The sequence below is a fragment of the Oncorhynchus tshawytscha genome, linkage group LG20 (assembly GCF_018296145.1).
Source record: "Oncorhynchus tshawytscha isolate Ot180627B linkage group LG20, Otsh_v2.0, whole genome shotgun sequence".
Classification (NCBI taxonomy): Eukaryota; Metazoa; Chordata; class Actinopteri; order Salmoniformes; family Salmonidae; genus Oncorhynchus; species Oncorhynchus tshawytscha.
The window spans coordinates 4,627-148,805 of record NC_056448.1 but is presented as its reverse complement, the minus strand read 5'-3'; the positions used below and the strand labels follow the sequence as shown (position 1 = coordinate 148,805).

The 144,179-nt window shown below is 43.2% G+C and overlaps 3 protein-coding genes across 10 annotated transcripts; 1 reads left to right on the top strand and 2 right to left on the bottom strand.

The window, feature by feature from the left end:
- Positions 1 to 7,218: 7,218 nt before the first annotated feature.
- On the bottom strand, positions 7,219 to 13,894 carry rpl28 (ribosomal protein L28). Its single transcript, XM_024381197.2, has 5 exons — positions 13,761 to 13,894; positions 10,518 to 10,608; positions 10,171 to 10,294; positions 8,042 to 8,160; positions 7,219 to 7,352 (listed from the first exon to the last, which is right to left on the bottom strand). Exons 2-5 carry the CDS (start codon positions 10,596 to 10,598, stop codon positions 7,263 to 7,265), a joined length of 414 nt encoding a protein of 137 aa, XP_024236965.1. The 5' UTR covers positions 10,599 to 10,608; positions 13,761 to 13,894; the 3' UTR covers positions 7,219 to 7,262.
- A 27,760-nt stretch (positions 13,895 to 41,654) lies between these two features.
- LOC112219701 lies at positions 41,655 to 58,798 on the top strand. Of its 2 annotated transcripts, none has more exons than XM_024381195.2 (7): positions 41,655 to 42,139; positions 42,308 to 42,422; positions 55,491 to 55,606; positions 56,210 to 56,309; positions 56,922 to 57,043; positions 57,289 to 57,383; positions 57,949 to 58,798. In XM_024381195.2, exons 1-7 carry the CDS (start codon positions 42,049 to 42,051, stop codon positions 57,994 to 57,996), a joined length of 687 nt encoding a protein of 228 aa, XP_024236963.1. In that variant the 5' UTR covers positions 41,655 to 42,048; the 3' UTR covers positions 57,997 to 58,798. The 2 variants fall into 2 exon arrangements, with proteins under 2 accessions (XP_024236963.1, XP_024236964.1); XM_024381196.2 differs by having other exon boundaries at positions 42,121 to 42,139; positions 42,285 to 42,422.
- On the bottom strand, positions 58,795 to 127,846 carry sec16a (SEC16 homolog A, endoplasmic reticulum export factor). Of its 7 annotated transcripts, XM_024381194.2 has the most exons (32): positions 127,704 to 127,846; positions 123,296 to 125,674; positions 122,138 to 122,671; positions 108,438 to 108,574; positions 108,035 to 108,123; positions 97,107 to 97,278; positions 96,321 to 96,519; positions 95,967 to 96,150; positions 95,550 to 95,692; positions 94,408 to 94,469; positions 93,986 to 94,124; positions 89,163 to 89,405; positions 88,785 to 88,882; positions 79,711 to 79,792; positions 78,799 to 78,916; positions 70,347 to 70,458; positions 69,746 to 69,851; positions 69,219 to 69,359; positions 68,864 to 68,977; positions 68,571 to 68,772; positions 68,011 to 68,411; positions 67,881 to 67,928; positions 67,645 to 67,788; positions 67,053 to 67,136; positions 66,821 to 66,877; positions 65,456 to 65,579; positions 64,829 to 64,969; positions 64,579 to 64,664; positions 64,382 to 64,453; positions 63,875 to 63,934; positions 61,808 to 61,891; positions 58,795 to 61,489 (listed from the first exon to the last, which is right to left on the bottom strand). In XM_024381194.2, exons 2-32 carry the CDS (start codon positions 125,597 to 125,599, stop codon positions 61,418 to 61,420), a joined length of 6,552 nt encoding a protein of 2,183 aa, XP_024236962.1. In that variant the 5' UTR covers positions 125,600 to 125,674; positions 127,704 to 127,846; the 3' UTR covers positions 58,795 to 61,417. The 7 variants fall into 7 exon arrangements, with proteins under 7 accessions (XP_024236962.1, XP_024236955.1, XP_024236958.1 ...); XM_024381187.2 differs by having other exon boundaries at positions 122,138 to 125,674; XM_024381190.2 differs by having other exon boundaries at positions 67,645 to 67,785; positions 122,138 to 125,674.
- Between the last annotated feature and the right edge of the window lie 16,333 nt (positions 127,847 to 144,179).

The window sequence follows — 144,179 nt, the reverse complement described above, 5'->3', positions numbered from 1 at the left end:
TCACTTGCGTTCCATTGCTCATGAAGACACAAAGGAATACTCCGGTTGGAACTTTATTGAAGCTATATGTTAAAAACATCCTAATTGGTGATTCTGTACTTAGTTTGAAATGTTTCTTCGACCTGTAATATAACTTTTTGAAGTTTTTGTCCGGTGTAACGCTGACCAGAATGAGCGTTTGGATATGTATACCAAATGCGCTAACAAAAGAAGGTATTTGGACATAAATAACGGACATTATCGAACAAAACAAACATTTATTGTGGACTTTGGATTCCTGGAGTGCTTTCTGATGTATATCATCAAAGGTAAGGGAATATTTATCATGTGATTTCTTGTTTATTTTGACGCCATTATTGCGGCTATTGTGATGTTTACTTTACTTTCCGTAAAGTTTTTTTGAAATCTGGCACAGCGGTTACATTAAGGAGAGGTATATCTATAATTCCATGTGTATAACTTGTATTATTATCTACATTTATGATGAGTATTTCTGTTGAATGATGTGGCTATGCAAAATCACTGGATGTTTTTGAAACTAGTGAATGTAACGCGCCAATGTAAACTCATATTTTGATACATATGAACTTTATCAAACAAAATATACATGTATTGTGTAACATGAAGTCCTATGAGTGTCATCTGATGAAGATGATCAAAGGTTAGTGATTCATTTTATCTCTATTTGTGGTTTTTGTGACTCTGGCTGGAAAATCTTTTGCTGGAAAAATGGCTGTTTTTCTGAGGCTATGTGGTGACCTAACATAATCGTTTGTGGTACTTTTGCTGTAAAGCATATTTGACATCGGACACTGTGGTGGGATTAACAACAAGATTAGCTTTAAAATGGTATGAGATACATGTATGTTTGAGGAATTTGAAAATTATGAGATTTTTTATGTTTTGAAATTGGCGCCCTGCACTTTCACTGGCTGTTGTCATATCGCTCCCGTTAACGGGATTGCAGCCATAAGAAGTTTTTTTTACATCGTTTGACATGTTTCCACGAACTTTACTGATACTTTTCGGATTTTTTGTCTGCCTGTTGTGACTGCCTTTGAGCCTGTGGATTACCGAACAAAATGCGCCAACAAAACGTTGGTTTTTGGATATAAACAGTGACTTTATCAAACAAAGCTAACATGTATTGAGTAAAGGGAAGTCTTGTGATTGCAACCATATGAAGATCATCAAAGGTAAGTGCTACATTTTATCGCTATTTCTGACTTTTGTAACTCCTCTACTTGGCTGGTAACTGTTTGTAAGGATTTGTCTGCTGGGCACTGTTCTCAGATAATCACATGGTATGCTTTCGCCGTAAAGCCTTTTTGAAATCCGACACAGCGGTTGGATTAACAAGAAGTTCATCTTTAAGCCGATGTATAACACTTGCATGTTTTAGGAATTTTTATAATGAGTATTTCTGTTTTTGAATTTGGCGCTCTGAAATCTCACTGGATGTTGGCCAGGTGGGACGCTAGCGTCCCACAGACCCTAGAGAAGTTAAGTATGTGTATGGTTCAGTACTTGTTTTGTTGTGGTCAGTAGTTGTGGTCATTAGTGTTCAGTAATGTTGTGGTCAGTAGTTGCGTGGTTGTGATCAGTAGTTGCTGTCAATAGATATGGTCTCTAGTTGTGTTGTGTTATGTAGTTGTGTGGTCAGTGGTTGGTTTTGGTCAGTAGTTGTGTGGTTCAATAGTTGTGTGGTCAGTAGTTATGTGGTCCAATAGTTGTGTGGTCAGTAGTTGTGTAGTTCAATAGTTGTGGTCAGTAGTTGTGGTCAGTAGTTGTGTGGTCAGTAGTTGTGTGGTCAGTAGTTAGTTGGTTGTGGTCACTAGTTGTGTGCTTGTGGTGAGTAATTGTGGCCACTAGTTGTGTGGTTGCGGTCATTAGTTGTGTGGTTCAGTAGTTGTGTGATTCAGCAGTTGTGGTCAGTAGTTGTGGTCAGTTCAGTAGTTGTGGTCAGTAATTGTATGATTGTGGTCAGGAGTTGTGTTCAGTAATTGTTGTCAGTAGTTATGGTTTCTAGTTGTGTGGTGAGTAGTTGGTTAGTTGTGGTCAGAAATTGTAGTCGGTAGTGTTGTGCTTTTGGTCAGTGGTTCTGTCAGTAGTGGTCAGTAGTTTTGGTAAGTAGGTATGTGGTTGAGTAGTTGTGGTTCAGTAGTTTTGGTCAGTGGTTTTATGGTTGTGGCCAGGAGTTGTTCAGTAGTTGTGGTTAGTAGTTATGGTCTCTAGTTGTGTCATTGTGGTCAGTAATTGTGTTCAGCAGTTGTGTGGTCAGTGGTTGGTTGTGGTGAGTAGTTGTGTGGTTGTGGTCAGTAGTTGTGTGGTCAGGAGTTGTGTGGTCAGGAGTTGGTTGATTGTGGTCAATAGTTGTGTGGTTGTGGTCAGTAGTTGTGTGGTTGTGGTCAGTGGTTGTTTGGTCAGTTGTTTTGGCATTATGCCAATAGTCTTAGTCAGTAGTTTTGGTAAGTATGTGTGTGGTTCAGTAGTTGTGGTCAGTAGTTTTGTTGTCAGTTGTGGCTCAGTAGTTGTGTGGTTGCGGTCAGTTATTATGATCAGTATTTGTGGTCAGTAGGTGTGTGGTTGTGGTCAGTAGTTTTGTGGTTCAGTATCACATTTATTTATAAAGCCCTTCTTACATCAGCTGATGTCACAAAGTGCTGTACAGAAAGTAGCCTAAAATCACAAACAGTAAGCAATGCAGGTGTAGAAGCACGGTGGCTAGGAAAAACTCCCTAGAAAGGCCAAAACCTAGGAAGAAACCAGGCTATGAGGGGTGGCCAGTCCTCTTCTGGCTGTGTCGGGTGGAGATTATAATAGAAGTTGTGTTCAGCAGTTGTGGTCAGTAGTTGTGGCCAGAGGTTGTGGCCAGTAGTTTTGGTAAGTAGGTGTGTGGTTCAGTAGTTGTGGTAGTTTTGTGGTCAGCAGTTGTGTTTCACTAAAGGCTAGAGCTGCCACTTTCAAGGAGCAGGACACTGATCTGGACGCATATAAGAATTCCCGCTAAGCTCTCAGACAAACTATCAAAGAGCCAAAGCGTAAATACTGGACTAAAATCGAATCATACTACACTGGCTCTGACGCTCGGCAGATGTGGCAGGACTTGCAAACTATCACGGATTACAAACGGAAATCCAGCCACTGCCCAGTGACACGAGCCTACCAGACGAGCTAAATGCCTTCTATGCTTGCTTTGAGGCAAGCAACACTGAACCATGCATGAGAGCACCAGCTGTTCCGGACACATGTATGATCACGCTCTCCGTAGCCAATGCAAATAAGATTTTTAAACAGGTCAACATTCACAAGGCCGCAGGGCCAGATGGATTACCAGGAGGCGTACTCGGTGCATGCGCTGACCAGCTGGCAAGTGTCTTCACTGATATTTTCAACCTCTCTCTGACCCAGTCTGTAATACCTATATGTCTCAAGCAAACCACGATAGTCCCCGTGCCTGAGAATGCCAAGGTAACCTGTCTAAATGACTACCGCCCTGTAACACTCACATCTGTTGCCATGAAATGCTTTGAAAGGGTGGTCATGGCTCACATCAACACCATCATCCCAGAAACCCTAGACCCATTTAAATTTGCATACTGCCCCAACAGATTTTTATTTATTTTATTTAACTTGGCAAGTCAGTTAAGAACAAATTCTTATTTACAATGACGGCCTACCCCAGCCAAACCCTAACGAGGCTGGGCCAATTGTGCTCCGCTCTATGGGACTCCCCAATCATGGCCGGTTGTAATAGTCTGGAATCGAACGAGGGTCTGAGATGCAGTGCCTTAGACTGCTGTACCACTTGGGAGCCCACAGATGATGCAATCTCCATTGCACTCCACACTATCCTTTCCCACATGGACAAAAGGAACACCTACGTGAGAATGCTGTTCATTGAATACAGCTCAGCGTTCAAAACCATAGTACCCTCAAACCTCATCACCAAGCTAAGGATCCCGGGACTAAACACCTCCCTCTGCAACTGGATCCTGGCCGCCCCCCAGGTGGTGAGGGTAGGTAGCAACATCTGCCACGCTGATCCTCAACACTGGAGCTTCCCAGGGGTGCGTGCTCAGTCCTCTCCTGTACTCCTTGTTCACCCACGACTGCATGGCCAGGCACGACTCCAACACCATCATTAAGTTTGCCGACGACACAACAGTGGTAGGCCTGATCACCGACAACGATGAGACAGCATATAGGGCACCACCTGGTGGTGCCAGAATAACAACCTATCCCTCAACGTATCCAAGACTAAGGAGATGATTGTGGACTACAGGAAAAGGAGCACCGAGCACGTCCCCATTCTCATCAACAGGGCTGTAGTGGAGCAGGTTGAGAGCTTCAAATTCCTTGGTGTCCACATCAACAACAAACTAGATAGGTCCAAACACACCAAGACAGTTGTGAAGAGGGCACGACAAAGCCTATTCCCCCTCAGGAAACTAAAAAGATTTGGCATGGGTCCTGAGATCCTCAAAAGGTTCTACAGCTGCAACATCGAGAGCATCCTGACCGGCTGCATCACTGTCCGCAAGGCACTTCAGAGGGTAGTGCGTACGGCCCAGTACATCACTGGGGCAAAGCTGCCTGCCATCCAGGACCTCTACACCAGGTGGTGTCAGAGGAAGGCCCTAAAAATTGTCAAAGACCCCAGCCATAGACTGTTTTCTCTACTACCGCATGGCAAGCGGTACCGGAGTGCCAAGTCTAGGACAAAAAGGCTTCTCAACAGTTTTTACCCCCAAGCCATAAGACTCCTGAACAGGTAACCAAATGATTACGCGGACTATTTGCATTGTCTGTCCCCCCCCAAACCCTCTTTTACGCTGCTGCTACTCTCTGTTTATCTTATATGCATAGTCAAACACTATACATTCATGTACATACTAACTAAATGGCCCGACTAACCAGTGCTCCCACACATTGGCTAACCGGGCCATCTGCATTGTGTCCCACCACCCACCAACCCCTCTTTTTACGCTTCTGCTACTCTCTGTTCATCATATATGCATAGTCACTTTAACGATACCTACATGTACATACTACCTCAATCAGCCTGACTAACAGGTGTCTGTATGTAGCCTTGCTACTCTTTTTTCAAATGTCTTTTTACTGTTTTATTTCTTTACTTACCTACACACACACCTTTTTTTCCCGCATCATTGGTTAGAGCCTGTAAGTAAGTATTTCACTGTAAGGTCTACACCTGTTGTATTCGGCGCAAGTGACAAATAAACTTTGATTTGATGTCGGGGCCTGTTCCCGAGGGAGCTGTATATCCTCTGCCTCGGGCTCGTCAGTAGTGAAAGAAGAAAAAGGAATCTGCTAGTCCGTGGTGAGTAATCGCAGTCCTGATGTCTTGAAGTTATTTTCGGTCATAAGAGACAGTAGCGGCAACATTATGTACATATCAATGGCTGTGTGAAGTTGCTGGATATTGGCGGGAAATGGAACATGCTGTCGTACCTGTCGGAGCATCCCCAAACATGCTCAATGGGTGATATTCAGTATCTGGTGAGTATGCAGGCCAAGTAAGAACTGGGACATTTCAGCTTCCAGGAATTTTGTACAGATTCTTGCAACATGGGGCTGTGAAACATGAGGTGATGGCAGCGGATGAATGGCACGACAATGGGCGTCAGGATATTGTCACGGTACCTCTGTGCATTCAAATTGCCATCAATAAAATGCTGTTTGTTGTCTGTAGCTTATGCCTGCCCATACCATAACTCCATCGCCACCATGGCACAACATTGACATCAGCAAACTGCTCGTCCACACACGCTGTCTAGGTACAGTTGAAACTAGGATTTATCAGTGAAGAGCACACTTCTCCAGCGTGCCAGTGGCCATGAAAGGTGAGCATTTGCACACTGAAGTCAGTTATGACGCTGAACTGCAGTCAGGTCAAGACCAAGATGAGGAGGGCAAGCACACAGATGAGCTTCCATGAGACTGTTTATGACAGTTTGTGCAGAAATTCTTCACTGGTTCAAACCCAGTTTCATCAGCTGTCCGGGTGGCTGGTTTCAGACAATCCTGCAGGTGAAGAAGCCGGATGTAGAGGTCTTGGGCTAGCGTGGACAGATGTGGTCTGCGGTTGTGAGGCCGGTTGGATGTACCGCCAAATTCTCTAAAACGACATTGGAAGCGGCTTACGGTAGAGAAATTAACATTCAATTCTCTGGCAACAACAATGGTGGACATTCATGCAGTCAGCATGCCAATTGCACACTCCCGCAATACATCTGTGGTTTTGTGTTGTGTGACAAAACTGGACATTTTAGATTTGCCTTTTGTCCCCAGCACAAGTTGCACCAGTGTAATGATCATGGTTTAATCAGATTCTTGATATGCCATACTTGCCAGGTGGATCTTGACGAAAGAGAAATGCTCACTAACAAGGACATAAACAACTGTGTGCCCAAAAAAATTAAGCTTTCTGTGCGTGTGGAAAATTTCTGGGATTTTTTCTTTCAGCTCATGAAACATGAGACCAACACTTTACATGTTGAGTTGATATTTTTGTTCAGTGTGGAACCCTGCATGGTGCCATTTATGAATTATGGCTATTAAACATGTTTGCTAAGAATATAATTTAACAATTAAAGAATGGACAAAAGAATAACAGCAGTTTATAATGTTGTATGCAAACAGTTTGGAAATGTGCACTGGTGGCCAGAGGGGTATCTTTTTGTTTGAATGATCACCAGAGTTGACGTGGGCAGACTTCCTTACTATACAACTTTATCCATTAAACGAACAAAAAGGTGGCTTCTGCGCCATTCTCACCACCCCCGGTTCCAGATAAGAAAAAAGTAGTTAAAACATGAGTCAATCAGAAATAAGCATTAATTAATCTGCCAAAATAAAGACAATTATGATGTAGCAGAACAACTTACATGCAGTTGTCAGCAGCAGCCGAAATAGAGATTTGCAATAGAGATCAGCAACATTCTTCTAATGGCTTTATGAAATAGTCCCCTCGATTGACTCCACACTTAAAACACAATTAGCTTATTGTCATTGTCAGGTTGGGTTTGCAGCTCTATTTAGTATATCCAATTATTGCCCAGCTTGTAACGTGGCAAATTAAAGTAGCTTAGCTTTTTCTGTTTAGCTAGCAAAGTTATCTAGCTTACAAATGTGCTAAACACATTGCGCTTTATTCTTATTAAAATATAAAACATTTAAGACACGACAGGGTAGTGTTTTTCAAAAAATGTTTTTATTTGTCGTAATTTTTCAACTATTTATGCGGTTTTGGCAGCCTTGGAACGCCTTTTCTTTACCACCACAGGCTTCTGGCTCATCAGGATGGCGCTGGCACGACGCAGCGCAGCCTAGGAAAACAAAGCACACCACTCAACTAATGACTCAAGATGTTAGACTGAGATCGATCTTTACCTCAAGGTGTCAAACTCATTCCATGTAGGGCATAGTGTCTGCAAGTTAGTTTTTTCCTTTCAATTAAGTCCTAGACAACTAGGCGTGGCGAGTTCTTTACTAGTGACCTTAATTCATCAATCAAGTACAAGGGAGGTGCAAAAACCTGCAGCCACTCAGCCCTCTGTGGAATGAGTTTGACACTTGTGCTTTACCTGCTTAGGGTCTAACCATTAATCCATCATACAACCTTAAGCCCTATTGGTTTATTCAAGGTCTATAGCAGCAAGGGCCAGTTTCCTGGACACTGATTAAGCCTACAGCTAGACTAAAAAAAAAACATTTCATTCGGTAACTGCCATTGAACATACTTAAGTCCAGGGCCAGGATTAATCCCATGTCAGAAAAATAAAAAAGTTCACCGTCAATGAGATAGATACTCAATGTCTCGGCTGTAAGCTTGGATAGCACTACAGCAGTCTGCAATCCTACTCCTGAATCCCACAAGATATACAGGCTTTCGTTCCAACCCAGCGCTAACACACCCGATTCAACATATAGTGCTGGGCTGGAACAAAAGCCACTACACCCTGTTGGTCCCAAGGACCAATAGAAAAACATGAGGTTTAGTAGATAGAGGGCTCACCATGCGCAGGTCCTTCCTGTAGTTGTTCTTGCGGATGATGTGCCTCAGGCTGCTCAGAGTGGCGCGGGAGTTCTTGTTGATGGTGATCTTCTCATATGAAGTGGCAGGCTTGCGCTGGCCTGAGCAATAACAAGAAAAGGTATCATTAACATGACCAAGCTCCCTCAATTCTCTGAGTAAGCTCTGACTTAAAGCAATGAGCCATGAGCGGTTAGATCCACATGAACGTGGATCACAGGCACAACAGCTACCTAATATCTTTACAACAACACGACGCAGCAAGACAACTTTGCTAAGGTGATTTACGCCTGAGGTGGATTATCATAACATGTATCAATGCATCACCACATACAGGTATGTGAACTGTTCTTGCATTTCCTGGTTGTTATTATGGAGGGGTGAAAATCGAAACAAATGTTTCGGCATCACACCATCAGTGTAAAAAGGTCAGCACACACACCTGGCTTCCATTTCAAAGATGATTACACATACTGTACTTCACATTTATAAAACAGACTAAACAGCTAGTATAACATTCTTGAATAAAATACTGCTAGCGATACGTTGTACCGTAATGCACGCGCGACAAACTGAGCATTCATTTTCCAGAATGAATGTTCATTGGTACATCTGTGTTCGTAGTGTCTGTCCTGCTTGGAATTTGAGTTGAAACTAACAGGGTATGAAAAGTTAACTTCTCTATTATAGTAAAATAATGTCTCCATGTGTTACGGTGTCCATATGACCGATTCTGTTGGACCAAACCTCAAATGTAAATAGCAAGTTGAAACCCTTTGTCAGAGAGGAAGATGTGATCTCATCTTTGTTGTTGTGAGTGGTAGGGGGAGGGGCTTGGGAGACGAGAGTTTCACTCTCGCCAAAATCGGTCCAAAATAATCCCAATGTGTTTCTATGCACTTATTTTGAACCCAAGCTTGTTGTCTGCCCTCCCGCCTAAGGGACAACAAATCCCATTGTTAGGGTAGAGACGTGAGCATCCTAGTCATTATATACAGATCTCTGATGTAAATGGGAAGGTGTGAACGTGACCAGACCAAAATGTCAACATGAGAAAAATTAGACATAAATGCTCAAAAACAAAAATACCTTAATTCTGCGATACAGGCATTTAGAATATTGCGCAAAAACAAATTCTAACTAATTCCAATCTGACAGTGGGGTGGTAGATTCCCAGTCTGCCCTATGGCTCAGCTCACATGCCTACACCCAAACCATTAACTGACACAGGGCCACTCAGCTTAGATAAATCATCTGAAAGATCCAGCTTAGAGGCCCAGCTCCTAAGCTCCCATCAGCAGAAATTCATTTTAAATGGAAAATGAATGTTAATGTAAAAACATTCGTTTTTGAATTGCATCTCATCAATTCATGCCCCTAGTGAAACCGAATTGTTCCAAATAAAACGTATCGTTCCTGTATCATATCAGAGCCCATGCATCTATACATGTATCGAATCATTCATGAAAGGAGAAGCACATCTCCAATTTTCAGCAATTAAAATTGTAAGTCTAGTCTTTCTACACAATACCGCAACACATTTTTCAAATCTGGGTGGTAAATTCAATAAAGTATTCAATAATTGTGGGTATTTTGGATGGAATCAAGGCATTAGAATGTACCAGAGGCCACCAAAATAGAGCTCCTCCGGCAAAACAATTCTAAGCACCCCCCGGCTACTTTTTCCATCTGACTGGCTATTCCATGTACTTGTGGAAAACACTGAATAATGTAGATCATGTATTCCATTGTACTACGTACTGACATACATCTTGTGAATTTTCTTGCTTGATCATGTGACACATCCTTGAAATAGAAGCCAGGAGGGTGTGCCAGCCATTTCACACTAATGATTGCTTGATGCCAAAACGTTTGGTTTTCATATTTTATTTACACACTTTAATGCACTATAAACTTTTGGCCACTATGAGGTTTAAATAAACATCTTTAGTTTTGTATTCAAGCCTCAAAGGGATAAATCCAAAACTTCCAACAGGTCTCCCATTTCTTCCAGTATCCTAAATTTGACTCCTACGCACCTGAAACCGAGACCACGTCATATAAAGGACTTAAAAATATCTATCATTGGTATTTTGGACAACCATGTTTACCTGCGCGCTTCTTCAGCACGATAACCACACCCTTGCCATCAGCTGCAGGCTGAACACCAACAGTCTTTCTGTGCACTAGGCCGTTGAAACGGAAAGAGTTCTTGGACTTCAGGTTGTTGGGCTCCTGGTAAACAAATGAGAAATACATTTGACTAACAAATCTTAAATCAGCAAGGACAAATCATGCAACAAGACCCTGCATGGTCAATCATGTACATTCAGACCATAGACACATTCCCAAGATATCAACACACTCAAAGAGCATGTGACTGCATGCATGATCTACTTATTGATCCACCAGGTATGATGGTTTACTCTTACTAGGACCATCTGTCAGTTGTACTCACGGTACTGTAGGTCTGTCCATTCCTCTTGATGAGGAAGCTGGAGCAGTTCCTAATGACCATCCACTGCAGATGAGACGACATGTTGACAAACCTGGGGCAGACAAGAAGCGTCAATAGAAGTTAAATAACAGTAACCAAAGACACATGTTCCCCCAAAAACTAACATTAGCTTACTCAGTACTTGTTCTAATGTTTGCTAAAAACCAGGCTATAAAACAGCAATTTTACAGGACAGGTTGGAGTCCCATTTCCTGTAGTTTTCAAAAATGCACCTAACTTACCATCCACGTTGGCAAACTGAAGTAAATTGAATTTACTAAATGGCTAGCAAGTTTTTCCTAGCCTCTGTGCTTCCTCACAGGTGTTATTACTACCTCTGAGGGTTTACAGCTCGAGGGAGTCACCTCATTCAAGTACTTGGGACTATATACTGTATACTGACGGTATACCGTCCTTCTCTCAGCACATATCAAAGCTGCAGGCTAAAGTTAAATCTAGCTCCTCTTTCACCCCACTTGGTTTACCCATGCTAGATTACAGAGACACAATTTATAGATCTGCGGGTAAGGGTCCTCTTTCACCCCAGATTTGCCAAACTAGGACACATCTCTCTGTATAAACCTCTGTATACCCGTCGCAAGACTCACTGGATGATGCTTATTTATAAAACCCTCTTAGGCCTCACTCCACCCTATCTGAGATATCTACTGCAGCCCTCATCCTCCACATACAACACCCGTTCTGCCGGTCACATTCTGTTAAAGGTCCCCAAAGCACACCCTGGGTCGCAACACACACTCAAACTGGACAATTTTATAGCAATCATGGACATCCTTACTGACAGTTGTAGCTGCTTTGCGTGAGTATTGTTGTCCCTGTGCCCAATAATGTTTGTACCATGTTTTGTGCTATACCATGTTTTGTGCTCATGTTGTTGCTACCATGCTGTATTGTCATGTGGTGCTGTCTTGCTATGTTGTGGTCATGTGTTGCTGCTTTTTGCTATGTTGTGGTCTCTTGTCGTGATGTATATTTTTTGTCATATGTATATATATATATATATATATATATATATATATGTGTGTATATATATATATATATATATATACACACATATACATACATACACACACACATTTACTGTTCACAAAATAAAGGGAACACTAAAATAACACATCCTAGATCTGAATGAATATAATATTCTTATTAAATACTTTTTTTCTTTACATAGTTGAATGTGCTGACAAAAAAAATATCAAATTATCAATGGAAATCAAATTTATCAACCCATGGAGGTCTGGATTTGGAGTCACACTTCAAATTAAAGTGGAAAACCACACTACAGGCTGATCCAACTTTGATGTAATGTCCTTAAAACAAGTCAAAATGAGGCTCAGTAGTGTGTGGCCTCAACGTGCCTGTATGAACTCCCTACAACGCCTGGGCATGCTCCTGATGAGGTGGCAGAAGGTCTCGTGAGGGATCTCCTCCCAGACCTGGACTAAAGCATCTGCCAACTACTGGACAGTCTGTGGTGCAACGTGGGAACGGGCGGGCCAGTCCATAGCATCAATGCCTTCATCTTGCAGGAACTGCTGACACACTCCAGCCACATGAGGTCTAGCATTAGGAGGAACCCAGGGCCAACTGCACCAGTATATGGTCTCACAAGGGGTCTGAGGATCTCATCTCGGTACCTAATGGCAGTCAGGCTACCTCTGGCGAGCACATGGGCTGTGCTGCCCCCCAAAGAAATGCAACCCCACACCATGATTGACCCACCGCCAAACCGGTCATGCTGGAGGATGTTGCAGGAAGCAGAACGTTCTCCACGGCATCTCCAGACTGTCACGTGTTCAGTGTGAAACTGCTTTCATCTGTGAAGAGCACAGGGCGCCAGTGGCGAATTTGCCAATCTTGGTGTTCTCCGGCAAATGCCAAACGTCCTGCACGGTGTTGGGCTGTAAGCACAACCCCCACCTGTGGACGTCGGGCCCTCATGCCACCCTCATGGAGTCTTTTTCTGACCGTTTGAGCAGACACATGCACATTTGTGGCCTGCTGGAGGTCATTTTGCAGGGCTCTGGCAGTGCTCCTCCTTGCACAAAGGCGGAGGTAGCGGTCCCGCTGCTGGGTTGTTGGCCTCCTACGGCCTCCTCCACATCTCCTGATGTACTGGCCATGTCTCTGGACACTCCATGCTGACTGGACACAGCAAACCTTCTTGCCACAGCTCACATTGATGTGCCATCCTGGATGAGCTGCACTACCTGAGCCACTTGTGTGGTTTGTAGACTCAGTCTCATGCTACCACTAGAGTGAAAGCACCGCCAGCATTCAAAAGTGACCAAAACATCAGCCAGGAAGCATAGGAACTGAGAAGTGGTCGGTCTGTGGTTACCACCTGCAGAACCACTCCTTTATTGGGGGTGCCTTGCTTATTGCCTATCATTTCCACCTGTTGTCTAATCCATTTGCACAACAGCATGTGAAATTTGTCAATCAGTGTTGATTGTTTGATTTCTGTAACATTGTGTTGTTTAAGTGTTCCCTTTATTATTTTGAGCAGTGTATATACACACACATGTTTTATCCCAGCCCCCATAGGAGGCCTTTTGCCTTTGGTAGGCCGTCATTGTTGTAAATACGAATTTGTTCTTAACTAACTTGCTTAGATAAATAAAGGTTAAATAAGCACAATTTTATATCTGCATTGCTTGCTGTTTGGGGTGTTAGGCTGGGTTTCTGTGTAGCATTTTGACATCTGTGATGTAAAACGGGCTTTTAACTTTGATTAATAGGGTAGGAAGCTACAGTAGCTAGCCATCTAACGTTAGATAAATTAAATGACCACGTTTCAGTGGCGTGGGGACTTAACATGTTATTGTCAAACCCTTTCCGATTAAATACATAAATGAATGCATTACCATGCCAACAATTGATCAAATTGATAGTAACATTAGCTAAACCAGACTACAAATGAGGACGAAGAGCGAAGACCCGGTTTCTTGCATAGGCTGAACCTCGCCAGCTAGCATAGCAGACCGAGTTGGGCCTAGCAGCAGAATGACAGATATGAAGTATTTATATTCAACATTCGGTCAAATTATCGGTACAAACAATATCACACCTATGTAATAAAAATGTAAGTTATGTTGTTAAACGATTAGCAATCTAAACAACAGACCGGTCAAAAATTTAACTTTTGCATACGACGACTAGCACATGAAGAGACCACGTTACCTTTCGGAGGAGGAAGAGGAAAGAAAAGGGCGGAAACCGGATTACATTGACTATTTGATACATCATTGCACCAAAGACAGTACACTATAAAGATAGGCAGAAACTGAAATCTCGGATAACGCTTGTCGGCGATGTCATGGTGACGTTGGCTAGTTAAGCTCATGCGCAGTAACACATCAATGGGTCTAAAGGTAGTCTCCAGCCGTACTGCGCATGTGCAAACCGTCAAATACACTCCTTCGATATAAAGTTGTTTTGACGAAAATGAAAACGTGTCAGTTTGTCACTTTCACGAGATTGGAGTAATAAACATGTTCAACTACTTAAGACATTGCCTCGAATCTAGGTTGTGTATTTTGATTTACAGAAAAGTAACCAATAATATAATAATTTTTCACTTCTCTCATTGACTTCTCAAACCCCGGCCTGGTCTACTTGGTATGTTTCAGTTTCGCAAGCTTTCCAGAAGTCCCGCGATGTTGCGCCTCTGCGTTTAGAAATGTCGTCACTAGTTACCACAGTCGCAAAGTCCTAAAGCCGCCCATTTCTGCAATTTCTCTTCTTAAAATCTGGTTTTAAACCTAACCCTAACCTCAACCACACTGCTAACTTTATGCCTAACCCTAACCTTAAATTAAGGCCAAAAGCACAATTTGGTTTTCATGATATATACTTGTGGCTGTGGTAACTAGTGCAAACAGGTTTAGAAACCTGTGCCTGCACGTTGAAATCCGCATTTATCGAGTGAAAATCAGAAGATGAAACAAAGTCAGAAAATTGCCATTATTTAACTCAAATGTGTTTTTATAATGATCTTAATGTTTGAATATTTAAATGAAATATTTTATTTTACACTACACTTCACTAGTTATTCAAATATTTGTTGGAGGGACACTATTGGTCTGAATCTGGAGAGAGGAAAATGGTGACTGCTTGATTCTGAAAGAGCGGCCAGTGAAGTGTGTGACGATAAATGGAAAATAGTGAAATCAAACAATGGAACAACACCAGCAAAAGTTGTAGTAGAAGACAAGGACTGGTCCAATAATGCATTTCTTATTGGACTGTGTTTTTGGCAAAGGAGTTATAGCTGGAATCTCATTGTATATACAGACCCCTTGACTTTTTCCAAATTTTGTCACATTATAGCCTTTTTCTAAAATGGATTACATTTTTTTTAAATCCTCAGCAATCTAATCACAATATCGCATAATGACAGTGAAAACAGGTTTTTAGAAATGTTTGCAAATGTATTTAAAAAAGAAATGCCTCATTTACATAAGTATTCAGACCCTTTGCTTTGAGACTTGAAATTGAGCTCAGGTGCATCCCGTTTCCATTTATCATCCATGAGATGCCTCTACAACTTGATTAGAGTCCACCTGTGGTAAATTCAATTGATTAGACATGATTTGGAAAAAGGCACACACCTTTCTATAAAATATCCCACAGTTGACGGTCCATGTCAGAGCAAAAACTAAGCCACGAGGTTGAAGGAATTGTCCTTAGAGCTCAGAGACAGGATTGTGTCGAGGAACAGATCTGGGGAAGGGTACCAAAAAATGTCTGCAGCATTGAAGATCCCCAAGAACACAGTGGCCTCCATCATTCTTAAATGGAAGAAGTTGGGAACCACCAAGATTCTTCCCAGAGCTGGATGCCGGGCCAAACTGAGTAATCGGGGGAGAAGGGCCTTGGCCAGGGAGGTGACCAAGAATCCAATGGTCACTCTGACAGAGCTCTAGAGTTCCTCTGTGGAGATGGAACCTTCCAGAAGGACAACCATCTCTGCAGCACCACCAATCAGGCCTTTATGGTAGAGTGGCCAGACGGATGTCAGGGTTCCTCCTGGCACCAGAGACCGCCCTAGAGATTTTTATTGGATCAGGTGTGTCTTATTATTTAATAATTGTGCCCCTGTTAAAATAGGTGTTTTCTGTGGTCCTTTGCAGAAGCTTGAATTGTTCACTGTGTCCCGTCGTTTCCTCAGTGAGTTTTGAGACATAGTGGAGTGGAGTGGAGTGGAGTGGAGGGGTTGTGTTTTTCCCCGAAAATGTACTGTGATCCTGCGGCAACCGTTTCTCAGTAAAGTATTATGTTTTTCCTTAACCATTGATTCCTTATCTGGTCTCTTCTCTACACCTGGGTCCAACCTTATCACATCACAATGGAAGTCACTCCTCAGTAAAAGGCACATGACAACCCGCTTGGAGTTTGCCAAAAGACACCTATAGACTCTCAGACCATGAGAAACAAGATTCTTTGGTCTGGTGAAACCAAGATTGAACTCTTTGGCCTGAATGCCAAGCATCATGTCAGGAGGAAACCTACCACCATCCCGAGGGTGAAGCATGGTGGTGGCAGTATCATGCTGTGTGGATGTTTTTCAGCGGCGGGGACTGGGAGTCTAGTCAGGATCGAGGCAAACATTAACGGAGTAGAGTACAGAGAGATCCTTGTTGAAATTCTGCTCCAGAGCGCTCAGGACCTCAGACTGGGGGCGAAGGTTCACCTTCCAACAACAACCCTAAGCACACAGCCAAGACAACGCAGGAGTGGCTTTGGGACAAGTCTCTGAATGTCCTTGAGTGGACTAGCCAGAGCCTGGACTTGAACCTGATCGAACATCTCTGGAGAGACCTGAAAATAGCTCTGCAGCAACAAGCCCCATCTAACCTCACAGAGCTTGAGGATCTGCAGAGAAGAATGGGAGAAACTGCCCAAATACAGGTGTGCCAAGCTTGTAGCGTCATACCCAAGTAGATTGGAGGATGTAAAGCGCAGCCAAAGGTGCTTCAATAAAGTACTGAGTAGAGGGTCTGAATACTTATGTAAATGTGATATTTTATTATTTTTTAAATATAAATTATCAAAACATTCTAAAGACCTGTTTTTGCTTTGTCATTATGGGGTGTTGTATGTGTAGATTGATGAGGGGGAAAAAACTATTTGAATACATTTTAGAATAAGGCTCTAACCTAACATGTGGGGGAAAAAATTGGAAAACGTCAAGCGGTCTGAATACTTTTGGAAGGCACTGTAGATGACGAGTACCTTAGTCAGAAAATCCCAGGAGTGGTCAGTGCACGTCTCCTGACCCGTATGGTAAATGGAAGGAAGGAGAAAAGCCTATCGATATTATTGTTGTTTGAGGAGACGCTGCTTGGATATGTGAGGTATACATGCGGTGAGAGCATTTGAGTCCAAACCATTACAGTGTGGGAATTGCCAAATATATGGTCACGTGTGACATGTTTGCAGATGGGAGAAGTATAGTGTTGACCTGATGTAAGAACCTGATTAGAATTAATTTTTTTATGGGAAAGCAGGTTGATTTTTTGTTTAGTTAATTTCTTTCTTTTTTTATAGTTTGTATGATATTTGATTTATTTTTACCCACATTATTACCTTTTTTGTGATACTTATTATTCACCCGCACAGTAGGTGGCAGAAGCACATCAAATTGTTGCGAACGCCATTATACCATAGAAGAAGAAGGGACACTATTTGACAGAGCTTTGTCATTTGTCTCTTATGTCATCGCCTCTGTTTAGTTTGCATTATTGATTGAACAAACTGCACATGGATCCAATGGCTAGTAATATTTATTACATTTTAGGCTTAAACTAATATTGAAAAAGATAGCTAATTGTCACGTTCTGACCTTAGTTCTTTTGTTATGTCTTTGTTTTAGTATGGTCAGGGCGTGAGTTGGGTGGGTTGTCTATGTTCGTTTTTCTATGTTGTGTTTTGAGTTTGGCCTGGTATGGTTCTCAATCAGAGGCAGGTGTCGTTAGTTGTCTCTGATTGAGAATCATACTTAGGGAGCCTTTTTCCACTTGTGTTTCGTGGGTGTTTGTTTCCTGTTGTAATGTTTGTTTCACATTTCAGGACTGGTTCGGTTTGTAGCATTCACTTTGTTATTTTGTATTCTTTACTGTTCAGTTTAATAAACTAAAATGGACACTTACCACGCTGCACAGTCCGATCTCTCCTACTCCTCCTCAGAGGAGGAAGAAGAAACCCGTTACACTAATAGCTAAATCTAATAAAGCAAATATTCATTCAGTCAAGTAGGTATCAACGTTGTGGGAACATGTTTGATTATGACAACGGAACTGTTTTACTAGTTATTGGATCCGTGTGCGGTTCGTTCAATCAATATGCAAGCTTAAACAACTAAGACGGATAATCATTTCGACTGCATTAATAAATGTTTCTTATGTCGTCCACAAGATTGAATTAATGAACAGAGACTGTGTGGGCGTAGAGAGGAGAGGCTGAAACAAGATACATGTGCAAGCTGTTCTCAAAGTAAAAGCTGTGTGTGTATCTGACGTTACGGCCCGTGTACACTACTGGTGAAACACCACTTCCCATTCATTTTCAATGGAAGGAAAGAGGTGAGAAGCGGAGAGGGCAGTGGACCTTTGGGTGGTGCGAACGTGGCGTGGGAGGCGGTGAAAAAGTTCAGCATTTCCCAACTTTATGGAAACCACCAGCGGCGACCGCTGGGCAATGACCAATCATATCGAGTGGTCATATCGTCCCATGACGAATTTGACACAATGCGACCCATCGCTGGTGACTTTCTTCAGCTAAGAAGGATGACAAAAATACTATGATGGAAGCAAATGTAAGTTATGTCATAACGAGTCATGGAAAAAATGTACAGTTGAGATGAATATGTTACTTAATGTGGAGCAGCTGCGATTTTAGCATGTACATCTTGGTGGGGCAAAAAAAATAATATGTGGGACGCGTGCCAGCAAAGCCACTAAACGGCGACAAACGGTGCCCACAAACTGTTAGGGCCTACATAAAACTGTCCAACAGCAGAGTCCCAACACCTTACCACTGCTAAACCTGGCTTTCAGGGAAGACTTGTCTGGCAGCGAAACAGTTCATTCAGCCTCATTTACTGCCTTTAAAAAAAAACATAGCTGATTTGGCAAACTTGCTTAAACAATTGTGGCTTCCACTGACAATTTAGATGTAAAAGTTATGACATAAGGGGATGACAAGCGGATAAGAGGCAATACGGGGGCAACACAGCCACTCCATTGAATAGCAGGCTAACATTAGTAGTTTCTTTGTGATGCTTGCAGTTAGCCACTGATTCCTTCCAAACAACTCATTGTTGAATTTGCGATTTCCAACTTGTTGTGTAATCTTTATGTACAATGGCCATTGGACACCGATATGTTTTATCTATAGTTTCTCTTCAGTATTTATATTCATATAACCAGGATTAAAAAGGATTTGCCCGATTTGTCGACTTGATGACAACTGATGATGACTGCTAGCTAAGACTTTGAAAGTAAATCCAATCAAAACTACTGTAGATATGTGGTTTGATGTCATTCTATCTGTGGCCAATGACCTTGAGCCTTCTTTGATGGGCACATCTAATATAACACTATGGCAGAGCTCAAGGGGCAACATTTTTTGAGCTCTAACCTTAGAATTGGGGATGACGTACTGTCCCATGAGTGACAGAAAACTGAGCTAATCGGGCACAACGCTCTGTATTTTCTGCTGACTAGCCCCACCACGACAGAAAGCACTGAGCTAGGTTGAAACACCTCCAATTTGGAGCTGCCTTACTCAATAAAGCAAAAAGAGACCATGTTTGTATGCAGCTTTATTAACTCAATGCCATTATATATATTTTTTCATTGTTTGAAAACTGACATGTGACATGTATTAATGCCAAAATAACAAGCAAAACAGGCAAGCCCTGAATGAAGGGTCGCTGCTAATGTAGAGACAAACGATTCTGCCTATTTGTTTGTCATAAAGTTAACATAAGCCAGGGTCGTGGAAATTTCCTGTATTACCAAATCACAAGAGAGCAAACCACACACAAGTCAGAGTTATCATAAAGTCCATCTTTAATTATATGAGCTTCACCATAGCCCTGTGACTCTCAGATCAATTCAGTGTCTATAAATGAATTCTCTGAGAGTGCTTACATATTGCAACTGAGATCCTTTATAGCAAAGACACACATAGCCAGACAGCATTGGCTATAAATTATTGTTCAGTTTGGTCTCCTAAACGAAGCTCTTATCTCATTCTTGGTACAAAATAGTACCAAGACATTACCTCATCCAATGGTATATATCAATTGTCATTTTAGACACTCCCATCCCAAATACAACCCATCCTGGACAAGCTCACGGAGAGGAAAGTGAGCCTCTAGGTCAAGATAGGGGCAACCAGAGAGGGAACATAGAATGGTTCCAGACACTGCCATCCTCCTCTTCCCGATGGGAAAAGTAGGAAGTGACTGGCACACAGATATTGTGGAGCCAAGAGATAATTGGTTCCCCCTCAATCATCCCTTCACATGGTTTAAAAGATATGTTTACATATGAAGACAAGCTTGACCTTTCCCCTTTCTGGGGCCCAAGTAACTGAGCCCTGACAGAGAAATGATAACTGCAAACGGCCAACACTATAGTACAAAAAGATACATTCTAAATTACAAGTATCTCACAAGCATATTATGAAAATAAAACATCCTATCTATAAATGTTACCTAAAGATTTCTGATTCTGCCCCGACACCAGATAGCTGGCTTTATGGGTGTTGTGATATGAGTACGAAATTGTAAGTAGTGTTTAATGTTTTAGGGACTCATGAGAGAACCAGCTGTCGTCTTGTGAAACTGCTGTAAAGAATCAAGCTAGTTAAAGCATTTACTGCAAATTGAATGTACAATTTTGTAAGTTTGCCTTGCTGATTTTTCCCATGCAATGCAGCTGAAGTAACGTAGCTAGCTAACTATTTTCTTGCTTATTGTGCAGTGGAGGATAAAATACCTGTATGCCTATGGATGTGTAGCTAGCTATGTAGCCAATCTGTGTTTGGACCCTAAAACGTTTGGTATAAATATTAGTTCAGAACCTAGCTATGAACCTCTGCTATCATAGCCTGTTGTATCGACGTCAAAACAGTTGGAATGACATTAATGAAGCCTATGGATTGAGGAGAATATAATATCACTTTATTGTGCCAAGGATGCAAGTCCTGCAGTTGTCGGAAGTTTACATACACTTAGGTTGGAGTCATTAAAACTCGTTTTTCAACCACTCCACAAATTTATTGTTAACAAACTATAGTTTTGGCAAGTTGGTTAGAACATCTACTTTGTGCATGACACAAGTAATTTTTCCAACAATTGTTTACAGACAGATTATTTCACTTATAATTCACTGTGTCTGACCCAATTCCAGTGGGTCAGAAGTTTACATACACTAAGTTGACTGTGCTTTTAAACAGCATGGAAAATTCCAGAAAATGATGTCATAGCTTTAGAAGCTTCTGATAGGCTAATTGACATAATTTGAGTCAATTGGAGGTGCACCTCAAGGCCTACCTTCAAACACAGTGCATCTTAGCTTGACATCATGGGAAAATCAAAAGTAACCAGCCAAGACCTCAGATAATTGTAGACCTCCACAAGTCTGGTTCATCCTTGGGAGCAATTTCCAAACACCTGAAGGTACCACGTTCATCTGTACAAACAATAGTACGCAAGTATAAACACCATAGGACTACACAGCCGTCATACCGCTCAGGAAGGAGACGCGTTCTGTCTCCTAGAGATGAACGTACTTTGGTGCAAAAAGTGCAAATCAATCCCAGTACAACAGCAAAGGACCTTGTGAAGATGCTGGAGAAAACATGTACAGAAGTATCTATATCCACAGTAAAACGAGTCCTATATCGACATAACCTTAAAGGCCGCTCAGCAAGGAAGAAGCCATTGCTCCAAAATCGCCATAAAAAAGCCAGACTACGGTTTGCAACTTTGCACTCCCATTTTTGGAGAAATGTCCTCTGGTCTGATGAAACAAAAATAGAACTGTTTGGCCATAATGACCATCATTATGTTTGGAGGAAAAAGGGGGACACTTGCAAGCCGAAGAACACCATCCCAACCGTGAAGCATTGGGGTGGCAGCATCCTGTTTGTGGGGGTGCTTTGCTGCAGGAGGGACTGGTGCACTTCACAAAATAGAAGGCATCATGAGGAAAGAAAATTATGTGGATATATTGAAGCAACATCTCAAGACATCAGTCAGGAAGTTAAAGCTTGGTCGCAAATGGGTCTTCCAAATGGACAATGACCCCAAGCATACTTCCAAAGTTGTGGCAAAATGGCTTAAGGACAACAAAGTCAAGGTATTGGAGTGGCCATCACAAAGCCCTGACCTCAATCCAATAGAAAATGCGTGGGCAGAACTGAAAAAGAGTGTGTGAGCAAGGAGGCCCACAAACCTGACTCAGTTATACCAGCTCTGTCAGGAGCCAAAATTCACCCAGCTTATTGTGGGAAGCTTGTGGAAGAATACCTGAAACGTTTGACCCAAGATAACTTAAACAATTTAAAGGCAATGCTACCAAATACTAATTGAGTGTATGTAAACTTCTGACCCACTGGGAATGTGATGAAAGAAATAAAAGCTGAAATAAATAATTCTCTACTATTATTCTGACATTTCACATTCTTAAAATAAAGCGGTGATCCTAACTGGCTTAAGGCAGGGAATTTGTACTAGGATTAAATGTCAGGAATTGTGAAAAACTGAGTTTTAAATGTATTTGGCTAAGGTGTATGTAAACTACTGACTTCAACTGTATATACATGTAGTTATTACCAAGCATGAGATCCCCACATCCAGGATGACCAGAGGAGGGTGACGTGTGAGCCCAACAGATCAAGTGATCACGGACATCAGACAGAACGTACAGATGCCCAACTGGACACTGCTTGAGAGTGGGCTCTGTACCTAACGCCCGCTCGATGTCTGAGTCCACCTCCCATACCACCTGTGCCACCAGGCAAGAAGCCGGAAGTATGGGAGTGGGATCCGTGGACCGCTCCTCTGTGTCATACATCCGGGACAGTGCGTCTGCCTTAGCGTTCTGGGAACCTGGTCTGTAGGAAAGGGTGAAAACAAAACGGGTGAAAAACATGGCCCACCTTGCCTGACGAGGGTTCAGTCTCCTCGCTGCCCTGATGTACTCCAGATTGCGGTGGTCAGTCCAAATGAAATGAGGAAAGGGTGTTTAGCCCCCTCAAGCCAATGGCTCCACGCCTTCAGAGCCTTGACAACAGCCAACAGCTCCCGATCACCCACATCATAGTTTCGCTCCGCCGGGCTGAGCATCTTCGGAAAAAAAGCACAGGGGTGGAGCTTTGGTGGCGTACCCAAGCGCTGAGACAACACAGCTCCTATCCCAGCCTCGGACGCGTCCACCTCTACTATAAATGCCAAAGAGGGATCAGGAGGAGCCAGCACGGGAGCCGAGGTAAACAGAGCCTTCAGGTGACCAAAAGCCCTGTACGCCCCAGCTGACCACTGCAGTCGCACCGGTCCCCTCTTTAGCAAAGAGGTAATGGGTGCTGCTACCTGACCAAAGCCCCAGAGAAACCCTGGTAGTAGTTGGCAAACCCTAAAAACCGCTGCTCCTCCTTTACTGTGGTTGGAGTTGGCCAATTCCGCATGGCTGAAATGCGGTGCTTCTCCATGTCCACCCCTGTCGTGGACAGGTGGTACCCTAGGAAGGAGACGGACTGTTGGAAGAACAGACATTTCTCAGCCTTGACGTACAGGTCATGCTCCAACAGTCGACCAAGCACCTTGCGCACCAGGGACACATGCTCGGCGCGTGTAGCGGAGTATATTAGAATGTCATCTATATACACCACTACACCCTGCCCGTGCAGGTCCCTGAAAATCTCGTCTACAAAGGTTTGAAAGACTGATGGAGCATTCATCAACCCGTGCGGCATGACAAGGTACTCATTGTGCACAGAGGTGGTACTAAATGCTGTCTTCCACTCATCCCCTCCCAGATACGCACCAGGTTGTAAGCATTCCTGAGATCCAATTTTGTGAAGATGCGCACCCCGTGCAATGATTCTGTCACACTGGCTATGAGAGGCAGCGGGTAACTGTACTTCATTGTGATCTGATTTATACCTCGATAGTCAATACACAGGCGTAAACCTCCATCCTTCTTCTTCACAAAAAAGAAACTTGAGGAGGCAGGTGAAGTGGAAGGCCGAATGTATCCCTGTCCCAGAGATTTGGAGACATATGTTTACATAGCCGCCGTCTCCTCCTGTGACAAAGGATACACGTGACTCCTGGGAAGTGCTGCATCTACCATGAGATTTATCGCACATTCCCCCATCAATATGGGGTGGTAATTGAGTCGCCTTCTTTTTACAGAAGGCGAGAGCCAAATCGGCATATTCAGGGGGGATGTGCATGTTGGAGACCTAGTTTGGACTCTCCACCGTAGTTGCACCTATGGAAACACCTACACACCTCCCTGAGCACTGACGTGACCATCCCTTGAGAGCCCCCTGTTTCCACGAAATAGTGGGGTCATGATCAGCCAACCAGGGACGCTCCAACACCACAGGAAACGCAGGTGAATCGATCAGAAAGAGACTAATTCTCTCCTTATGATCCCCCTGCGTTATCATACATAGTGGAGTTGTGACCTCCCGGATCAATCCCGATCCTAAAAGACAACTATCTAAGGAATGTACAGGGAAGGGCACATCAACAGGAACAATAGGGATCCCTAATCTAATTGCAAATGAACGATCAATAAAGTTCCCAGCTGCACCTGAATCTACTAGTGCCTTATGCTGGGAATGCGGGGAAAACTCAGGAAATTCTATACATACACACATGTGCGAAACAAGAAGCTCTGGGTGAGTCGGGTGCCTACTCACCTGGGATGATCCACCAGTGCCCTTCCTGCTGCCCCAACTCCCTGGAGAACCTCCCCAGCACCGACCAGCAGTGTGCCCTCTGCTGCCACAGGTGGTCCAGGGAATGGCCCCCCCTCCGGTCCCCCTAATAGCATCACCTCCTAGCTCCATCGGTGTCGGATCTGAGGTGCTGAGGGATGGAACTGACGGACCTCGATCCGGACGTCTGCGGGAGGCCAACAGGTTATCCAGCCTGATGGATAGGTCCACCAGCTGGTCAAAGGTAAGGGTGGTGTCCCTGCAGGCTAGCTCCCTACGAACGTCCTCGCGTAGACCACACCTGTAGTGGTCGATCAGGGCCCGCTCATTCCATCCTGTGCCGGCGGCCAGCGCTCCTCATCCTCTGTCTGAGATGATACAAGCGTTCCCCCGCTCTCCCTCAGGTGAATGATCCAAAACCGCCCGGAAACAGCGGGTGAAATCCTCATAATTGTCCAACGTCGGTCCTTCCCTTCCCCAGACTGCGTTGGCCCATTCAAGTGCTCTACCAGTCAGACAGGAGATGAGGGTGTTTACACTCTCGCGTCCTGAAGGAGCTGAATGAACGGTTGCCAGGTAGAGCCCCAGCTGGAGTAGGAACCCCTGGCACCCTGCAGCCGTTCCATCGTAGACCCTCGTGAGTGCGAGCCGAATCCGACTGGATCCAGGTGAAGGTGGGGTGGACAGAGGTATGGGTTGTTGTGGGAGCTGGGGTGATGATGATGAGGTTGCTGGAAATCCCCCTCTTTCCCATCGCTCCATGGTTTGCAGCACACGATCCATGGCTGTGCCGAGACTTTGCAACATAGTCACGTGCTGCTGGACTCGCTCCTCCTTAGGTAGAGGAGGGCTGTGTGCACCTGCTGACTCCATTGAAGGTGCATGTTCCTGTCAGAGTCTAGGTGATGTGGGTAAAGCGGATTCAGGCGCAGGACACAGAGATGAGTAATAATAGTAACTTTACTCAAAAATAATCTTCCAACAAGGAGAACGAAAATCCAGAATCACATAAACGAGACAACTGACAACAATAAACACGCACAAAACCATGATGGCCCCAGAGGGTTAAATAAGGAAATAATTCAAACATAATGGGAACCAGGTGTGTACAATACAGACAAAACAAATGGAAAAAGAAATATAGATCGGTGGAGGTTAGAAAGCCGGTGACGTCGACCGCCGAACGCCGCCCAAACAAGGAGAGGCACCAACTTTGACGTAAGTCGTGACAATGAGTGAGTGTAAGAACAGAGGAGCAGGGAAGACAGCATATGATTAATGAATTACAATGAATTACTACCTTAATATTCTCTCAGTTCATCACAATTACATAATAGTGTCTCTAGTGGTGTCTCCTAACAGCCTTGGGCCCCCAGTTGGCGAGGATGGGACTGGTTTCCTCTGTCACATCAAAACATACCTGCAGATGAGAGACAGATGGATAGAGAGAGAGCATGATTAAGCCTTGTTTTTTTATTCTAACACTGTCAATCATCAGGAGGTGAAATGCAAAACTGACCTTGGATCATTAACTCTGGGACTACTACATCTCTATCTGTATTTCAATGTAAAGCATCTCTTTAATAATAGTTCCTGTTGACCCGACCAAGTGACCTCTCACCTCTGATCATGCTGTGCCCTCTATGTGTCAGCCAGTTCAGATGCAGGAGGAGTTCACCGACACAGCTGATATAACCTAGATGATTTAGGGAGAAGAGGGAGAGGGATGAAGTGGAGAGGAAATAAGGTAGTTAAAGAGACAATGTTCAACAGGAATGTGTGTGTGTGGTCTCACCGTGTGTCCACACTAAATGGCTGCAGGGTACTTTATACTGAAAAACATGCAGACACATGAGGACAAATAATATAGCGTAGTTTTATAAACAGAAATAATGAAGTGTCTTACTATTCTCCATGGTTGGTCCGCTTGCCTGTTCGTTAAAGGTGGAAAGAGCCACAGTTATACACCTGAGCCTGCTTACTGCACAACACAATCCATCAATCAGATTGATACATGAGTGTGTAGGTGTGGGTTAAAGGGTGTCTAATTGTTCTATTTTTGTACAATATGGGTGACTTAAAATAGCCTGTTTTGTTTTTGTACAGACATTACACCCTTACCTAAACAACACCCTCACCTCAGAAGTAGAAATGAAAAAGAGAGAAACTGGGAATTTAACAACTGCCATAGCTAAGTACTGTATGTCCAATGGCCGATGAGCACAGATACGTTTTTATCTATAATCTCTATAATTATTGTCATGTATACTCCCATTAATTTTTTATCTTCATATGACAAGGATTAAAAAGGATTTGCTAGTAGATTGTCGACTTGATTCATGATGATGACGGTTTGCTAAGATTTTTAAAGTATGATGTTGACATGATCAGTCCAATCAAAGCTACTGTAGATATAACGTGATTTGATGTAATTTTATCTGTGGCCAATGACCTTGAGCCTTCTTGGATGGGCACTTCTAATGTAACTCTATGGCAGCACCCAAGAGGCTTGAATTTTCGAGCTCTACCATTACACTTGGTGGTGATGTCGTGTCTCCATGACTGACAGAACACTGAGCCAATCACGGTGCAACTAGAGAACTTTACCAACCATTACGCTCCATATTTTCAGCTGGCTGCCCCACCACGACAGAAAGCGCTGAGCTTGGCTGAAACACCTGCATTTTAGAGTTGCCTTCGTCAAGAAAGCAAAAAAGAGACCATGTTTGTATGCAGCTTTATTAACTCAAAGATTTAAAAAAAAAAGTTATATTGTTTGCAAACTGATATGTGACACGTATTAATGTCAAAATAACATGCAAAACAGGTAAGCCCCCACCAAATTGTATTGACTTTTTTGCCCCGATGTGCTCTGTTAGAGGGTATGCATCTGAAGGCTGTAACTGTGTGTAGGAAGTGAGGAGCAGACTTTGTCGTACCCACTGTTCTCTCTGAAGGGGTTAGTGTGTGAGGGCTCTGCTTCTGATGCTACTCCACCTGAGAAAGAACTCACCAGGACACACATCTCAACCTCCACATATGTGTCAATGTGTGCTTGCGCGCGCGTGTCAGTTGTTTAAGTCTGCCCTACTCATAAAAGTGTTTTCACTATTCTATGAAGTTGATGTGTGTTCTCAGTTGTTTGTTTAATCTCGTTCTCCGGACACTTCCGCCCAAATGCGGAGAGTCTGGTGGGCCAACACGTCAAACTGTGGTCAGAGGGAGCTGGGGTCCAGACAGGAGATAGTGGGAGAGGTGGAGAGGGTAGTGGACTCAGTGGAGGACACTGCTACCTCCTACCTGATGGGTAAGTAGACATACATACAGTGGGGCAAAAAAGTATTTAGTCAGCACCAATTGTGCAAATTCTCCCACTTAAAAAGATGAGAAAGGCCTGTAATTTTCAAAATGAGAAAAAAAATCCAGAAAATCACATTGTAGGATTTGGAATTAATTAATTTGCAAATTATGGTGGAAAATAAGTATTTGGTCAATAACAACAGTTTATCTCAATACTTTGTTAAATACCCTTTGTTGGCAATGACAGAGGTCAAACGTTTTCTGTAAGTCTTCACAAGGTTTTCACACACTGTTGCTGGTATTTTGGCCCATTCCTCCATGCAGATCTCCTCTAGAGCAGTGATGTTTTGGTGCTGTTGCTGGGCAACACAGACTTTCAACTCCCTCCAAAGATTTTCTATGGGGTTGAGATCTGGAGACTGGCTAGGCCACTCCAGGACCTTGAAATGCTTCTTACGAAGCCACTCCTTCGTTGCCCGGGCGGTGTGTTTGTGATCATTGTCATGCTGAAAGACCCAGCCACGTTTCATATTCAATGCCCTTGCTGATGGAAGGAGGTTTTCACTCAAAATCTCATGATACATGGCCCCATTCATTCTTTCCTTTACAAGGATCAGTCGTCCTGGTCCCGTCGCAGAAAAACAGCCCCAAAGCATGATGTTTCCACCCCCATACTTCACAGTAGGTATGGTGTTCTTTGGATGCAACTCAGCATTCTTTGTCCTCCAAACACGACGAGTTGAGTTTTTACCAAAAAGTTATATTTTGGTTTCATCTGACCATATGACATTCTCCCAATCTTCTTCTGGATCATCTAAATGCTCTCTAGCAAACTTCAGACGGGCCTGGACATGTACTGGCTTATGCAGGGGGACACGTCTGGCACTGCAGGATTTGATCCCCTTGCTGTGTAGTGTGTTACTGATGGTCGGCTTTGTTACGTTGGTCCCAGCTCTCTGCAGGTCATTCTCTAGGTCCCCCCGTGTGGTTCTGGGATTTTTGCTCACCGTTCTTGGGATCATTTTGACCCTACGGGGTGAGATCTTGCGCGGAGCCCCAGATCGAGGGAGATTATCAGTAGTCTTGTATGTGTTCCATTTCCTAATAATTGCTCCCACAGTTGATTTCTTCAAACCAAGCTGCTTACCTATTGCAGAGTCAGTCTTCCCAGCCTGGTGCAGGTCTACAATTTTGTTTCTGGTGTCCTTTGACAGCTCTTTGGTCTTGGCCATAGTGGAGTTTGGAGTGTGACTGTTTGAGGTTGTGGACAGGTGTCTTTTATACTGATAACAAGTTCAAACAGGTGCCATTCATATAGGCAACAAGTGGAGGACAGAGGAGCCTCTTAAAGAAGTTACAGGTCTGTGAGAGCCAGAAATCTTGCTTGTTTGTAGGTGACCAAATACTTTTTTTCTACCATAATTTGCAAATAAATTCATAAAAAATCCTACAATGTGATTTTCTGGATATTTTTTCTGATTTTGTCTGTCATAGTTGAAGTGTACCTATACTGAAAATGACAGGCCTCTCTCACCTTTTTAAGTGGGAGAACTTGCACAATTGGTGGCTGACTAAATACTTTTTTGCCCCACTGTAAATATAAATCATAAAGGTACGTACCTAATATTTCATCATATACATTCATATATTTACACACGTGCATGGAGCTCTGTGTGTTCTGTCTTTTATACAAATATGTCCAAATCGGCTCTAACATAATATATTTTCCCAGCTTTATTTCTGTTAAGAACTTTATCCTCGAGAGTGATAATTTCAGTAACCTAACTGCATTAGCTCTGATGTGATACATTTGTAAGAATAAAGTTCCAAATGAATCTAATGCTATTGTTTGGATAACTTTGCTGCCCTTATTTCCTAAGGATATTGTCATGTATACTCCCAACACATATCAATTCATTCAATCGGACAGCTGGCAAAGATGTTCAATAATTCATCAATTTAAAGAACTCCATGCAGTTACTAACAATTAAATGTTTTTATTGTAACTTAAGCAACAATCCAATTTAACATAGAAACAAGCATTTAACAATTTCAAGTCAACCAACTTCACGTCAAGAAAAAATTGTCAGGTCCAACATTTTTGACACCCTTGATAAAGATGAGCAAAAAATACTAAAATAAATAACTATAATAAATATAGAGCTATATTATATGCTCCCAGAAAATATTATTTTATACTCAGAGAAATAGATTATATTTAACAACCAATAATTTCAAAAAGGCCAATCAACCCACACTTCCAATTATTATGTAATTGCAGGGCTACAGCATATTGATGCCATAAGTTAATGGTGCCACCTGTCAATTATTTTAGAAGGTGGGATAATGATGATTTAAATGGTTTCTCTGCCCAGATCTGTCTACACTTGTAAGATATCCAGATGCAATGTGTGCCCGACTACCTCCGGAGGTGGTAAGGAAGATCTGATCACAATCAGATCACAATGCGTCTTTAAATTGTCGACACCTGTCTGAAATGTGGGCACAATCAGAATGTGGACAAGATCGGCACAATGATGGATGTTAGAACAAGGTATAAACAGGGCTTTTGTCTCCTTTGCAACCTTGACCTTCTACCCCACCAAAACAAACTGTATTTATTATTTATTTTGCTTTGGGATTCTTTCAAAACTTGAAAAACAAAAAGAACTCCATACAGCACTGGCACCAACTGATCGTTGAATATGTACACATGGAACAAATCCTAATGACAACAACCCATCAAACAGCTGCATTCATTACGGTCTGGAATACATTACTAGTCCATCTGAATCTCATATCCAACTTATCAATTCAACCCCTTCATGTACACTCCAAAGTAAATGTCACTCGACTGTACAAAAGTTTTGTATCCCTACTTTGTGAGTTGTGTGTTGGTAGTTCTACCACAGGGTAAGAAGTGTGTCAAGTGCAGTAGCCAAGGGCCACAGATTGAAAGTAGTAAGCCTCCCCCTCCCAGAAGCCTCTTCACTATCAAAACTCTTGCAGTGCCTCCTCATGGCAACACATATGGTAAGTAGTTAACTTAATGCTCATGCTAAACTGCTTGCGATCTTGCAGCAGCAGTGGGCCACAGAGATATAATGTGCATGCCCACTCTCATGTGGACACGCCCAACCACTGCCCCAGCTATGGGTTAATAGTTCAAGAGCTCCAAGCATCAAAGGATGGAGTGGGACTCTGAGCGCAAACAGCCAACAGCAAATGTCAGGAGGATCTGTGCCCCCTGATGGTCCAGGACTTGGGGAGATTGAGGCATAAAAGATGGTACCTATTGGCCACTAGTTTTCCAATTGTAGAAAATAAACATTGTATTCTTTATTCCTATCTTAATATCCATTGATATGACTGTTTTCTATCAGTTATTCATAGAATTGCACCTGTGCCATGTAGGTAATTAGTCCAGACTCCTTAAAAAGTAGGGTTATTGTGAGTACACATGATATATAAGGAAATTATTTATCTGCAAATAAGCATGGAACTATGGTCAATGAATACAATGTCATATCTAAGGTCGAGACTGGATTGTATCAATACTATGTTGGGGTGTGGATAAGGCAATGGAGCTTAGATGTAAGAAGCGTGGGGTGTGTGAGAAATTGGGTTTAGGTGTTTACAGCCAAGCTGATGTGTGGTAGTAAATTACTGTTTTGTTGATTTAGAAGTACATGATATTCAGGAGATGTCGCCCTGCATCTCAATATTTGTTTTAATCTCTTTTAAGCCGCTGGGAGGAAGACCCCTCTTCCATCTAGAGAGTTTATAGCAAGATAGAGAAAATGGTTCTTGCAGCTGACTCCCTTCCTGTAGTGGTGTAAAGTACTTAAGTAAACAAATATAAGAACTACTTAAGTATTTTTTTGGGTATCTGTAATTTACTATTTATGTTTTTGACAACTTTTACTTCACTACATTCCTAAAGAAAGTACTCCATACATTTCCCCTGACACCCAAAAGTACTCATTACATTTTGAATGCTTAGGATCACAGGAAAATTGTCAAATTCACACACCTATCAAGAGAACATCCCTGGTCATCCCTACTTCCTCGGATCAGGTGGACGCACTGAACACAAATGCTTAGTTTCTAAATTGTGTTGTAGTGGGCACTTAGCTATCCATAATGAAAAATGAAGAAAATCGTGCCGTGTGGTTTTCTTAATATAAGGACTGTGAAATGAGTTTATTTTGTTACTTAAGTGTATTTTAGCAATTTACTTTGATACTTATAATTAAAACCACATACTTTTAGGCTTTTACTTAACTAGTATTTTAATAGGTGACTTATACTTTAGTAATTTTCTGTTAAGGCATCTTTACTTTTACTCAAGTATGACAATTGGGTACTTTTTTTCCCATCACTCACTTCCTACAGTGGTGGCTTCTGTGCACCTTGCTGACCAGGCTCCACCAGTAAATCCTTCAGCAACAGGTTCTGAAGGACACGTTTTCCTGTGCTGTATACAGAAGTGAGTGATCTCTGACCTTCTCACTGACTGCCACATTGAAAGCAGTGTGTAGGTCACACCAATCTTTTGCAATTTGCATTTAATTTAGCTGAAAGTACTTGCACATCCAACATGACATGTGTTACACACAGCAACAAGCACTTGCCATGCGTGATGGTCCTGAGCCAATTTTTCAGCCAAAGACAGGCTCATGGTCTTCAAATCATTTGTATCTAGGCACAAGGCGAGACCCAAATGCAGACACAGGAGGCAGATGGTTGGAGTCTTACAATGTTTATTAATCCAAAGTGGTAGTCAAGAGAATGGTCATGGACAGGCAAAAAGGTCAAAACCAGATCAGAGTCCAGGAGGTACAGAGTGGCAGACAGGCAGGCAGGCAGGTCAAGGCAGGCAGGCAGGTACAAAGTCCAGAAACAGGCAATGGTCAAAATCAGGAGGACTAGAAAAAAGAAAATGCAAAAAGCAAGCAAACAACAAAACTGCTAGTTGACTTGAAAACATACAAGACAAACTGGCACAGAGAGTGTGCTGTCAATAACGAGGACAGGTGAAACTGATCAGGGTGTGACACATTCGTGGTTGAATCAGAGGTATGGATTAAAGTTTAAAGGACAACAAAACCATGTTGTCTTGACACATTTGGTAAAGGGCAGTTGAAAGTACGCTCAGCAAAGTATTCCATTCAGATCATACATACATAGCATTTCAGTTATACCTTCATTCTTACAGATTTATGGGGTGATCACATCAGAGCCAAAGTAAGGTAGCAGTTACTGAAATTATCACACTCGAGGATAAAGTTAATATACATGAAATAATAAATAATATTTTATTCACATCAACTGACAACTAACTCTTGCGACTGGCATATCAACAGAGTTGATTGGAATTTGTTTAATTGCAGCTCATACAAAAACAGTAGAAAGTAAAAACAGTATCACAAAATAAAATACAAAAAACATACATAAAAACATTAATTTGATGATGGAGGGCCTCTACATACATACAAGGCCTCTAATGACAAGCGCTCTACATACAAGGCCTCTAATGACAAGCGCTCTACATACAAGGCCTCTAATGACAAGCGCTCTACATACAAGGCCTCTAATGACAAGCGCTCTACATACAAGGCCTCTAATGACAAGCGCTCTACATACAAGGCCTCTAATGACAAGCGCTCTACATACAAGGCCTCTAATGACAAGCGCTCTACATACAAGGCCTCTAATGACAATGCGCTCTACATACAAGGCCTCTAATGACAAGCGCTCTACATACAAGGCCTCTAATGACAAGCGCTCTACATACAAGGCCTCTAATGACAAGCGCTCTACATACAAGGCCTCTAATGACAAGCGCTCTACATACAAGGCCTCTAATGACAAGCGCTCTACATACAAGGCCTCTAATGACAAGCGCTCTACATACAAGGCCTCTAATGACAAGCGCTCTACATACAAGGCCTCTAATGACAAGCGCTCTACATACAAGGCCTCTAATGACAAGCGCTCTACATACAAGGCCTCTAATGACAAGCGCTCTACATACAAGGCCTCTAATGACAAGCGCTCTACATACAAGGCCTCTAATGACAAGCGCTAACCAGAACAGTATTGTCCTCACTAAAGTGCCAGTAGGAGGAATCTACAAGACTATTGAGACGCATGCACAGTGTGTGTCCTCAAGGTGAGGAGGTATTGAAGGTATTGAAGGGTTGCCGGGAGGAGACGGGAGAGATGTCCTCATGGGCGAACATGAAGACATAGCTCGGTTTTCGTAGTAACAGGAACTGCAAGAAGTCGGCCATCATGGCACAGAGCTCCAGGTGCTTCCGCAGGTACGAGGCATGCTCCACCTTCAACTCGTCCTGTAATACACACATCGGGTCATGTTGGAAACTTAGGGGTTGGTGGTTTAAGATTACGGGGCTAGGTGAGAGTAGGGGGTAATGGCAGGCTGTAGGGAAAGACTAATGTGTCACCTTTTTGTCCAGGAACTTGGGAGTGAATCTGCATGTCCTCCTCCCACACCAGACGGCTCTTTAAAACATTTGCTTAGCGTCCCTCAACTCTGACACACATACATGTAAATAGAGGAACATTCCTAAGAGTGTGTGTCTGTGTATCTGTGTATGTGTGCAAAAACTGTTTGTTTGGGGAGGGAGCTGCTGGAGCCTCATCTTGACGGGAAAGCCCAACTGCACTCGGCTGGCCAGGTACCTAAACAGGAAATTACACAGGGAAAAAGATGGCAGGAGCAGTGGTGCCCTGTATGTCCCGGGTTACCCTGGTGTAGGCTGGGTTACTGTAAAAGCACTTGAGGCCAACTGAAAAGAAAATGCCATATATAATTTTGATTAATTGTATAAGTGATGTCTACTTACCTATCAGGTAGAAAGTAGCAGTGCCAACACTGCCAAGTGGCTGGGATATCCTCCACTGAGTCCACTGTCCTCCCAACCCCAAACACATCCACCACTTTCACTCCCACAGTCTGGCGTTTGCACCCCAGCTCCCTCTGACCAGTATGACCCACCAGACTCTTCACACATTTGGGCAGAAGCGAGATGAATTCAAACACAACTAAGAACACACATCAACTTCATAGAGCAGTGAACACACTTATCTCACAAAAACACAAGTATTATGAGTAGGGCAGACTAAAACAACTGACGCACACACACAGATGAACACACTCAAATATGTGGAGGTTGAGATGGGTGTCCTGGTGAAAGGAGAGAAATGTCATGTTTTTCGGCAAGTTCTTCCTCAGATGGAGCAGCATCAGAAGTAGCAGGCTGGAACCCTCACACACTAACCCCTTCAGAGAGGACACTGGGTACAACAAAGTCTGCCTCCTCACCTCCTACACACAAGTTAAAGCGTTCAGATACATACCCTCTAACAGAGCACATCGGGGAAACACTCACTCTGCCCCCTTACATCACACAGACTCACACAGACACACAACTGAGATTTTTTCTTTAATGAGTCCGAGGTGAAGGAAATACTGCTTCTCCAAGACCTGGCCCAAATCCCACGTCATTCACGTGAAGAAAAGACGGAACTACAAGGGGCGAAGATCGGGGTGCCTTGTTAGAAATCGTTGCCAAGTGGGTAACCCGCCTTTACCATCCGTTCTATTGGCCAACGTGCAATCACTAGAAAATAAACTGGATGATCTCAGTTCAAGACTATCCTACCAACGGGACATTAAAAACTGTAATCTCTTATGTTTCACAGAGTAGTGGCTGAACGACGACACGGCTGGTTTGGCTGGTTTTTCCGTGCATCAGCAGCACAGAACAGCTACGTCTGGTAAGACGCGGGGTGGAGGTGTGTGTCTATTTGTCACTAAGACCTGGCACTAAAACCACACTCACCGAGCTGTATAAGGCCACAAGAAAATGTTCATCCAGAAGCGGCATTCCTAGTGGCCGGGGACTTTAATGCAGGCAAACTTAAATCCGTTTTACCTCATTTTTACCTGCATGTCCAATGTGAAACCAGAGGAGAAAAAAACTCTAGACCACCTTTACTCCACACACAAAGACGTATACAAAGCTCTCCCTCGCCCTCCATTTGGCAAATCTGACCATAATGCTATCCTCATAATTCCTGTTTACAAGCAAAAACTAAAGCAGGAAGTACCAGTGACTCGCTCAATACGGAAGTGGTCAGATGACGCGGATGCTACGCTACAGGACTGACTTGCTAGCACAGACTGGACTATGTTCCTGGATTCATCCAATGGAATTGAAGAGTATACCACCTCAGTCACTGGCTTCATCAATAAGGGCATCAACGAAGTTGTCTCCACAGGGACCGTATGTATATATCCCGACCATAAGCCATGGATTAGAGGCAACACCCGCACCGAGCTAAAGGCTAGAGCTGCCGCTTTCAAGGAGCGTGACACTAATCCGGATGCTTATAAGAAATCCCGCTATGCCCTCAGACGAACCATCAAACAGGCAAAGCGACAATAAAGGACTAAGATTGAATCCTACTACACCGGCTCTGACGCTCATCGGATGTGGCAGTCCTTGCAAACTATTACAGACTACAAAGGGAAACCCAGACGCGAGCTGCCCAGTGACGCGAGCCTACCAGATGAGCTAAATGCCCTTTATGCTCGCGTCGAGGCAATCAACACTGAAGCATGCATGAGAGCACCAGCTGTTCAGAACGACTTTGTGATCACGCTCTCCGTGACCGATGTGATCAAGACCTTTAAACAGGTCTTCACAAGGTCGCGGGGCCAGATGGGTTACCAAGACATGTACTCAGAGCAGGCGTGGACCAACTGGCAAGTGTCTTCACTGACATTTTCATTCTCTCCCTGACCGAGTCTGTAATACCTGCATGTTTCAAGCAGACCACCATAGTCCCTGTAACCTACCTAAATGACTACAGCCCCGTAGCACTCACCTCGGTAGCCATGAAGTGATTTGAAAGGATGGTCATGGCTCACATCAACACCATCATTCCCGAAACCCTAGACTCACTCCGATTCACATACCACCCCAACAGATCCACAAATGACGCAATCTCAAACGCATTCCACACTGCCCTTTCCCACCTGGACAAAAGGAACACCAAGTGAGAATGCTGTTCATTGACTACAGCTCAGCGTTCAACAGCCTAGTGCACACAAAGCACATCACTAAGCTAATGACCCTGGGACTAAACACCTCCCTCTGCAACTGGATCCTGGACTTCCTGACAGCTCGCCGTCAGGTGGTAAGGGTATGCAACAACACATCTCCCATACGGATCTTCAACACGGGGGCCCCTCAGGGGTGCGTGCGTAGTCCCCTCCTGTACCCCCAACACCATCATTAAATTTGCTGACGACACAACAGTGGTAGGCCCACCGTCAACGATAATCAAATGGCCTCCCGGACTATTTACATTGGCCCCCCCACTTTGTTTTTACACTGCTGCTACTCGCTGTTTATTATCTATGCATAGTCACTTTACAAATTACCTCGACTAACCTGTACCCCCGCACATTCACTCGGTACCGGAACCAAAGGGAGTATATATAGGGCAGATTATCAAGAAGATGATGAGAGATGACGCGCAGGTGCGTGTAACGATGGTGACAGATGTGCGCCATAACGAGCAGCCTGGTGATCTAGAGGCCAGAGAGGGAGTACAAGTGACACAACGCATGTGACGAATACAATTTGATTTGACAGCTTATAGGGAGGAGGTCAGAGACCTTGAAGTGTGGTGCCAGGAAAACAACCTCTCCCTTAACGTGAGCAAAACAAAAGAGCGGATCGTGGACTACAAAAAAAGGCAGGCTGAACACGCCCCCATTCACATCGACGGGGCTGTAGTGGAGTGGGTCGAGAGATTCAAGTCCCTTGGTGTCCACATCACCAACAAACTACCATGGTCCATACAGAACAAGACAGTTGTGAAGAAGGCACGACAACACCTTTTCCCCCTCAGGAGACTGAAAAGATTTGGCATGGGTCCCCAGATCCTCAAAAAGTTATACAGCTGCACCATCAAGAGCATCCTGGCCAGTTACATCACCGCCAGGTATGGCAACTGCTCGGCATCAGATGCTCGGCATTTGTTAGCTAATCCAAGTTTATCATTTTAAAAGGCTAATAGATCACTAGAAAACACTTTTGCAATTATGTTAGCACAGCTGAAAACTGTTGTTCTGATTAAAGAAGCAATAAAACTGGCCTTCTAGACTAGTTTGTGGGTTCGATTACGGGCTCAAAATGGCCAGAAACAAAGAACTTTCTTCTGAAACTAATCAGTCTATTCTTGTTCTGAGAAATGAAGGCTATTCCATGCGAGAAACTGCCAAGAAACTGAAGATCTCGTACAATGCTGTGTACTACTCCCTTCACAGAACAGCGCAAACGGGCTCTAACCAGAATAGAAAGAGGAGTGGGAGGCCTCGGTGCACAACTGAGCAAGAGGACAAGTACATTAGAGTTTGAGAAACAGACACCTCACAAGTCCTCAACTGGCAGCTTCATTAAATAGTACCCGCAAAACACCAGTCTCAACAGTGAAGAGGTGACTCCGGGATGCTGGCCTTCTAGGCAGAGTTGCAAAGAAAAGGTTATATCTCAAACTGGACAATAAAAATAAAATATTAAGATGGACAAAAGAACACAGACACTGGACAGAGGAACTTTGCCTAGAAGGCCAGCATCCCGGAGTCGCCTCTTCACTGTTGACGTTGAGACGGGTGTTTTTGGGAACAGCTACACATTCAAGGGTTTTTCTTTATGTTTACTATTTTCTACCTTGTAGAATAATAGTGAAGACATCAAAACTATGAAATAACACACGTGGTAACCAAAAAGTAACCAAATAGCTACCCTTTGTAACCAAATAGCCACCCTTTGCCTTGATGAAAGCTTTGCCCTCTCTTGGCATTCTCTCAACCCACTTCACCTGGAATGCTTTTCCAACAGTCTTGAAGTAGTTCCCACATATACTGAGCACTTGTTGGCTGCTTTTCCTTCACTCTGCGGTCCGAGTCATCCCAAACCTTCTCAATTTGGTTTAGGTCGGGGGATTTTGGAGGCTGATGCAGCACTCCATCACTCTCCTTCTTGGTCAAATAGCCCTTACACTGCCTGGAGGTGTGTTGGGTCATTGTCCTTTTGAAAAACAAATAACAGTCCCACTAAGCACAAACCAGATGGGATGGCATATCGCTGCAGAATGCTGTGGTAGCCATGCTGGTTAAGTGTGCCTTGAATTCTAAATAAATCACAGACAGTGTCACCAGCAAAGCACCCCCACACCATAACACCGATTCCTCCATGCTTTACATTGGGAAAAACATATGCTGAAATCATCCGTTCAACCACACCGCGCGGCTCACAAAGACACGGCGGTTGAAACCAAAAATCTACAATTTAAACTCCAGACCAAAGGACACATTTCCATCGGTCTAATGTCCATTGCTCATATTTCTTGGCCGAAGCTAGTCTCTTCTTCTTATTGGTGTCCTTTAGCAGTGGTTTCTTTGCAGCAATTCAGCCATGAAGGCCTGATTTACACAATCTCCTCTGAACAATTGATATTGAGATGCATCTGTTCCTTGAACTCTGTGAAGCATTTATTTGGGCTGCAATTTCTGAGGCTGGTAACTCTAATGAACTTATCCACTGCAGCAGAGGTAACTCTGGGTTTTCCATTCCTGTGACGGTCCTCATGATAGCCAGTTTCATCATAGCTCTTGATGGTTTTTGCAACTGCATTTGAAGAAACTTTAAAAGCTCTTGAAATGTTCCGTATTGACTGACCTTCATGTCTTAAAGTAATGATGGACTGTCGTTTCTTTTTGCTTAGTTGAGCTGTTCTTGCCATAATATGGACTTGGTCTTTTACCAAATAGGGCTGTCTTCTGTATTCCCCCCCGCCCCTACCTTGTCACAACACAACTGATTGCCTCAAACTTATTAAGAAGGAAATTAATTCCACAAATGAACTTTTAACAAGGCACACCTGTTAATTGAAATGCATTCCAGGTGACTACCTCATGAAGCTGGTTGAGAGAATGCCAAGAGTGCGCCAAGCTGTCATCAAGGCAAAGGGTCTCAAACAAATCAAAATATATTTTATATTTAACACTTTTTTGATGACTACATGATTCCATATGTGTTATTTCATAGTTTTGATGTCTTCACTATTATTCTACAATGTAGAAAATATTACAAATAAAGAAAAACCCTTGATTGAGCAGGTGTCCTAAATCTTTGGACCAGTAGCGTTCATGGAAAGATCATGTCATGAATGTTGAAACAAAGTGTAAGAAGGTGGTGGTGGTGAATCTTATGCGCTCGGTCTCTGGTTATGAATGGGTTGCTGACAGACAATCGTTGATGGATATTTATAGAGCTCAATTGATTACGGGCGTATAGTTTATGGAACAGCTCAAAGGCTTGGCTTCAGAAGCTGGACAGAATCCAGTATATAGCTTTAAGGATATGTATTGGGGCGTTTAAATCAACATCTGTATGTGTCTTACAAGTGGAGGCAGGTGAGATGCCTTTGGATATACAGTGTAAAAAAGTTTATTGGGTTCGGTTGAAAAGCTGTGAGGTTGAGCATCCCACTGCTACTGTTAGATGACTGTTGGGAATATACTAGTAGATAAGGCAGTGGTTTTGGTTGGACATTTGGAAAGCTTGCTGATGAGAGTGGTTTGAGGGAGTTAGAGGTTAGCCCTTCTGTGGTGATCGGGGATGTTCTCCCATGGTTACTCCCAGATCCCGTTGTTGATCTAACCTTGGTAGAGAAAAGGAAATATTGGTCAGAAGTCAGTGATATAGGGAAACTGGTTGACAATTACATTGGTAGAAGTTTTCATGCTTTTTTACTACTTTTCACAGATGGATCCAAGGACCAAGATAGTGGGTGCACAGGAGCAGGCATTTTAATTTCCTGAATTTGATGTACAGATATGTAGAAGACTAACAGATGAACTGTCAGTATACTCAGTTGAACTGTTGGCGAATAAATAGTTGCAGTGGGATAATAGTTCCAGTGGGCGGAGGACATACAACCTGCTAGAATTATAGTATGCTCAGATTCTCTGTCTGTATTGAATAGTTTATCATATGGTAAATCTGATAGAAGTTACCTACTATTGGAGGTATTCATGTTATTATGAAGAATTGAGAGAATGGGCGTTGTAGTGAGATTCTGCTGTGTCCCAGCACATTCAGGTGTGGAAGGGAATGAAATTGTAGACCAGTTAGCCAAAAGAGCTTTGAAATGACATATAATTTATATAAATGTTCCACTGGGTAGAGGTGAGGCCAAATGTAAGATCAGAGCCATTTTGATAGATGTGCGGCAGAAGAGATGGGACTCCGAGCACAAGGGCCGGCATTTATATGCCCTCCAAGGAAAGGTTGGTGGACAAAGATTCAAAGGTCAGATTAGAAAGGAAGAGGTGGTGTTTGCTCAATTGCGCTTAGGACATTGTACATTGAACTCATTATTACATCTGGTTGGTAAGCATGTGAATGGTTTGTGTCTGGAGTGTATGGTCGGTGAAATGGTGGAGCATGTCTTGTTATATTATATTGTTAAGTATGTTGAAAAGAGGGAAAGATTGAAGTGTAGGGTCATTGAGGTCGGGGGGTTGGAAGGGATTTTGAGCGATGGAGGAGGGTCTATTAGAAGTTAGTATGGCTATTTTTATTTTATCAGTAGTACTGAGTTAAGTAGGAGGATTTAGAAATGTTGTAAACCGTGTGATTGACCACAAACTCCAGCACTGTAGGTGGCGGCATGCACCTTTAACGGTGGTTTGCGGACCGCCATTTTATCATAGAAGAAGAAGAAGAATCTTTGCGGATGACATAAGAAAAATAAATTAATGCAGTCGAAATGATTATCAGTCTTAGTTGTTTAAGTTCGGATATTGATTGAACGAACAGTACACGGATCCTATTGTTATCGATGTGCCTCTGAATCGTATCTGTGTCAACAAGCTAGCTAGCTAATTTAGCTATACCTCATCAATTGAGTCTGTCAGTCTGATCTAGCTCGTCGATCATAGTCAAGATGTGTTGCAGCTTTTGAAGATAGTTAGTTACCTCTGTACTTTTTGTCTCAAATATGAACTTGTAAGTCGGAGAACGAATCAGACAATAGAGAATGTCAGGTTAGCATTGTAAACGACAGCAGCGAATAACCAGTCATACATCACATCATCATGGAGGATGAGGAAGATCTCGAGGTACTTGGCGAACAACTGTACGATTTAATTTACCCCAAGCACGCTGAGATCGCCGGGAAACTCACAGGTGAATCACCCCATAACGTTTTACATTTACACTCACATTCAAATTGCAAAGCATTACGCAGCTATGTAGGCATATGCATTACTACCAATATGTTATAGCTAGGTAGTAGATTCCATTTTACAACATTGTTTCATGGTATATTGAGATGGCATTGTAATTGGGTCGGAGGCATGTTGCTGGAACTACCTGGTCCTGTCCTGACTCGGATGCAGCAGGATGAAGCGATGCTGACAGAGGCCCTTGAGAAAGCCCTCAGAGCTCTGCAACTACCTCAGGGCCCCAGGTAAGACTGATAATACCACATTCTTAGACACTAGCATTAACTACTTTAGCGCCTATTGACGATAGTATCTTCTGATCGGAGGAGTTTTGTTAAGAGTCCGGAGTCTTGCTTTAATAGGCTGGACATGACATTTTTAACTACACTTTTTTTAATAATAAAAACTTGGTCATTATGTCCGCCGTGGAGCCCCATTTCATAATATTTCCATCTGTCCCAACTGCTTGCCGTCGTCTTGAAGTAATGGTGAAAAAAACTGGCCTTATTTAATGGCATTTTTCAACCTGTCAGCACCTAATAGTTCTATTGAGCACCGAGGCACCAACCCACCTTCTGAACGTTCCATTCCCAGCCCATTGTTCAATGCCAAATAATATTACTTATTGTGAATTCCAGTACCTGGCTGGTTGATGAATGGCACAATGTATAAACTAGGAGAATACGTTTTTCTTTACCTGAGATGACTGAATTAATGTTCAGGATTATTGATAGTCGTTAATACAATTATAATTCCAAAATATGCACATGAATACAGGTAATATCCAAACATGAAGGGTGATATTAATTCACAGTAATCTGTGGCTGTGCAATATCTCAAATGTAACACACACATACAATGGAAATTAGCCCTTTATTATGAATGATTTGGCTCTTAAAATAGCCTTTGGTTTTGTAAAACAAATGTATGTTTAAGATTGTTGCACTGGCACTCATATTCTAGTGAATGTAATCACAAGAACAAAGCGTTTTTGGTGCATTTTAATATAGCACACACTAGACAGTGAGAGGCAGACACAATATAAAAGTCCTATAAACATAATATACTGTAAAGAGTATAATTAGCATGTCTTTCAATTGAGTACATTATGAACCTAACAAAAAAAATACATACATACATACACACACATCAAATGACTGAAGTTACCTTTTATAAACTGGCAATCAAGTTTAACAAGGATATATCTTTTGGCCCCCTGTTTCATATCACTGTCCTACAAGTTCTAAAGCAGCTACGTTGCCTCATATTACCATCCTGTCAGTATCTACTGGTATCGTATCCTAAGGAATAGATCAACTCTATGTAAGAATTCTGACCTCGTTTACATAATAATCAAATAGAAGTGGATATTCTGATACAGAACTACTCACTTCTTCATCCTCTTCTTCATAGTCTATTACAAATGTGAGTCCTTTAGAACTAATTACTTTACCCTGCCACCAGCACACACTCCTATCCTCGCTGCTAATATACATGTGTTAAAAAATGTAGACGACCAGATCCTTTGCACAAATGAATACATTTTATACGGTTTTCCTGATATTCCAACCATAAGGGCAACCAGGGCATATTACTAGTTTTGTCATATTTTATTCTAAACTCATAAATGTCATCTGATTTTCTTATGTCTACCACTGTTGCATCATACTCTGTATCTAAAACGTTTCCACTAAATGTATGCTGAACACGTTCTACAAGAAACTGCAGTGGCATTTTAATAATTGGTAATCTAACCACATCTAAATGTCCTCTCGTACGACCCAGATCTTGTGCTTTAAGATGCTGTTTGGTAGCACCTCTCAAAATACCTCTTTACTTTGAGAAACAAGATCAGCTGGCGCAGTCATGCGTGCTTCATCTAAACTAGTGTCAAGTGGCTCACTCATAACAACTACTACACCCTTCACGTTACTGATGAGCTGATCCGATGACAGCCATTTCCCATATTTTGATAAGTAAAAAATGTAATTTTCGTTTTTCTGGCCTAATACAAAGCATCTCAATTTTAACTGCTCTGTCACGGCTGTTATTTACTTAAATTAGCTATCTGCTCGGTGACTTCCTCCACACTGGTCCAGAACCCACCATATTTGCCCATGTCTACAGTAACCTGTTGTTTTTACTGACTCCCTGAATGTCTTTTTGCTTTTGTCTATCTTGTTTCTCTTTAAGTGCCTGCAGTCACTCTTATTTTGAACATACGCTCACAATATATGACTCTCTGTCCTTTAACTGATGCCCTAGATGTTGTAAGGACCTCAGCTTTCATCTCAGGACCCAAACTAGCCAACCATTCCCAAGGCCTATTCTGTTTAAACATGATCATGCCCTCTAATGCTATTTTGCTTTCCCTAGACTTTAATCTTAGTACCGTAATTTCCGGACTATAAGCCACTACTTTATTCCCACACTTTGAACCTCGCGGTTTATACAATGACGCGGCTAATTTATGGATTTTTCCCACTTTCACAAGATTCATGCCGCCAAAAAACTGAGCACCGTCACATAATGTGACGTAAATCGAGCGCGCTCAAACTTCCCATCATTCTGATTACGGTAGTCATTTTGTCACCCTCATCATGGCAAAGACACGGAGAAATGCATATGATGCAGCTTTCAAGTTGAAGGCGATCGATCTGGCTGTTGGAAAAGGAAAGAGAGCTGCTGCACGGGAGCTTGGCCTTAATGAGTCGATGATAAGACGTTGGAAACAGCAGCGTGAGGAACTGACTCAGTGCAAAAAGAAAACAAAAGCTTTCAGAGGGAAGAAAAGCAGATGGCCCAAAGTATTTGCAGCCACTCGACATCAGTGTAAATCGTGCATTTAAGGTGGCGCTCCTTGTTCAGTGGGAGGCTTGGATGACAAGTGGGGAGAAATCATTCACTAAAACGGGCCGCAGGCGAAGAGCATCTTATGGTCAAGTCTGCCAGTGGGTCCTGACAGCGTGTCAAAAAATCCACTATCATCAACGGGTTTCGAAAGGCTGGACTGCTGCGTGTTGAAGGGGCAGCATGAGCTCAGCGGGGTATTTGCCTCCGGATGAAAGTGACGAGAGCGACAATGAAAACGATCCAACATCGGATGAAGCAATTCTGAGGCTATTCAACTCCGACACCGAAGGAGATGACTTCAGTGGTTTCAGTGCACAGGAGGAGGAAGATAGTGACCAATGACTTTCTTGGTAGGCTACTGTTTCAATTTTTGTTACAAGCCGTGTTTCGTTAAAGCCTATTTATTTTTGTTACAAGCCGTGTTTCGTTTAAAGGCTGTGTAAAGTTCATTTGTTTCAATGTACCGGTAGGCACCTGCGGCTTATAGACATGTGCGGCTTATTTATGTACAAAATACATATTTTTTTATAACTCAGTGGGTGCGGTTTATATTCAGGTGCGCATAATAGTCCAGCAATTACGGTAATTGATAAAAAAAAGCCCCAAAATCCCTCTCACACGCAACGTTAGTTTTTGGAGCAGATTCTAATGCTTTACACTGCTCGTCTGATACATTGTCGTACCGTCCATGCTTTAGGTGATCTGCTGTCAACCTACAGCACACCTTCACTAGAATAGCAAAAAATGGCTCTAGAGCTTGTTTTGTCATGTCATCAAACTCTTCTGATTCTTGTGCTATGAGTTTGTCGAAGATGGGTCCCCTGTGGACGTCTACGTCATCAAACAAATTGACCTCACCTCTAATGACGGTGCTGCTGTCTGTCTGTCACTCTGTGAGCTTTCTAACAAGCAAAGTATACGTGTTGGTCATGTTCTTTCTTTCCAAGAACTCTCCAGAATGGTTCTGTAACCTGTTTGGATATAAGGCCTAATGCCCTATTATTTGCCCTGTTTATTTAATATATTTATTTACTTGCATACCCGAGAGAATACTATAGACATCAAGAAAGCCAATCAGTTGATTATTGACAAGTTTTTCAAACACTTTCGATAAACATGGCAAAATAGAAATAGGCTAGATCAGCTTGATCCTAACTTTAAATAAATTACGAACCGTGGCTGCCTTCCAAGCAATGGGAACCTCCCCAGAAAAGAGTGACAGGTTAAAAAGGTTGGAGATAGGCTTGGCGATGATAGGGGCACCAACCTTAAAGAAGAAAGGTTCTAAACCATCTGACCCAGCTGTTTTTTTGGGGTCAAGTTTAAGGAGCTCCTTTAGCACCTCGGACTCAGTGACCGCCTGCAGGGAGAAGCTTTGTAGCGGGGCAGGTGAAAAAGAGGGAGAAGCGTTGGGGCTAGTTGCAATAGAAGAGGTGGGAGATGAGGAAATGTTGGACGGGCAGGGAGGCATGGCTGAGTCAAAAAGGAATCCTGACTTAATGAAGTGGTGATTAAAAATCTCAGCCATGTGCTTCGTGTCAGTAACAACCACATCAGAAAAAAGTGCATAGTGCTCCTATTTTTATTTGTTGTTGGTTGGTTTTCAATATAAAACTTGGTGAAATGATTTCAGTGTGTATCAGTACTTTTTGAACATATCCAGCACATTTTAACAATCCCGCGATAATACTGATAACCGTGAAAATTATAGTCACTATAATCGTGATATGAAATTTTCATACTGTTTCATCTCCTAGTATTTTGTCAAATATCTCAAAATGTATGTATTTTATAGTTTTCAATTTCTACACCATTTAAAAATCAGCATAACCTATTATTTCTAATGATGTACGTTTGGGCAGCGTACAATGCTGTTGCCAATTGCTGGTAGTTAAAACGTCAACAAATGAAAAAAAAAATACTAATGGAACTCTGAGGTTGTCCCATTGTTACCTATAGGGGAAATATAGGTATGTCTGTGTAAATTTAGATTTTTTTTCAAGTCAGACACCATTTTAATCAGGATAATCTCCTCTCTCTACTCCGTTGTCATCAAACGCTAGACCAGAAATAGTCAGAAGTTGCCATTTTTACCTACTGCCTTGTTATGCTGACATAAGCACACTTGACACCATCGAGATACGGATGTTTACTTTCTAAACGATTTGTTATTCTTCAGTATCGTCCTAAACAGATTGTAGTGGTAAAATAAAGGTATACCTTTTTTGGTGCCATTTAGGGAAAATTGAATTCTAAGGATCATCCCAGTCAGAGAGGCTCAGCGAGGGTTCTTTTCAATTAATTTGCTATGGCCTCGCGCTAGTGTTCCAGCTCCACCAACGTTCTTTGGTTGTTTTTCAGCCTTGGGTGAATTTGGACTCGTTCTATTGTCTAGCCTAGCTCTAAAAATTAACACGCATCGCTTGCAGCACTGTTTTGGAAACTAAAGTAACATATCTTTCATATCAGCGAGATATAATTTTCAAAAAACAAAAGGTAAATTACTACACAACTTTTCTAGGGTTAATGTTTCCATACAGCCATATATCCATTTTACAGCACTTGTTTACAGAAGACAAAGGCAACCACCTGTGCTAATTAGCTATCTAGCATGCTCCGAACACCTTTGTGTAAGCTAACTGGGGAGGAAAGGTATACCAAACAAAAATATAAACACAAAAATTCCCACGATTTTACTGAGTTACAGTTCATATAAGGAAATCAGCAGATTGAAATAAATGCATTAGACCCTAATTTATGGATTTCACATGACTGGGCAGGGGTGCAGCTATGCCCACCCACTTAGGAGCCAGGCCCAGCCAATCAGAATGAGTAGTTCCCCACAAAAGGGTTTATTACAGACAGAAATACTCCTCAGTTTCATCAGCTGTCCGTCTGGGTGGCTGGTCTCAGACGATCCCCGCATGTGAAGAATCCGGATGTGGAGGTCCTGGGCCTACTGCCAAATTCTCAAAAAAATGTCATCAAATTGTATTTGTCACATGCGTCGAATAAAACAGGTTACCGTGAAATGCTTATTTACAAGCCCTTAACCTGTAGTGACGCCCAGCCCGTGAACGGGACCGTTATCATCATCTGACACTAATTAGCATAACGCAACGGACATAAATATTCCTATTCATGAAAATCACAAGTGAAATATATTGGAACACAGCTTAGCCTTTTGTTAATCATACGGAAAGGCCGTATGGAGTGCAATAGAGATTGCGTCATCTGTGCATCTGCTGGTGCGGTATGCGAATTGGAGTGGTTCTTGGGTTTCTGGGATGATGGTGTTGATGTGAGCCATCACCATCCTTTCAAAGCACTTCATAGCTCAGGCGTGAGTGCTATGGGTCGGTAGTCATAAAACGACATTGGAGGCGGCTTATGGTAGAGAAATTAACATTAAATGATTTGGCAATAGCTCTGGTGGACATTCCTGCAGTCAGCACACTCCCTCAAAACTTGTTTAAAAAATAACGATAATTTGGAGAGGATTTCATTTCAAATAACCGAAAGTGAGTGAATGCAAGGGAAAAAGGCCATTCTTGAACATGGGGTGAGACGTTCTTACTAATTTGATGCAGATGCATCATGCAGGACTCTAGTGTCAGAGGAGAGACTGACTGAAAACGCCTCCATTAATTGCCACAGTTTACACAACCGATAGATCAGCGTTCTAACTCCTCCTTGTGATAGAATGGTGCAATGACTGAATGTCACCATCTACCTCAAACGGTCGCAGCATAAGCTCGTAAATTTTAATGGAAGAACCACTGTACAGTCGTGGCCAAAAGTTTTGAGAATGACACAAATATACGTTTTCACAAAGTTTGCTGCTTTCAGTGTCTTTAGATGTAGTCAATGAACAGCATTCTTACATAGGTATTCCTCTTGTCCAGATGGGATAGGGCAGTGTGCAGTGTGATGGCGATTGCATTGTCTGTGGACCTATTGGCGCGGTAAGCAAATTGAACTGGGTCTAGGGTGACGGGTAAGGTGGAGGTGAGATGATCCTTGAATTGTCTCTCAAAGCACTTCATGATGACAGAAGTGAGTGCTATGGGGAGATTGTCATTTATTTCAGTTACAACTTTGCATTATTGGGTATAGGAACAATGGTGGCTTGAAGCAGGTGGGGATCAGCAGACTGGGATAGGGAGAGATTGAATATGTCCAGCCAGCTGGACTGCGCATGCTCTGAGGATGCGGCTAGGGATGCCGTCTGGGCCGGCAGCCTTGCGAAGGTTAAGACGTTTAAATGTCTTACTCACGTCGACCACGGTGAAGGAGAGCCCACAGTCCGTGGTAGCTGGCCATGTCGGTGGCACTGTGTTATCCTCAAAGCGGGCGAAGAACGTGTTTAGCTGTCCGGAAGCAAGATGTCGATGTCCGCGGCGTTGCTTGTTTTCCTTTTGTAGTCCGTGATTGTCTGTAGACCCTGCCGCATACGTCTCGTGTCTGAGCTGTTGAATTGTGACTCCACTTTGTCTCTATAATGATGGTTTGCCTTTTTGATTGCCTTGCGGAGGGAATGACTACTCTGTTTGTGTTCTGCCATATTCCCAGGTTGTATGTAATAACACACACAATTCTCTGGGCTAACAATGTAGGAAATAAAACATAAAAAATGAAATACTGCAAAGTTTCCTAAGGACTAGAAGCGAGGCAGCCCCCTTTGTCGGTGCCATTTTATACAATTTTATACCATTATGTTTCGAAAACTGTTTAGAAAGCGATGGTTATAGATGTTTCTAAATGTTTAAGCACAGCATCGGAATTGTAGTTTACACAGAGCCAATTGTGGGCGAACGTTGGCCTAAAGGCTGAAAACCCTACATATGGAGAAGGGTTTTTGAGAGCTAGACTGAGAATATCCTGGAGAGTAGGAAAACTAGAGGCGAGGGCAGTTTGGGGTCTGTTAGTAAGGTTCCCCCCATCCTGCTAGATTAGTTGCCCATGTGTCTGTATTATTCATCCTGGGGCCCGACTCAAACAACTGGGAACTCGGAAAAGTATGAGGTCAAATCATGACATCAGTGATCTTCAGGTCAGAAAGTTGGAGCTCTAGAAAGAGGCCAAAGTTTCCGAGTTGGAATTCCGAGTTGGATGACTGTTCAAAACTGTTTTCCCAGTTGGAGCTAGTTTTTTTCCTGAGTTCACAGTCGTTTTGAATGCGCTGAAGTCTGAGATTTGGTATTCAGACTTTATTCAGTCGCGTAACGCGCTCTGCATGTGTGGCTGCCTTGTGCGCTCTGAATAAATGTAATTCAACCACTGAAAACTCTCCCACTTGCTGCCAACAGATTTTCTCATGGAGCTTTCTTTTAACAGGGTTTTCAATACATTTATCTTAAGCCATCCCTTTAAATACTGTGTACATTTTTAGTTGGAATTTGGAAGACAGACTCACTAGAATACATTGAGTTCATTGAGAGAACGGGTTCAGAATATTAGGGAGAAATGTTTCAGTATCAAATCAAATCAAATTTGATTTGTCACATACACATGGTTAGCAGATGTTAATGCGAGTGTAGCGAAATGCTTGTGCTTCTAGTTCCGACAATGCAGTAATAACGAACAAGTAATCTAACTAACAATTCCAAAAAAAACTACTGTCTTATACACAGTGTAAGGGGATAAAGAATATGTACATAAGGATATATGAACGAGTGATGGTACAGAGCAGCATAGGCAAGATACAGTAGATGATATCGAGTACAGTATATACATATGAGATGAGTATGTAAACCAAGTGGCATAGTTAAAGTGGCTAGTGATACATGTATTACATAAGGATGCAGTCGATGATATAGAGTACAGTATCTACGTATGCATATGAGATGAATAATGTAGGGTAAGTAACATTATATAAGGTAGCATTGTTTAAAGTGGCTAGTGATATATTTACATCATTTCCCATCAATTCCCATTATTAAAGTGGCTGGAGTAGAGTCAGTGTCATTGACAGTGTGTTGGCAGTAGCCACTCAATGTTAGTGGTGGCTGTTTAACAGTCTGATGGCCTTGAGATAGAAGCTGTTTTTCAGTCTCTCGGTCCCAGCTTTGATGCACCTGTACTGACCTCGCCTTCTGGATGACAGCGGCGGTGAACAGGCAGTGGCTCGGGTGGTTGATGTCCTTGATGATCTTTATGGCCTTCCTGTAGCATCGGGTGGTGTAGGTGTCCTGGAGGGCAGGTAGTTTGCCCCCGGTGATGTGTTGTGCAGACCTCACTACCCTCTGGAGAGCCTTACGGTTGAGGGTGGTGCAGTTGCCATACCAGGCGGTGATACAGCCCGCCAGGATGCTCTCGATTGTGCATCTGTAGAAGTTTGTGAGTGCTTTTGGTGACAAGCCGAATTTCTTCAGCCTCCTGAGGTTGAAGAGGCGCTGCTGCGCCTTCCTCACGATGCTGTCTGTGTGAGTGGACCAATTCAGTTTGTCTGTGATGTGTATGCCGAGGAACTTAAAACTTGCTACCCTCTCCACTACTGTTCCATCGATGTGGATGGGGGTGTTCCCTCTGCTGTTTCCTGAAGTCCACAATCATCTCCTTAGTTTTGTTGACGTTGAGTGTGAGGTTATTTTCCTGACACCACACTCCGAGGGCCCTCACCTCCTCCCTGTAGGCCGTCTCGTCGTTGTTGGTAATCAAGCCTACCACTGTTGTGTCGTCCGCAAACTTGATGATTGAGTTGGAGGCGTGCATGGCCACGCAGTCGTGGGTGAACAGGGAGTACAGGAGAGGGCTCAGAACGCACCCTTGTGGGGCCCCAGTGTTGAGGATCAGCGGGGAGGAGATGTTGTTGCCTACCCTCACCACCTGGGGGCGGCCCGTCAGGAAGTCCAGAACCCAGTTGCACAGGGCGGGGTCGAGACCCAGGGTCTCGAGCTTGATGACGAGCTTGGAGGGTACTATGGTGTTGAATGCCGAGCTGTAGTCGATGAACAGCATTCTCACATAGGTATTCCTCTTGTCCAGATGGGTTAGGGCAGTGTGCAGTGTGGTTGAGATTGCATCGTCTGTGGACCTATTTGGGCGGTAAGCAAATTGGAGTGGGTCTAGGGTGTCAGGTAGGTTGGAGGTGATATGGTCCTTGACTAGTCTCTCAAAGCACTTCATGATGACGGATGTGTGGTGCTACGGGGCGGTAGTCGTTTAGCTCAGTTACCTTAGCTTTCTTGGGAACAGGAACAATGGTGGCCCTCTTGAAGCATGTGGGAACAGCAGACTGGTATAGGGATTGATTGAATATGTCCGTAAACACACCGGCCAGCTGGTCTGCGCATGCTCTGAGGGCGCGGCTGGGGATGCCGTCTGGGCCTGCAGCCTTGCGAGGGTTAACACGTTTAAATGTCTTACTCACTTCGGCTGCAGTGAAGGAGAGACTGCATGTTTTCGTTGCAGGCCGTGTCAGTGGCACTGTATTGTCCTCAAAGCGGGCAAAAAGTTATTTAGTCTGCCTGGGAGCAAGACATCCTGGTCCGTGACTGGGCTGGGTTTCTTCCTGTAGTCCGTGATTGACTGTAGACCCTGCCACATGCCTCTTGTGTCTGAGCCGTTGAATTGAGATTCTACTTTGTCTCTGTACTGGCGCTTAGCTTGTTTGATAGCCTTGCGGAGGGAATAGCTGCACTGTTTGTATTCAGCCATGTTACCAGACACCTTGCCCTGATTAAAAGCAGTGGTTCGTGCCTTCAGTTTCACACGAATGCTGCCATCAATCCAAGGTTTCTGGTTAGGGAATGTTTTAATCGTTGCTATGGGAACAACATCTTCAACGCACGTTCTACTGAACTCGCACACCGAATCAGCGTATTCGTCAATGTTGTTGTCTGACGCAATACGAAACATCTCCCAGTCCACGTGATGGAAGCAGTCTTGGAGTGTGGAGTCAGCTTGGTCGGACCAGCGTTGGACAGACCTCAGCGTGGGAGCCTCTTGTTTTAGTTTCTGTCTGTAGGCAGGGATCAACAAAATGGAGTCGTGGTCAGCTTTTCCGAAAGGGGGCGGGGCAGGGCCTTATATGCGTCGCGGAAGTTAGAGTAACAATGATCCAGGGTCTTTCCACCCCTGGTTGCGCAATCGATATGCTGATAAAATTTAGGGAGTCTTGTTTTCAGATTAGCCTTGTTAAAATCCCCAGCTACAATGAATGCAGCCTCCGGATAAATCGTTTCCAGTTTGCAGAGAGTTAAATAAAGTTCGTTCAGAGCCATCGATGTGTCTGCTTGGGGGGGGGATATATACGGCTGTGATTATAATTGAAGAGAATTCTCTTGGTAGATAATGCGGTCTACATTTGATTGTGAGGAATTCTAAATCAGGTGAATAGAAGGATTTGAGTTCCTGTATGTTTCTGTCATCACACCATGTCACGTTAGTCATAAGGCATACACCCCCGCCCCTCTTCTTACCAGAAAGATGTTCGTTTCTGTCCGCGCGATGCGTGGAGAAACCCGCTGGCTGCACCGCTTCGGATTGCGTCTCTCCAGTTAGCCATGTTTCCGTGAACCAGAGAACGTTGCAGTCTCTGATGTCCCTCTGGAATGCTACCCTTGCTCGGATTTCATCAACCTTGTTGTCAAGAGACTGGACATTGGCGAGAAGAATGCTAGGGAGTGGTGCACGATGTGCCCGTCTCCGGAGTCTGACCAGAAGACCGCTTCGTTTCCCTCTTTTTCTGAGTCGTTTTTTCGGGTCGCTGCATGTAATCCACTCCGTTACACTGGTTGTAAGGCAGAACACAGGATCCGCATCGCGAAAAACATATTCTTGGTCGTACTGATGGTGAGTTGACGCTGATCTTATATTCAGTAGTTCTTCTCGGCTGTATGTAATGAAACCTAAGATGACCTGGTGGTACTAGTGTAAGAAATAACACGTAAAAAAACAAAAAACTGCATAACAGTCTGATGGCCTTTAGATAGCGGGGTGATTGTACCAATTGCTTGATAAAAAAAAAATACTCTGATCTTGTAGATTATTTAGATTTAGTAAAGTATTTATGAATCACAAAAAACAGGTTTGGAGGGCCTTTACGCACTAAATAAAGGAAATGGTGGTTTGATTAACATTGTCACGGCCGTTGAGCGAAGAGGACCAAGGTGCAGCGTGGTGAGCGTACATTTTCACTTTTTTTCGGATGACGCCCGACAAAAACAATAAACAATACAAAAACAACCATGAAGCATAAGGGCTATGTGCCACAAACAAAGTTAACTACCCTCTAAGAAAGGAGGGAAAAGTGCTACCTAAGTATGGTTCCCAATCAGAGACAACGATAGACAGCTGTCTCTGATTTGAGAACCATACCCGGCCAAAACATAGAAATACCAAATTATAGAAAATGAAACCTAGAATGCCCACCCCAAATCACACCCTGACCAAACCAAATAGAGACATAAAAAGGCTCTAAGGTCAGGGCGTGACACACATTTAGTTAAAGTTGAAGTGTTGCCCCCTATCGCAGCAATTTTGTTTTTTGCATGTTCTGCAGACAGGGTGACCGTCTTCGATTATGTCCCCCTCAGCACTCTTGTAAAACACAAAATACGACCGCACTTTTTGGTCCAGATTTGGGCCTCTTAGAAGGCTGAAAAATCTCCCGAGCGCTGTCACTATCTTCCGCTATGTTTTCACACAAAACCCACGTTGCAGGCTGCGCCTGCATCAGACTGTTGCTAACTTTGTTTTTTTATTTTATTTTACAGTGAGTTTTTCAAACCGTGGTAAGCAAACACGGTTTTAATAATAATTAAAATTTGAAACGGTAATACTAATTGTCAGGGAATTTTATTGTGAAACCAGTAACCATTTCATCCCTTCCTCTGACCTATTTATGCTGTTTAATATTACATGTAGTCTATTTGAAATTATGTGCAAGTCTTACATTCACCTTTTTCATGTTTATTCAAATACTTTTGGTTGAAATCATATGGTTTGGTTTCAATACTTCAAAACCAAATGGTTGGTCCAGGTTGTCATAAAAATAGATGGGTGTTAAATTGTGATTTTAATAAATTAAGCGTATTTGGAGCTGCAGCTTTTTTCCCTGTGAGTACAGAACGGTTTTTAGCTAAGTGATTGGAAAAAGACCGGAGGGGTTGGATTTCTAACCACTCAACTCTGCTCACATACCCTGATCTGTAGACACCACCGCCACGCCTTAATTTATTTGATCTCCACCCCAAACAAATAGCGTTTTTAAAGACAGTAAATGAGGCTGAATGTAGAGAGAAAAGTTAATAAAAAGGGAATTACGCTCCATTTACACATGCTTAACTCGGGTTGAACTCCGCCCCATGTGAGTTTCTGTGTCACAATTTGGTTGAGTTTGATCTTAACTAACCTCCAGAGCTCAGGTTTCTCGTAGTCTAGTCAACGAGACAGATTTGGAAGGATGGCCATGCGAGACTAGACCTCAACTAACTATGATCTCTCCATGACTTCAGCAATACAAGGATGTCAAAGGAGGAAGATGAAGCATCTGCCTCTTCTGACTCACTTGGGGAACAGCTGTTTGAGCTCGTGGACATCTACAACACTGGCCACACACAGAAAATCACTGGTAATCAACCTACTGATCAGTAAGCCAATCATCTCTCTCCAAACATATGATTTATTTTATTTACTTAACCCTTATTTTGAGAGAAAAAATCTTGCCAAAAAAGCAACACACAAAGTTTGACACTTTTCTGCTTGACCAAAAAGGATGAGAACCTGGGTTAATTCCTTAAATCTCCTCCAATGGCAAACAACTGGTTGTGGGACACTCACTCCCTGTGTGTATTTCAGGGGGAGTTGGGATATGCAAGAAATACATTTCCATTACTTAACCAGACAAATATAGGCACCCCCCCCAAATTAATATTATTATTATTAGGTGTTAACAAATACCAGGTGTAGGCAACTAGATTCAGCTGCGGGATGATTTTTGTTGGACCTGATTTTTGCTGAATTCCTGGTGATTTTAGTCTTTTTTGACACAAAACTAAAATTATTTTTTATTACAAAAATATGTTTGGGTCCAAGAAAATCACTTGCTGGCCGCCTGTTGCTGACCCCTGCCCTATACAATGCGAATCCATACAGTGCAAGCGCAGGCTGATCCTTTATGAACCAACAGCTTATAATGCTTCCCTAACATGTATTTACCCATGTACCACTCCAGGCATGCTACTGGAGCAGCATAAAGAAGCGGTGCTGCATCTTCTCTCAGAACCCTCACTACTGGAGGAGCAGGTGAACCTGGCCTTGAAGACACTGCAGGAGTGAGTGTGGAGCTTGACATCATTGTGGGGAAGAAAGATATTATGAAGAACTTTGTTTGTATATCCAGACACAACGCTGATGAACCTCTGAATGGATGGAAACTAGACTGATTAGGCTACTTTCTGTTAATGGCCGTCATTAATTTTAGATCTGGCAGTCAAGCAGACTGAGGCCCTGTCCAAATACATCCCATATTACCCTAGAGTTGGGTAGGTATAAGCAATATGATAGTAGCCACTGATGAACTAATTATATTTTTCTGCCATATTGGTTACACCTACAGTATCCACACTCAGGTCTACCTAAAATCCTTGAGGATACAGGACTAGGGGTTGTTTCTGAATGGGCCATTGATCTCGAAAGGAGAGCCTAGAAACCTAACACAGAAGGCTAAGACGGCGTTCCCCACTTACACAGTAATATAACATTATCCATCCATTTTATGGTGTCATTATTGTACATCCAATAGTAAATACATGGTGATACCAGAATAATATCTAATATCTCTCTAGTCGCAGGCCATAACGTGTGGGATACTTAGTCTATAATGTGCAGTTTTTTTAAACGATATTCATGGCGTGTTATGTTTCCCCTACCCTGATTTGCTGTAGGCTGGGTGTGGAAGAGACAGATGTGAGTGACTCATCAGATGCCGATGACACAGAGAGGCTGGAAGAGAGGCTGTTTCTACTGGTGCAGGAGATGGACACAGTGCACTCAAATGACATTACAGGTTAGCCCTGCCACTAGCCGGTCCCAATTTGATCCCTACTCTCCCTTTGGCCCTTTAATATTTGCAGATCTGTAAGGCGAAGCAATATGGTGGTAGCTTTACCACTAAACTGTTTAAACATAAGTCTCTGGAACAAAATGGCTCATTGAGTGAACTGTAATATCACAGATACTGCTAATGCTGTCTTTCATAAACCATTTTAGTGGTCTGTAATGGTTAGAATTTAGAAGGACTCTGTCTCATAGGCATGCTTTTGGAGATGGACCCTGCAGCTCTCAGACAGATGCTGAGCGACCGCACCATGTTGGAGGGAGCCGTTCAAAAAGCACAAGCAGCGCTGGTAACCTTCAACCGAAACTACCCATGTCAATATATTGATTGATTGTTTGGTACACTAATTAGTGCCCCGCCCACATGGACTTACAAGACACTATTTCATCAAGTATGTGTACACAGAGCACAAAACAAAAACTACATTTCTGGGGGAGGGTAGCCTCAGCACAGTCATAACACAACCATATGTTCCGGTTTTCAAGGGAAATTGAAGAGAGAGCCTGTGACTCCCGCTTTCAGACGTTAACAAGGCGACACTCCATTTTACTGGATTGGTTGAAAAACTGCAGAAGAGAACATTGACAGTATTGTTACTCTCGTCAACAAGAGCAGAATGTGGGGTGGGGGTCTAGTTCTAGGCATTTATTTTACACTTGCCAAGTTAGGTTAGGAGGAAGGTGCTGTGGGAGATGATTGGTTGGTAGATTAAGCCGATTAAAAGAATGCTGATGCGGAGGTAGTTTATCCCAGCCTTTCTATTGTGCAATGTCAAAAACTCCCATATACAAGAATTACAATCTTGCTTTGTTAGCCTATAGATTCTAACTGCATTTATTTGGGGATTTTTACAGGAAAGCATTTGGATCCAAGAGGACAAAGAAATCACCAAATCCAAATGAAGTTGGCCCAAATACTGTGACATTTCAGCTGAAGAAAACTACTTCATGAACACAAGAACATTTATGTGCCACTAACCCACAGGATCATAGCTGCCATGAAGGGATGTATGTATATACTGCATTCTAAGTGGCGATTCCTGATTTCAGATATTTTTCTCACTCCAACACTTGTCAGTGACTTGTTTCGGAGTGCAATGCACTTTAGTTAAGACCACACTCACGATTGGACAGGAAGGGGAATATGAGCCAGTGAAGTGTGCTGCGACGCCCTCATACACTTGCTAAAAATAAAACCAGGCACCCAACACTTCTTGAAATATACATGCAAATGCTCCTTTAGACTGCAGACTTCAGGAGTGGAGAATGGAACAGGCCTATAGTCTTTTTTTTGTTGCTTCCAATGCTATAGGAGAATTTGACAACGGTCTGGGTTGATTGGATTTTTCTACTTGCCAGAATTGTCAATGAGGGATAGGTAGTGCTGGTCCAAAATACTTTCATCTGTGAGAAAGTAACTACATCTGTAGTGCCACATTGATACCAACAGACTTGCACACATTTTAGGTCCACTGGTAGTTTGGGGGATATTTGTTTGTACTTCACTCAATAATAAAAATGAATTCAGTAACATTACACAAAGATTAAAGTATTCCATATTCAGACACTTTTAGCCAACTGTTGGGATGTACTGCAATAATGTGTGAATAGGAAATGTATTTTGATATGTAGATAAAACACAACATGATGAACCTTGGATACTAATCAGACAGAACAAAATTAAACATTCTTTCAAAGTGCTAAAGAGCGCAAAGATATCTTTATTACCATTTTACAGGGTTGAATTCTAAAACAGGAAAAATCAACAGCTTTTCTCAGACAAAAGGGGACCTTTGGAAAAAATGATTGGGTGTTCAATACAGAAACAAAGTCAAGAACACAAAGGGGAAGCAAGGAATTCTGGATAACAAAGTTGACAAAAGCAATAGCAAAATCAAAAAGGAAACGGCAGTTTTGAGTAAAATTTGCTCCTTTCACAGATGTATTTAATGATGGGCTAGTTATTCTGCAGAAGCAGCCGTTACAAACGTGAATCCAGGTATTATATAATCTATTAATGACATTTCAAAGCTAAATCAGCAAAAACAATAGTTGCTCTCCACACTTTTGCTCATGACTACAGCTCATAAATACAATCGATCAGATAAATATTTGGATAGATTAATGACATTTAAAAATTGTAGTCAAATGACACCATGACTATTCCCTATAAAGTGCATGCACTACTTTTGACCTGAGCCACCTAGTTGTGCACTATATAGGAAATAGGGTGTCATCTCGATATAGTCCTGGGGCCTCATTTATAACTGTTCACACATTTCCGCATGAGACACATTTCTGAAAATCCAGCGGGAGTACAAAAATATTTAGATTCATACATTTGGTGCACATTAAAACTGCCTGGAAAACACCTCCAAATTTTATGGTGACAATAACACACTATTTTGCTGTATAATTTTGAAGTAGGCCATGGCCGTATCTAAAATGGGCAATTGCAATTTTAATCACATTTCTGTGGGCAGAATGTTTTGGAAGTTATTCAAACTAAACATGCATATAGCGAGTGCTTGACGTCTGCAAGGTTGATTGTAGCCTATATTTTGAAACACTTTAAAAGTAGGCTAAATGCTACAGCCCACACTAAAGTGCAAAATAGAAATTGTTCAATATTTTGTTTATCAATACATAGAAACAATGTCCTGCCTTAGTATAGGGTCTGATTTAAATTGGCAATGTTGTGCTTCTATCTCACAGCAATACAATAGCTTACCTATACTCAAATATTTCACATAAACTACTGTGTTGGCAGAATGTTCCAATACAGTTTATGAAAGAGAAAACAAAATGGCAAATTATGGACCTGTCAGCAGAACGTTTAAATTCAACAATGTTTTGCATCGACTTTTCACCTAAATATGATGGGACTGGCCGTGAATTCTGAAAAATTGTCCAAGGCAGGCTACCAGTAGCATACATAGGTCTACTTCAATGTAAAAGAAACATCACCTTTTAAATTTGACTGTAGGCTAGATTATAAACCGCACTGCCTATGGGATTGCACAATTTAATACAGCCTATCTATTTACTAGGCTCCTAGGTCCAATTAAATGAGAGATGCACATGCCAATTTGTTGTATGGCTACTTCGGGAATATGAACCTATTACGGCTAGAAAAAGGTGAGAAATTTATTCTGCAATGGTTATGAAAATAGAAAGATTCAAATGTTTATTTTAGATTAAATAAAGAATTTTGCTCTTCTAACTAATGGCTGCATTTGTGTTATGTTGTCCTGTTTTTAGTTTTTTTTATGAATAAGCTTTTCATCATATCCCCCATTTGCACAAAATACTTACTTGCCAGCTTGGAATACAATATTTCAGCCACTAGTAGATGTGCGTACGCATGGTCTAAACGGGGAGCTGAGCACCTTCTCACAACACATTACATTTTTATAAATGCCAACTTGATTGTGGAAACTGCCGCATGCACATTTTGGGGTATATTGTATGCACGCACGGTTTATAAATGAGGCCCCTGAATCCCAGCTCACTCCTTGTTCCTCTAAAGGCCTGCTTCTAAACTCAGTTGGGAGAGAGGAAGCCTAGTTGAGACTTAAGACCTTTGTGCATGATAATGAGGTGTTGGTAGGTAGCAACATTTTATAAATATCTAAAATGAACATTCCAACACTCAAACTTCTAAACTCCTAGGGTAGCGAGGCGTGACAGTCACTCCTATTGCCTCTGCTGGACCCCACATCACACCTGAGCACATCTGAATGAGGGAGAGTGAACACAGCAGGCATTGCACTACTGATACTCCACACACATCAGCGCTACAGTACCTTCAGTGTCTGTACGGGAACACTGAAGAGTCGTATAAACAATTGAGCTGAGCTCCCGAAGTGCTACGCTCTTTTACACACTAATACACTTAAGGGGCCAAAGACACACGTAATAGATAAAAATAGGACCAGAACGGTCCTTTGTCTCAGCATGTGTGTAGAGGGAATGTTGTCTAAGAGCTGAACACACTAGCATGTCTGTCTCCACAGTAGGTTGTTACATACAGTATAATCAAGCTAAGTATGTGCATTAAGATCCATTGTACCAACTAACTCAGTTTGACACATGAAGAAGCCCTTTATGACAATCTTGCCTGCAAATAATTAACACATTTTCTTTCTTTTTTTTTTTAATTCGTGAAAGAGTGGTATAGTCGTTTGACGATGATGGTACTGGTGGTAGTGTTCGTCTTGGGTGTAAGGGGGGGTCCATCAGAGGGGGAGTTGAGGTGTCTATGCGCTTCCCAGGGGGTGGTTAAACCCATAAAGTCTGTTTTAGGATGAACTAGGCTGGATATCTACTTCAGCACTGGGTATGCCCTCTGACCGCCCAACCTCCCAGACAGAAGCCGTCCCGATGGAGTACTCGCCTGGGGAGAAGGAGAGAGGGATACAAGGGTTAATTTGACAGTGTAAAAACATAGCTACTGGTATGTCCTAGCACCTCAATGGTGGAACAAGCCTTACTTATTTTCTTACTAGCACTGATTTCACAGCTTTATTGAGTCAAGTTTTACTTGCAATGACTGATGTGGTTGTACCTTTCGGCCAAATTACCTTAAATGCAAATGGTGTCATCACAACTTCACTTGAGATCCTCGATTTTTCCCACAGATGTCAATGTACACATTTACATAAGTGTCAAGTCTTAATGGGAACCCTGGCCTAACCGTTTTCAACTAACTTACCTGTGCAAACTGGGCGGGGTTATAGAACGTCACGCCTCCAGAGGGTGGAGCTCCCTGGGGAGGAGGCTGCGGAGTCGGGGGCACCTGGAAGGAATAGATGCAGGAGTTACCATGGTAACTAGGCAGTGAGGCAAGGCAATAATCCCCTTTCCTCCATGGCTACAGAGAGGACAATCTGTGACCACAGTGTTGTCGTGTTCATTAGGGCACACAATGTAAAAGTTTTGCAATGAAAAGCAAAAATGAGCATTTCTTGTTGGACAAGTACAGGTAATGTTTGGTACCTAATGAACATGACCCAGGATTTTCTCTTCTGGGTTAATGATGTAACTATGGGAACAGGCCAGGGGGAGGAGCAAGTCTCCAGCATGCCTCTAGTTTGTAATCAAAGGTATTTTTATCAGTTTTTGTATTATCGTATTTGTGATATACACTGAACAAAAATATAAACGCAACATGCAATAATTTCAAAGATTTACTGAGTTACAGTTCATATAAATAAATTAGGCCCTAATTTATGGATTTCACATGACTGGGAACACAGATAAAAACATTTTTTAAAGTAGGGGCGTGGCTCAGATAAAGTCGGTATCTGGTGTGACCACCATTTGCCTCATGCAGCGCAGCACATCTCCTTCGCATAGAGTTGATCAGGCTGTTGATTGTGGCCTGTGGAATGTTGTCCCACTCTCAAATGGCTGTGTGAAGTTGTTGCATATTGGCGGATGCTGGAAAACACTGTCATATGCGTCAATCCAGAGAATCCCAAATATGCTCAATTTGTGACATGTCTGGTGATTACGCAGGCCACGGAAGAACGGACATTTTCAGCTTCCAGGAATTGTGTACAGATCCTTGTGACATGCTGAAACATGAGGTGATGGTGGCGGATGAATGTCATGACAATGGGCCTCAGGATCTCATCACGGTATCTCTGCATTCAAATTGACATTGATAAAATGCAATTGTGTTTGTTGTCCATAGCTTACGCCTGCTCATACCATAACCCCACCTTGGGGCACTCTGTTCACAACTTTGACATCAGCAAACCGCTCGCCCACAAGACGCCATACACGCTGTCTGCCATCTGCCCAGTACAGTTGAAACTGGTATTCATCCATGAAGAGCACGTCTCCAGCTTGCCAGTGGCTATTGAAAGTGACCCTTTGCCCTCTGAAGTTGGTTACAATGCAGACCTGCAGTCAGGTTAAGACCCTGGTGAGGACGTTGAGCACGCAGATGAGCTTCCCTGAGACGGTTTCTGACAGTTAGTGCAGAAATTCTTTGGTTGTGCAAACCTACAGTTTTATCAGCTGTCCGGGTGGCTGGTCTTATTACAATCCTGATGGTGAAAAAGCCGGATGTGGAGGTCCTGGGCTGGCGCGGTTACACGTGGTCTGCAGTTGAGGCCGGTTGGACGTACTACCAAATTATCTAAAACGACATTGAGGCAGCATATGGTAGAGAAATTAACATTCAATTATCTGGCAACAGCTCTGGTGGGCATTCCTGCAGTCAGCATGCCAATTTCACACTCCCTTTGCTGTGTGACAAAACTGTACATTTTAAAGTGGCCTTTTATTGTCCCCAGCACAAGGTGCACCAGTGTAATGATCATGCTGTTTGATCAGCTTCTTGATATGCCACACCTGTTAGGTGGATGGATTATCTTGGCAAAAGAGAAATGCTCACTAACAGGGATGTGCACACCTTTTGAGAGAAATAAGCTTTTTGTGCATATGGAACGTTTCTGGGATCCTTCAGCTCATAAAACATGGAACCAACACTTTACATGTTGCGTTTATATTTTTGTTCAGTGTAGTATCTTAACATTTCAAAATTGAGTCAGAGACACCATCAGAACAGCTCTAATTGGCTGCATTCTCCTCCAAATCTGAGGGATGTTGATTACCTCCAATCGGTTGAAAGTTAGCTAGCATGCTAGTGGGTGAGAGTGGTGCTTGAGACAGCCAGGGGGATACAGCTGATGGAATGTTAAGCAGCAAGGCAGTGAGATGGGGGATGTGGTGAGGGTGTGGGGGGCGATTGAGGCCCAGCTAGAGGTACCTGGTTTATATGCGGACTCAATTCAAGTGATAAAGAACTCATTGAGCTAGAACGTGACAGCTAAAGATGGCAGGGGAGGGAAATAAACACGGACAAACACAAAATCACAGAATTATTTCATCATCCCGTGCATGGATTAGATCAAGAACTGCATCCACTCCCAGTTTAATATAATCTCCTCAAAAGCAGATTTAAATCAAAATATCGACAATAAGGATTTCTTTCTGATGTTAAAAGATGCACAATCTTAGGGAGAGGATCCATAATTAGAAAATGTGAGTCTTTTACATGTCATCCTGCCCAGGTGTTAGCATGGTATGAGGCCCACACAGGAAAATAAAGGCTGGAAGTTGAAACATGCTCCCACAAACAAACACGCACGTACCAACCATCACTCAACCAAGCTAGATGACTGTTAAAAGTGGAAGGTAATCAATGGGGGCATGAGGGTTTATGATAGAGTAGCAGGGGTACTACAGTCCTCTAGGAGGATCGAGGTGCTTCTACCTCTCCTGACGGGGACCCAGCGGCAATAGGGGGCCCCACTGGACCGGGCGGTAACAATGTTGGGTTGAACATCTGGACAGATCAAACATCTTAATTCAGTTCGGCAGATATTGAATTGGTGTGTCTAATCTGATGGTCTTATGTTGTGAAATCTATTATAGACAACTATAACCATCACTGGGAGTGTAATACGGTACCTGTGGCACAGCACTGGGGTTAGGGTCGCTCTGTTCCTGGTTCCCTCCTGTCTCTGGGACATTACCCACCATGGGCTGCTGTTCCTCTGGAGTCAGACAGGAGAGAACACATTACAATACAAATACTGTACACACACCGGTATCAAAACAACACGCAAAAAAACTAATATTCCCAACGCAGTCACACTCAAAGACCTATGATGACCATCGCTAGAGTACATTGATATATTTATTCAAAAGGTTAGCATACCTGCCCCGGGCACAAACAGGTTGGCTGGCATGGGCATGGGAGCCAACGGGGCAAAGAAGTCTGACGGGGCAGGTGCCGATCCACCGGGCTTGGCACGGGGTCCACCTGGGTTCAGGACATCCACGTAGCGGCTCTTTGTACCTGAGATGGGTGAGAACATATATTTTTTTTAATCTGCTAAAAAAATCCCCCAGAAAATCTGACGTGCCAAAATGACAAGCACTATTAGTGTGGTTCCTAGAGATTTGCAGCGGTTTCAAGTGCAATGTGACATGTATCATTATTTTCCTTCACGTTCCCGAAAGCCAGGATCATGCACCTGCCTCTATTTCCCTCTACAATGCTCACAAGCCATGCAGGACTTGCTAGAACTGGGAGTGTGACAAACACACCTGGCTAATTCAAAGCATACTTCCTTCAGATAATATCCTAGTTGCCAAGTGTGAGCAGGGAGTGATGCGCTCCCATAGCAGTCAATGAAACCTGATACACTGGTCATGTGAGCAGCAGCACAAGTGAAATGTAGCTGCAAGAGTTTTGCAGCACTGCATTGAATCTAAAACCTGTATCAGCTAAAAACCCACAATGAGGGGCTGCTTACGTTATGCCAACACGTGTAAATCTCACCTGCTCTCCTGGAGAACATGTTGACAGGCGGCCCACCAGTAGGGGGACCTCCAGGACCCCCTTGTCCCGGTATGGGTCCCAGCATTTTAGGGAAGCCCGAGGGAGGAGGAGGAGGGGGCTTGTACTGGTTACACAGACACAAACACACATCAATACTTTATTATTAGGATCAAAGATATCTCTGTGTTAGTATGATAAACCAAAATACTGTATAAATACAGATGGTCATACACGTGCTAGGATATTAATATAAACCTCTTATTATGAGGACTAAGAATGTACATTTTGGGAAATGTTGCTGCCGACTAACCGACCCTCATTAAACGGTCAACAAACGGTTACATGTTTTCCAAACAGTAATTTGATGTGATCAACAGAAAATACTATGCATGCAGACGTTTTTCATTAAGAGCATAATGGAAGCATGCAACAATAGCACGCCTATTGTCTTCCAGTCAAAAGGCTATATAGTCTATTATTCAACATGCAACTCCTGTAATGAAGCAGCTAATAAAACCATTTCAAACATTTACCAAAATGCAATTTGTGGGAAAAGACTGTTCTAAACAGAGCACCTAATGCGAGCGGTTCCGTATGTGACAGAGATGAAAACACTGTTCTGAACAGAGCACCTAATGCGAGCGGTTCCGTATGTGACAGAGATGAAAACACTGTTCTGAACAGAGCACCTAATGCGAGCGGTTCCGTACGTGACAGAGATCAGAGCACCTAATGCGAGCGGTTCCGTATGTGACAGAGATGAAAACACTGTTAGAAACTTAGAAAGAGCTGGATTCTAAAGACGTAACAACTAGGTCGTGTTGCTAATACAACCAGGATTGTGCCATTGGCATGTAGAAGTCTAACTTTTTGATTGATGGATTTTGGCTAGGCTACTTTGAAGCAAGGTAAGACATGCTTCATTATTTGAAGTAAAGTAAAATAGGTTTCAAACAACTATACTGCCTCAAACTCACATTGCAAAGTTTAACATGTGATTGCATTTCGAATTGTTATTTGTTGCGCAGTGACTGGGCTTACAAATGCATACATTTTACTCCAGTACCAGCTTTTTGAGGAGCTGCTGTTGAGCTGTCTGACAGGAGATAGGCTATTCTGCTCTGTAGCTGTACGTGTATGATAAATAAGATACATGAAGACTAACAGAAAATACATGCTGCAATTTAAACCATAAATTTATGCAAATTAACCTATAGACCGATAAGCATGACCGGTCTAATTAAGTTTTGCCAGCTACCGATTAACAGATAACCGTTAACATCCCTAATGAGGACTAATAAAAACAACAATACATATAGGCATGCTAATCATAATGGCTGGAACGCACGCACACAAAAAACTAACCTCCTCCTCTGGCTCATCCAAGTTCACCCATTTCTGTTTCTTCTCGTCCCAGACAATCTGACAGAACAGACCAGTCAACTGAAGATACTCATCAGCTCCAATACACACACACATACTGACCACACTGCCATGTATAAACTGTGAGCTTTTACAGACAGGACTCAGTAGAGTAGTAAGGAAGAGCATGTACAAAAATGATTGGAAAACAAGGAGTGTCGAAGAGTTGACTTACAGATTTGTTTTTGTCATCCGGAAGGTGGGCTTCATTCTTCCCCTTCCTATAGAGCCAGTTGAGCCAACCGCCACCCCCACCTCCCTGAGAGAGAGAGAGAGAAAAATAAAATCAGAAATGGTTACAGAATTATTTATATATATGTGTGTGTGTGTAAGAGATGAAATGATGAATCGAAAATAACCGACACCAACCACTAATCAAAGACATTTTGCTGATATCAATAATTACTATAAGTAGCCTATATAAAAAAAGAGCTATTCTGCTAACGGGACAATTGATAGCTACAAAATTCAAGTAGCCTTGCATGAGCCTTGGCTTATACCAGCCGGAACGGCACATAGACTCCTGCCCTATCTCCTGTTTCTGTAGCGTGAGTCAGCTTGGTGTACAAGTACACCCCCTGGACAGGACGCTAGTCTATCAAAGGGCCTAACCCACAATCTATCTTCTTAATGCTGAACTCACAACATTCCAATCGCAGGATGGACACTAACCACAAGGCCATTTGGGTAATAATAAAAAGTAACTGCGGTGTGTGTGGGATTGTGTGTGAAAGGGACACAATACGTAGTGTGTGTGTCTGCATAACCTTTTTAGGTGAGTCCTTCTTGGCCTGCTCAGGGATGGAGGGTGGAGGCGGAGAGGACTGCTTGGCTGCCGAGTTGCTCCTCTCTCGTCCTCCGGAATGTGTGGAAGATTCCGACATGGTGCGGGAGCGGCGACCTGGAGGCTGCTGCAGACAAAACAGAGCCAGTCAGACAAACATATGCACACACACTGCCAAAGGTAACAGTGATCTGACACACACGCATGCACACACCCTACCATTTGCATTGAGGACTGTGAAGTAGTCCTGGATCTTCTTCCTGGGCCCTGTGCAAACAAGACAAGAGTTAGTGGTATCAGCATATCTCCTCAAACTATTCCAACAAGGCTGAATGCACGTAACACACACCATGTGAGCCATTTGGTCATAGAAGTCCATCTGAGGCGTGAAGGTGTTCCTCTGTGGAGAGGTGGACATGGGAGGAGGCTGTAGTTCCGGTGGACCCGTCGGCTGATAATTGTCAGAGGGCATCTTTTGTGGCTGCTGCATTTGCGGGGGCATCATCTGTTGCTGATGCTGTGGTGGCGCCATCTGCTGGTGCGGGGCTCCAGGAAACATGTCCTTTTTGTCCGGTTGGGGCTGCTGGGGTTGGTAAGGTTGTACAAAGCCAGAGCCTTGGGGAGGGAACCCTGATAAAGGGATCTGGCCAGGTGGTCCAGGGAGACTGGGGGGTACTGGGTAGAACTGGACCCCCTCGTTGGGGTGTGGCGGCTGGGAGACCATTCCGTCCTGGAGGATAGTTGGGGGAGCTAGATGGGAGGAGAAGGTTTGTGTGTTTAGTGGTGGCTGCTTATATTTGTGAATTGCTATGGGACATTGGTCATTGCATTGATTAGGAGTCAACAAGTTCTAAAACATACATGAACAAACACACACCTATCGTGTTACAAGGTGGGCTTGTTGCTCACCTGGAGGCATCAGCTGCACCCCTTGCTGAGGTGGTCCGGGCATGAGTGATGTCATCAGAGGGTTGTCAGAGGTGTGGCCAACCATGTCCAGAGGGTGGGCATATGGCTCAGGCGGGCTGGTCTGGTCTAACTCAGAATTGGGGGTGCTGCAGTCATACTGCTGAGGAGTAGCCCTGTCTGCATTGTATACAATCACTCCAGTCTATGGGGGGAAAAAATAACAGCCCAGTCAGTTACAGACACACCTACAACAACATGAATAGGCTTCTCATACACATTAATAAAACACACACCCTCATCTGTCCATCCAGCTGTCTCAGATTAATCAGCCACTCTGGCTCGTTGAAGAGCTCCTGATCTGCCTTCTCCTTCAGTTGTGGATCGAAGAATCGCATCTTCTCAGACATCTACAATTAACAGCAGATCAGACATTCAAATTCTCACACATAGTAACAATCAACACCTAAGAGATAGGTATGTGAGAGTGAGTGAGAGAGACTGCGTGTATGAATGAGTGGGTGCGCGCGCGCGTTTGTATTTGTGTGCAAGTATGAGTGAGTAAGTACATGTGTGTTGACAGTGCCCTTGTGTGCGTGTTGTGAGAGCGATTATTTGTGGGTGTGTGTGCGCGCACATGTGTGTGTCTACCTGCATCAGCTGACTGGTGAACACAGGAGAGTGGTAGGACGGCTGCATGAGCACGCTCCTGGAGATAACCTCACAGTAATGGAAGGCCTGAGCACACAGCCCGGCCTCGGCCAGGCGACACGCATAGATCAGCTTGAACACCTAGAGGGAGACGGGAGGAAGAAAGGTCAAAGGTCATGATAGCCGATTTCATCGCACAGAGGCCAGGCACATTCACTTACATTAGGAGTGAAGAGGAAATTCAGCATCTCTTGGAGGTCAGTGGAAGTTGATCAAAATGTTTATTTAATGATAAAACCAATGTGTTTCAGCCTTTCACATCAGGGTTTTACTTAAATTCGGAGAACAGGGATCAGACGGCACTACTCATAGAAATAGAATGACTAGAAAACATTTCTATGCAGCTACTGCCATGCTATACAGCAGTACTAGATGACCATTCAGTCCATTTCTGTAAGATCATAGGGGGAAAGCTTCAGGAGGTATGTATGGCGTGTGCTCAAGTTCAGATGTGTGTGTGTACTCACCTGGAAGTTGGGCAGGGAGCAGGGCTGGGAACCTAGAGACTGGGCATACTCATATGCCTCCGTCCTCTGGATCGCTTCGTTAGACGCAAACTGGAAGAACGACAGACTAGCAAGAAAGAGGTCATTAAAGCCTTTGTATGCCATATGCATGAAAGTTCATATGCCTGTGAGTTTGTTCCACAGTGTGGCAGCAAAAACAGAGGTGTGTGAGAAAACTGGACTGTCCGTGTCCAAATATCCATACCGGCATTCTAAATAATAGGCATTTTGGGTATGTGAAAAAAGATTGTTTTACATTGTGAAATGTCAAAAATCGAGTATGTGTTAAATGCCAGGATGTCATACTCATTTCAACTATTCCATCTAGTAGAATTCGCTGTGCACCATTGAGGAAGAGAATAGTCTTTCGAGCCTCAAATGTGTTTGACAACAGCTGATAATCAGCTGAGGGGACACGCTATTACCAAATTAACGAATGGCGGGAATCAACGCAATATGTAGTATGTAGTCTATTACTACAGAGTAAGCAGTTTAAGTAGTAGGCAAGACATTTCCACAATGGCCAACAAGTGAGAAAGGGACAGAGCAGCAGATGTCTAACCTGTGGTTTGAGCCGATTAGAACCATCTTGGTGCTCTTTTTGGTGAACACCCCCAAACCAACCTGGGCCATCAGGTAACAGAAGTGGGCCGCATCGGTTAGCCCCTTGGAAGCTGTAACACACGTCAATCGACTGTTGAAAAGAGCCTGCCTGACTGTACCTCAAATTCAACTCAATTTATGAATATCACAGAACTTTGTTCTGACTGTTTTCGGTCAGGATTGCAGCAGGTAGTAATATTGCATTTATTATCATAATATATAGTTTGTCATCAACATCATAACCATTAGTGATGGGTGGGGAAAAAACGATAGTTACATATTGCAATATTACTTTGACCAATATCATATAGATACTTTGACTCCAAGTATTGATTTATAAAAAGTTAGCGTTAGCTAGCGCTAGTCGGATGTACCTGCGTCAATACGCTGGTATTTTTCATCCTATAACTTGGTCTCCATCTTTACAAAAAAATTGTAGTACGCCAACATGTTTTCAGCACGTTTTATTTTCATGACTGATCAAAACTAGTTTATTATGGCTCGTCTCTGTAGCAGACATATAGTGAGCAATATGTTTGGAACATCAAATCACAAAATCAAATGGCAACAATGGAGGCTCCTCAGAAGAAGAAGGAGAGGACCATTCTACTCAGTGAATTTAAGAGAAATAAAAAGTGAAACATCAAAAAGTTATTAAATTCACTATACTACCAAAAGTATGTGGACAGCTGCTCGTCGAACATCTCATTCCAAAATCATGGAATCGGTCACTCATTTGCTGCTATAACAGCCTCCCACTGTGAAGGCTTTCCACTAGATGTTGGAACATTGCTGCGGGGACTTGCTTCAATTCAGCTACAAGTTCATTAGTGAACTAGCCCAAACTGTTGCTACGAAGTTCAGAATATCATTGTATGCTGTAGTGTTAGGATTTCCCTTCACTGGAACTAAGGGGCCTAGCCTGAACCATGAAAAAAAAACAGCCCCAGAACATTATTCCTCCTCCTTTACAGTTGGCACTATGCATTGGGCCGGTAGTGTTCTCCGAGCATCCACCAAACCCAGATTTGTCTGTCAGACTGCCAGATGAAGTGTGATTCATCCATTCAGAGAACGCATTTCCACTGCTCAAGTCCCCAATGACGGCGAGCTTTACACCACTCCAGCCGACGTTTGGCATTGCACATGGTGAACTTATGCGTGTGTGCGGCTGCTCGGCCATGGAAACCCATTGCTTGAAGCTCCCGATGAACAGTTCTGGTGCTGATGTTGCTTCCAGAGACAGTTTGCAACTCTGCTGTGAATGTTGCAACCGGAGACAGGCGATTTTTACGCGTTACGCGCTTCAGCACTCGGCGGTCCCGGTCTTTGAGCATGTCTGGCCTATCACTTCGCAGCTGAGATGTTGTTGTTCCTAGACATTTCCACCTCACAATAACAGCACTTACAGTTGACCGGAGCAGCTCTAGCAGGGCAGAAATTTGACGAACTGGCTTTTTGGAAAGGTGGTACCATGTTGAAAGTCACTTCAGTAAGGCCATTCTACTGCCAGTGTTTGTCTACGGAGATTGCATGGCTGTGTACTCGATTTTATATAATAGCCGAATCCATTAATTGGTCCACATACTTTTGTATATATTAGTGTATATTCACGTCACCAAATAACTGATTAAAAAAAACAGTTTTGCAATGAAGGTCTACAGTAGCCTCAACAGCACCCTCTATGGTAGCACCATGGTGTAGCCGGAGAACAGCGATTTTCAGTTCTCTGGGTACATTGATATCAATACAAAACCTAGGAGGCTCATGGTTCTCACCCCCTTCCATAGGTACACAGAAATTATGACGTCTTCTGGAGCATTTCACCGTTCCATCCCCATACAGTTTATTGCAACACGTAGACATTTGTTTCATGTTTAATAGGCATACGATATATTTTCATTTAGCCAACCATTTATTAGCCTGCTATGAGTGGACGCAATGTTTATAGTGCACATGAATGTTAGCAAGACTCATGAGGTAGAAGTTCTGTTCATTTGATTCAATGTATTGTTCATATTTCCTGTGTTATGTCAGAGTTCCCTGTGTCCTACAGTGCATTCGGAAAGTATTCAGAAGCTTGCACTTTTTCCAGTATTATTCTCAAATATATTAAATATTTTTTTCCCTTCAATCTACATAGAATACCCCATAACGACAGAGCAAAAACAGTTTGATTTTTTGCTAATTTAAATATATTTACATACAGTGGGGGAAAAAAGTATTTAGTCAGCCACCAATTGTGTAAGTTCACCCACTTAAAAAGATGAGGCCTGTAATTTTCATCATAGGTACACTTCAACTATGACAGACAAAATGGAAAAAATATGTTTATCTCCAGAAAATCACATTGTAGGATTTTTAATGAATTTATTTGTAAATTATGGTGGAAAATAAGTATTTGGTCACCTACAAACAAGCAAGATTTCTGCCTCTCACAGACCTGTAACAACTTCTTTAAGAGGCTCCTCTGTCCTCCACTTGTTATCCGTATAAAAAGACACCTGTCCACAACCTCAACCAGCCACACTCCAAACTCCACTATGGCCAAGACCAAAGAGCTGTCAAAGGACACCAGAAACAAAATTGTAGACTTGCACCAGGCTGGGAAGACTGAATCTGCAATAGGTAAGCAGCTTGGTTTGAAGAAATTAACTGTGGGAGCAATTATTAGGAAATGGAAGCCATACAAACCACTGATAATCTCCCTCGATCTGGGGCTCCACGCAAGATCTCACCCCGTGGGGTCAAAATGATCACAAGAACGGTGAGCAAAAATCCCAGAACCACACGGGGGGGACCTAGTGAATGACCTGCAGAGAGCTGGGACCAAAGTAACAAAGCCTACCATCAGTAACACACTACACAGCCAGGGAATCAAATCCTGCAGTACTGTTTGGCCATTACAACAATCGTAATGTTTGGAGGAAAAAGGGGGAGACTTGCAAGCTGAAGAACACCATCCCAACCGTGAAGCACGGGGGTGGCAGCATCATGTTGTGGGGAGGTGCTTTGCTGCAGGAGGGACTGGTGCACTTCACAAAATCGATGGCATCATGAGGAAAGAAAATTATGTAGATATATTGAAGCATTAAGACATCAGTCAGGAGGTTAAAGCCTGGTCGCAAATGGGTCTTCCAAATGGACGATGACCCCAAGCATACTTCCAAAGTTGTGGCAAATGGCTTAAGGACAACAAAGTCAAGGTATTGGAGTGGCCATCACATACTCTGACCACAATCCTATAGAAGATTTGTGGGCAGAACTGAAAAAGCTTGTGCGAGCAAGGAGGCCTACAATCCTGACTCAGTTACACCAGCTCTGTTAGGAGGAATGGGCCAAAATTCACCCAACTTATTGTGGGAAGCTTGTGGAAGGCTACCCGAAATGTTTGACCCAAGTTAAACAATTTAAAGGCAAAGCAACCAAATACTAATTGAGTATATGTAAACTTCTGACCCACTGGGAATGTGATGAAAGAAATAAAAGCTGAAATAAAATCACTCTCCACTATTATTCTGACATTTCACATTCTTAAAATAAAGTGGTGATCCTAACTGACCTAAAACAGGGAATTATTACTAGCATTAAATCTCAGGAATTGTGAAAAACTGAGTTCAAATGGATTTGGCTAAGGTTAATGTAAACTTCTGACTTCAATTGTGTTTTCTTAATTGATTTAACTAGGCAAGTCAGTTAAGAACACATTTTTATTTACAATGGCCTACTGGGGGAACAGTGGGTTAACTGCCTTGTTCAGGGGTAGAACGACATATTTTTACTTTTCAGCTCAGCGATTCGATTCAGCAACCTTTCATTTACTGGCCTGCCTCCCCAAAAGAAGGTAGTTTTTTTGTTTTAATACATGTGCAAAAATGTCTAAAAACCTGTTGCGCTTTGTCATTATGGGTTATTGTGTGTAGATAGATGAGGGAAAACATTTATTGAATACATTTTAGAGTAAGGCTGTAACTTGAAGCTAGGGGGCACTGAAGTCCACAAGCGAAGGAACAAGTTGAGGAGAGCCCATAGATGCAAGGAATTATACACAAGCAAAGTGGTAATGCTGTGGCTGCAATGAAAGTGAACTGTGTGTGCGGATGATCAGCAGTGTATTCATTTAGCCGATTCTGTTGCAAAACGTTTCTTTATCGGAAGCAAACGGAATGAAACGGGAAGAGATCTCCCTGAATTTGTCCAATGGAAGCTATCGTTTTAGTTGGAAAACAGTGTTTTTGCAACTGTTGGACTAATGATTACACCCTAGGTCACCTAGATGCAGGCAAGAGTGTGCAAGGCGATATTCAATGTGTCACTGTCTGTCACCTTGATTAGTCCAATGTCTCTCAAATCAAATATTATTTGTCACATGCACTAACAATAATGAGGCTATATACAGGGGGTACCGGTACAGAGTCAATGTGTGGGGGTACAGGTTAGTCGAGGAAATTTGTACAACTTCTGGGATGCCCACAAGGCCCTCCCCCGCCCTCCCTTCGAAAAATCTGATCAAGACTCCATTTTGCTCCTCCCTTCCTAAAGGCAGAAATTCAAAACAGGAAGTCCCCGTGCTAAGGACAATTCAACGCTGGTCTGACCAAATCGGAATCCACGCTTCAAGATTGTTTTGATCACACGGACTGGGATATGTTCCGGGTAGCCTCCGAGAATAACATTGACGAATACATATATACATATATGTACCCACTGTGCCTATTAAAACTCACCCTAACCAGAATCTGTGGATAGATGGCAGCAATTGTGCAAAACTGAAAGTGCGAACCATCGCATTTAAACATGGCAAGGTGACTGGGAATATGGCTGAATACAAACAGTGTAGTTATTCCCTACGTAAGGCAATCAAACGGGCAAAACATCAGTATAGAGACAAAGTGGAGTCGCAATTCACCAGCTCAGAAACAAGACGTATGTGGCAGGGTTTACAGATAATCACTGCCTACAAAAGGAAAACCAGTCACGCTGCGGACACGAACGTCTTGCTTCCGGACAAGCTAAACACCTTCTTCGCTCGCTTTGAGGGTAACACAGTGCGCCACTGACAAGGCCTGCTACCAAGGACTGTGGGCTCTCCTTTTAAATGGCCGACCTGAGTAAGCCATTTAAGCGTGTGTCATGACGTTGCCCTCTTTGGGTGTGGCAAGCCCCATCCCCCTCTCCATGCCTCCCCCTTTCCTCCTTCAACTAGGCTGCTGTGGTCAGAGAGACATCGTAAATTCCTGAGGATCTCCTCATGGACACACAGTATGGAGAGAGGAAATATTCATAGAGAACAGGGGAATTTCTTCCACCTCATAGAACTCGAGGTCGGAACAAATTTCATGTTCCGGAGAAAGTATAGAAGATCGGTGAAAAATCCAGCTACGAACTGGTCCGTTTGTTACACTTGGGGAAGCTCATGGGAGAAGGTGTGGCCACATTACCATAACGCTGTTTATATAATAGCCTCAGATATTGGACACTGTGCTATCTAACCTCCAAACAAGCTTCAATGCCATACAACACTCCTTCCGTGGCCTCCAACTGCTCTTAAACGCTAGTAAAACCAAATGCATGCTTTTCAACCGATCGCTGCCTGCACCCGCATGCCCGACTAGCATCACCACCCTGGATGGTTCCGACCTTGAATATGTGGACATCTATAAGTACCTAGGTGTCTGGCTAGACTGCAAACTCTCCTTCCAGACTCATATCAAACATCTCCAATCGAAAATCAAATCAAGAGTCGGCTTTCTATTCCACAACAAAGCCTCCTTCACTCACGCCGCCAAGCTTACCCTAGTAAAACTGACTATCCTTCCGATCCTCGACTTCGGCGATGTCATCTACAAAATGGCTTCCAACACTCTACTCAGCAAACTGGATGCAGTCTATCACAGTGCCATCCGTTTTGTCACTAAAGCACCTTATACCACCCACCACTGCGACCTGTATGCTCTGGTCGGCTGGCCCTCGTTACATATTCGTCGCCAGACCCACTGGCTCCAGGTCATCTACAAGTCCATGCTAGGTAAAGCTCCGCCTTATCTCAGTTCACTGGTCACGATGGCAACACCCATCCGTAGCACGCGCTCCAGCAGGTGTATCTCACTGATGATCCCTAAAGCCAACACCTCATTTGGCCGCCTTTCGTTCCAGTACTCTGCTGCCTGTGACTGGAACGAATTGCAAAAATCGTTGGAGACTTTTATCTCCCTCACCAACTTCAAACATCAGCTATCTGAGCAGCTAACCGATCGCTGCTGCTGTACATAGTCTATTGGTAAATAGCCCACCCATTTTCACCTACCTCATCCCCATACTGTTTTTATTTATTTACTTGCTCTTTGTGTTAATCTGCAAAATTGTAATTATTCGCCTACCTCCTCATGCCTTTTGCACACATTGTATATAGACTCCCCCCTTTGTTTTCTACTGTGTTATTGACTTGTTAATTGTTTATTCCATGTGTAACTCTGTGTTGTCTGCTCACACTGCTATGCTTTATCTTGGCCAGGTCGCAGTTGCAAATGAGAACTTGTTCTCAACTGGCCTACCTGGTTAAATAAAGGTGAAATAAATAAAAATAAATAAAATAAAAAAAGATGAGGTTGAGGTTTACATCTAATTGTTGTATAAGATGAATGAGTATGATATCGTTTACACAATTTTACAATGTCATTTTGGACTGTTTAATGAAGGAAAACTCAAAAAGGGAATTGGAGTTAACTAAATCAGAGGACCGCCCCTGAGCCCAGTTAGGGTCAGGCGTCCTGGGACAGCCCTTTTCTGCAATTCCGAATAAAACCCAACTTTGAGAAATTATCACCAGACCATGTTTTTCTCCATAAGGAGAGAACAAAGGTTGTCGACCATTGCTGAATATTTTAACCATACCACGTGGTTAAACTCTTACACTATCGATACCGACAGAATAAGAACAAGTCTTTGATATCAATTACTAGTCTGCAGCTAGGAATTCTGTATCATTGAACGCGAGGAAAGACAACCGCCGAAACATTCATCTATAACAAATGAATGAATGTCACTTTGAAATATCCCCTCTAACCAAGACAGAGAGAGAGCGAGAGAGGTCGCGATGCCGGTTTAGCCCACTAGTGCACATTCCCCTATCATTTCTTGTAACCACATTTACCTTGTTTGTTTATGCATTTCTGTGAATTACTTAGTTAGTAATAAATAAATGATTTAAGATAATTGATGTATGGATGACTCATAGTGAAGACTGGGTTCGTGCAGATAACCAACAATTTACGACGTTTGGAATGAGACTAACGTGAGGTAAAGTAAATAATGCATTAATTCGAAGACTAATTGATCAGATAAAATATCTGAAAAGTTATTTTAGGAAATGATAACTTTGTAATCTGAATATTTTTCCTTGGTGCCCCGACTTCCTAGTTAATTACAGTTACATGATTAATCAGTTGATCGCGTAATACTAATTACAGAGAATCTTTGATAAAAACTATAAGTCTTCAATTTAATGATAGTAAAGACACGACACGTGTTAACCCTCACAAGGCTGCAGGCCCAGACAGCATCCCTAGCCGCGCCCTCAGAGCATGCGCAGAACAGCTGGCTGGAGTGTTTACGGACATATTCAATCTCTCCCTATCCCAGTCTGCTGTCCCTACATGCTTCAAGATGGCTCCCATTGTTCCTGTACTCAAGAAAGCAAAGGTAACTGAACTAAATGACTATCGCCCCGTAGCACTCACTTCTGTCATCATGAAGTGCTTTGAGAGGTTAGTCAAGGATCATTTCACCTCTACCTTACACCCTATATCCACTTCAATTTGCTTACCGCCCCAATAGATCCACAGATGATGCAATCGCACTGCCCTATTCATAGGCAAGGTTGTAGCAACCTCATGATGGGTATAGGGCAAATTAGAGTATCATGTAGTAACCTAAATCTATCGTTGTTACATTAGGCTGGGTGAATGGAATAAGAATGACAGTCATCCAAATTATGCTGTAATAGAAATAAGTCCATGCTTAAAATGAATAAATAATCGCCCTCCCTAAGCTTAAAAACAGCACTGACCACCACTGAATCGCAATACATGTAGTACCATGAGGATCGCTATACATATTGTACCGGCACCTAAGTATCGTGACCATATCCTAAGGACCCTAGCAATTCCCAGCCCTAATAACCATCATAATTATCATGATGATGATGGTCATGGTTGATGACAAACTATTATATACTATGATGATAAATCTTAATCTTATATTCATGATAGGGAACATTGATGACTTTTACTTGTCAGCACACAAGCGTTCAGCAACAAACATCCTCCATACATCCTATGCATGTAATGTGATTAAGGACCAGAGTTTCTCCTGAAACTTCTGGCCCACAAATGTGTCCTTTGATGTCTCACCCAGAGTGTCTCCCATGGTGGTGATGGTACGTGTGTCCAGGTCCAAAGTGTGGGTCAGGTTGGATAGCACCATGGCCAGATGGGGGCGCCAGTCGCCCCACTTCTCATCCCCACAGCACTGCAGAGACACTTATGTAACTTTTACAGTATAGTGCTGACCCCAAATTAACTTTCTTGATCCGTTCTTCAATAAGTGCAGTTCAGTATTGAACAGCCAACTTTAATTTCACATTGCTGAAAGATCACTTTGTTATTACTTGAAAATGTTCATTAAGCCACAAGAACAATTTCATTTTAAACATTTAATGTTAAAGGTCCAATGCAGCCATTTTAATCTAATATCATATAATATCTGGGTAACAATTAAGTAACTTACTATGATTGTTTTCAATTGAAATGGTCAAAAACAAACAAAAATATAGGTTAGCAAAGAGCAATTTATTGTGCAAGAATTTTGCTAGGCTTGTGAGTGGGGAAGGGAAAACTGAAATCTAACAGAGGTTTGGAATTCTCTCTTATTGGTCTATTAACTAATTTACCACCTGGTGATGTCACCAGGCAAGCCAACACTTCATCCCACCAAAACAGAATGAACTTTCAGGCAACCTTTTCAACAAGCTATTACACTAAAAGGGCATTGTCATAATTTCCCCAATTTCACAGTATTACTCCAACCTCATAGTGTGGAAATTATATATTAAACACAAGACAATATCATTTTTGAGATTGGGCCTTTAAATGTAAATTCCTGTTTAAATTAATAACGAATTAAATAAATGTAAATACATTTGTAAAAATCCTCTGTTCTTTTTGATGAAATAAAAGAATACTCTCTCAAAATGTAATTTCTGAACAAGACAGCAGTGTGGTTCTGTTATCAAAATAGAAAATGTATCACAGGGTCATACTCACAGTGGCTGAGGCGGGCATCCTCCCAGACATCAGTTGGTACACTGTCTGCAGAGGGTCGTTGATGGGCAGACTGTTCGCAAACCTGACCACCCCAAGAAAAAAGGATCACAAGTTTAATCTTTTTCAGTCAATACATTCACCTCTTTTTTGGATAGCTAACGTCTTCTGGCCTCCTGACTAATGGCTATGGCTCCTGGCTATTTTGTGTTTTTTCTACGTTGAGCAACTTTTTTGAACATACAATGCCTTCAGAGAGTATTCCTACCCCTTGACTTATTCCACATTTTGCTGTGTTACAACCTGAATTCAAAATGGATTGAATATATTTTCTTGTCCCCCATCTACACACAATATTCCATAACGACAGAGAGAAAAAACATTTGCACATTTATTGAAAACCAAATACAGAAATAAACTAAATGACCAAAAGCTTGTGGACACCTGCTGGTCCAACATCTCATTCCAAAATCATGGGTATTAATATGGAGTTGGTCCCCCCTTTGCTGCTATAACAGCCTCCACCCTTTTGGGGATGACTTTCCACTAGATGTTGGAACATTGTTGTGGGGACCGGCTCCTATTCAGCCACAAGAGCATTAGTGAGGTCGGGCACTAGCTCGCAGTTGGTGTTCCAATTCATCCTAAAGGTGTTCGATGGGGTGGAGGTCAGGGCTCTGTGCAGGCCAGTCAAGTTCTTCCACACCGATTCCGACAAACCATTTCTGTATGGACCTCGCTTTGTGCACGGGGGCATTGTCATGCTGAAACAGGAAAGTGCCTTCCCCAAACTGATGCCACAAAGTTGGAAGCACAGAATGCCATTGTATACCGTAGAATTAAGATTTCCCTTCACTGGAACTAAGGGGCCTAGCCCGAACCATGAAAAAAAACAGCCCCAGACCATTATTACTCCTCCATCAAACTTTACAGTTGGCACTATGCATTGGGCATGTAGCATTCTCCTGCCATCTGCCAAACCCATATTCATCTGCCGGACTGCCAGATGCTGAAGCATGATTCATTACTCCCGAGAACGCGCTTCCACTGCTCCCGAGTCCAATGGCGGCGAGCTTTACACCACTCCAGCCAAAGCTTGGCATTGCATATGGCGATCTTAGGCTTTTGTGCGGCTTCTCGGCTATGGAAACCCATTTCATGAAGTTCCCAACAAACAGTTAATGTGCTGATGTTGCTTCCAGAGGTAGTTTGGAACTCGGTTGTGAATGTTGTATTCAACAAATACAAATTTGTCTGAATACATCTGTGTCGACTCTTTGGGAAAAATTTAACTTGGTAAAGCTTCTCTCGTGTCCGTGAGTTATTTACTCTAAAATATTACAATCTAACACCATAAAGGGGTTGAATATTTCAACGAGTCGCCAGCACTGGATGCTATGCTTACCCCAGACAAGGAAAATGGGGGCGTGTTGAGCCATGAGCAGCCTTTCAAAGCATTTCATAGCTACAGATGTGAGTGCTACGGGGCGATAGTCATTTAGACAGGTTACCTTTGCGTTCTTGGGCACAGGGCCTATAGTGGTCTGCTTGAAACATGTAGGTATTACAGACTGGGTCAGGAAGAGGTTGAAAATGGCAGTGAAGACACTTGCCAGCTGGTCAGCACATGCTCTGAGTAAGCTTCCTGGTAATCCGTCTGGCCCTGCAGCCTGTTTAAAAAGGTCTTATTCACATTAGCTATAGAGAGAGTGATCACACAGTTGTCCGGAACAGCTGGTGCTTTCACGCATGGTTCAGTGTTACTTGCCTCGAAGCGGGCATAGAAGGTATTTTTCTAGTCGGGTAGGCTCGCGTCACTGGGCAGCTCGTGGCTGGGATTCCCTTTGTAATCCGTGATAGTTTGTAAGCCATGACATATCCGACGAGTGTCAGAGCCGGTGTAGTAAGATGGGATCTCAGTCGTAGCGATGCTTTGCCTGTTTGATGGTTCGTCGAAGGGCGTAGCAGGATTTGTTTTAAGAGTCCAGATTAGTGTCCCGCTCCTTGAAAGCAACAGCTTTTGTTAAAAAATCAAATGAAGAGCTATTTGGTTATTTCACCAGGTAAGCTAGTTGAGAACAAGTTCTCATTCACAACTGTGACCTGGCCAAGATAAAGCAAAGCAGTGTGACACACATTTTCATTGAAAATAAGAATTTGTTCTTAACTGACTTGCCTAGTAAAATAAAGGTAAAATAAAAAATAAAATTAAACACATGGAATAAAACAAATGTATAGCCAATAACACAATAGAAAAGTCTATATACAGTGTGTGCAAATGAAATAAGATTAGGGAGGTAAGGCAATAAATAGGCAGTAGTGGCCAAATAATTACAATTTCGCAAATCAACACTGGAGTGATAGATGTGCACAAGATGAATGTGCGTGCAAGTGGAGATACTGGGTTGCAAAGGAGCAAAAAAAATAAAAAAATAAAAGTAGTTGGATGAGCTATTTACAGATGGGCTATGTACAGGTGCAATGATCTGTAAGCTGTTCTGATAGCTGATGCTTAAAGTTAGTTAGTGAGATATGAGTCTCCAGCTTCAGTGATTTTTGCAATTCATTCCAGTCATTGGCAGCAAAGAACTGGAAGGCGGCCAAAATAGGAATTGGCTTTGGGGGTGACCAGTGAAATACACTTGCTGGAGCGAGTGCTATTTGTGGGTGCTGCTATGGTGAGCTTAGATAAGGCAGGGTTTTACCGAGCAACGACTTATAGATGACCTGGAGCCAGTGGGTTTGGCGACGAATATGAAGCGAGGGCCAGCCAACAAGAGCATACAGGTCACAGTGGTGGGTAGTATATGGGGCTTTGGTGACGAAAAGGATGGCACTGTGATAGCAAACTGGATGCAGTCTGAGTGTTGGAGGCTATTTCGTAAATGACGTCGCCAAAGTCAAGGATCGGTAGGATAGTCAGTTTTACGAGGGTATGTTTGGCAGCATGAGTGAAGGATGCTTTGTTGCGAAATCGGAAACCGATTCTAGATTTAAGTTTGGATTGGAGATGTTTGATGCAAGTCTGGAAGGAGAGTTTAGTCTAACCAGACACCTAGGTATTTGTAGTTGTCCACATATTCTAAGTCAGAACCATCCAGAGTAGTGATGCTAGCCGGGCGGGCAGGTGAGTGCAGCTATCGGTTGAAGAGCATGCATTGAGTTTTACTTGGATTTAAGAGCAGTTGGAGGCCACGGAAGGAGAGTTGTAGTTTCCAAAGAAGGGCCAGAAGATTACAGAATGGTGTCGTCAGTGGAGAGGTGGATCAGAGAATCACTAGCCGTAAGAGCGACATCATTGATGTATACAGAGAAAAGAGTCGGCCCAAGAATTGAAACCTGTGGCACCCCCATCGAGACTGCCAGAGGTCCGGATAACGGGCCGTCCGATTTGACACACTGAACTCTGTCTGAGAAGTAGTTGGTGAACCAGGCGAGGCAGTCATTTGAGAAACTAAGGCTGTTGAGTCTGCCGATAAGAATACGGTGATTGACAGAGTCGAAAGCCTTGGCCAGGTCGATGAATACAGCTGCACAGTATTGTCTTTTGTCGATGGCGATTATGATATTGTTTAGGACCTTGAGCGTGGCTGAGGTGCACCCATGACAAGCTCGGAAACCAGATTGCATAACGGAGAAGGTACGGTGGGATTCGAAATGGTCAGTGATCTGTTTGTTAACTTGGCTTTCGAAGACCTTAGAAAGACAGCGTAGGATAGATATAGGTCTAACAGTTTTTGTCTAGAGTGTCTCCCCCTTTGAAGAGTGGGATGACCGCGGCAGCTTTGCAATCTTTGGGGATCTCAAACCATAAGAAAGAGGTTGAACAGGCTAGAAAGAGAGGATGCAAATTGTCTAGCCCGGCTGATTTGTAGGGGTCCAGATTTTACAGCTCTTTCAGAACATCAGCGATCTAGATTTGGGTGAAGGAGAAATGGGGAGGTTTGGGAAAGTTGCTGTGGCGGGTGCAGAGCTGCTGACTGGGGTAGGGGTAGCCAGGTGGAAAACGTGGCCAACCGTAGAATAATGCTTCCTGAAATTCTCAATAATCATAGATTCATCAGTGGTGACAGCGTTTCCTAGCCTCAGTGCAGTGGGCAGCTGGGAGAAGGTGCTCTTATTCTCCATGGACTTTACAGTGTCCCAGAACATTTGAGTTTTTGCTACAGGATGCAAATTTCTGAAGAAAAAAAAAAAGCTAGCCTTTGCTTTCCTAACTGCCTGTGTATATTGGTTCCTAACTTCCCTGAAAAGGTGCATATCGCGGAAGCTATTCGATGCTAATGCAGTAACGCCACAGGATGTTTTTGTGCTGGTCAAGGGCAGTCAGGTCTGGAGTGAACCAAGGGCTATATCTGTTCCTGGTTCTACATTTTTATTATGGGGCATGCTTATTTAAGATGGTGAGGAAAGCACTTTTAAAGAATAACCAGGCATCCTCTACTGACGGAATGAGGCCTATCTTTCCAGGATACCCGGGCCAGGTCGATTAGAAAGGCCTGCTCGCTGAAGCTCCTTGTGAATTGTGAACTAAACACGAACAAAAAGGAGGTATTTGGACATACATGGACTTTATCGAACAAAACAAACATTTATTCCTGGGAGTGCATTCTGATGAAGATCATCGAAGGTAAGTGAATATTTATAATGCTATTTCTGACTAATGTCGACCACCCAAATATGGCGGATATCTTTTTGGCTGCTTTCTTGTCTGAACGCTAGACAGATTATTGCATGGTTTGCTTTTCCCGTAAAGTTTTTTTGAAGTCTGACACAGTGGTTGCATTAAGGAGAAGTATCTCTAATTCAATGTATAACAGTTGTATTTTCATCAACATTTCTAATGAGTATTTCTGTAAATAGATGTGGCTCTCTGCACAATCACCGCATGTTTTAGAACTACTGAACGTAACGCGCCAATGTAAAATTTGATTTTTTAAATATAAATACGCACTTTATCGAACAAAACATACATGTATTGTGTAACATGAAGTCCTATGAGTGTCGTCTGATAAAGATCAAAGGTTAGTGATATATTTTCTCTCTATTTCTGCTTTTTGTGACTCCTCTTTGGCTGGAAAAATGACTGTTTTTCTGTGACTAGGTGTTGACCTAACAATCATATGGTGTGCTTTCGCTGTAAAGCCTTTTTGAAATCAGACACTGTGGTGGGAGTAACAACAAGTTTATCTTTAAAATGGTGTATAATACTTGTATGTTTGAGGAATTTTAATTATGAGATTTCTGTTTAATTTGCCGCCCTGCACTTTCACTGGCTGTTGTCAAATCGATCCCGTTAATGGGATTTCAGCCGTAATAAGTTAAACTACAACTCTACCAAAAGGACAAGACTATACCAAAAGGAGCATTGGCTACACGGCTGGAAATGGTTAAACTGAGACTATCGATCCTTACAGAATAAGAGCAAATCTTAGACAAGAATTACTAGTCCGCAGCTAGAAATGACATAAACCTGGAACGAGAATACAGACAACCGCCGAAACATCAATTCTATGAAAACATTTTTGAACGTACTTTGAAATATCCATTCTAACCACCTACAACCACGAAAGACACAAAGTAAAGGTCAGCCTATCATTGTTAGTAACCAATATCTACTGTTTGTTATGTATCACATTTAATGATAGTAAACACACGACACTGTTGCCTAGTCACTTTACTCCTACCTAAATGTACATATCTACCTCAATTACCTCATACCCGTGCACATCAACTCAGTACTCGTACCCCGTGTATACACTGCATTTGGAAAATATTCAGACCCCTTGAATTTTTTGTGAGATTACAGCCTTATTCTAAAATTGATTAACCTCTGTCAAAAGCCAGGGAAAATGCAGAGCGCCAAATTCAAATAAATTACTATAAAAATCAAACCTTCATTAAAGCACACATGCAAGATAGCAAATTAAAGCTACACTTGTGTATCCAGCCAACATGTCAGATTTCAAAAAGGCTTTTCGGCGAAAGCAAACGATGCTATTATCTGAGGATAGCACCCCCGTAAACAAAAAGAGAACCCATATTTCAACCCTGCAGGCGCGACACAAAACGCAGAAATAAAAATCTAATTCATGCCTTACCTTAGACAAGCTTCTTTTGTTGGCACTCCAATATGTCCCATAAACATCACAAATGGTCCTTTTGTTTGATTAATTCCGTCAATATATATCCAAAATGTCCATTTATTTGGCGCGTTTGATCCAGAAAAGCACCGGTTCCAACTTGTGCAACGTGACTACAAAATATCTCAAATGTTACCTGTAAACTTTGCCAAACTACTTTTGTAATCCAACTTTAGGTATTTAACGTAAATAATCGATAAAATTGAAGATGGGATGATCTGTGTTCAATACAGGAGCAAAACAAACTGTAGCTAGCTTTCTGGTCACGCACCTTTAACAGTACACTTCAAGTGACCCTCGTTCAAGATGGCCGTACTTCTTCATTACAAAAATAAATAACCTCAACCAATTTCTAAAGACTGTTGACATCCAGTGGAAGCGATAGCAACTGAAATAAGGTCCCTTAAAAATCTGGATTCCCAATGAAAACACATTGAAAAGAGTAACCTAAAAAAAAAAAAATCTGAATGGTTTGTCTCTGGGTTTCACCTGCTACATAAGTTCTGTTATACTCACAGACATGATTCAAACAGTTCTAGAAACTTCAGTGTGTTTTCTATCCAAATCTACAAATAATATGCTGGGGATGAGTAGCAGGCAGTTGAATTTGGGTATGCATTTCATCCGGACGTGAAAATACTGCCCCGTCACCAAGATGTTAAATCAATCTACACAGAAAACCCCAAAATGACAGAGCAAAAACAGGTTTTAGAATTTTTTTTGCAAAATTTGGTAAAAATAAAAAACAAATACTTTACATAAGTATTCAGATCCTTTGCTATATATGACTCAAAATTGAGCTCCGGTGCATCCTGCTTCCATTGATCATCCTTGAGATGTTTCAACAACTTGATTGGACTCCACCTTTGGTAGATTCAATTGATTGCACATGATTTGGAAAGGCACACACACCTGTCTATATAAAGAACCACAGTTGACAAATGCACGTCAGAGCCAAAACCAAGCTATGAGGTCAAAAGAATTGTCTGTAGAGCTCCTGAGATAAGATCGTGTCTTGGCTGATCTGGGCGAAGGTGATGGGAGAACCTTCCAGAAGGACAAACATCTCTGCAGCACACCACCAATCTGGCCTTTATGGTAGAGTGGCCAGATGGAAGCAGCTACTCAGTAAAAGGCACATGATAGCCCGCTTTAGTTTTCCAAAAGGCACCTAAAGGACTCTCAGACCATGAGAAAGATTCCCTGGTCTGATAAAACAGAGATGGAACTCTTTGGCCTGTATGCTAAGCGTCACGTCTGGAGGACACCTGGCACCATCCCTACAGTGAAGCATGGGTGGCAAAATCATGCCGTGGGGATGTTTTTCAGCGGCAGAGACTGGGAGACTAGTCAGCATCGAGGGAAAGATGAACGGAGCAAAGTACAGAGAGATCCTTGATGAAAACCTGCTCCAGAGCGCCCAGGACCTCAGACTGGGGGCGAAGGTTCACCTTCCAACAGAACAACAACCCTAAGCACACAGCCAAGACAACGCGGGAGTGGCTTCAGAACAAGTCTCTGAATGTCCTTGAGTGGCCCAGCAAGAACCCGGACTTGAACCCGATCGGACATCTCTGGGAAGACCTGAAAATAGCTGTGCAGCGACACTCCCCATCCAACCTGACAGAGCTCGAGAGGAACTGCAGAGAAAATGGGAGAAACTCCAAATACAGGTGTGCCAAGCTTCTCATCATACCCAAGAAGTCTTGAAGCTGTAATCACTGACAAAGGGTGCTTCAAATAAAGTACTGAGTAAAGAGTATAAATACTTATGTATATGTGATATTCTTTGGGCTCCAGAGTGGCGCAGCACTCTAAGGCACTGCATCTCAGTGCATCTCAGTCATCACTACAGACCATGGTTCGATCCCAGGCTGTATCACAACCGTCCGTGATCGGGAGTTCCATAGAGCGGCGCACAATTGGCCCAGCATCGTCAGGGTTAGGGGAAGGTTTGGTCGGGGTAGGCCGTCATTGTAAATAAGAATATGTTCTTAACCTTTATTGAACTAGACAAGTCAGTTAAAATAAATATAAATATATATACAGTACCAGTCAAAGGTTTGGACACACCTATTCATTCCAGGGTTTTTATTTATTTACTATTTTCTACATTGTATAATTATAACTATGAAATAACACATATGGAATCATGTAGTGACCAACAAAGTGTTAGTGTTAAAATATATTTTATATAGGAGATTCTTAAGAACCTAAGTGTTTGAGCTTCGAGTTGAGGACCAATCAAATTAGATTCCCTCCATCATCCCTTCATTCTCCAGACCATTTTTGAGGAAGACAAATGAAACATTTCAAATGCTGTGTTAAAAATAGTTGTATCCAAATACAAAATCACGGCACCCATTTATGACAGGGTGAATTTGAAACTTAAAATCGCAATGAAACTTTCATATAACTTAATACAAAAAAAAATAGAGGGGATAAAGGTGCTTGTGCATTTCTCACCAAAGACGGCATTAATGACACGAGGAATAAAAGACTGCTCTTCTAGTAGCCTATTTCCCACCTTAGGCTGCTGAATAACTTCTTTCATTTTCGTAAAGAGTTCGGCATTTGACTAGCTGGGATGTCCACATGCAACATGTATGCGCAGTTACAAGCATGGCCGAGTTCTACTCAAGCTAGCGGTAGCTTAAGGATCACTATCCATCCACCTTCGTAACATGGATGAAGCAAACTGAAACTGGCTAGCTTTAGAAAACCCTGAGTAGATCTAGCTAGATTCCTAGTATAACCCTCTGGTCCCAGATCTGTTGCTGTATAGCCAACTCCCATGATCGTTATCATACCATGTTTGGCAGATCTGGGACCAGGCTAGCAGCATAGATCTGTGTTTAGAATCTTCTTTTTTTGCTGAAGCCCCTGACTAAAGCCATTCGCTGTGCATCGGTTGCATGCGTTCTCTTGACTCACCTGGTCATGACGCGAGCATGTGTGCGGCTGTCCATCTTACTGGCCAGCAGCAGGGCGTGGCCCCACAGAGCTCCCTTCATGGCTGCCTCCAGGGCATCCTACACAAGCACAGGTAGTAAAAAGGATAACACATATAGCTATAGTACACGTAATTACACCACACAGTCAAAATTTCTGAATATGCATCAAGTTCCCATACAATCACATTCTGCAATTTTATCCTGCTTTCACTGCATTTTAGAGGTAATGAAAGTTCTCATACGATTCTGTTACAATGTCGCAAAGCATGTTTTTCACATTGTCTCCTAAAAAGACAAATTTCCTCCTACTCTCCCACTTAACATAAACCAGTAAATTCAAGGTAGATGGCATTCATACCTTCTTGCGACCAAATAGCAGCAGTTCCCTGAAGCGCTCCGTTTCCTTGCCTATGTTCTCGGGGACAGTCATGAAGGTGTCTGATAGGAGGGACAATGGTCCCGTCCCAGGCTCCTCCTCGGCCCGCGCCAGTGGCTCGTTGTTGAAGTCAATCAGGTTGGCCTCGTTAGGTGACTTGCCCGGCAACCACACTGAGCGATGCTCCTTCAGCAACAGATCAGCTATGTCAGTCCCAACCACGGTCTGGGAGAAAAGGGAAGATCGAGGAAGAGGGTTGTTTAGATATATGCCTACACCACAGTCATGGCCAAAATTATTGGCACCCTTGATAAAGATAAACAAAAATTACTATAAATATAGAACACTGAGCTATATTGTATGCAACAACAAATTTACATTAGAATTATTTTATACTAATACAAATTGCTCAAAGAAAATAATTTATTTGCCAAAAACCTGGTTGCCTCTGTCAGGAGGCTGAATCTTGGCCGCAAGTTGATCTTCCAGCAAGACAATTACCCCAAGTTACTGGGCTATATGGCCTAAAAATCATATCTTGATTCTGTCAAACTTATGGGTGGGTCACGATATACATCTCAATGTGGTTTTTTTCTAAATAAGCTTTGTTTAAATTTAAAAAAAAATCTAAATAAGCTTTGATGCGGAATTAAAGGTCAATATACTACATTTCTAACAGTCAGGAATAATCGAATGCTATGCGCGTCAGAAACTGAGTAAACATTTTCCACAACATGTTCATTGATACTCTCGTTTTATTATGGTCTGCTTTGTTCTACATTTTGAGTTGAGACATAAAAAGGGTATCGTTAGGTTAAGGTTAAGTTCTCATCTATTAAAGTAAAATCATGTCTAAGCAATTCGGTGTCCATATGACGAGTCGGTTGGACCAAACCACAAATGCAAATGGCGAGTTTAAACTGCTTGTTGTCAGAGAGGAAGAAGTGTCTGTGTGCGCGTGGGAAGGTGCACAGTGCACACAGCACAGTAGGAGCGAAGGAGACGAGACCAACAAGACATAGAACGCTCGTAAAAACAAGAAACTTGATTTGGGACATTGCGCTAAAACATGAATTCAAATTAATTCACCCAGCCCTAAAATAAATCGCCCAGCCCCACCCCAAGCACACATCAACATCCACAAAGAAATTGTTAATTGACCACAAAATCAACATATTGCAATGGTCAGCTCATTCTCCGGACTTGAACCCCATTGAAAACCTGTGGATTGAATTAAAGAGGGTAGTCCATAAGCGCAAATAAAGAATATCAACAGTCTGGAAAGATTTCTGTATGGAAGAATGGTCTAAGATGCCTCCCAATATGTTCTCCAATCTCATAAAACATTTTAGAAAAAGGCTGTGCCATTATCCTCACAAGGACAGGGTGTAGGACTCTTGAAAGAAAGGGTACCAATAATTTTGACAACTATCTTTGAGGAAAAAAAAGATTAACAAGTAAACAAAATGTCTTTCTCTGAGCATTTGTAAAAAATAACAAGCTACCAATTTTTTGGGGCATACAAAATAGCTCAGTATTTGTATTATACAGCCTTTTTTTGCTCATATTTTTCAAAATGGTGCAAATAATTTCAGTCATGACTGTGCAAACCAAGACATACCGTCAGTCACACACTATCCCCACTGCTTGATAGACTAGACCTCAAGAGAAGTAGACTTTTGCCATAGACACACTCGCGCCCTCATAAAGAACCATACTGACACACACACACACACACACACACAGTAACCACACAAAAACACCAAAGAGTATGTGGTCTTCACAATCGTCTGATGCAACGGTCTGTTTGATTTGATTTATTAGGATCCCAATTAGAGACAGCTTGTCTTACTGGGGTCTGACACACAACAAAAATACATTACAGACCAGACTTTACAATTGACATACATTTAAAAACATTAACATGCAGTGTGTGTGTGTGTGTGTGCATCAATCAGTTACACATACAGTGCCATCGGAAAGTATTCAGACCCCTTGACTTACTCCACATTTTGCCACAGCAGCAGTATTCTAAAATTTATTAAATCACCCCCCTCAATCTACAGACAATACCCCATGACAAAGCAATTTAAATCATATTTACATAAGATTTCAGACCCTTTACTCAGCACTTTTGGCAGCAATTACAGCCTTGAGTTCTATTTTTTTATTTATTTCACCTTTATTTGACCAGGTTGGCTAGTTGAGAACAAGTTCTCATTTACAACTGCGACCTGGCCAAGATAAAGCAAAGCAGTGCGACACAAACAACACCACAGAGATACACATGGAATAAACAAGTGTACAGTCATTAACACAATAGAAAAAAAAGGCTATATACAGTGTGCGCAAATGGCATGACGAGGTAAGGCAATAAATAGGCCATAGTAGCAAAGTAATTACAATTTAGCAGATTAACACTGGAGTGATAGATGAGCAGATGATGATGAGCAGATGGTGTGTAAGAAGTGATACTGGTGTGCAAAAGAGCAGTAGGTAGGTAGATTGGGTAGGCTATTTACAGATGGACTATGTACAGCTGCAGCGATCGGTTAGCTGCTCAGATAGCTGATGTTTAAAGTTAGTGAGGGAAATGTAAGTCTCCAGCTTGAGTCCTCTTGGGTATGACACTACAAGCTTGGCACACCTGTATTTGGGGAGTTTCTCCCATTCTTCACTGCAGATCCTCTGGGGAGGGTCACGATACAGCCATTTTCAGGTCTCTCCAGAGATGTTCGTTCAGGCTCTGGCTGGGCCACTCAAGAACAGTCAGACACTTGTTCCGAAGCCACTCCTGCATTGTCTTGACTGTGTGATTAGGGTCGTTGTCCTGCTGAAAGGTGTCCTGAGGTCCTGAGTGTTATGGAGCAGGTTTTCATCAAGGATCTCTGTACTTTGCTACGTTCATCTTTCCCTCGATTCTGGCTAGTCTCCCAATCCCTGCCCCTGAAAATCAAGTCTCTCAGTCTCCCATTTCTAAAAACCTGTTTTCGCTTTGTCATTATGGGGTATTGTGTGTAGATTGACGAGGAAAACATTTTATATAATCAATTTTAAAATAAGGCAGTAACATAACAAAATGTAAATACTTTCTGAATGAACTGTACACACAACAAGTATGTCTGATGCAACGGTCTATAACAGGGGTATTTCAATTCGACCCTGAAGTGTCTAGTGTACTAGAGGTCGACCGATTATGATTTTTCAACGCCGATACCGATTTAAAAAAAAAAGCCCTTTTTAATTTTTTAAAATTTGTAATAATGACAATTACAACAATACTGAATTAACACTTATTTTAACTTAATATAAAACATCAATAAAATCAATTTAACCTCAAATAAATAATGAAACATGTTCAATTTGGTTTAAATAATGCAAAAACAAAGTGTTGGAGAAGAAAGTAATATGTGCCATGTAAAAATGTGTGCCATGTAAAAAAGCTAACGTTTAAGTTCCTGGCTCAGAACATGAGAACAGTTGGTGGTTCCTTTCACATGAGACTTCAATATTCCAAGGTAAATCGAAAACAGCCACACTCGAAGCATCATTACCCATCGCTCCACAAAAGCCGCGGCCCTTGCAGCGCAAGGGGAATAACTACTCCAAATCTAAAAGCGAGTGACGTTTGAAACAGTATTAGCGCACACCCAGCTAACTAGCTAGCCATTTCACATTGGTTACACCAGCCATTAAGCTGATAGGCTTGAAGTCATAAACAGCGCTGTGCTTGCGAAGAGCTGCGGGCAAAACACACAAAAGTGCTGTTTGAATGAATGATTACGGGCCTGCTGCTGCTCAGTCAGACTGCTCTATAAACTCAGACTTAATTATAACATAATAACGCACAGAAATACGAGCCTTTGGTCATTAATATGATTGAATCCGGAAACTATCATTTCGAAAACAAATGTTTATTATTTCAGTGAAATACGGAACCGTTCGGTATTTTATCTAACGGGTGGCATCCCCAAGTCTAAATATTCTTGTTACATTGCACAACCTTCAATGTATGTCACAATTACGTACAATTCTGGCAAATTAGCAAGGCAGCCCAAACTGTTGCATATACTGACTGTGTGCAATGAACGCAAGAGAAATGACACAATTTCACCTGGTTAGCCTGCTAAACTGGATTAGTAGTTATAACTAGTGATTATGATTGATTGTTTTTTTATAAGATAAGTTTAATGCTAGCTAGCAATTTACCTTGGCTTCTACTGCATTCGCGTAACAGGCAGGCTACTAGTGGAGTGCAATGGTTAGAGCGTTGGACTAGTTAACTGTGCGGTTGCAAGATTGAAACCCTGAGCTGACAAGGTGAAAATCTGCCGTTCTGCCCCTAAACAAGGCAGTTACCCCACAGTTCCTAGGCAGTCATTGAAAATAAGAATGTGTTCTTAACTGACATGCCTAGTTAAATAAAAGGTATAAAAAAAAAAGACTTTTTTTAAATTAAAAAAATAAATCGGAAATCGGCACCCAAAAATACCGATTTTCGATTGTTATGAAAACTTGAAATCAGCCGTAATTAAATCGGCCATTCCGATTAATCGGTCGACCTCTATACTGTACTGCTGGTTTTCTGTTTTGCCTGAAATAGCACCCACTTGGTGTCCCAGGTCTAAATCAGTCACTTATTAGAAAGGAAGAATGAAAAAGCAGTGAAACTGGCTTCAAGGTCCAAATTTGAATTTTGAGGGGTCTACACCATGTTTATAATTTTATTGTCTTTTAATGCATCTGTGATATAGAAAATGAAACTTTTATCATATAAGAGTCCCACCTCCGACCACCAGTCTTACCCCGTTCTGCCTACACAGCAGCACGATGAAGTCCCAGAGGAGGGCAGCCGAGTCCTTGTCCAGGAGGTCGTTGTTGCGGGCACACTCCAGGCCTTTGTTCTGGGAGAACTTTATCACGTCGACCTTGTGAGTCTCCTCCCTTTGAAAAGGAACACACAGCTTGTTTGAGGGAACCAGTTTGAGCAAGGCAAAGCACAGAATTGCTCATTTTTATCACAGAATTTGGGATACAAGGGGATTTGTAGATCAATCCTTCTGCATAGTCCACCTGCAATGTAGTCAATCTCACACAGAAAGACAAGCAGGTAGAACACGTAGCTAAGCAGTTGGGTATGAAAATAGCTAGGATGTGGCCTAATCTTTATCTCATTCTAGAAGACTAGGCGTCAGGGGTTAAGGTTAAAAGTTCAAAACGCTCTTACTTCAAAAGCGGTCCGGGGAAGGAGCGCAGCTCGGATTGGTCTGGTGTGTCCTGCAGCATCGTCTGTAGGAAAACCATTGATGCTCAATAAATACACTTCAAAAGGCCATTTAATGGTCATAATTTCACAATCTATTCAAATTGTGTTTTTTCCTATGGTGGATAATAAAACAATGACTTTGTTTAGCATTTCTATTGCCTAATTTATAAAAGCCTAGTTTATTAGCTATGCAAAATGGGTGTCACAAATATACACAAGTGTGCAGGTCAAAATCTGTAACATGATGCAACTACGAAAGAAAGCAATTTTGCTTAGGGTACTTACGTTGGGTATAAAATATGCTTTATACAGAAACCAGCTGTGGTAAACCCTTCATGTATGTTTAGTTCTGTATCAGTCTGATGATACATGAGCTGCAAGTGAACTGCCATCTCCTCTAGTGATTGCCAATCTCAATCCATTTTCTTCCTACACCCATGTGCTAAAATGCTGATCATACCGCACACCTCACAATCAATGACAGACCCCTAGTTAAGGATGTCTTACACAGACTAGCTAACTCATCAGAAGCATCAACACCACTGAAGCAGACGGTGAAACACCAGGGTCATGTTCAGCACCTAGCTGACGTAAAGTAAGTAAGAGCCCATAGCGCAACTACCTACTATACCAGAAGTATTCAAATCGGACCCTGACGGATCCCGAGTAATGCTGTTTTACCTGATAATTAATAGCACCCACTTGGTGTTCCAGGTCTAAAGTCCCTGATTAGAGGGGAAGAATGAAAATAAGCAGTGGAACTGGCTTCAAGTTCCAGATTTGAATTTGCCTAAACTGTAACATTTTTCTCAGCAAAATTATGCTATATTGGAGATATCAACCTCATTATGGCCAACACACTTCACAAGCTGCTTGGTAGACATCCCATCACCTCCTTGTGTATTTAAAGGTTGACATCACATGGATATTACCATGGGATATTATTGACACAAAGCCACACCGTACAGGTATTTGTTTGAATCCCAATCAAGCACAGTATAGATTGATTATTTCCAGTGCTCTTTAAATCGCTATCGGCGACAACTGAATTCCGGCCTTAGCCGATTGGAAGGCTGGGTCGTGGGTTGGGTTCTCAGGGTTACCTCCATGTTGTGGATCTCCACTAGAGCAGGCTGGCCGGCCGAGGGGAGGTTGGGCAGGACCTGGATCAGCTGACCACCTGGGCCGAAGCGGGCACAGCGGTGGGATACCGAGTACTTCTCTGGAGTAACGGGACGAGGAGGAGCTGAGGGGGGAGAGGGAGAACTTTAAACAATCCAAAATCTGAACAGACTGAAAATTCTGTCCCAATGTCCACAACTCATGACAGTGAACAGCACAATTGAGACAAATCAAAGGGAAAAAGGCTATAAGCCATTTCAAGAATCAGAGAAAGTCAGCAATCAGGAAAATCCCCAGATCAGTCAGAATCACTCATGGGACTCAACACCTTCTGGTTCTTTCTTCTATTCTGCAAACCAGAAATGACAAATGAATGTTGCCAGTGACAATGTTCTTACGCTGCTCAGCGACGACCCAGGTGCTGTTGTCTGCCTGGTAGCCCGAGGTGTAGGGGTACTGGCTGAAGCTCTGTCCGGGATCCATCGGTTCTGGGTATTGTCCATAGGAGTAGTCCACAGGCAGGGTAGAAACAGTGGGGTCGTAAACCGCTGTCAGGTCAGGCTGGGACCTGTACACCTCGCTCTACAGGGCAGAGGGGGGGTACATAAGTTAATATTTTGGAGGGTTTGAAGAAACTACAACACACAAGTGATTCACACACTGACGTGATGATCCATACTACTAACCAATAAAAAAGTACCAGCACTGGAAGGAAATTAAGACAGTTTTCCCAAATTCATATAGACACACACCTGTTGTGAGCGGGAGCTAAAGCTGCTGCGTCGGCTGCGATGGCTTTGGGAGCTGTGTAGACTGTGGGCCGACTGTTCGCTGTGGACGCTCCGTCGGTCAAAATCGTCCTTGTACTGGTCCCTCTGCCGCCGGTAGTCATCGTCAAAACTGGCATCGTAACCAGGATAGTAGCGCCACTTGTCGTCATAGCCTTGTGGCCTACACACAGAAACTCCATTAGAACTGGATTTGGCCATGTTAGGCGGCACAACACTGACATCAAACTGGGGGGTGATTACTAACACAGATTGGAATGCAGAACAATCATTTCAGGGCTTGTCTCTCATTAAAGGGGTAGTTTACCCCAAAAATTAGGTGGTGGCAGTGGCTATGGCAACAAACCTAATCCATGGATTGCACCATGTCCTTGTCCATAAATTGCTTACAAGGCAAAGAAACAAATATGTAATTTTGTAATTCGGGTGAACCATCCCTTCAACATAAATATATGATATGCATCAACGTCAAGCTCCTGTAGTGTGTGATGGATGCTACAAGTTGGTTGTAGATGAGGCGAGTTTATCAAAATACAAAATGTAAACCACTATGACTGAGTATCTGGAAGTGCTAAAGAAGCCATACTCTGGTTTAGTGGTAGCACTCCTAACTCTGGACCACACATTGCCCCTTGTGGCATGTGTTCAAACCCTGCACCTTCATTCTGTATTCCTCTACCCAGCGGTCTTTCCCTATCATTATAGTGACATATCTCAAAGAAAAACAATCAAGGCTGTATAAGCGAATACCTGGTGGTAGCGGCAGGGTACTGCTGGGAGGGCTGCTGGTTGTAGTAGGCTGCCTCCCTGCCCCGGTAGGCCTCAGGGTTGTAGTTGTACCAATAGTTCTGGTCGTAGTAGTCTCTGTAGCGGGGGTCATAAGTGCCTGCTGAAGCATTGTAGCCCTCCCACCTGCTCCGGTCTGAACAAACACAGACAGGTGGAGACCATCAGGACTATGTCAATGTTAACACTACATTAGAGTTTTTATTATATCATTGTTGTTGCAATTAATCCTGATGTTTACGGTATTTATATTGTCAATTCTGTATGTACACTTTTTATGTTGACTTTGTGTCTGTATTCTGTTTGTACATTGTCTATTGCTTGGCAGCACCGATCATCTAAGCGCCCGATTCAGACTTAAGAAATGTACGCCTTTCCTATGCACTTCTCCGCAGTTGGTATTCAGGTGCATAGTCCATTTATTTAAAGGAGTTCTCATTGAATAGGGTTCTCAGTCCATTTATTTAAAGGCATGGTCCCATTTATTTAAAGGACTTCTCATTGAATGCTAAATCCATTTATTTAAACCGCTATTGAAAACCCAGTCCATTTATTTAAAGGAGTTCTCATTGAATAGGGTTCTCAGTCCATTTATTTAAAGGAGTTCTCATTGAATAGGGTTCTCAGTCCATTTATTTAAAGGAGTTCTCATTGAATAGGGTTCTCAGTCCATTTATTTAAAGGACTTCTCATTGAATAGGGTTCTCAGTCCATTTATTTAAAGGAGTTCTCATTGAATAGGGTTCTCAGTCCATTTATTTAAAGGAGTTCTCATTGAATAGGGTTCTCAGTCCATTTATTTAAAGGACTTCTCATTGAATAGGGTTCTCAGTCCATTTATTTAAAGGAGTTCTCATTGAATAGGGTTCTCAGTCCATTTATTTAAAGGACTTCTCATTGAATAGGGTTCTCAGTCCATTTATTTAAAGGACTTCTCATTGAATAGGGTTCTCAGTCCATTTATTTAAAGCCATCCCTTTACATTTGGTGTACCTTTAACAAGAATTTTCAACAGACTCACTAGAATATGAAGAGAATGGTTAGGGAACAATGAAAGAAAGTGATGCAAACACACATTTTCTCCTTTTCAGCACCAGCTGGTACATTTTAAAAATACTCTGATCTTGTATATTATTTAGTATTAGGAAAGTATTGATGCAAAGAAAAAACTGTTTGGTTTATTTGTGCATAAAAATAAAAAAAGATTCATCCTGGAAGTTGCCATATTGAAATTGTTCAATCTATGAAATAGGTTTAAAAAGTATAAAATAGGGGTTGAACTGTAGTCCTATAAATGGAATTGTGATGACAACGGTCCAGTTGTCGTGAACCATGCGCCAGGCTTAAAAATGCTACATATGGTCTGCGTTCCATAATGATTCAAATAGGTTACATGTCCCGAAATTATTGCACAACTTGTAAAGGCCTACGTTAGCCTAATATGATCCACTTTTGCTAGCAATCCTCAGGAAGAACCACATAAACGTGACAGAGGAAAGAAAGGTAAACTAACGATGTGATGTAATGGAATGATGCAAAATGTAAGGGAACTAACTCTAAAAACAGTGACAGTTATACACTACCGTTAAAAAGTTTGTGGTCACTTAGCACTTGTTGGTCACTTGTTATTGAAAGAAAAATCAATGTTTTTGTCCACTAAAATAACACCAAATTCTACAGTCAAGACATTGTTAATGTTGTAAATGACTATTGTAGCTGAAAAACAGCAGATTTTTATGGAATATTTACATAAGCGAACATAGGCCCATTACCAGCAACCATCACTCCTGTGTTCCAATGGCACGTTGTGTTAGCTAGTCCAAGCTAACCCTAATTTTAATAGGCTGATTGATCATTAGAAAACCATTTTGCAATTATGTTAGTACAGCTGAAAACTGTTGAAATTATTAAAGCAATAAAACTGGCCTTCTTTAGACTACTCGAGTATCTGGAGCAACAGCAATTGTGGGTTCGATTACAGGCTCAAAATGGCCAGAAACAAAAAGGTCAGTCTATTCTTGTTCTGACAAATGAAGGCTATGCCATGCAAGAAATTGCAAAAAAACTGAAGATCTCGTACAACGCTGTGTACTACTCCCTTTAAAGAACAGCACAAACTGGCTCTTACCAGAATAGAAAGAGTGGGAGGCCCCAGTGCACAACTGAGCAAGAGGACAAGTACATTAGTGTGTCTAGTTTGAGAATCAGACACCTCACAAGTCCTCAACTGGCAGTTCAATAGTACCCGCAAAACACCAGTCTCAACGTCAACAGTGAAGAGGCGACTCCGGGATGCTGGCCTTCTAGGCAGAGTTACAAAGAAAAAGCCATATCTCAGCCTGCCAATAAAAATAAAATATTAAGATGGGCAAAAGAACAGACACTGGACAGAGGAAGATTGGAAAAAAGTGTTACGGGCAGACGAATCTAAGTTTGAGGTGTTGGGCTCACAAAGAAGAACATTCATGAGATGCAGAAAAAATTAAGATGCTGGAGGAGTGCTTGACGCCATTGGTGGAGGCAATGTGATGATCTGGGGGTAATGTGATGATCTGGGAGTGCTTTGGTGGTGGTAAAGTGGGAGATTTCTACAGGGTAAAAGGGATCTTGAAGGAAAGAAGGCTATCACTCCATTTTGCGACGCCATGCCCTACCCTGTGGACGGCGCTTAAATGGAGTCAATTTCCTCCTACAAGAGGACAATGACCCAAAGCACAGCTCCAAACTATGCAAGAACTATTTAGGGAAGAAGCAGTCCGCTGGTATTCTGTCTATAATGGGAGGACACAATTATTATTTCAATTAAAAGTAATTATTTATAACCTTGTCAACGTCTTGACTATATTTCCTATTCTTTTTGCAACTCATTTCATGTATGTTTTCATGGAAAACAAGGACATTTTTAAGTGACCCTTTTGAACGGTAGTGTAAATGTATTTGGGTATAACTGACGGTGGCTAATATTTAACACAATACAAATTTGAAAATAAACTTTTAAAAAACAGTGGAAAGTCTAGGCATGTAATTAAAACATTCTAGAAATCATAACTCAACTCGGTAGGTTTGGTGCTATACTGTCATTTTCACATGACTACAGAAGCCTAGTCTGGGTCTCCACATTTCATCCCAAGTTACAGTGAGCACCATAATTCATTGGACAGTGACCATTTTTTTTGTGTTATTTAGGTTCTGTACTCTAGCACTTTGAGTTTGAAAGGATACAATGAAAATGAGGGTGAAGTTTAGTAATACCCAGCATCTGGTGATGTCGATGTTATCTTCCCTGGTGATGCTCTGCCAGGCCTGTACTGCAGCCATCTTCAGTTCCTGCTTGTTTCGGGGACTTACTGCCCTCAGTCTCCTTTTCAGAATGTAAAATGCATGTTCAATTGGATTCAGATCCAGTGATTGACTCCCGCCAGTCAAGGATTTTCCACTTTTTGGCCATCAAAAACCCCTTTGTTGCTCTAGCAGTATGTTTAGGGTCATTGTCTTGTTGCATGATGAAGTGCCATCCAATGAGTTGAGGCATTTGGTTTGTCCGAGCAGATAAAATATTTCTGTAGACTTCAGAATTCATTGTTCTACTTCTGTCTGCAGTCACATCATCAATGAAGACAAGTGAGCCTGTCCACTGGCAGCAACAGGCCCAAGCCATAACACCCCCTCCCCCATGTTTCACAGATGAGGTGGTATGCTTCGCAAGACTGCGGGGACAAGACGGTATCCCGAACCGCATCCAGAACCTGTGCAGACCACCTGGCTGGAGTGTTTATGGACATATTCAATCTCCCCCTATACCAGTCTGCTGTCCACTATTGTTTGTATACACAAGAAAGCAAAAGTAACTTAAAGAAATGACTATCGCCCCGTAGCGCTCACTTCTGTCATCATGAAGTGCTTTGAGATGCTAGTTAAGGATCATTTCACCTCTACCTTACCCTCTAGACCCACTTCAATTTCCTTACAACCCCAATAGATCCACAGACGATGCCATCGCACTGCACACGGCCCTATCCCATCTGGACAAATCAAATCAAACTTTATTTGTCACATGCGCCAAATACAAAAAGTGTAGACCTTACAGCAAAATGCTTACCTACAAGCCCTTAACCAACAGTGCAGTAAATAGTCCAGTGGCCAATTTATTAATTGTTTACCAGTCTTATGGATTGGGGCTAAAAGCTGTTAACCTGTTTGGGCTAGGGGGCAGCATTTTCACTTCTGGATGAAAAGCGTGCCCAGAGTAAACTACCTCCTACTCAGTCCCAGATGCTAATATATGCATATTATACGTAGTATTGGATAGAAAACACGCTGAAGTTTCTAAAACTGTTTGAATGATGTCTGAGTATAACAGAACTCATATGGCAGGCAAAAACCTGAGAAAAAAATCCATCCAGGAAGTGGGAAATCTGAGGTTTGTAGTTTTTCAACTCAGCCCCTATTGAAGATAGTGGGATATTGGTCATGTTGCACTTCCTAAGGCATCCACTAGATGTCAACAGTCTTTAGAACCTTGTTTCAGGCTTCTCCTGTGAAGGGGTGCTGAATGAGAGGGGAATTAGTCAGAGGTCTGGCAGAGAGCCACGGGCTCGTGACACGCGGTCATGAGAAAGTTACCTCTCGTTCCATTGCTTTTCTGCGTGCCTCGTGAGTTTCGATTTGTTTACGAAACGCGCTAACAGAAGGAGGTGTTTAGACAAATTATTAACTTTATCGAACAAATCAAACATTTATTGTGGAACTGGGATTCCTGGGAGTGCATTCTGATGAAGATCAAAGGTAAGTGAATATTTATAATGCTATATCTGACTAATGTTGACTACACAACATGGCGGATATTTCTTTGGTTGCTTTGGGCTCTGAGCGCCGTACTCAGATTATTGCATGGTATGCTTTTTCCGTAAAGTTCTTTTGAAATCTGACACAGCGGTTGAATTAAGGAGAAGTTTATCTAAAGTTCCATGTATAATAGTTATTCTAGTATCTATTATCAATGTTTATTATGCGTATTTCTGTGAATTGATGTGGCTCTCTGCAAAATCACAGCATGTTCTGGAACTACTGAACATAACACGCCAATGTAAAAGGAGATTTTTGGATATAAATATTCACTTAATCGAACAAAACATACATGTCTTGTGTAACATGAAGTCCTATGAGTGTCATCTGATGAAGATCATCAAAAGTTAGTGATTAATTTAATCTATATTTCTGCTTTTTGTGACAAGTCTTTTTGGCTGGAAAAATGGCTGTGTTTTTCTGTGACTTGGTGGTGACCTAACAATCGTTTGTGGAGCTTTCGCTGTAAAGCCTTTTGAAATCAGACACTGTGGCTAGATTAAAGATAATTTTATCTTTAAAATGGTGCCTAATAATTGTATGTTTGAGAAATGTATTTATGATATTTCTGTTGTTTGAATTTGGCACCCTGCAATTTCACTGGCTGTTGGCGAGGGGTTCCCCGTTCCCAGGCAGGTTAAGGAGCCTTTTGGCCCTAGACTTGGCACTCCGATACTGCTTGCCGTGCGGTAGCAGAGAAAATAGTCTATGACTTGGGTGCCCGGAGTCTGACAATTTTATGGGCTTTCCTCTGACACCATCTATTATGTAGGTCCTGGATGGCAGGAAGCTTGGCCCCAGCGATGTATGGGCCGTATGCACTACCCTCTGTAGCACCTTGTGGTTGGAGGCCGAGCAGTTGCCATACCAGGCAGTGATGCAACCTGTCAGGATGCTCTCGATCGTGCAGCTGTAGAACTTTGAGGACCTGAAGACCCATGCCAAATCTTTTCACTCTCCTGAGGGGGAATAGGTTGTCGTGTCCTCTTCACGACTTGTCTTGGTGTGTTTGGACCATGATAGTTTGTTGGTGATGTGGACACCAAGGAACTTGAAACTCTCGACCCGCTCAACTACAGCCCAGCCAATGTTAATTCATCATTTTCTTTGATAAGGCCTACCACTGTTGTGTTGTCAGCAAACTTAATGGTGTTGGAGTAAGTAAGCATTTCACTGTGACATCTATACCTGTTGTACTAGGCGCACGTGACAAATAAACTTTGATTTGATTTGAGTCGTTCTTGGCCACGCAGTAGTGGGTGAACAGGGAGTACAGGAGAGGACTAAGTACACACCCGAGGGGCCCCACTGTTGAGGGTCAGCGTGGCAGACGTGTTGTTGCCTACCCTTACCACCTGGGGGCGGCCCGTCAAGAAGTCCAGGATCCAGTTGCAGAGGGTGGTGTTCAGTCCCAGTATCCTTAGCTTAGTGATGAGCTTCGTTGGCACTATGATGTTGAACACTGAGCTGTAGTCAAGGAACAGCATTCTCACATAGGTGTTCCTTTTGTCCAGGTGGGAAAGGGCAGTGTGGAGTGCGACTGAGATTGTGTCATCTGTGGATCTGTTGCGGCGGGATGCGAATTGGATTGGCCCTAGTGTATCCCGGAGGATATTGTTGATGTGAGCCATGACCAGCCTTTCAAAGCACTTCATGGCTACCGACGTGAGTGTTACAGGGCTGTAAGAGAGGTGAGGGCCCTGGGAATGTGGTACCAGGAAAATAACCTCTCACTCAATGTCGACAAAACAAAAAGGAGCTGATCGTGGACTTGAGGAAACAGCAGAAGTAAGCACGCCCCTATCCACATCCACAGTGAAGCAGGTGGAAAGACTCAAGTTCCTCCGCATACACATCACTGCCGATCTGAAATGGTCCACCCACACAGACAGCGTGGTGAAGGCGCAACTGTGCCTCTTCAACCTCAGGAGGCGAAAGAAATTTGGCTTGGCACATAAGACCCTCAAACTTTTACAGGTGCACAATTGAATACATCCTGTCGGGCTGTATCACCGACTGGTACGGCAACTACACCGCCCGCAACCGCAAACCTCCCCAGAGGGTGGTGCGGTCTACCCAATGCATCTTCGGGGGAAAACTACCTGCCCTCCAGTACACCTACAGCACCTGATGTCACAGGAAGGTCAAAAAGATCATCAAGTGCAAAACCACCCAAGCCACTGCCTGTTCACCCCGCTATCATCCAGGGGTAAGTACAGGTGCTTCAAAGCTGGGACCAAGAGACTGAAAAACATCTTTCTCAAAGCCATCAGACTTAAATAGCCATCACTAGGCAACGTCCACCCAGTTACGTAACCCTGCACCTTAGAGCCTGCTGCCACATATACATACTTGAAATCACTGGCCATTTCAATAATGGTAGACTAGAAGGGTAGGTAACAACACATCCGCCACGCTCATCCTCAACATCGAGGCCCCCTCATGGTTGCGTGCTCAGACCCCTCCTGTTCTCTGTTCACTCATAACTGTACGGCCAGGTACGACTCCAACACCAGTGGTAGGCCTGATCACCGACAACAGTGAGACAACCTATAGGGAGGTCATCAGAGACCTGACCGTGTGGTGCCAGGACAACAACCTCTCCCTCAACGGGATCAAGACAAAGGAGATGATTGTGGACTAAAGGAAAAGGAGGACCGAGCACACCCCCATTCTCATCGACAAGCTGTAGTGCAGCAGGTTGAGAGCTTCAAGTTCCTTGGCATCCACATCACCAAACAAACAAACAAACAACGGTCAAAGCACACCAGTCGTGAAAGATGGCATGACAAAACCTATTCCCCCTCAGGAGACTTAGATTTAGCATGGGTCCTCAGATCCTCGAAAGGTCCCACAGCTGCACCATCAAGAGCATCCTGACAGGTTGATATCACTGCCTGGTATGGCAACTGCTTGGCCTCCGACCGCAAGGCACTACAGAGTAGAGGTCGACCAATTAATTGGAATGATTAATTAGAGCCGATTTCAAGTTCATAACCATCGGTAATCTGCATTTTTGGATGCCGATTATGGCCGATTCCATTGCAAATTCACGAGGAAACTGCAGGCCGACCACCTGTTACGCGAGTGCAGCAAGTAGCCAAGGTAAGTTGCTAACTAGCATTAAATTTATCTTATATTTTTAAAAAATCTATCAAAACATGATCACTAGTTAACTACACATGGTTGATGACATTACTAGTTTAACTAGCTTGTCCTGCGTTGCATATAAATTAACAGGCACCGCATTGATTATCATCGAATCACAGTCGACTTCGCCAAACGGGTGATTATTTAACAAAAGCGCATCTCACGTCAGGGTATATGCAACAGTTTGGGCCGCCTGGCTCATTGCGAACTGTGTGAAGACCATTTCTTCCTAACAAAGACCGTAATTAATTTGCCAGAATTTTATATAATTATGACATAACATTGAAGGTTGTGCAATGTAACAGCAATATTTAGACTTAGGGTTGCCACCCGTTAGATAAAATACAGAACGGTTCCGTATTTCACTGAAAGAATAAACGTGTTGTTTTCAAAATGAGTTTCCGTATTTGACCATGTTAAATGACCTAAGGCTCATATTTCTGTGTATTATATTATAATTAAGTCTATGATTTGATATAGCAGTCTGACTGAGCGGTGATAGGCAGTAGCAGGCTCATAAGCATTCATTCAAACAGAACTTCCTGCGTTTGCCAGAAGCTCTTTGCAATGCTTGACGCACAGCGCTGTTTAGGACTTCAAGCCTATCAACTCCTGAGATTAGGCTGACAATACTATAGTGCCTAAAGGAACATCCAATAGTGAAAGATATATGAAATACAAATGGCATAGAGAAAAATAGTCCTATAATAATGACAACCTAAAACTTCTTAACTGGGAATATTGAAGACTCATGTTAAAAGGAACCACCAGCTTTCATATGTTCTCATGTTCTGAGCAAGAAACTTAAACGTTAGCTTTTTTACATGGCACATATTGCACTTTTACTTTCTTCTCCAACACTTGGTTTTTGCTTTATTTAAACCAAAAACATGAACATGTTTTATTTATTTTTTTGAGACTAAATTGATTTTACTTATGTATTATATTAAGTTAGTGTTAATTCAGTATTGTTGTAATTGTCATCATTACAAATATAAATATATGTTTAGCAGACATGGCGAAATGCTTGTGTTTCTCAAATATAAATATTTAAAAAACGGCAGATTAAATCGGTATCGGCTTTTTTGGGTACTCCAATAAATCGGTATCAAAAAGAATAATAAATCGGTCGACCTCTACTACAGAGGGTAGTGCGTACGGCCCCAGTACATCACCGGGGCCAAGCTTCCTTCCCATCCAGGACCTCTATACCAGGCAGTGTCAGAGGAAGACCCTAAAATGTTTTACTTTAATAATGTTCACATATTTTTGCTTTACTTATCTCACAAGTATATAATATTAGGATGAGCAATGTAGGAGTGGCATAGACTAGATACAGTAGTACAACATTGCTCATCCTAATATTTATATATTCCTTAATTCCATTCTTTTAGTTTTAGGTTGTGTGTATTGTTGTGAATTGTTGGAGCTAGAAAAACAAGCATTTCACCACATCCACAATAACATCTGCTAAACATGTATGTGACAAATAAAATTTGACCAAGACACGATGGTCAATCTGACAGAGCTCCAGAGTTCATCAGAGGAGATGGGAGAACCTTCAAGGACAACCATCTCTGCAGCACTCCACCAATCAGGCCTTGATGATAGAGTGGTCAGACGGAAGCCACTCCTCAGAAAAAGGCACATGACAGCCTGCTCGGGAGTTTGCCAAAAAGGCACCTAAAGGACTCTCAGGCCATGAGAAACAAGATTCTCTGGTCTAATGAAACCAAGATTGAACTCCTTGGCCTGAATGCCAAGCGCCACGTCTGGAGGAAACCTGGCACCATCTCTACGGTAAAGTATGGTGGTAGAGGCATTATGCTGTGGGGATATTTTTCAGCTGCAGACTGCCAGTCTGCAGTCTGCCAGACTAGTCCTGAGCTCTAAAGCGCTCAGGACCTCAGACTGGGGAAAAGGTTCACCTTCCAACAGGACAACAACCCTAAGCACACAGCCAAGACAACACAGGAATGGTTTCGGGAGTCTCTGAATGTCCTTGAGTGGCCCAGGCAGAGCCCGAAATTCAAACATCTCTGGAGACCTGAAAATAGCTGTGCAGCGACGCTCCCCCTCCAACCTGACAGAGCTTGAGAAGAATGGGAGAAACTCCCCCAATACAGGTGTGCCAAGCTTGTAGCGTCATACCGAAGAAGACTCAACGCTCTAATCGCTGCAAAAGGTGCTTCAACAAAGTACTGAGTAAAGGGTCTGAATACATATGTAAATGTAATATTTCAGGGCCCCCAAGTGATCTAAGGCACTGCATCACAGTGCTAGCTGGCTTGTGTTCCGGAGGACGCCCAGCTCTCGACCGTCAGCCTCTCCCGAGTCCGTGTGGCAGTGGCAGCGATGAGACAAGGCTGTAACTACCAATTGGATACCACGAAATTGGGGGGAAAAAGTAATTTTTAAAAATTATATTAAAGCTTCTTATGAAAATAAAAAAATACATTTGCAAAAAACAACCTGTTTTTGCTTCGTCATAATGGGGTAGTGTGTGTCGATTGATGAGGGGAAAAAACAACCTGTTTTTGCTTCGTCATATTGGGGTAGTGTGTGTCGATTGATGAGGGGGAAAAAACAATAATACATTTTAGAATAAGAATGTAACGTAACAAAATGTGGAAAAAGTCAAGAGGTTAAAATACTTTCCGAATGCACTGTAGGTCCATGCCCTGACAAATTGAGGCTGTTCTGAGGGCAACAGGATGGGGTGGAACTCAATATTACAAAGGTGTTTAATGTTTTGTACACTCAGTGTAAGTTAGGAATAACCAAATGTACATTTCTATGTATAGTAATAATTGTAGGTTTTGTAAGTTTTACCTAACTTTCTACCATAGTTATCGCAATGTAACTAAGCCATTGGTGGTTGGTACTGTTCCTCTTACCTCCGTACTGGTTTTTGTAATACTCTGCATAGTAGTCATCATAAGCACTTCGGTTAGCTCTCTGATATTCTTCGGGGGGGAAACCTTGCCTGGGATATGCAGAAAACAGGGAGGATTGAGTGTCCAAAAGCTCACGGAGGGGTGGTCAAAAAGGTCAGACGATAGGTTCTTCAACTAACTGACAGTTACAGGTGGTACTTACCTAAACGTTAGGCCCTAAAGCAACTACACACACAAACAAAGGCTTTTCCAGTCCCAAACTGTCAATGGAGGTGCGTGGGAATTTTTACCATCCAACACACCCACGTAAACAGTACAGCTGTAACACGCATGCACACACTTCTCCACAGTTTGCATTGGTAATAGGGTACTGTTACTGGTCAGTGGAGAATTACACTAGTACCTGGAGGAGGGTCTGTCTGAGTACTGGCTGGTTCTGGAGCTGGGTCTCTCTGGCTGGGGCTCTCTGTATGGGGGGTAGGCCGGGTTGGCTCCTTCATATCTGCCATAGCGAGGGTCCGCTATCATGTATGGGTCATCCTGAGGGACAAAAAACATGGTCAAATTGGAATGTGGAAGGACATACACATGGGAGCATGGCTGTCTTGTTTTACCAAGCACCTGTGTGAGAAATACAGGATCTGAGTACGTTGATGCCCATCCCTATCTCAAATTCATTTGAATGTACAGTACCAATCACAAGTTTAGACACACATCCTCATTCCATTAAAAAAAAACTATTTTCTACATTGTAGAATAATAGTGAAGACATCAAAACTATGAAATAACACATATGGAATCATGTAGTCATCAAAAAAAAGTGTTAAACAAATCAAAATAGATTTTATATTTGAGATTCTTCAAGTAGCCACCCTTTGCCTTGATGACAGCTTCGCACACTCCTGGCATTTTCTCAACCAGCTTCATGAGGTAGTCACCTGGAATGCATTTCAATTAACAGGTGTGCCTTGTTAAAAGTTAATTTGTGGAATTTCTTTCCTTCTTAATGTGTTTGAGCCAATCAGTTGGTTTGTGACAAGTTAGGGTTGGTATACAAGGTAGGGGTGGTACTGTATACAGAAGATCACCCTATTTGGTAAAAGACCAAGTCCATATTATGACAAGAAAAAGCTCAAATAAGCAAATAGATACTACAGTCAATCATTACCTTAAGACATGAAGGTCAGTCAACACGGAAAATGAATAACTTTGAAAGTTTCTTCAAGTGCAGTCGCAAAAACCATCAAGTGCTACAGTGGTTCCTCCTTTAAAAGTTGTGTCATACTATGGCACACCTTGAGGGCTGCTGTAGCATTCTGTGGCACGTTTTCTATTTGTCAGCCTTTTTTTCTGTTAATGCAAGTTATTGCTAGTTTGACCACCAGATGACATCTTTGAGAAGCATTTGATAGTCTTCCGTATTGGAATTCACATAGAATTTAAAACCTTTATTGTAATAACATAGTATATGAGATTGATTAAGAAATTAGTATAACAGGAGGAAGGAGTAGGCTGTCCTTGTAAATAAGAATTTGTTCATAACCGACTTGCCTAGTTAAATAAAGGTTACACTAAGAGCATAACATTTCTGCACCCTAATTTTCTAATTCTTGTCTAATACCCAACCAGAGATGAAGTGAAAATAAAAAACAATTGATTTATCAAGACCAGTCCCCATGCTTGCCTCAGAGCAGTGCGAAACGGTGCTGAAATGGAAGATTTTGCTTCTAACTTCAATATGCTCTATAAATAAATAAGATCTACACCATTTTGAACAGCACATTACTCAACACTAGTGAGACTCCTTTCGCCTATGGTAGGCCTAACTTATATATAAAAAACAAATACATTTAGAGGATTGGAGGCCTCTAAATAAATATCTAAGGTGCATTTTTCATTAGATATTCTCAGATATTCTCACAGATCCTAAGGGGCATTTATATAATTCTAAATGAATTAATAGTAAATGGCTTTGTTTAAAAAGTAACAACATTTTGGAGATTTCGTTTTCATTTAACCTAGAGTGAGAAAAAGGCAATTATTGAACATGGGGTGAGACACTCACTAATTTGTAAATAAAGCCCGTTAGTTATTTAGAATTATTTATTAATTTTGGCTGTTATAGGATAAATGTATTTTTCTTTCTTCTCCAAATGCAGACAAAGACCCAAAACATACTGCTGCCCAGGTTTGCATTGCAAATGAGGACATAAACTGGGTCAAGACGCCAGCAGAGTAAGTAGACCTTTATGTAGTAAAATAAAGGTTAAATAAAAATAAATAAGACCTACAACACCTTCGGTAGGCCTACACTATATATAAAAAAATCTAAATCAAATCTAATTTTAAATTAGACATGGTTAGCAGATTTTAATGCGAGTGTAGCGAAATGCTTGTGCTTCTAGTTCCAACCATGCAGCAATATCTAGCAATTTCACAACAACTACCTTATACACACACACACACGTGTAAAGGAATGAATAAGAATATGTACATATAAATATATGGATGAGCGAGCGATGGCCGAACGACATAGGCAAGATGCAGTAGATGGTATAGAGTACAGTTTATACCCTACTTTACTCATCTTGTATGTAAACATTATATAAAGTGGCATTGTTTAAAGTGACTAGTGATACATTTACATCCAATATTTAATTGTTAAAGTGGCTAGAGATTTGAGTCAGTGTGTTGGCAGCAGCCACCCAATGTTAGTGATGGCAGTTTAACAGTCTGAGATAGAAGCTGTTTTTCGGTCTCTCGGTCCCAGCTTTGTTGCACCTGTACTGACCTCGCCTTCTGGATGATAGCGTGGTGAACAGGTAGTGGCTCGGGTGGTTGTTGTCCTTGATGATCTTTTTGGCCTTCCTGTGACATCGGGTGGTGTAGGTGTCCTGGAGGGCAAGTAGTTTGCCCCTGGTGATGCGTTGTGCAGACCTCACTACCCTCTGGAGAGCCTTACGGTTGTGCAGTTGCCGTACCAGGTGGTGATACAGCCCGGCAGGATGCCCTAGATTGTGCATCTGTAAAAGTTTGTGTGTGTTTTTGGTGACAAGCCAAATTTCTTCAGCCTCCTGAGGTTGAAGAGGTGCTGTTGCGCCTTCTTCACCATGCTGTCTGTGTGGGTGGACCAATTCAGTTTGTCTGTGATGTGTACGCCGAGGAACTTAAAACTTACTACACTCTCCACTACTGTCCCATCGATGTGGATAGGGGGGTGCTCCCTCTGCTGTTTCCTGAAGTTCACAATCATCTCCTTAGTTTTGTTGACATTGAGTGTGAGGTTATTTTCCTGACACCACACTCCGAGGGCCCTCACCTCCTCCCTGTAGGCCGTCTCGTCGTTGTTAGTAATCAAGCCTACCACTGTTGTGTCGTTTGCAAACTTGATGATTGAGTTGGAGGTGTGCTTGGCCATGCAGTCATGGGTGAAAAAGGAGTACAGGAGAGGGCTGAGAACGCACCCTTGTGGGGCCCCAGTGTTGAGGATCAGCGGGGTGGAGATGTTGCCTACCCTCACCACCTTGGGGGCGTCCCGTCAGAAAGTCCAGGATCCAGTTGCACAGTTTCCTCTTGTCCAGATGGGTTAGGGCAGTGTGATTGCGTCGTCTGTGGACCTATTGTGATGGTAAGCAAATTGGAGTGGGTCTAGGGTGGAGGTGAGATGATCCTTGAATAGTCTCTCAAAGTACTTCATGATGACAGAAGTGAGTGCTGCGGGGCGATAGTCATTTAGTTCAGTTACAACTTTGCATTATTGGGAACAGGAACAATGGTGGCCCTCTTGAAGCATGTGGGAACAGCAGACTGGGACAGGGATTGATTGAATATGCCCATAAACACACCAGCCAGCTGATCTGCGCATGCTCTGAGGACGCGGCTCGGGATGCCGTCTGGGCCGGAAGCCTTGCGAGGGTTAACACGTTTAAATGTTTTACTCACGTTGGCTGCGGTGAAGGATAGCCTGCAGGTTTTGGTAGCGGGCCATGTTGGTGGCACTATTGTCCTCAAAGCGAGGAAAGAAGTTGTTAAGTTTGACTTGCTCCCAGACATCGGGGTCTGCGACGGGTCTGGTTTTCTTTTTGTAGTCTGTGATTGTAGACCCTGCCACATAAAAGTCGTGTGAGCCGTTGAATTGCGACTCTACTTTGTCTCTACTGACGCTTAGCTTGTTTGATTGCCTTGGAGGAAATAGCTACACGTAGGTCTCCTGATTTAAACCCGATAGAACTTGTTTGGCATCAACTGAAAACATTCATCCATAACTGTGCCAAGCCGACAGGCAAAGATGTACTAGTCAAGGCCATCAAGATGTTTTGGCTAGAGAAATTGACGATACAACAACGTAACTAATACATTGATAATCTCAGCAAGGTTTTATCTGTGGTCGTGGAGCTGGGTGGAAAAGTGACTAAAATCTAGTTAATATAAACATTTGCATTTGAATGTCTTTTCTCATAATTTTATTAACAAAAGCATAAAGATGATGAATAAATACTGTACTGCTGTTTTGAGTTAGAAATGTAATAATTTAGAGTACATAAGCATCGAAAACATTGAAAGTTGAGGAATTTTCACAACAGTAGCCGGGTCATGGTCTATTGTCCTGCTAATAGAAAACATTTACATGATGGCTACACCTGCTACAGTATTATTCTACAATGTAGAAAATAGTACAAATATAGAAAAATCCTGGAATGAGTAGGTGTGTCCAAACTTGACTGGTACTTGCTTAATTAATTTGAAACCCTCTGGGTTTCTGTTAGGATGGAACGGAAAATATGGCGCTGTACAACGTGACGGTCGGCAGTACAGTACTGGGCTATTTAGATAAAGAATCCCTGTGCCATGCGGACGGGAGACCGGTTGCAATTGTAAGTCGGTCTAATAAAAAATAAAAAAATCCTACTCCCTAATCCTACTGTTAAGCCTCATAGCTGGCTGAGGTAGACTTAGTTACTTTATTTAGGTTTTGGCTCCAAAGAAATAGACTACAATTACGCCCTCGTTGTCTTGGGGGGGGGTCACACACACCTAGCTCGGCTATGAGACAATTATTTAGTTAAAGTTGAATAGTCTATTCAACTAATAGCTCATCCTGCTACGCTTGTGAAAAACTAATAATAATTTTAAAAAATCCCTTTCCACATGTTAAATATTCCAATTGATAAAGTGTTTTTAGCCACAATCGGCCTCAACCCCAATTAATACATTTGGGCACAGTCGATAGCATGCTGGACTTCGGGCTGGAATGTTGAGGGCTCGAAACCTGCTCCCTGCTTGTTTCATTACAATATTATGCCGGTCTCAGAGCAAATAGCCTAGATTGTTACTCCCATCTCGTTCCTGCTCTCTTCCACGTGTCATTCTCCACCTGAGTGGCTACTGTTTTTTATTCTGTATATATGAATTACAATATGTATATATGAATCAGCCTTTACTTAAATCATGTTCCATCTTTTGCATAGTTACAATGTGTAATCATTGATGTCCCAGGAGCAGGAGTGGTAAACACTGTTGAAGTGTACAATTGTAATACATACATGCAGACACAGCATCATTCAAAGAATGGAGTTTGATACACCTGGTATTGGATATGACTGGAAAAAAAAAAAAAACTTGCTAAATACCAATTTTCATAAATGAACTTGATGACAACAAAATATGCACAATCGTTTGTCTGTAACATATTCCTTTCAACTGGAAATGTTTTTCTTGACTCGTTATGACGTTATAATTACTTAACTTAGCGTTCACCATGTTTTGTCAGCCCTCTTCGCTGAAGAAAGTCACCAGGGACAGGTGGCTCGCGTCAAAATCGTCATTGGAACCACTCAATATGATTGGTTATATAAAAACCTTGGGACCCAAATGCATAATGAGTGCTCTAACTCCCCCCTGCGGTGGTCTGGAGCAATGAAGCCCTGATGCTGGGTACCTCTAATTCCCGCGGTGTAAGCTCGCAACGTTTAAAGAAGGGACCACTGTATGATGAAACTGGCTCTCATGAGGTCCGACACAGGAATGGAAGACCCAGAGTTACCTGTGCTGCTGAGGATGAGAATTAACTGCACCTCAGAATGCAGCACAAATAAATGCTTCACAGAGTTTAAGTAACAGACACATCTCAAACATCAACTGTTCAGAGGAGACGACGTGAATCAGGCCTTCATGATCAAATTTCTGCAAAGAAACCATTACTAAAGGACACCAATAAGAAGAGACTTGCTTTGGCAAAAAAACACAAGCAATGGACATTAGACCAGTGGAAATCTTTCCTTTGGTCTGATGAGTCCAAATGTGAGATTTTTTGGTCTTTATGAGATGCAGAGTAGGTGAACGGATTATCTCCACATGTGTTGTCCACATCATGAAGCATGGAGGGAGTGTGATGGAGTGGGGTTGAAATTGTGTCAGCCGGTGATTGTCTAGCAAATAACTGCCTGTCTCACAGTAATTGATCGATAATTAAACACATTTTGCATCTCCTGGCTTCCACACTTCCCTACAAGCCACTGATGCAGACCTTTGGAACATCTACATTCTAAAAAGTCTAATAAAACCATGCAATATAGCCTACACCATCACAATAATTCCATGATTTATTTTAGATAGGTCTGAAGAAACATGATATGAAGAAAATGTAGTCTATTTCAGAAGAACAGAATAGCATACTCTGCGTTGTCCTTATATTAGGCCCTGATATGACTATGCCATATGGCTGTGGGTTACACTAGTTCATTTAGCAGACAAGATTTTCTTAGAATTACGTGGCATTATTTTATACTATTTTATAATATGAAGAATATAACCCAGCTGAATAAAATAGAAAGGATATTTTCTACAAACGATTTGAGGGAGTGCGGACATGCGGCTATTCTGTGTTGAGTGGTTAACAAAGAAACAGTGACTCTTATTTGCTTAATTTAGAGTCATTTATGTAACTGTAGTTGTGATACAAATGTTGGGCTATATCTCTCACTCACAATTGACAAGCACTTGATAATGGCTCAAATTTCCAAGCTGCATCCCCTTTGTGTGGCCATAAACCCCTAAAGAATCCATGTTTTTTGCAGTTGTGCCCTTGGGCTGCATATAATAATTATAATTCCCTTCTCCCCGCTGCATGCCAAAGCACCTCTCACTCACATGGTTCTAAGTCACGTGATCCGGTCTTTTTCCCAGGCTACAAGTTAAGACACATCGGGGACGCAACTACACGTGTCCTAATCCAATTCCGAGGCGTATACTGAAGATATTAGAACTGTTCACATTTACTTTTTTTGTATTGTTAGCTAGCTAGCCTAACAAACAGCAAAAGCAGTAGCCTATGTCAACCTAATATTCCCCATAGTACAAAAGTTGACATTCTATTCTGTGCAAGAAATAAATCTTCCAAACATAGTCCGGGACATTCTCAAAAAAGTGACCACAAATGTGATTTTGCATGTAATGCTTTTACTATAAAAAGGTGCATTTTGGTGAAAATGATCTTCCCAAAACTTTAAACTCATGTGCTGCGTATGTATGCCAGCTAGGCTTGTTTTTTTTGCACATTCAATTAGCTGGCTAGCTAGCTGAAAACCATTTACATCTAGCCAGCTAGTAAATATGAAGCTAAATATATACTGAACAAAAATATAAAACGCATCATGTAGTGTTGGTTCCATGTTTCATGAGCTGAAATAAAAGGATCCAGAAATGTTCCATATGCACAAAAAGCTCTCTCATATAGTGCACAAACTTGTTTACATCCCTGTTAGTGCGCATTTCTCCTTTGCCAAGATAATCCATCCACCTGACAAGAAGCTGATTAAACAGCATGATCAGCATGATCATTACACAGGTGCACATTGGGCTGCGGACAATAAAAAGCCACTCTAAAATGTGTAGTTTTGTCACACAACGCCACAGATTGGCATGCTGACTGCAGGCATGTCCACCAGAGCGGTTGCCAGATTGTAGAGAAATTAACATTCAACTATAAGCCGCCTCCAACATTGTTTTTGAGAATTTGGCAGTATGTTCAACCGGCCTCACAACCACAGACCACATGTAAAGCCAGCCCAGGACCTCCACATCTTGAGAGCTACTGTAATTGGAGGAGAATTTATATCTGTAATAAAGCCCTTTAGTGGGGAAAAAACTCATTCTGATTGGCTGGGCCTGGTTCCGGCTTCCAAACGGGTGGGCCTGGCTCCCAGGTGGGTGGGCCTATCCCCTCCCAAGAATAACAGTTATTCTGTAGTGGAGTTACTTTTAGTCATTTCCATATTAATTCAACATTTAGCAATAATTTTTTTGGCAACATCTATATATGTGTCATTTTCATGCATGTTATAATGGCTGCGCCCCATAGATTAGGGCCTAATTTATTTATTTAAATTGACTGATTTCCTTATATGAACTGTAACTCTGTAAAATCTTTGAAATTGTTGAGTTTATATTTTTGTTCAGTATAGATGGTTGTTTGGTTGGAAGCAGGTTGAGTGTGTACCAGAGGAGGCCGGTGGGAGGAGGTATAAGAGGACGGACTCAATGAAATTGTCAGGAATGGAAAAAAAGGAACGTTGTCAAACACATGGAAACCACTTTTTTCCTCTGTTCCGTTTATTCCATTCCAGACGTTACAATGAGCCCTTCCTCGTATAGCGCCTCATACTAACCTCCACTGGTGTGTAAAGGGCATTTTAGTACAGCTGTACCAGTCAACAACAAGCTATAGGGGATTAATTAATTTGTGTTTTAACCTATTTTTCTGGAATTTGTCTTTCAGCATAAACCTGCTGTCACCACAAGTAGGAGATGAGCGAGGGAGAACAAGAAACATTACAGGTATTTTTTCTTTGTACTTTTAGCTTATTGCTTGAAGTTGGGGGTCAATAAATGTTATTTTGTCATGCAAAGTTTCAATACTTGGTCTATTTTTGTTTGATTTCATCCTTTACAGCTTATATTGTCTGTAGCCTGCTGGATATTGGTGGGAACTGGAACGCGCTGTCGTACAGGTTGTGCCAGAGCATCCCAAACCTGCTTAATGGGTGACGTCAGGTGAGTATGCAGGCCATGGAAGACCTGGACATTTTCAGCTTCCAGGATTTGTGTCAAGAATCTTGAGACATGGGGCCAGGCATTATCATGCTGAAACATGAGGTTATGGCAGCGGATAAATGGCATGACAACGGGCCTTAGGATCTCGTCACGGAGTGCACTCTGTGCATTCAAATGGAGATCGATAAAATGCAATGGTGTACATTGTCCATAGGTTATGCCTGCCCATACCATAACCCCACAGCCACCATGGGGCACTCTGTTCAAAGCGTTGACATCAGCAAACCGCTGGACAACAACGCCTGCAATCTGTCCAGTACAGTTGAAACTGGGAAGAGCACACTTCTCTAGCATGCCTGTGGTCATCGAAGGTGAGCATTTGCCCACTGAAGTCAGTTATGACGCCAAACTGCAGTCAGGTTAAGACCCTGGTGAGGACAATGAGCATGCAGATGAGCTTCCCTGAGACAATTCCTGACAGTTTGTGCAGAAATTCTTTGGTTGTGCAAACCTACAGTTTTATCATCTTCCTGGTATGACATGGCGCCGGTTGAGATGGCTGCCGTTTTACAGACTCCTAACCAACTGTGCTATTGTGTGTGTTTTTTTCGCATTATTTGTAACTTATTTTGTAATGTTTCTGCCACAGTCTCATATGACCTAAAAGTGCTTCTGGATATCAGGGCAGCGATTACTCACGTACTGGACAAAGATTTTTTTCTTTAACAAGTCGGATGCGAAATATTTACTTCAGACATCCGACAAGGCCCAAATCCCCGTCATTCGCATGAGAAAGAGACATATCAGGGACGTAGTTTCGGGGTGCCTTGTAAGGATCTGACGGCGAGTGGGTAATCTGCCTCTACCATCAGTCCTATTAGCCAACAAAATAGATGAGTTACGTCCACGAATATCTTACCAACGGGACATTCAAAACTGTAATATCTTATGTTTCATCAAGTCGTGGCTGAACAACGACATGGATAACATACAGGTGGCGGGGTTTACGCTGCATCAGCAAGATAGAACAGTTGCCTCCGGTAAGACCAGGGATGGTGGTCTGTGCACAAAGTCTAATATTAAGGAAGTCTCAAGGTTTTGCTCGCCTGAGGTAGAGTATCTCATGATAAGTTGTAGACCACACTATTTACCTAGACAGTTTTTAAACTATATTTTTCGTAGCTGTCTATTAACCACCATAAACTGATGCTGGCACTAAGACCACACTCAATGAGCTGTATAAGACCATAAGTAAACAGGAAAAAAACTCATCCAGGTGGCGATCCTAGTGGCTGGGGACTTTAATGCAGGGAAACTTAAATCCGTTTTACCTTCTACCAGCATGTTAAAATGTGCAACCAGAGGGGGAAAAAAAAACAACAACTCTAAACCACCTTTATGCCACAAACAGAGACGCATACAAAGCTCTCCCTCACTCTCCATTTGGCAAATCTGACCATAATTCTATCCTCCTGATTCCCACTTAGAAGCAAAAACTAAAGCAGGAAGCACCAGTGGCTCACTCAATAAGGAAGTGGTCAGATGATGCAGATGCTAAGCTACAGGACTGTTTTGTTACCACAGACTGGAATATGTTCCGGGAATCCTCCAATGGCATTGAGAAGTACACCACATCAGTCACTGGCTTCATCAATAAGTGCATTGATAACGTTGTTCCCACAGTGACCACACGTACATACCCCCAACCAACTGGATTACAGGCAACATCCACACTGAGGTAAAGGGTACAGCTGCCTCTTCCAAGCAGCGGGACTCTAACCCGGAAGCTTATAAGAAATCCCGCTACACCCTCCAACAAACAGGCAAAGCATCAATACAGGACTAAAATTGAGGACTAAAATTTAATTGTACTACACAGGCACCGAGGCAGGTTGAATGTGGCAGGGCTTGCAAACTATTAGACTACAAAAGCACCACCACGAAGCACCACCGCGAGCTGCCCAGTGACACGAGCAAACCAGACGAGCTAAATTACTTTATGCTCGCTTCGAGGCAAGCAAAACTGAAGCATGCATGGAAGGATTGTCTTGGCAAAGGAGAAATGCTCACTAACAAGGATGTAAACAAATTTGTGCACATCATTTGAGAGAAATAAGCTTTTGTGCATACAGAACATTTCTGTGATCTTTTCTTTCAGCTCATGAAACGTGAGATCAAACCATTTCCTGTTGTGTTGATACAGTGCATTTGAAAAGTATTCAGACCCCTTGACTTTTTCCACATTGTTACATTACAGCCTTATACTAATATTTATTTCATGACAAAGCAAAAACAGGATTTTAGAATTTTTTGTATATGCATTCACAATAAAAACAGAAATATCTTATTTACAGAAGTATTTTTCAGACCCTTTGCAATGACACTCAAAATTGAGTTCAATTTTCCCATTGATCATCCCTGATGTTTCTACAATTTGATTGAAGTCCACCTGTGGTAAATTTAATTGACTGGACATGATTTGGAAAGGCACACACCTCTGTATGTGTGTGTGTGTGTGTTATATATATCCCACAGTTCATGTCAGAGCAAAAACCAGGCCATGAGTTCAAAGGAATTGTCTGTAGAGATCTGAGACAGGATTGTGTCGAGGCACAGCTCTGGGGAAGGGTACCAAAACATTTCTTCAGTATAGAAGGCCCCCAAGAACAGTGGCCTCCATCATTCTTAAATGGAAGAAGCTTGGAACCACCAAAACTCTTCCTAGAGCTGGCTGCCCGGCCAAACTGAGCAATCGGGGAGAAGGGCCTCGGTCAGGGAGGTGACCAAGAACCTGATGGTCACTTTGACAGAGCTCCAGAGTTGCTCTGTGGAGATGGGAGAACCTTCCAGAAGGACAAACATCTCTGCAGCACTCCACCAATCAGGCTTTTATGGTAAAGTGGCCAGACGAAAGCCACTCCTCAGTAAAAGGCACATAACAGCCTGCTTGGAGTTTGCCAAAAGGCACCTGAAGAACTCTCAGACCATGAGAAACAATATTGTCTGGTCTGATGAAAATAAGATTTAACTCCTTGGCCTGAATGCCAAGCGTCACGAATGGAGGAAACCTGGCACCATCCCTACGCTGAAGCATAGTGGTGACGGCATCATGATGTGGGGATGTTTTTCAGCGGCAGGGACTGGGAGAGTAGTCAGGATCAAGGAAAAGATGAACGGATCAAAGGTAAGATAGATCCTTGATAAAAACCTGCTCCTTAGAGCTCAGGACCTCAAACTGGGGCGAAGGTTCACCTACCAACAGGACAACGACCTTAAGCACACAGCCAAGACAATGCAGGAGTGGTTTCGGAACAGGTCTCAATGTCCTTGAGTGGTACCAGCCAGAGCCAGGACTCCATCGAACATCTCTGGAGAGACCTGAAAATAGCTGTGCATCAACGGTCCCCAGCCAACCTGACAGAGCTTGAGAGGATATGCAGATAAGAATGGGTAACGCCCCAAATACAGGTGTGCCAAGCTTGTAGCGTCATACCCAAGAAGACTCGAGGCTATAATCGCTGCCAAAGGTGCTTCAACAAAGTACTGTGTAAAGTGTCTGAATAATTATGTAAATGTTTTCAGGTACATTTGTTTATTCATTTGCAAACATTTTTAAAAACCTGTTTTTGCTTTGTCATTATGGGGTATTGGGTGTAGATTAATTAGGAAAAACATGATTTAATAAAGTTTAGAATAAGGCTGCAATGTAACAAATTGTGTTAAAAGTACTGAGTACTTTCCAAATGCACTATTTTTGTTCAGTATATTTTTGAGAAGATCAGGACTTTACATGTCCTGCTCTAAAGGGCTGGACAGAAATATGCTCTCAGGCTAGATTCCTTTGCTCATATCATCACCTGAACCAAAGTCACTCAAATAATTCTATGATACAGGCTTAGGTAGTGTTTTTACCTAAGCCATTGTGTTTTTCCTAATTGTAGGCTACTACCTTTAGTTAATAAAATATTTTAATGTTGAAATCTTTTGTTTTTTAAGTACTTACAATGTGAATTCTTTAAGAGATGGGTGGGTCTAAGGCTTTAGACTAGACGGTATGAACGATGCTAAATGGGTGTACACAAAGAGCAGCACTGTAGCTGTTCAATGTCAAAGGTTATCTTTATTACACAATAGGCAATGTAATCCTGTTAATGGTTTGCCTAATGGAGGAACTTGGTGAGAATGTTCAGAAAATCCAATTTGGCAAAAGTATTCCTTTTGTAAATATTAGTGCTGAGCGATTAGTTCTTTTTGAGGTAGGTTCGGTTTCGGTTCGATTATTTAAAAAAATAACATTTTCAATTTCGATAAAATTGAACATTAAATGCACTATGCATTATGTGGGTTGAATGCTGTAACAGAATAAAATAATGAATAAAAGTGCCATTACCGCTTATCACTTATTTACCATAATTAATTCACATTACTTTAATAAAATAATTCAGTTGTGTACATTTTATTTGTTATTTGATGACTATTATTTTATTCCAAGTCATCATCTCATCTCTATAGATCTACAGCATATGATATGTTACATCCGAGAAGTTAACATTACTAGTGAATGTGCATGGTTCTGGTTAAACTTGTAACAGAAAGTTTGAAAGACATAAGTGATTAAACTATTTAGATAAAATAATATAATGATTAGTGGGTCTCAATGTTGTGGTAGGCTTATATTTAGCCTAGGTATAATTTCACACACCCTGAATTCATTAGATTACTCCTGACTGGTTGAAATGCAGTGTACTTAACGTTTATTTGTGCAAGAAATCTTATTTAGAGAAAACGAAAAATGTAGATATATTGTGAATCGCTCATAAAATTTGGGGAAAAAAGATATGATTTTTAGGCTATATCACCCAGGCCTACAGAGTACTCCCCCGCCCTAAACTCCATTACATCCCACAGGCAAATTAAACCGTACAAATACTGTAGCGTCACTCCACAATAGTTCGTGAAATATACGGTCTCAAGAGAACCAGATATCTTAGACCTGTGATTCAACATATAACCTGCTGCAAGCAACACTGATTGACTTGTGAGTATGTGTACCTGATAATACTGCTGTGCTCTGGGATCCACAGGTGCGGGTGGGTACTGAGCAGGAAGATATGATCCTCTGCCATCTGGGTACTCCGGGTAGGCACCTCCGTAGTATCCCCCATACACCTGCCCTGGGGGAGGTGGGCCGTACCCCAGCTGGCTTCCCAGAGACGAGGGAGGTCGCGGTGGGTCTGTAGGGGCTGGCTGGGCTGAAGGAACCCCGGTTCCTGGTGGATGGGGATTGGCTAGAGGCACATGTCCCCGAGGTCCAGGGTAAGCCGCAGAGGGGGTGGGTGCATTCCCTGTGGCAGGACCCTGCATTGGGGTTGGGTACTGCCCTTGCGGTGGTGGTGCTCCACTGAGAGGGGCTGCAGGGTCATCTCCTTGGCCTTGGTGCCCAGGCTGTGGCTGGGGTACCATGGGTGGCTCAGAGGGTGGTTGTTGGGTGTTTGGGGCCACTGGGGGGGGCATGGGATCGGCAGGCATCTGTGCTGTGGAGGCGTCCCCATTGCCTCTACTCACCTGCTGAGCATCTTTGGTGACCTGCAGGTAAAACCCAGGAGCGTTACTCGCGAGGGGCAGGCCCTGCTGGAGGGAGAGAGGTGGCAGCCCTGCGGCTTGGTTTGGGATCTGAGATTGGTGCATAGAAAAATCAAGCAGCTCGTAATTTGAGAGCTGATTATAATTGGCGGCACCAGGAGCAGCAGGAAGAGGAGCCTGCAAATTAACAGGTAGAGAAGAATGGTTGTTTCTGCACGTTGATTGGACCTTTGAGAGAGGGGAGCGAGCAGGCTGGGACTGGGATGGTGGGGGCGTGATCTCTGGTTTAACCCCTTCCCTGTCATCCCGAACAAGATTGAGAGGGCTCTGACTAGAGGCGACGCTGAAGCTCATTGGTGTAGGGGCAAATAATGGGTTCTGATTGGAGAGCAAGGGAGGACCGGGCTGTGCGGCACTGGCCCCTTGAGCCTGCGAGGGTGGCCTCACAGGTACTGTGGCCTCCCTGGGGCTGACCTGATTGGCTGCGAGTGCAGGGTTACTGGGAGGAATCACACTGTAATTGGAGGTGGGTGGGGCAATCAACACGGGCTGGTGGAGCGATTCAGACACCAGGAGAGAGGCATAGCCCAGATTGGGCTGCGAGTCAGACGTGTCCCCCTCACTCACCTTAGGAGGGTTCTCCAGGTTCTCAGAGGGGTGCTGGGAGGGCGGAGGGGCGTGTTGAGGGGGCTGAAGGTCCAAAGAGCCATCCTCGGGGGGCTGGATGACCTCGGCACTGGGCTCTCGCAGTGGGGCAAGGACCGGAGGGGCAGCGGGGACCAGCAGGATGTTGGTTCCCAGGCTAGCGGGGTCATGTTGGGCCCACAGGGTGGTGGCAGGGCTCTCACAGGGCCGGTGGGCCACATGAGCCCGGGACGAGGGCCTGGAGTGGGAGTGACTCAGAGGGTATGCAAGAGGAGGTGCCCCAGCTCCATCCCCAGCTTGAGTGTGCCCTGTAGCTGCTCCGTAGATATTCTCAAGGTTGTCTGGAGGCTGCTCCAGGTTCCCAGGCAGAGAGTCAGAGCCCCTCTCTGCCACCATCCGGGCACGGTCCACCTCCGCTGGGCGCACTGCGACACTGTGTGAGCGCACAGGCTCAAAGGAGGAGTTGGCACTAGCCTGGAAAATGCCGGTGGGTTTGGGAGGACTGGGCGTAGGGGGTTGGCTGTGGCACATTCTCTCCGGGATGCTCTGGTAAGCAACAGCCATATCCCCGGCCGGAGAGGTGTCAATCTGCTCAAAGTAGCCTCCAGCAGCAGCTGAGGAGAATGCGTCCTCTGAGGGCCGAGGGCTCTCCTGCTGGATGAAGGTGCCCACCACTCCTTGGTGCCGGCGTGGAACTGTGCCACTGCCGTGGCTCAAGTTGCTGTAGCTAGAGGACACGCTGGCAGAACGTATGGGTCGGGGGACAGAGTCGGGGGTCTCCAGATTGGGGCCTGCCTCGTAGCAATCTCCCCCGTGGGCGGCTGCTACAGCAGGGTTGCTCTGGGGCTCGCTGGGTAGGACCTCCTGGTTGGGCACACACTCCAGGTTCTCCACATGGTCAAACTGGGCCTCAGCAGGTTTCTGCTGGATGGGTTTGCCAGCTCCAGGAAAGTTACCATCGTTCATGTAGGTTAATGATTGGCCAGCTTGTGGGGGGGGCCCACGGTAACTGTGGGTGGCCTCTGCACCCACCACCGGGTTGGCTTGGGGTTGAGGGGATGACATCTGCTGGTGATTATGGGAGGGCTGGAAGTCCTGGAGCCCATTCACTGCTCTGGCTCCCTCTCCGGCGAGGGTCTCCTCGTTCTCCACGTCGTTTCCTTTGAAAAACATGGAGATGGTGCCGTCTGGGATGAAGGGGACCGGCGCTGGGCCAGGGGTTGATGCATGGTAAGATCCATAGTGGGATCCATGGTGAGACCCGGCCGAGTCGTGCCGATAGTGAGTTCTGGCTGAGTCGGGCCGAGCCAGGCCAGGGCCAGCTCCCATCTGGTGGTAGACCAGGTCCTGGGGGTGCTGGTTGAACCAGGAGTCCAGGGTGTCTGAGCTCTGGCTGAAGTAGGTCTGAGCCTGAAAATGGGCGTTGTGTTGCTGGGGTGTGTTCGCACCTGCCAGGTCAGGCCACTGGGAGCTAGTTGGCCTGTCTGGGTGCTGAGGTGGTGGTTGGGGTTGGTGTTGCTGCTGGGGGTGTGTTGGAGGGGTGTTGTGGGGCAAGGGTGTGTGTGGAGATATTTGGGACTGGGGAGGGGCATTACAAACCTGGGGTAGAGGATCACTAGTGGGTTGGAAATAGTTCTGAACCGACGGGGGGCGGCTCCCATGGTCGGGCACCCACTGAGACAAAACGGGAGGCACAGGCTTAAAGGGCATCGCCTGAGGGTGATGGTCTCCTCCGTGGTCCTGACCATAAGGCGCTTGGCCAGACATAGGGGCTGAGGCCATGGGAAGGTGTCCTGGGGTCATCGAGGGTGCTGGCTCCCTAGAGTTAAAATAGCCCTGCTCTGCACTTGGTGGTGCATGGCCTGGCGGGCCAGGTTGCTGCCCAGGGAAAGGGACAGGGGACGCAGTACCGTGAGGGGTTAAGATGCTTACCCCAGGGGTAGAGGGCGGTGGTGGGCCAAGGGGCACAGCCCCAGCCTGTGCACTATCCAGTGGTTGTGGTTGGTGCAGCCCCTGACCCATGCCAGCCTGGTGGTACATACCGGGAGGCAGGGCTTGCAAAGGCAGAGGGCTGCTATTGGGTGGCGGCAGGTGACCTGTAGCCATAGGAGGAGGGGCTTGCCTGCCAAATGCAAAGGGGTCTGTCATGGGCTGGGCTGTTAGTCCCGCCATGACCGCTGCTCCTGTATGCTTGTGGGGCCTTGTCCTCCGGAAGGCATTGGGCCCAACGCCGGCAGGAGGGGGGCCGGATGCACCAGGGGGGCCGGTCCGAGGAGGGGGCTGCATGGCTGCAGTTCTGACAGGTCCAAGGACCAGGCCACTCGATAGTGACGTCACTAAAGAGGTTGAGCTCAGACTTGGCTGTAGGGAGAAGAGAGAAAACAGTAGGGTCATTACTGTGCTTTTGTTGGACTGACCCACCACACCTATATTTGCTCCAAGCTATGTACCTAACCATCTTTTACAGCGTGGCAGTTCTAATGTAAGCCTGATAACAGGCTAAAGATTCTAGAAGATTGTGAAGCTCCAGAACAAAAGCATTGAATTCCAGAACACAAGCACCCCACTTTCCTTGACCAACAGGATTGCATTTGTTACATCCGATTCTCTGCAGCACCCTGAAGTCCAGTCTAGCAATTTGGCCATATTTCTGCTAGTGTACAGGAAATGCAGAAATTCCTGAGTAGCTTAAGGATTTACGGAGGATAAACCCTTTACACCCGCTTATCCACACAATCAGACCAAGATATTTGTGTATCGGTGAAGTTGTGTATGTGCGGTATCTCACTGTACCGAGTAGCTCAGTTGTTGGAGCATGGCGCTTGCCATTCCAGGGTTGTGAGTTCGATTCCCCAGTGCAAAAAAGTAATGAAAATGTATTCACTCACTTTTGTATGTCGCTGTGGATAAGAGCATCTGCTAAATGATGAAAATGTATCTCCAACAACCGCTTGACTTCAAGGCAAACATATTTAAAAGGCTTTTGTGGTGAGTGTGCTACATCCAAAAGCAAATGGTGTGGCAGAGATAAAGACTGCTAATCTCACATTGAACTTTGGAGTTATGGTCATTTTCACAACAGGAAAATAAAGCTACGCTACAAGCAATAATGCATACACATTTTACAACATCCAGAGCCATGTTAGCTATGCATTTGAGCAAATAATACCGAATTAATGAGATTTTCCACAGATCTATACTGGGGGAATTTCAGAACACTCATGACTCCTTATATTCCAAACATTACTGAGAGGGGAGCGTGTTGCGTTGGGATATCTACTGCCACTATGTCTGTTTGTCATAATATGACACTTGTCACTGAGGGAGCATGGCGAGGGGTTTGCTGACATAAGCAGCTGAAATGTCAGTATGTCAGAGGATTAGCGAGCGGAACTCTGATCGGCCAGATCTAGCTAGCTTTTGTTAGACGACCACTTTGCGCCTTGTATGCGCCACTGCTGTCACGACCTAGAAGGCAATCGTAGCTATATAGCTTGTTCCAGTCGCTGGGTTTCATCATGAAAGCTAGGTAGGATCCTAGCTTGCTCGCTTCCATGGATTAAACATCAAGGACGACAAGACGGCAAATTTCAATTTGGAGACATCGTAGATAAATATTGCACAACGATGTTAGCAATAGGTTATGAAAGCGGAAAAAGAACCTAGAGCTTTTGTGCTACGCGTCAGTGCTATCCGGAATCCTTCGGACGTCCCTACCATTTTAAATGTCAACTTCAGGGTAGGGACGTCCCAAGGATCCCGGCTAGCACACACCCTGTGCTAAGTGTCAACGTCAAACTGAGCTGCCTTCTAGCTAGCCAACTAGGCTACCACTATGAAATAGATAACAAGCTAACTGCTATAAAATATAGTTAGTTAGCTAAAGTACTGTCCTATCCTTGACAAACCAGGTAACATCCTTCAGACAACGTGTCCAATGTTAGTTAGCTATTTAACAACACAACTTCGTGAGTGAATAATTTTGAGAGTCCGTACAGCTACCGGACATCGGCGTCTACAGTCGCTAGCTACCTACCTAACGTTAGCTATCCAATTTAGCTAACGTTGGTTAACGGATTTATTGCAGCCAACATTTGTTCACAGATTGAGAGAGCAGCACATCAAATGGATGACACAAAACGTATTGATAACATACAAAATATTACAGGACTGGATGTGTATCATCAATACGCTGTTATTACAAGATTTAGCTACAAATCCGGTATCAGGAACTTCGGATATAGCTAGCTTTAGCCTCTTCACGATATACTTGATGACTGACAGGTAAGGTATAGCTAGCCAACGTGTACTTAAATAGCGATTTATTTCTACAATACTCTGAATACCAAAATACTGACCATTTGTACTTACGAACAACACATTATCTTACCTCTTCACGATAAAATAAAAGATGAAATGAAGGATTAAATAGGAAGTTCTTACAAATGTACAGGACAGTGAGGCTGAAACACAGCCGCCATATTCAATGAACACATCCTACTAGGCTACGTGTATGCTACCAGCAACGTCACTCTTGTGCCACGTTCAAAACAACTGGGAATTAAAACATCTCCGACTTCAGTGCGTTCAAAACAACTAGGAACTCTGAATAAAACGAGCTCCGACTGGGAAAATTCGATTTGAACGGTCATTCAAGTCGGAATTCCAACTCGGGAACTCGAGCCTCTTTCTAGAGCTCCGACCTCAATATCGCTGAAGTCATGATTTGACCTTGTATTTTTCGGAGTTCCAGTTGTTTTGAATGCGACATAATAACAAACACGGTTCCCTCAAGGGGCCAGGGTTCCGGTCTAGAATCACGGTTTCGACTGATCCTACAGTCTTGCTTCGTTACTGCAGTTTAACTGACGCCCGGCCCAGAAAGACAATAGAGCCCCACACAGTGGAGGTGTCACAATACTCATGAAAACCTTGTGGTCAAGCGAAAATGGTTCCAAACGTTTTTCCACCATTCATTTTCCCGTAGGGGTTTTTAGAAACACTTAAAATAAGGGCTCAAATTGTAATATTTGTGTTGTGGAGAAATGACCAGGCAGGAGACGGGAGTACAGTTAGTTTTCGTTTAGTCCAAACCCCTCGAGCTCTACAGTTCCCGGCATTCCAGTGCGCATGTGCATTTCCTATTAGGTGTAGTAACGTAACACTGCCGTAATGCATTACTGCTTAGTAACAGCACAGTAACTAATATAAACAGATGTAGATCCCAGATACTACACTCCTCCCCCATAGTGTTTAACTCCCAGAGAACAAGGTAAATATGTTAGGTAACTACTAATGCAATATCTGAACAATGCATTCTTAAACATTTTTCAACTACTGGGTTGAAGCAGACTTTTCAGAGCACAAATCCATTATTCTGCTCCGAAGATGGAGTTTGTGTCCTAATAACTAACCCAGGTAATGTCCTTTTTCTTTCCTTTTATCTAGGACATATTAAAGTGTTTGTTTTACTGTCCGTTACCTCCTTAACCAGCTCAACTCACAGGTCAAGCTTTTGAGGTGCCCTTCGCTGTCGAATAGGATATCTCCGCTCCTCCTGGGCTTCCTGTGGTGGGCCAGGTTCGGGTGGAAGGTCAGGCTCTGTATCTCCCGTACGTCCACAGTCAGGAGAATAGTCCTCGGGGTCATTATTGTTCTTGTTCTCTCGGCGTGTCTCTGCTGGGGCGTTGGACCGTAGCAGATGATCCACATGAACGTTGACCTGGCGATGACCAATTTGGACTTGGTAAGTCAAAGGTCCTCTGCGTTGCAAGATCACACCTGAGTTCCACAGGCGCTTGGGGTGTCTGAAATCACGTACCATCACCCTCTCTTCCTCTTTGAATTCTCTGACAGTCTTTGAGTGTCTGTCATGAGCTTTCTTCTGCTGTAGCTGGTGCTTTGCCACAGTGCTTGACAAGTCTGGTTTCAACAATGTCAGGCGGGTACGTGGTTGGCGTTTCAGAAACAGTTCAGCTGGTGTACATTCCGTTACTGTGTGTTGGGTGTTACGGTAAGTAAACAGGAACCGGGAAGCCTTTGGTGGATGGGCACAGACTGAACCTTGAGTCTAGTCCAGGCCTTCTTAAAGGTTTGCACGGCTATCTCCGCTGCTCCGTTTGATGCCGGATGGTAAGGTGGTGACAGGATGTGCCTTACTCCAGTGTTCTTGAGAAACATTTCAAAATCGTTTGACGTGAACGGGGGGGGCATTGTCTGATACGAGCTCCTTGACTAGTCCAAAGGATGCAAACAGGTGTCTGAGAAGATTGATGGTCTTCTCAGCTGTGGTCAGTTGAGTAGGGAACACTTCCATCCACTTGGAATGGACATCGACGACAACAAGGAAATGTTGCTTGTCAATTTCGGCGTAATCCACATGGATGCGTTCCCAAGGTGTAGCAGCCCAGGACCATGGATGAAGAGGTGCAGCAGCAGGCTTGTTGCGAACAGCTTCACAAGGTGAGCAGTGGCCTACATGCTGTTGAATGTCCTGATCCAGCCCAGGCCACCACAGATAACTGCGAGCGAGTGCTTTCATTCGAGTGATCCCTGGATGTCCCTCATGCAGGTCAGATAGCAGTCTCCTCTGGAATTTGTGAGGTATCCCCACAGAACACACCCTTGATCAGTGGACAACTGGTCTTTCTTGTCGATGAATGGACGAAGGTTATCGTCATTTACGAAGGTTGGCCAACCGCCTAATGTTAAGTCCAAGACTTTGGAAAGCACTGGGTCTTTCCTTGTTTCCTCTGCTATGTCAGAAGCAGATATGGGCAGTTCATCAATGAGAGGGATCTGGAAGACTGCTCTATCATCTTCACTGTCGGAGTCACTATTGCATGGTAGTCTTGATAGTGCATCGGCATTTGCGTGATCACTGGATCGTCTGTACTCAATCTCGTAGTCATAGGCTAACAATATCAGAGCCCAACGTTGCATTCGAAGTGCAGCAAGGGTTGGTATAGCTGATTTTGGTCCAAGGATGGCCAACAGAGGCTTGTGATCTGTCAGCAGTTGGAACTTCCTTCCGTACAGGTATTTGTGAAACTTCTTCACTCCGAATATTATGCTCAGGGCTTCCTTCTCAATTTGAGCGTAATTTTTCTCACTTGGTGACAGAGTCCGTGATGCAAATGCAATAGGGTGTTCTTCACCTGACGGTAGAACATGTGAGATGACGGCTCCTACTCTGTATGGAGATGCATCACACTCGAGTCTCAGCTTCATCTCTGTGTTATAGTGGGCAAGCCACTTGCTCTTTAGCAGACGCTGTTTGCAAGTCTTGAATGCTTCTTCGCATTGTGGGGACCAATTCCACTTTGTATCGGCCTGCAGCAGTTGGTGAAGCGGATGCAACAATGTGGACAAGTTTGCCACAAACTTTCCGTAATAGTTCAGGAGCCCCAAAAATGACCTCAGCTCTGAGATATTTGTGGGTGCTGGAGCGTTTACGATTGCTTCCACCTTGCTGTTGGTTGGGTGCAGGCCTTGTGCATCAATCTTGTATCCGAGATAGTCCTGGAGGAACTCACACTTGCTGCGTTTCATTCTCACTCCGTATTTCTCCAGTCTTGACATCACTTTGTCCAGCACTACAAGGTGCTCTCCAATGGTTGGTGCTGACACGAGGATGTTGTCCATGAAGCACACAACATGGTCTATACCGTCCAAGATCTGATCCATTGTTTGTTGGAATATCGCTGGAGCTGTCGAGATTCCATAGGCCAAGCGATTGAATCTGAATAGCCCCTTATGTGTATTGATGGTCAGATACTGTTCTGACTCCGGATCCAGCTTCAGTTGCTGATAAGCGAATGCCAGGTCCAGCTTACTGAAAACCTTCCCACCAGCTAGAGTGGCAAACAGATCTTCAGCGTTTGGTAGTGGATATTCCTCTGGTAGTATGCAGCGATTTACTGTGACCTTGTAGTCACCGCACATTCTGACGGTCTTGTCTTTCTTTGGGACTACAACAATCGGAGCGGCCCAGTCGCTCCTCGATACTTTTGTGATTATGTTATTCTTCTGTAGGTCGTTCCAATTCCTTCTCTACTGCTTCCTTAAGAGCATAGGGAACCGGACGTGGTTTGTGAAAGATAGGCTTGGTTCCTTCTTGCACTCTGACTTTTGCTGTGAAGTCTTGTATTTCACCGTAGCCATCTTTGAAAAGTTCTTTGTGCGTCTCCAGCATGTTAGTGAGTGTAGCCTGACTCACTGGTTTGTCATTTCTGAGACTGAAGATTTCTCCCCAGTTCAACTTGATCTTTTGTAGCCAGTTTCTGCCTAGCAAGGCTGATTTTTCTCCTTTAACAATGACAAGCGGTAGCGCCCACTCCTTTCCCTCATACCGGACTGGTACCTGGATCTGCCCTAACACAGGAATAGTGTCACCAGTGTATGAAGAAAGGCGGATGGACGCGGGCTGAAGAGGACACTCTTTCAGTTTTTCTTTGTAGAGTCTCTCTGGAACCAGAGATACAGACGCTCCGGTGTCCAGCTGCATTTTAACCTGTTTTCCCGCTAACTCCATGTTGAGATAGATTCCATCTTTTAGTTGTTGAGCTGTGTACACTGTGAACAGTTCCACTACTGTTTCAGTTGTACCTTCCTCTTCTTGTGCTGCGTCTGACACTTTGTGCGCTCTTGCTGTGCGTTTCGAGGCTTTACACACTCTCTGTAAATGTCCAACCTTTCCACAATTGTGGCACTTTTCATTATGGAACCGACATTCACTGTGCTGATGATTATCTCCCCCACATCTGTAGCAACTTGGCTTAGACCTTTGAGATGTGGGCTGCTTTGTTCTTGTGTAACCTTGAGGACGGGACTGAAAAAAGTGTGACCTTTGTGAGCTTTTTCCACCACGTGCATCACTGACCTTGTGAACACCTTTCTGACGTTCTGCATGTCCCGATAGCTCAATAGTATCCCTGTGGGCAAGCTCGAGTCCAAGTGCTATATCACAGGCTTTCTTAAAGGTCAGGTCCTTCTCTGACAGGAGCCTTCTGTGATATGCTTCACCTGTGAGACCACATACAAACTTGTCTCGGAGAGCATCATCAAGAAATTGTGCAAACTCACATGTACTTGCCAGCCTTTTCAAAGCAAGGATGTAGTCAGCCACGGTTTCCCCTTGACTCTGGTGACGTTGGTAAAATCTGAAACGTTCTGCAATGAGAATTGGCTTAGGCTTGAAATACATTGAAAGAGTTTCAGTCAGTTCTGCATAGTTCAACTCCACTGCTTTCAATGGTTCAATGAGACCTATCAGCAATCCATACTCAGTTGGACCCAAAACACTGAGAAATACGTCTGCTTTCTTTCCATCTTTGATTTCATTTGCAGCCAGCCAACGCTCAAAACGCTCCAAATAGGAATCAAAATCCTCTTTTGTAGCCTCAAAACTCTGGTACTCGACCAATGGTTGCCATTTTCACAGTTAATTGTTCAGTTTCCGAATATTCATCTACTTCTTCACTTCAGAAGTTTCTGCAATTATTTAATTCACTGCACTCATTTGTATTAATGTACACACCGTGTTACGTTCCTTCTTCCTTTTTTCTTTCTTCTTGCCAACATTTCTCCACTGAGATCGCCTAATTTCAATGGGTTCAATGAGACAGTTTCTTTTATTTAACCACCAGAGGGCAGTGTCGCTATTCTGGACTCCAATAGTCTTGCTACTTGGCAGCTCCTGAATACTGTACTAGCAGTGCTAGCAGTGGTTAGCCTTCTCTACTGGCGAAAGAAAATAAATATAACTGACGAATTACATAATTATTTTGAGTTTCATGACTCACGCAACATTCTTCCCTTCAAGCAATGTCCGTTTATGTAGTTTAATCCCATCCTCGTCGCCACTGTAATATTTGTGTTGTGGAGAAATGACCAGGCAGGAGACGGGAGTACAGTTAGTTTTCGTTTAGTCCAAACCCCTCAAGCTCTACAGTTCCCGGCATTCCAGTGCGCATGTGCATTTCCTATTAGGTGTAGTGCCGTAATGCATTACTGCTTAGTAACAGCACAGTAACTAATATAAACAGATGTAGATCCCAGATACTACACAAATCAAATCAAATTTTATTTGTCACATACACATGGTTAGCAGATGTTAATGCGAGTGTAGCGAAATGCTTGTGCTTCTAGTTCCGACAATGCAGTAATAACCAACAAGTAATCTAACTAACAATTCCAAAACTACTGTCTTATAAACAGTGTAAGGGGATAAAGAATATGTACATAAAGATATATGAATGAGTGATGGTACAGAGCAGCATAGGCAAGATACAGTAGATGGTATCGAGTACAGTATATACATATGAGATGAGTATGTAAACAAAGTGGCATAGTTAAAGTGGCTAGTGATACATGTATTACATAAGGATGCAGTCGATGATATAGAGTACAGTATATTCGTATGCATATGAGATGAATAATGTAGGGTATGTAACATTATATTAGGTAGCATTGTTTAAAGTGGCTAGTGATATATTTTACATCATTTCCCATCAATTCCCATTATTAAAGTGGCTGGAGTTGAGTCAGTGTCAGTGTGTTGGCAGCAGCCACTCAATGTTAGTGGTGACTGTTTAACAGTCTGATGGCCTTGAGATAGAAGCTGTTTTTCAGTCTCTCGGTCCCAGCTTTGATGCACCTGTACTGACCTCACCTTCTGGATGATAGCGGGGTGAACAGGCAGTGGCTCGGGTGGTTGTTGTCCTTGATGATCTTTATGGCCTTCCTGTAACATCGGGTGGTGTAGGTGTCCTGGAGGGCAGGTAGTTTGCCCCCGGTGATGCGTTGTGCAGACCTCACTACCCTCTGGAGAGCCTTACGGTTGTGGGCGGAGCAGTTGCCGTACCAGGCGGTGATGCAGCCCGCCAGGATGCTCTCGATTGTGCATCTGTAGAAGTTTGTGAGTGCTTTTGGTGACAAGCCGAATTTCTTCAGCCTCCTGAGGTTGAAGAGGCGCTGCTGCGCCTTCTTCACGATGCTGTCTGTGTGAGTGGACCAATTCAGTTTGTCTGTGATGTGTATGCCGAGGAACTTAAAACTTGCTACCCTCTCCACTACTGTTCCATCGATGTGGATAGGGGGGTGTTCCCTCTGCTGTTTCCTGAAGTCCACAATCATCTCCTTAGTTTTGTTGACGTTGAGTGTGAGGTTATTTTCCTGACACCACACTCCGAAGGCCTTCACCTCCTCCCTGTAGGCCGTCTCGTCATTGTTGGTAATCAAGCCTACCACTGTTATGTCGTCCGCAAACTTGATGATTGAGTTGGAGGCGTGCGTGGCCACGCAGTCGTGGGTGAACAGGGAGTACAGGAGAGGGCTCAGAACGCACCCTTGTGGGGCCCCAGTGTTGAGGATCAGCGGGGTGGAGATGTTGTTGCCTACCCTCACCACCTGGGGGCGGCCCGTCAGGAAGTCCAGTACCCAGTTGCACAGGGCGGGGTCGAGACCCAGGGTCTCGAGCTTGATGACGAGCTTGGAGGGTACTATGGTGTTGAATGCCGAGCTGTAGTCGATGAACAGCATTCTCACATAGGTATTCCTCTTGTCCAGATGGGTTAGGGCAGTGTGCAGTGTGGTTGAGATTGCATCGTCTGTGGACCTATTTGGGCGGTAAGCAAATTGGAGTGGGTCTAGGGTGTCAGGTAGGGTGGAGGTTATATGGTCCTTGATTAGTCTCTCAAAGCACTTCATGATGACGGAATTGAGTGCTACGGGGCGGTAGTCGTTTAGCTCAGTTACCTTAGCTTTCTTGGGAACAGGAACAATGGTGGCCCTCTTGAAGCATGTGGGAACAGCAGACTGGTATAGGGATTGATTGAATATGTCCGTAAACACACCGGCCAGCTGGTCTGCGCATGCTCTGAGGGCGTGGCTGGGGATGCCGTCTGGGCCTGCAGCCTTGTGGGGGTTAACACGTTTAAATGTCTTACTCACCTCGGCTGCAGTGAAGGAGAGTCCGCATGTTTTCGTTGCAGGCCGTGTCAGTGGCACTGTATTGTCCTCAAAGCGGGCAAAAAAGTTATTTAGTCTGCCTGGGAGCAAGACATCCTGGTCCGTGAATGGGCTGGTTTTCTTCTTGTAGTCCGTGATTGACTGTAGACCCTGCCACATACCTCGTGTCTGAGCCATTGAATTGAGATTCTACTTTGTCTCTGTACTGACGCTTAGCTTGTTTGATAGCCTTGCGGAGGGAATAGCTGCACTGTTTGTATTCGGTCATGTTACCAGTCACCTTGCCCTGATTAAAAGCAGTGGTTCGCGCTTTCAGTTTCACGCGAATGCTGCCATCAATCCACTGTTTCTGGTTATGGAATGTTTTAATCGTTGCTATGGGAACGACATCTTCAACGCACGTTCTAATGAACTCGCACACCAAATCAGTGTATTCGTCAATGTTGTTATCTGACGCAATACGAAACATCTCCCAGTCCACGTGATGGAAGCAGTCTTGGAGTGTGGAGTCAGCTTGGTCAGACCAGCGTTGAACAGACCTCAGCGTGGGAGCTTCTTTTTTTAGTTTCTGTCTGTAGGCAGGGATCAACAAAAGTCGTGGTCAGCTTTTCCGAAAGGAGGGCGGGGCAGGGCCTTATATGCGTCGCGGAAGTTAGAGTAACAATGATCCAAGGTTTTTCCACCCCTGGTTGCGCAATCGATATGCTGATAAAATTTAGAGTCTTGTTTTCAGATTAGCCTTGTTAAAATCTCCAGCTACAATGAATGCAGCCTCCGGATAAATGGATTCCAGTTTGCAAAGAGTCAAATAAAGTTCGTTCAGAGCCATAGATGTGTCTGCTTGGGGGGGGATATATACGGCTGTATATATCACTATATATATATATATATATGTATATACCACTCCCTAGCATACTTCTTGCCAATGTCCAGTCTCTTGACAACAAGGTTGATGAAATCCGAGCAAGGGTAGCATTCCAGAGGGACATCAGACACTGTAACGTTCTTTGCTTCATGGAAACATGGCTCACTCGAGAGACGCTATCGGAGGCGGTGCAGCCAGCGGGTTTCTTCACGCATCGCGCCAAACAGAAACAAACATATTTCTGGTAAGAAGAGGGGCGGGGGCGTATGCCTTATGGTTAACGAGACGTGGTGTGGTCACAACAACATACAGGAACTCAAGTCCTTCTGTTCACCTGATTTAGAATTCCTCACAATCAAATGTCGACCGCATTACCTACCAAGGGAATTCTCTTCGATTATAATCACAGCCGTATATATTCCCCCCCAAGTAGACACATCGATGGCTCTGAATGAACTTTATTTGACTTTTTGCAAACTGGAAACCACATATCCTGAGGCTGCACTCATTGTAGCTGGGGATTTTAACAAGGCTAATCTGAAAACAAGACTCCCTAAATTGTATCAGCATATCGATTGCGCAACCAGGGCTGGTAAAACCTTGGATCATTGCTATTCTAACTTCCGCGACGCATATAAGGCTCTGCCCCGCCCTCCTTTCGGAGAAGCTGACCACGACTCCATTTTGTTGCTCCCTGCCTACAGACAGAAGCTACAGTGCCTTGCGAAAGTATTCGGCCCCCTTGAACTTTGCGACCTTTTGCCACATTTCAGGCTTCAAACATAAAGATATAAAACTGTATTTTTTTGTTAAGAATCAACAACAAGTGGGACACAATCATGAAGTAGAATGACACTTTTTTAACAAATCAAAAACTGAAAAATTGGGGGTGCAAAATTATTCAGCCCCTTTACTTTCAGTGCAGCAAACTCTCTCCAGAAGTTCAGTGAGGATCTCTGAATGATCCAATGTTGACCTAAATGACTAATGATGATAAATACAATCCACCTGTGTGTAATCAAGTCTCCGTATAAATGCACCTGCACTGTGATAGTCTCAGAGGTCCGTTAAAAGCGCAGAGAGCATCATGAAGAACAAGGAACACACCAGGCAGGTCCGAGATACTGTTGTGAAGAAGTTTAAAGCCGGATTTGGATACAAAAAGATTTCCCAAGCTTTAAACATCCCAAGGAGCACTGTGCAAGAGATAATATTGAAATGGAAGGAGTATCAGACCACTGCAAATCTACCAAGACCTGGCCGTCCCTCTAAACTTTCAGCTCATACAAGGAGAAGATTGATGGGATGATGGATGGAGCCAAATACAGGACCATTCTGGAAGAAAACCTGATGGAGTCTGCAAAAGACCTGAGACTGGGACGGAGATTTGTCTTCCAACAAGACAATGATCCAAAACATAAAGCAAAATCTACAATGGAATGGTTCAAAAATAAACATATCCAGGTGTTAGAGTGGCCAAGTCAAAGTCCAGACCTAAATCCAATTGAGAATCTGTGGAAAGAACTGAAAACTGCTGTTCACAAATGCTCTCCATCCAACCTCACTGAGCTCGAGCTGTTTTGCAAGGAGGAATGGGAAAAAATGTCAGTCTCTCGATGTGCAAAACTGATAGAGACATACCCCAAGCGACTTACAGCTGTAATCGCAGCAAAAGGTGGCGCTACAAAGTATTAACTTAAGGGGGCTGAATAATTTTGCACGCCCAATTTTTCCGTTTTTGATTTGTTAAAAAAGTTTGAAATATCCAATAAATGTCGTTCCACTTCATGATTGTGTCCCACTTGTTGTTGATTCTTCACAAAAAAATACAGTTTTATATCTTTATGTTTGAAGCCTGAAATGTGGCAAAAGGTCGAAAAGTTCAAGGGGGCCGAATACTTTCGCAAGGCACTGTAAAACAAGAAGCTCCCGTGCTCAGGTCTGTTCAACGCTGGTCCGACCAATCTGATTCCACGCTTTAAGACTGCTTCCATCACGTGGACTGAGATATGTTCCGCACTGCGTCCAACAACAACATTGACTCAATGAGCGAGTTCATTAGAAAGTGCATTGACGATGTCGTTCCCATAGCAACGATTAAAACATTCCCAAACCAGAAACCGTGGATTGATGGCAGCATTCGCGTGAAACTGAAAGCGCAAACCATTAGTACAGGTGCATCAAAGCAGGGACCGAGAGACTGAAAAACAGCTTCTTTCTCAAGGCCATCAGACTGTTAAACAGCCACCACTAACATTGAGTGGCTGCTGCCAACACACTGACTCAACTCCAGCCACTTTAATAATGGGAATTGATGTAAAATATATCACTAGCCACTTTAAACAATGCTACTTAATATAATGTTAACATACCCTACATTACTCATCTCATATGTATATACTGTACTCGATACCATCTACTGCATCTTGCCTATGCCGTTCTGTACCATCACTCATTCATATCTTTTTGTACATATTCTTTATCCCTTTACACTTGTGTGTATAAGGTAGTAGTTTTGGAATTGTTAGGTTAGATTACTCGTTGGTTATTACTGCATTGTCAGAACTAGAAGCACAAGCATTTCGCTACACTCGCATTAACATCTGCTAACCATGTGTATGTGACAAATACATTTGATTTGATTTGATTTTGATTTGTGGCCCCTGTCTCCCACATGACAGGGGGGGATACTCACCAAGATACTAACGAGGAGCAGGTGGGTTGTACCTTTGAAAAAAAGTGGAGCATTGGTACTAACCCTAAGTTTGGAGTGTTGGGCTTAAACCCTTCTAACAAAAATATCTATAGAGACTGAATGGTTGGAGCTAGGAACTACTACTACTACTACTATAGCTGTTCCCTCCACCTGCAGGTAATAATGATCATTGAATAAAAAGTCATTGTTAGTCAGGCTGATTTCTAATAGTTGTAATATTTCTTTGTCCGGTCTAGTGTTGTCTGGGTATCTCTTAAAGATATTTCTAATTGCTTGTATTCCTGTTGCTGTATTTATGTTGGTGTATAGGGTTAGGGTTAGGTTGTTTGGTTGAGCAAACAAAGAGACATGGAGGAAGGTAGGAGAGAGAAGCTATGAGTAGCAGACCAAGATGCGACTGTGGGCTTTGTTCCAAACAGAATATCGTGCGGCTAGACCGACATTTCAAGTCTGTACATGCACTTAAGTCCGGTACTATGGAATGGACAAATGCTATGCAATTTAACCGGTTTTCGACTGAGAGACAGCGGCCCAAATCAGGGCAGTATATGTAGCCTGGGAGGACCCTGTGATTTTGCAGTGTTTTGAAAGTGAGTTGTCCGTGGAGCAGCAGCTGGTGGACGAGGGTGAGCAGCAGCTGGTGGACGAGGGTGATCAGACGGCAGGTGCGTCGGCGGCGGTGCAGCCAACCAGTCAGTCATTTCGCATCCACAGGCACCTATGTGCCCTGTAACATGTACTTTTTTCCCAAAACTTAAAACACGATTTCCTATTAAAAAGTTTTATACAAAAACGGTTTTAATTCAATGGAAATGCTCGTCTATATGTGCCCTTTCCCCATCCAGATTGGAGGTGTACTTTTTGATTTATTTACGTTTTGGTGTACCTGAATTTGACCCAAAATGGCGGGGCACACAGAATCCCTGTGAGGTTCTGGACTTATGTCGATAATTTGGCCTGCCCGTTGATGACACGCTCAGTGGCGGGTCGACCAGACAGGTACCGGCGCGAAATCATAAACCTGGTTTTTGACAACATGACTTCCATGTCCTAGAGAGACGGGGGTGGTGCCAAACTGCTCAGCCCGGATAGAACATGAGTAATGGACACTTTTGAGGGATGTGAGCCCCTCGGAACCATGGTATTTTCCGCCGACGACCGATTTAGTGGTTTGACCAGCCCCTTCGACGCCCGATTTGTCCTAACTTATGATCCACGTTTCCCAGCTTGGTGATGGGAGGATATTGAGCCTTGTCCTGGGCAGGTGCTCTATCCCAGCTATTACCTTGTGGGTAAGTCGAGTCCATAGGCCCAGAGAGAGAGTGGGCAAGCTGTGTGTGTCCTCTCATACCCATATGAAGGAATGTAACCCGGGTAGGGATATAAGGCCTTTAGGCCTGTATGTCCCTTCATCCCATGAGAGAGAGTCCTGACCTTTATGCCTGTCTGTGTCCTCTCATGCCCAGATAAAGGCTTGTAACCCGGTTAGGTCATATAAGGCCTTGAGGCCTGTTTGTGTCCTCTGATGCCCAGATAAAGGCATGTAACCCGGGTAGGGATGTAAGGCCTTTAGGCCTGTATGTCCCTTCATCCCAAGAGAGAGAGTCCTGACCTTTATGCCTGTCTGTGTCCTCTCATGCCCAGATAAAGGCTTGTAACCTGGTTAGGTCATATCAAATCAAATTTATTTATATAGCCCTTCGTACATCAGCTGATATCTCAAAGTGCTGTACAGAAACCCAGCCTAAAACCCCAAACAGCAAGCAATGCAGGTGTAGAAGCACGGTGGCTAGGAAAAACTCCCTAGAAAGGCCAAAACCTAGGAAGAAACCTAGAGAGGAACCAGGCTATGTGGGGTGGCCAGTCCTCTTCTGGATGTGCCGGGTGGAGATTATAACAGAACATGGCCAAGATGTTCAAATGTTCATAAATGACCAGCATGGTCGTATAATACTAAGGCAGAACAGTTGAAACTGGAGCAGCAGCACGGTCAGATGTACTGGGGACAGCAAGGAGTCATGTCAGGTAGTCCTGGGGCATGGTCCTAGGGCTCAGGTCCTCCGAGAGAGAGAAAAAAAGAGAGAATTAGAGAGAGCATATGTGGGGTGGCCAGTCCTCTTCTGGCTGTGCCGGGTGGAGATTATAACAGAACATGGCCAAGATGTTCAAATGTTCATAAATGATCAGCATGTTCGAATAATAAGAAGGCAGAACAGTTGAAACTGGAGCAGTAGCACGGCCAGGTGGACTGGGGACAGCAAGGAGTCATCATGTCAGGTAATCCTGGGGCATGGTCCTAGGGCTCAGGTCCTCCGAGAGAGAGAAGGAGAGAATTAGAGAACGCACACTTAGATTCACACAGGACACCGAATAGGACAGGAGAAGTACTCCAGATATAACAAACTGACCCTAGCCCCGACACAAACTACTGCAGCATAAATACTGGAGGCTGAGACAGGAGGGGTCAGGAGACACTGTGGACCCATCCGAGGACACCCCGGACAGGGCCAAACAGGAAGGATATAACCCCACCCACTTTGCCAAAGCACAGCCCCCACACCACTAGAGGGATATCTTCAACCACCAACTTACCATCCTGAGACAGGGCCGAGTATAGCCCACAAAGATCTCCGCCATGGCACAACCCAAGGGGGGGCGCCAACCCAGACAGGATGACCATATCAGTGAATCAACCCACTCAGGTGACGCACCCCTTCCAGGGACGGCATGAGAGAGCCCCAGTAAGCCAGTGACTCAGCCCCTGTAATAGGGTTAGAGGCAGAGAATCCCAGTGGAAAGAGGGGAACCGGCCAGGCAGAGACAGCAAGGGCGGTTCGTTGCTCCAGAGCCTTTCCGTTCACCTTCCCACTCCTGGGCCAGACTACACTCAATCATATGACCCACTGAAGAGATGAGTCTTCAGTAAAGACTTAAAGGTTGAGACCGAGTTTGCGTCTCTGACATTGTTAGGCAGACCGTTCCATAAAAATGGAGCTCTATAGGAGAAAGCCCTGCCTCCAGCTGTTTGCTTAGAAATTCTAGGGACAATTAGGAGGCCTGCGTCTTGTGACCGTAGCGTACGTGTAGGTATGTACGGCAGGACCAAATCAGAGAGATAGGTAGGAGCAAGCCCATGTAATGCTTTGTAGGTTAGCAGTAAAACCTTGAAATCAGCCCTTGCTTTGACAGGAAGCCAGTGTAGAGAGGCTAGCACTGGAGTAATATGATCAAATTTTTTGGTTCTAGTCAGGATTCTAGCAGCCGTATTTAGCACCAACTGAAGTTTATTTAGTGCTTTATCCGGGTAGCCGGAAAGTAGAGCATTGCAGTAGTCTAACCTAGAAGTGACAAAAGCATGGATTAATTTTTCTGCATCATTTTTGGACAGAAAGTTTCTGATTTTTGCAATGTTACGTAGATGGAAAAAAGCTGTCCTTGAAATGGTCTTGATATGTTCTTCAAAAGAGAGATCAGGGTCCAGAGTAATGCCGAGGTCCTTCACAGTTTAATTTGAGACGACTGTACAACCATTAAGATTAATTGTCAGATTCAACAGAAGATCTCTTTGTTTCTTGGGACCTAGAACAAGCATCTCTGTTTTGTCCGAGTTTAAAAGTAGAAAGTTTGCAGCCTTCCACTTCCTTATGTCTGAAACACATGCTTCTAGCAAGGGCAATTTTGGGGCTTCACCATGTTTCATTGAAATGTACAGCTGTGTGTCATCCGCATAGCAGTGAAAGTTTACATTATGTTTTCGAATAGCGTCCCCAAGAGGTAAAATATATAGTGAAAACAATAGTGGTCCTAAAACAGAACCTTGAGGAACACCGAAATTTACAATAGATTTGTCAGAGGACAAACCATTCACAGAGACAAACTGATATCTTTCCGACAGATAAAATCTAAACCAGGCCAGAACTTGTCCGTGTAGACCAATTTGGGTTTCCAATCTCTTCAAAAGAATGTGGTGATCGATGGTATCAAAAGCAGCACTAAGGTCTAGGAGCACGAGGACAGATGCAGAGCCTCGGTCCGATGCCACTAAAAGTCATTTACCACCTTCACAAGTGCCGTCTCAGTGCTATGATGGGGTCTAAAACCAGACTGAAGCATTTCGTATACATTGTTTGTCTTCAGGAAGACAGTGAGTTGCTGCGCAACAGCCTTTTCTAAAATTTTTGAGAGGAATGGAAGATTCGATATAGGCCGATAGTTTTTTATATTTTCTGGATCAAGGTTTGGCTTTTTCAAGAGAGGATTTATTACTGCCACTTTTAGTGAGTTTGGTACACATCCGGTGGATAGAGAGCCGTTTATTATGTTCAACATAGGAGGGCCAAGCACATGAAGCAGCTCTTTCAGTAGTTTAGTTGGAATAGGGTCCAGTATGCAGCTTGAAGGTTTAGAGGCCATGATTATTTTCATCATTGTGTCAAGAGATATATTACTAAAACACTTGAGCGTCTCTCTTGATCCTAGGTCCTGGGAGAGTTGTGCAGACTCAGGACAACTGAGCTTTGAAGGAATACGCAGATTTAAAGAGGAGTCTGTAATTTGCTTTCTAATAATCATAATCTTTTCCTCAAAGAAGTTCATGAATTTATCACTGCTAAAGTGAAAGTCATCCTCTCTTGGGGAATGCTGCTTTTTAGTTAGCTTTGCGACAGTATCAAAAAGGAATTTTGGATCGTTCTTATTTTCCTCAATTAAGTCAGAAAAATAGAATGATCGAGCAGCAGTAAGGGCTCTTCGATACTGCACGGTACTGTCTTTCCAAGCTAGTCGGAAGACTTCCAGTTTGGTGTAGCAGCAGTGAGGGCTCTTCGATACTGCACGGTACTGTCTTTCCAAGCTAGTCGGAAGACTTCCAGTTTGGTGTAGCAGCAGTGAGGGCTCTTCGATACTGCACGGTACTGTCTTTCCAAGCTAGTCGGAAGACTTCCAGTTTTGTGTGGTGCCATTTCCGTTCCAATTTTCTGGAAGCTTGCTTCAGAGCTCGGGTATTTTCTGTGTACCAGGGAGCTAGTTTCTTATGAGAAATGGTTTTTAGTTTTTAGGGGTGCAACTGCATCTAGGGTATTGCGCAAGGTTAAATTGAGTTCCTCAGTTAGGTGGTTAACTGATTTTTGTCCTCTGGCGTCCTTGGGTAGACAGAGGGAATCTGGAAGGACATCAAGGAATCTTTGTGTAGTCTGTGAATTTATAGCACGACTTTTGATGTTCCTTGGTTGGGGTCTGAGCAGATTATTTGTTGCAATTGCAAACATAATAAAATGGTGGTCCGATAGTCCAGGATTATGAGGAAAAACATTAAG

What these genes read in the sequence shown, in the direction of transcription:
- rpl28 (XM_024381197.2), bottom strand. Translation starts at nt 10,598, where the DNA reads ATGTCGTCTCATCTGCAGTGGATGGTCATTAGGAACTGCTCCAGCTTC. An exon ending in CGTGCTGAAGAAGCGCGCAG is followed by an intron (nt 8,161 to 10,170) that starts GTAAACATGGTT and finishes GTTATTGCTCAG; the next exon opens with GCCAGCGCAAGCCTGCCACT. An exon ending in ACAGGAAGGACCTGCGCATG is followed by an intron (nt 7,353 to 8,041) that starts GTGAGCCCTCTA and finishes TTGTTTTCCTAG; the next exon opens with GCTGCGCTGCGTCGTGCCAG.
- LOC112219701 (XM_024381195.2), top strand. Translation starts at nt 42,049, where the DNA reads ATGGAGGATGAGGAAGATCTCGAGGTACTTGGCGAACAACTGTACGAT. An exon ending in CAACTACCTCAGGGCCCCAG is followed by an intron (nt 42,423 to 55,490) that starts GTAAGACTGATA and finishes CCATGACTTCAG; the next exon opens with CAATACAAGGATGTCAAAGG. An exon ending in CCACACACAGAAAATCACTG is followed by an intron (nt 55,607 to 56,209) that starts GTAATCAACCTA and finishes GTACCACTCCAG; the next exon opens with GCATGCTACTGGAGCAGCAT.
- sec16a (XM_024381187.2), bottom strand. Translation starts at nt 125,599, where the DNA reads ATGCAGCCCCCTCCTCGGACCGGCCCCCCTGGTGCATCCGGCCCCCCT. An exon ending in CATGCTCGCGTCATGACCAG is followed by an intron (nt 79,793 to 88,784) that starts GTGAGTCAAGAG and finishes TGGGGTGGTCAG; the next exon opens with GTTTGCGAACAGTCTGCCCA. An exon ending in ACCCCAGTGCTGTGCCACAG is followed by an intron (nt 64,454 to 64,578) that starts GTACCGTATTAC and finishes TGATCTGTCCAG; the next exon opens with ATGTTCAACCCAACATTGTT.